Source organism: Coffea eugenioides, chromosome 8, assembly GCF_003713205.1.
Source record: "Coffea eugenioides isolate CCC68of chromosome 8, Ceug_1.0, whole genome shotgun sequence".
In the NCBI taxonomy this organism is placed as follows: domain Eukaryota; kingdom Viridiplantae; phylum Streptophyta; class Magnoliopsida; order Gentianales; family Rubiaceae; genus Coffea; species Coffea eugenioides.
In genome coordinates, this window is record NC_040042.1 from 42826909 (window position 1) to 42941147 (window position 114239).

At 36.5% G+C, this 114239-nt stretch overlaps 10 protein-coding genes across 11 annotated transcripts; 3 read left to right on the plus strand and 7 right to left on the minus strand.

Annotated features, from left to right (window-relative positions):
• Positions 1-719: 719 nt before the first annotated feature.
• Positions 720-7768, minus strand: LOC113779041 (putative disease resistance protein At4g19050). Its single transcript, XM_027324447.1, has 3 exons — positions 7659-7768; positions 2057-5477; positions 720-1725 (listed from the first exon to the last, which is right to left on the minus strand). Exons 2-3 carry the CDS (start codon positions 5270-5272, stop codon positions 997-999), a joined length of 3945 nt encoding a protein of 1314 aa, XP_027180248.1. The 5' UTR covers positions 5273-5477; positions 7659-7768; the 3' UTR covers positions 720-996.
• A 1266-nt stretch (positions 7769-9034) lies between these two features.
• Positions 9035-15822, plus strand: LOC113779881 (palmitoyl-protein thioesterase 1-like). Its single transcript, XM_027325646.1, has 12 exons — positions 9035-9423; positions 9559-9643; positions 10274-10325; positions 10419-10439; positions 10521-10574; positions 11363-11413; positions 11929-11991; positions 13448-13513; positions 13647-13685; positions 14001-14123; positions 14235-14327; positions 15202-15822. Exons 1-12 carry the CDS (start codon positions 9324-9326, stop codon positions 15562-15564), a joined length of 1110 nt encoding a protein of 369 aa, XP_027181447.1. The 5' UTR covers positions 9035-9323; the 3' UTR covers positions 15565-15822.
• Positions 15823-17956: 2134 nt separating this feature from the next.
• On the plus strand, positions 17957-22033 carry LOC113780837 (palmitoyl-protein thioesterase 1-like). The gene is made up of 11 exons (XM_027326619.1): positions 17957-18047; positions 18167-18251; positions 18796-18847; positions 19014-19088; positions 19783-19833; positions 20464-20529; positions 20927-20992; positions 21073-21111; positions 21366-21485; positions 21607-21699; positions 21884-22033. Exons 1-11 carry the CDS (start codon positions 17957-17959, stop codon positions 22031-22033), a joined length of 888 nt encoding a protein of 295 aa, XP_027182420.1.
• Positions 22034-51241: 29208 nt separating this feature from the next.
• LOC113779807 (putative dual specificity protein phosphatase DSP8) lies at positions 51242-54963 on the minus strand. Its single transcript, XM_027325533.1, has 6 exons — positions 54335-54963; positions 53626-53748; positions 52983-53076; positions 52110-52192; positions 51906-51995; positions 51242-51816 (listed from the first exon to the last, which is right to left on the minus strand). The coding sequence occupies exons 1-6, from the start codon at positions 54620-54622 to the stop codon at positions 51421-51423; spliced, it is 1074 nt and encodes a 357-aa protein (XP_027181334.1). The 5' UTR covers positions 54623-54963; the 3' UTR covers positions 51242-51420.
• Positions 54964-56160: 1197 nt separating this feature from the next.
• LOC113781037 (pentatricopeptide repeat-containing protein At5g47360-like) lies at positions 56161-60176 on the minus strand. 2 transcript variants are annotated; one of them, XM_027326868.1, is made up of 4 exons: positions 58468-60176; positions 58183-58347; positions 56564-56718; positions 56161-56477 (listed from the first exon to the last, which is right to left on the minus strand). In XM_027326868.1, the coding sequence occupies exon 1, from the start codon at positions 60047-60049 to the stop codon at positions 58622-58624; it is 1428 nt and encodes a 475-aa protein (XP_027182669.1). In that variant the 5' UTR covers positions 60050-60176; the 3' UTR covers positions 56161-56477; positions 56564-56718; positions 58183-58347; positions 58468-58621. The 2 variants fall into 2 exon arrangements, with proteins under 2 accessions (XP_027182669.1, XP_027182668.1); XM_027326867.1 differs by having other exon boundaries at positions 58183-60176.
• A 5307-nt stretch (positions 60177-65483) lies between these two features.
• LOC113780838 (subtilisin-like protease SBT1.2) lies at positions 65484-67751 on the minus strand. Its single transcript, XM_027326620.1, has one exon. The coding sequence runs from the start codon at positions 67749-67751 to the stop codon at positions 65484-65486; it is 2268 nt and encodes a 755-aa protein (XP_027182421.1).
• A 2617-nt stretch (positions 67752-70368) lies between these two features.
• LOC113780839 (subtilisin-like protease SBT1.7) lies at positions 70369-72630 on the minus strand. Its single transcript, XM_027326621.1, has one exon. The coding sequence runs from the start codon at positions 72628-72630 to the stop codon at positions 70369-70371; it is 2262 nt and encodes a 753-aa protein (XP_027182422.1).
• Positions 72631-78096: 5466 nt separating this feature from the next.
• On the minus strand, positions 78097-80793 carry LOC113781089 (subtilisin-like protease SBT1.7). The gene has a single exon (XM_027326935.1). The coding sequence runs from the start codon at positions 80532-80534 to the stop codon at positions 78300-78302; it is 2235 nt and encodes a 744-aa protein (XP_027182736.1). The 5' UTR covers positions 80535-80793; the 3' UTR covers positions 78097-78299.
• A 4990-nt stretch (positions 80794-85783) lies between these two features.
• On the plus strand, positions 85784-87786 carry LOC113779976 (YLP motif-containing protein 1). Its single transcript, XM_027325792.1, has one exon. It carries the CDS (start codon positions 85905-85907, stop codon positions 87621-87623), a length of 1719 nt encoding a protein of 572 aa, XP_027181593.1. The 5' UTR covers positions 85784-85904; the 3' UTR covers positions 87624-87786.
• Positions 87787-93175: 5389 nt separating this feature from the next.
• LOC113779099 (homeobox-leucine zipper protein HAT4) lies at positions 93176-95760 on the minus strand. Its single transcript, XM_027324538.1, has 4 exons — positions 95314-95760; positions 94810-95123; positions 94609-94688; positions 93176-93890 (listed from the first exon to the last, which is right to left on the minus strand). The coding sequence occupies exons 1-4, from the start codon at positions 95495-95497 to the stop codon at positions 93530-93532; spliced, it is 939 nt and encodes a 312-aa protein (XP_027180339.1). The 5' UTR covers positions 95498-95760; the 3' UTR covers positions 93176-93529.
• Between the last annotated feature and the right edge of the window lie 18479 nt (positions 95761-114239).

Below are 114239 nucleotides of genomic sequence, written 5' to 3' on the forward strand. Positions count from 1 at the left end.
TGCAGAGTTTGAAAGCTTGACATCAATTTTTTTCATAATCATTCCTTGTACTGTTGATTTTAAATTGGTTCAGCAGCTGTACTAATCTTGGTCTGATGATAGATAGATCTTAAGGTTCTGGAGCTAAAATTAGTGCAATCAATGCAGCAGGCTGTGTGTTTATGTCTTGATTCCTGTAACTGTATTACTAGAGAGCAGTAAGAGAGAAACCGTTAAGAAATGACACCATGCGCTGTGACAATTGCCCTTGTGTCCAAAACAAAAGTAGTTGTTTTTCTGCACGGAAGGGGCGGGGGCGGCAGATTTAGGCATGGGAACAAGGTTAAATCAGGGGAAGGAGCGGAAGCAGAGAGCAGGGGAGCCACTGACAGGAGTGAAGACTGGTGGTGAGAGGAGAGAAGAAAGATCAGAAGGGGAATGAGAACAACTAAAAGGAGGAAATGGATTCTATCTATTGAGGTTCTCTTCCATATGTCCAGCATGCACACGGAATAGGAAAAACATTCAGCAACGAATATATACTTTGCGGAAAGTGCAAATCACAGCAAATGTTAAGGGGCTTGGTGCTTTTAATCAAGAGATTATTTACTCTTCCTGGTAAGGTAAATATTCTATCCACTTTTAACTGATAACCTTCAAGATAAACCATGTCATATCTGTAACCTGCTAGGGAAATGGTCTGGTAAGGTATTTATCATCAAACCAAGTAATGAGAAGGATAGCTACAAAATCAATCCACTTGCATGAAAAATGACAATGTCTTTCAAGATGTAGGCCAGATAATATTATCCCAAAAATGTACAATGGAAATTTGTCTCATTCTAAGCTATTAACAGTGAAATTCAGACCGAATAATTTGTACATGCTAAGAATACATCCCTCAACCGTTCCCAGTCCAGTTGACATATCCTTTAGCACTTCCTAGACAGTGCATCAACATCTCTTCAAGGAAATCATGGCATATAGATCCTGAAGTGCATTCAAAGATCTGGTCAATCATGACATAGGAATAGTTAGTTTGGGGCAGTCCCTGATAATGGACTTCCGCAGAGGTGGCAATGTAGTGCCAATGCTAACCAGCTTGGGTAAACCCCACAGCTGAACTGTATCTAAGCTTGGCAATCCGCAATCCTCAGATGTGCCTGCAAACAAAGTTTCCAAGTTGTCACAGAATCTGACTTTGAGGACCTCCAGGTTTTCTGGCTTATGGGTTGAAGAAATAACATGTATAAGCAAGGAACAATCCCGAACTTCTAAAGATCTCAACAAGGGTGCTTCAATCCCGATGCTTGTAAGCTTTGGTAATCCCTGTAGGTGAACTTCACCTAACTGAGGCAATTTGTTGTAGTCTGATGCGACTCCTTCAAGAATTTTGTCCAATGCATGACAATTTTTGACTTTAAGGACCTCGAGTTTTTCTGGCACAAGACCTGAAGTTAATACATGTCTAAGCATGGGACACTCGCCTACTTCTAAAAGCTGTAGAGACGGCATTATGCACCCAATGCATTTCAGTGCTGGTAGTTCCCATAAACGCAATGTTCGCAAACTAGGCAGTTTTTGCTCTTCTACATCATCTTTAAACAGAGCCTCCAGATTCTCACAAAATTTGACATGAAGAATTTCAAGCTTTTGCAGCAAGTGGGATGAAGAGAAAACCCTTGAGAGCTTTAGGCAACAATCTAGATACAAGCACTTCAGATTCTGCAGGTTCTCACTGTATACCATGGTTCGAAGACTCGGCCGAGTCGTCACCGTCTCGGCCTTCGCCGATACGATACCGTGACGAAACGATACCGAGATACTCAACTCACCAAGATGTCACCGTGAAGGGTTGAAACGGCCGAGTCACACCGAATCACTCCGAGTCATCCCGAGTCAACTCGAATTTTTATTATTTTTACTAATTTTTTAATTATTTTGTTTATCATTTTTTTACAATTTTTAGAATATTAAATATTTCAAAAATCGCGTCTTGCTGAGACCGTGACCAATATGCAAAGACCGATGTGGAACGGTCTAGGCCGCGACCGCTACTTTGAACCATGCTGTATACTCTCCTTAAACTGAAAGCATTTGAAATCCATAAAATTTCAAGTGCATTCCCCAGTTCAGAACTCTCCACTGAGTCATCCATCCCGATTACAGACCCCATATTTTGACATCCCTCAATCCAACAGCCTTTCATCATCTTGATGTTTCTAGCACCCAGATCAGATAATGATTTCAAAAACAAATTATCAAACAAGAATACATACTCAGCATTACCAAGAACAGCCTCGGCACCCTTGGGAAAAGTGTTGAGGTGATGAATCTCCATTAATCGCCCTTGTGATCTAGAGTAATGCCTAGATAACAGATAGACATCTCTGAAAATCAATTCATCTTTTTTGAAGAGCAAGTCTCCTGCTCCATCGTGCACCTCAATAGGATGAATAGAGAGATGGAAATGATTTGAGTTTGCGTCCAATAGAGAAGGATTGCTCTGCAGAAATTCAAGAAATAGTGAACCATCACAAAACATTAAAGATCTGCCAATATTTGGTTCAATTCCATCCACAATGGATAAGAACCAATGTGATTCACCCGGATTTTGCTGCCAGCTAATCACCTTGTTGCTTTCAGCTGCCTCATTATTTTTCTTTGTACTAGGTAAAGCAATATGTTCCAGCTGAGTCAATCTTGAGATTCCACAAGGAAGATTTTCCACTCCAGACATGTCAAGCATCTTGTTCTTTTTAAAGTCTTCCAAGTTTGAACAGTTTCTAAGCAAGAGAATATGAAGGTTGCTCAAATTTCCCAAGGATGGCAGATGCCTTACTGCTGTTTGAGAAAGATCAAGAGTCTCAAGCCTGTGAAGTGCTTCTAAGGGTGGAATAGACTCCAGATGTCCACAGCCCCTTAAAGACAGATGTTTAAGGCTTTTGAGACTTGATAAGGTGGGTAGCTGTTCAAGCAAGGTCTCAGATAGGTTGAGATCCTGAAGTTTACTCATATGCTCAATGAAATCAACTTTCTTGAATGATTTAACACCACTCAAATTTAACTCCTCAAGGTTTAATAAGGAGTTGAGATCTGGAAGCCGTGTAATCTTAGATTTGGAGAGGACAAGCCGCCTAAGGCGAGGTAGATGCTTAAAAGATTCATCTTCTATCATGGTCAAAGCCTTGCAGTCAGATAGATCAATTTCTTCCAGTTTGCTTGAAGTCAAGCTTGGCAGCTTCTCTAGATGCAAACAACCAGAAAGTAACAGCCGACGAAGGTTCTGGAGAGCAGCAAGGGATGGCAGATCTTTGACTTTTGTCTCCAACAAGTTGAGAACTCGAACATTTACTAAAGATTCAAAGAACTTTTCTTCAATTTTGACAAGATTAGAGGCACCCGAAATGTCAAGCACCTCTAGATCTTTGGGAGATTCAGCAATGTTTATATATTCTATCTTCGAACAGCTTCTCAAATAAAACTCACAAGGTTTACTGATATTAGAAGGTAACAAATCTGAAGGAATGCCAATACCAGATAAGTCAAGAACCTTGAGATTGCTATTATTGTGTAGTGACTTGTCTTGGAACTCCTTTATGGCTGACCATGAAAGATCAAGAACTTGCAGATTGGTTAGAGACTGAATGCTGGGAAGTCTCTTCAAGTTGCGACAACCACTCACTGAGAGATGAGTAAGCTCCCCAGTCTCATGAAAAATAGGTAAATATTTGATATTGGTTTTTGAAAGGTTTAATGTTTTAAGCTTCGGCAAATGTCTCAAGTTCTTTTCAGGAAAAACTGGCAAGAGGGCAGCACCTGAAAGATCAACCACCATAAGTTCTTCACACTTTCTCAAACTCTGCAACTTTGTTAAATGAGAACATCCTTTCAGAATGAACCAACGGAGTTTTGTAAGGTCATAAAAAGATTTAGGCAAGACTTCAATCTGAAGATCAGAGAAGTGGAGGCTACAAAGTCGGGTCAGTTGTTGAAAAAAGTTTTCCGGTATACTTTTTATCAAGCAAGAACCAGATACTTCAAGTACAGTTAATGTCAATAATTCTCTAATGTCATCAATCTCTTCTAAGAACTCACAGTCCCTGAGCATAAGGACATTCAGTTTTTTCAAGTAGGAAAAGGATTGAGGCAATGATACTATTCTGAGACTAAAAAGACCTAGAATTTGCAGATCCCTATTGGAATCTAAGAGGTTATTCGGGTCTTCCCTGCTGAGACAGGTCCCATCTAGTAAAAGTGTTATTAATTGCTGCACCTTTCTATGACTGCCAAGTGTTCTGATCATACTGTCTATCTCTGTGACATTTCCAATACCATGCCAATCATTATTATCCACAAGCACATTAGCCAACCCCATATTAGCTGTTCCGCCATATCCTTGACGATGATAAGCATTAACATTTAGTGTTCCTCTCACCATGCGGAGGATGTTATCGTTCACTTTTTTCAGCATTTGACAGTCCATAAGCTGCATCATAACACGGTGTCCCTCCTTATAAGCCTCCTCAAGACTATCAACAACACCAAGATATCCTTCCAGTATCCAGTATGCTATCAACTCACCATAGTGAACCGATCCACGGTCCCCAAAAAAATGGCTGCCCTGCCAAGAAAAGTCAACTAAAACACCATCTGGCACCTTTTCATATCCACTTGAGAGCAACTGGGTGTAAATGTAATTATCACCACCAGATGCTTCTTCCAAAGCATGTTCCAGATCCTGCACTTGGGAATCTTGTTGATGGTAACTTAATAGTTTTGCCAGCAAGGCTACTTTACGAGGTGTAAAACCTGTTTTATTCATGAATTTTTTAACCAAAGTTTCTGCACCAGAAATTTCAAATACTTTTGCCGCAGCTCCTTTCTTTAACCAAGAAATAGACATTTCTGGAGTCAGAGGCATCATCTCAAACACTTTCTTATCTCCCTCAGATTGGTGCCTGACATCTTTGTTAGTAGAAGTTATCAGCACCTTAAGTTTCTGCTCTCCATCTCCATTAGCAATGGTTTTCAAGTGCTGCTGGATAAACTGAAGGACCTTGTTTAAGTCTCCATCCCCTTCTTTCATTTTGCTTCCTTCGTCATCCAAAATTACAAGAGTCTTTTGAGGAGCACCATCAGCTGAAAGTCTCATACGTACCTTTTCCTTCAACTCATCCAAGGTTTCCTTTTTACCAACAATATCCTCTACCTTGTTAATATCCTCATCTTCCAGCTCTATATGAGTGGAAAAAACAGATAGCTGATTAGCAATATGCTCATAAAGAGCCATCTAGTCATGCTCAACACTCAAAGAAATCCAAGGGGTAGAGTGAACATCTTGGTTTTTTACAGCAAGGAGACCAACTTTTCTTGCCATCCATGTTTTCCCAGTCCCTGATTTCCCCGAAAGAACAACTTTTCTTGTCTTTAAAAGTTCAAGAATATCTGTAACCTTCAATTCCACACTATTCTGGTCCATATCTGTTCCAAAAGTCCTGTATTATGGTATAAATCATTACACATTCCAGCAAGAAGGAAAGCAATTGTATCACTATTAGGAACACAACCAATTCTAGCATGAACCTGCAATCTGCTCAGGAATACAAAAGTATAATCAATCTGGAATCAGTAGCCTAACCATTTGGGACTGTAATTTGTCCAACAAATAGTTGTACACATGCTAACATTTATGTGTGCATTAAAATCAGGTATGTGCACATTACTAGTACGGATGTGCACACAAACAAAAATATAATACAAATTTTTTATTCTTTTTTTTGTGCACATGTTACTTTTTCTTGCTCAAGTGATGTGGGGACTTGACCCAATGGTTAATCTGATTAAACAACCGATGGGTAGTCGGTTAGGATTTCGTATTGATGAAGGATTACTAATACCCTCAAAACCTGATACTTGATACCTACTATTGTTTGTGTGCATATATATATAGTCTCAAACAGGAACAATTGTGATTAACAATGGGAAGAATGTTGATTTATCCCTCCATAAAAAGTTGGAATTTTCTCATATAGGTTCTTTAGCTCTGCTCAAACTTATGACTCAACATATTGTGTCAATTTAACATAAAAAAAGAATATCTATGTTTGCTTTAAATGAATGCTGAATCTATATCTGTCTGGAAAATAAAAATATTTCTTCTTTCTATACCTGTTCTTTCTCTTTCTAAGGAAAAGTTAATGGTTGAGAGAAGGATGTACAGTTGTGATAGCAACTGCTGAAACAAAGAAAGGTTTAAATAGTAAAGGCTAAAGTTAGTGAGAAAAGAAATTCAAAGAATAGGTTCCCACTAACTCATTCATTCCAGATATAATTGTCATCATATTCAAAAAAAGTGACTTCAGCTTCTATGGCAAGTAATGCAAGAGATACAGATAAGCGCCACAAAAAAACAAGACTATTGTATCAAACAACTACTTGGTTAACACAAAATCCTCGAATCCCATAACATTGAATGTGTAGTGCTTTAATCATACATAGCCTCGCCACAGCAATTAGTTAATACATCCTGCACATATGGTTGGCATGTGCTAAAGCATTTCCATTCAGGGAAACAGAAGATGCTATTCCAAAATTGATATGTCAGGCAATCTTTACTAGTTTTTTCTTATATTGCTTTCAGGGACCACGAAGTAGCCCTTTGGACCTTTATTAAACAAGCAACCTAGTATGCAGCAAAACTTCCGGAGGTTGATCCTACAGATCAATTTGCCACCATTTACAACTAAAAGTCCATAATCCAACAATCTAATAAGCACTTCGTTTAATCCAGAGAGATTCATATGACATATTTCAGCACTTAAATTTCAATTTTCTGATGTCAGATTTGACACTCAATGAACTTTTGCCTTTGTGAAGCTCTTTGATGACAGGAAGCATTTTTTTTTCTTTTTCTGTGCTATGCTTTCTAAATTTTCACGGGTACCGACTTTGCATCAGTCCGTGAATATCTCATGGTACTTTTAAACAAATGTTTTATGTTGTTGATTATTTTTTTTTTCCAAATTCTTGTCATTCACAAATAAAAAAGGTGTGATGGTCTGGTCATACTTGGTCCACTACTGCCAACAGTTTTAACAATTCCACTGAACCAAGATTAAACAAAGACTGAGATGAGTAATGACTTTCTTCCTTATTTTCTTATCCAACAAGCTAATCCAAGCCAATCTCCCTCCAATTACTTTCACACAGTCAAAAGACAAACGTGCTCAAGTGTTTTATTCGATGTTCACAAGTTACATACAATTTTAAACCAAATTTTTATCTCCCACCCCAGATTTTAAATATAACAGCATTGTCAAATACAGGCCCATATGATACAAGATTTGACTTGACAACTAGAATTAACTTCTGCCAAATAAAATTCACACCTTTAACAATCAAATCTTAGAGTTAATGTTATTTCTAACGAAAATCTTTAAAGACTGTACTATGTTAAAAGATAATTTCTTTGTTGTTCTTTTTTCTTGTTTTGAAACTCCCGTGCAACAATAAACTGCATTATACTGCTACATTTGATCAAGAAAAAAGGCTACATTACGTAAAAGATAAACTTTCTTCAAAAGGGTGTACATACAACAGCTTAATCTAACAATTTGAGCTGATGAGAGTGAACAGAGTTTAAAAGAAAAAAGGAAAAAGAAAAATTGAAGACAAACCTGGAATTGCCTCTGGTTCGTCTATGATTATCTGCTGCTTCTTCAGTTCTCTTGTGTGCAGTTGTAGACAGTTGACACCTCAGAAGAAACAAATTTTTGTTGCGTGGGAGACTATGAACTGTAAAGGGGTAGTAGATCAATAGAGTTAATTTCATAAAGGCGAGGAACAGAAGAAGTAAAGGATAGGACTTTAGACCAAGTGACTTCCAAGAAACCCAAAATGGGAAGATTATTGAGGATAAGGAATATGAATTTGGGGACGCAATTTCCCAATTGGATCCAATATGTCCTGAGGTCATTAGCAAAAGCTTGGAGCTTTATCCAACAGTTTTGGCGCTTTGTCCAGCTGGGAGACCTTTAGCCAAATCATTGTAGTGCCCATTTTTTGTTTTTATTTTTATTTTTTTTGAATATGTACTCTTTTTTTTTGATAATTTGAATATGTACTTAAATATTGGAGTTTTTACTTTTTAATAGATACGATTGGCATGTATTACAAGAATAATTATTCTTGCAAGGACACACTTCTTGTTGGTGAAGAAAAACGTACTAGTAGGATCTTCAAAGAACCAACCATGGATATCATATCAAAATGATTTTGAAAAATGAAATGAAAAAAAAAACTATGGATGATAAAATAGATCAGCGCATTAAGCTTTATTATTTTATTATTTGACAAAATTCAAACCTTTGACGTTTTAAATTATGAAAGAATATCTCAAACAGTTATTGAGTTATTTCATGGATCAAAAGTCTAAAAATTTTTCAGATTGATCAATTTTTTAAAAAATGATTACATCGTAAAGACGTTTTTAATCATACTTTTAATATTTTTAATCACTTTTATATTTCACATACATCAAATCACAGAACATATCATAGTAATACTTTAAAAAAATTAAATAATCATTAATACCAACAAATCATACCATGAGTAATTGGTTAAAAAAATATATTTTTTATTAATTGGTGAAAAAATATATAATATTTTATTTGAACTCATTTATTTACGGTTCATAATAATATGCATGCTTAAACATTTTCTTTTTTTTTCCTTTGAAATGACGTGTCTAGATTTGGAATTATAATCATAATAACACTGCCTTGATGAATTATGAGTCTCTCAATACGTTTCTCCCCTTCCCTTTTTCCTTCTGTCCGCTTATTAAATTCCACATCTTCCTTGATACAAAATAAAAAGAAAAAAAAGTCTTGCAACACACTTCACCTTTCATTTTCTTTTTTCTTTTCCAAATAAAAAAGCAATAAAAAAACCATGGGAAGAGTGAAGAAAAAAGTGAGGGGACAACGACCAATCACACGAAGACTATTAATACTCTACCTAGATTTTCTTGCATTCTAGTGTCGTATTTGGCTAGCTAGCTGCTGACAAAATCATCCTTCAAAATTAGTTGTAGAAGAAAGCAATAATTGCTGTTGTTCATCTTCCAGACTTCCAAACATCCCCCACACTCACAACACTCCGGTGACTTACCCAAGCTCTCCGGTATCCTTGTCCCACTTCATCTCCGCCAGCCTCTGCCAAAACCCCACCTAATCCTTTTCCAGGATTTCTCCAAAAGTTTTTGGAACCCCAAAAAAAGAGTAAAAATCATATCTTTATCGAAAAAGAAGATATTTTTCGGTTTGCTGTTGGAAAATTTTATGGCCCGGTATTTAGCTTCAGTTGTCTTGTACATCTCCATAACTATTGCCGTATATTTGATCCGACTGTCTTCTTCTCTTCCATTTGTAGTACTTCATGGTACTAACTACATGCTTCTGCAGTTCTTATTATTATTTTTTTTATTATTTTCCTCCCCTTCTTCGTTGTGTAAAATTTTGATTTTTCTTGGGTTTGAAAATTTTGTAAGCTTATGAATAATGCTTGTGATGATAGGAATTGGAGATCAGTGCTCAAACAGAGGAATGAAACACTTCACAGAGGAGCTGACGGAGTGGTCCAATTCTACTGGATATTGCATGTATGTCAAGTTAATATTTCGCTAACAAATTTCGTCCAGCTTTTATTTCATTGAAATTAATAAAGATGTATTTACTTAGGGATTACTTAGTTTATGTTCAGGGTTTTACTTGGTTATCTATCGTGAAATTTATTAGGCTTTTGGTGATTGGAATCTTTTCAGTACTTAGTTCTGAAGTCAATGCAATTTGTAGCTTAAAAGATGATACATATATTGGCGATGTGATGACATAAGTCAGACTGCATGCACGATCAAGATCATGAGGTAATTACAAAAGAGGAAAAGCAATGGAGAAGTATTAGGCAATGGGAAGGACCAAGTCTAAGCAGCCTAATAGTGATGATAATTTGACTGGTAGAACTCTCTGGCAGATGGTGAAAAAATCTTACCTAGATATGTAATGTATTAAAAATGCATCAAGAAAATTTGTGTGATCTTAGGTGTTCTATTTGCTTTTTATTGGCAAACAATGTTGTCTCCGCGTAGCTTAAAACTTGTTCAAATAGTTCCTGTTAGGCAATGCTGCTAATATGTTTTTCGCCATTCCCCTTTTGAATTTTCCAGTTATGTTGAGCTTGAGCAATTTCCTTTAGCAAGATGATAGTTCTGCATTGTGTTTTTAATTTGTAGAGAAATTGGAGATGGGGCTTGGGACTCCTGGTTTATGCCCTTAGAAGAACAGGTAATTGATGGGGCGTTGATACTAAACAGTCACTTCTAATGCTTAAAATACTCGATGTAATGCCATCCTAAACTTTGCCTTTTCTTTGTGCAGACTGAAGTAGTTTGTGATAAGGTAATACTTTCCGGGTTGTTTGGTTTGATTGGTGAATTGATTATCTGATATCAACCTGTATGCTTCAACGCTTATTTATAGGTGAAGCAAATGAAAGACCTCCAAAATGGTTACAATATCGTTGGTCTATCCCAGGTATAATTAGAATAAGGCACCTTTTTAAAGTAAACAATGAAATTTTTATGTGGCAGACAATTTACAAATGCTTTGTTTTACTCTTTGCATAAGAAACCTTGTGAGTCATGGTCTATTTTTTTTAAGGAATTATGTCCTACTTTTCATGGATAGATGATTTTGGTTCAAACAGTATTGGAATTATTTTTGTTGCATATGTAGCAATCATATTAAATTGCTTTCATGAATTATATTTCAGTAGCAAGATTCACCCTTCGTTTGAGTATGTCATACAGATTTTGATGTCATTGCACCAGCCTAAATTGTAGCAGGATACTATTCTATTGGACGATTTGCTAAAGTCAATGCTATGCAAAGTTCATATGAAATTTAAACCAATGCCAAAAATACAGTGGGTTTCTCAAAAGTTCCTGCCATGTATACATCATTATTTGTAATAGCAGAAGTAGGTTCGCAATCCTGGTGAAGGATGTTGTAGGAAAACCCGAAATCAAGACAAGTTTTTGTAGCAATTGGCAATTGGTTTTTAGGCTCATTTTAGTGCCAAATAGGTTTATTCGTGATTTTCCGGGAAAAGCAGGTGCACAATATATGTGGGGGCTATCACTTTGTGCTATTAATAAATATAAGGAAAGATTTATATTTTGTTGATTGTTTTAGCTTGTGTTCAATCACTCCCCTCTGTGACTTACTGCCTATTTCAAGAAGTTATCATTCATTTTTCTACCTTCATTACTGGTTTTGCGGTTTGAAGTTTTTATTTATATTTTTGTACTTTTATTCTACAGGGGAACTTAATAGGCCGAGCTGTGGTAGAATACTGTGATGGTGGACCACCTGTAAGAACACTATGCCGGCAAATTTGGTCTTTCATTTCCCCTTACTGTTTCATTTCTTCCAAATACACGTGTTTAATTAGCATATTTCAGAAAAGTAAGGTTGAATGTTGTAGATCTACATGAGTGCTTAATTATTTGCAGAATCATCGTTCTTGTACTCCTATGGAATTTGATCTTGGGAATAAATATCTCTAGATCTTCTCCTCTTCATCGATGGTAACTTTGATTCATAGAGTTATTATTCAAATTTTGAAGATTACCAAATCTGACTGAATAAGTCAATGCATGCCAGATCAGTGCCCCATGACTATTCTTGTACTTGTAAAAGGCATGAAAATTTTCATATCAGGTGTTATGTGCTTTATCGTGTGGAAATTAGTTTAGGGGCTAGTCATTGCTAATTATGTTTCTGCTACTTATCCTCTCTAAATACTGCTACAGTATAAGTTTGTATGCTGTATTTTCATGCACTAATTAAGTTTGTGTTATCATTAATTTTTTGACTAATGTAATAGGTCAAGAACATTGTCTCGTTGGGAGGGCCTCATGCCGGCATAGCTTCAGTCCCTCTTTGTGGTGTAAGTGACCCCATAGCTTGCTCATTGCTGATCCAATAGGCTTCAGTTTCATTTTTTGCAAATGTGATTCTATTTTGTGCTGCATCGTTGTGGCAAATGTAATTTGGATTATAGCAGATTGTTGTAGTGAATATATATCTGATTGCTACTTGTTATAATTAGCTCTCGATGTGATGCCATTCAGCATACTGAACACAGAGATTGATAGTTGTCAAAAGCATATTATAAATTGTACACTACTCTTTATTGATCGAAGCCTTCAATTTTAACTATGAAGTCTTGCTTTTTCTATATTGATTGCTTATCTTACTTAGTCTTAGATCCCCACTAACAAGCAGAATCCAACCATGCTTCTTCATTGAATTAGAGGAGCTCCTCTTCCTAGACGAGCTGATCGAGGAATACTTGGAGACACATCTACCTTCATTTTTGGATATGCATGTGTTGTACCTCATTGCTTGCTTGCTGCATCTATTGCAAGAAAATTATCACTTCAGTGGAAGAGATGGATGCTATTTTCTATTATCTGATTTTGGTAATAGAGGCCTATACAGAGTGATAGTGTTAGACTATCATTCACTGATAAGACACTGTTGTTGTTTAAACATATTCACGAATTGAGAGAATCCGTTCAAGCATTGAAGAATCCAGTCATGGTGTAGTTATTATATTGGCAATGCAATCTTTTAACATACAAGTTGTTGCATTCATGCTAAGGTGCCTGTGTAAACCCCCAAAGTATTCCTAGAGAATCTAATGCCTTGGCAAACCGTACTCAAAAAGATTCATCTCGTATTCCTTGGATTTGGGGCTTCGAGTGGATGCCCCTACCAAAGATGCAAAAGAATGTTGATCCACTTTCATATTTAACTCCATAACCTGGAAAATCACCTTTCTTTCCAGAGTTTCGCTTTACCCAAATTCATTGCCCCCTTGCTCACCATTTGAATTCATTTATTTTTTCTAATTAGACATCCATCTAAGTTGAAAATTCAAATTTAAGGTGAATCCTGTATGTTTCGCCTGGAGTGTTTTTTAACCTCTGGCTGTATCACAGTCTTCAACCATGATATCACTTGTCTGATAAGTTTTGTAATTGATCTCTTTCTTTGATAAGTTTTTGATAGTAATCCCTCAGTTTGCTAAGTTTTTTGCACGGATAGTTACTCATTCCTATTGTTCTAATCCTTTCTAAGGGAAGAAATTTGCCTCATATAGTGCCGAATCTGTACTAATACCTTGTACTTTCTTTGCAAATGCCAGAGATAATCCACAATAAAACTCCAGTACTAGGTTAATAGACACAGCAAGCATTTTGGACTAAGGTTATATGTGTCCGTGCGTTATGTTCTGCTTCATTCTTCACCTGATTCATGTGCATTTTCGTGAATTTTCCATTACTTTATTGTTTTTACTTAATCCCATGACAATAAGTTGACTGGTTGTTCTTTTGCAGTCTGGCATCATGTGCATTATAGCTGACTCCCTAATCAAAACAGGAATCTACTCTGACTATATACAGGCATGCATCTCTCTCTGTCTCTCTCTCTCTCTCTGTCTCTCTCTCACACACACACACACACTTTTTGGTCTCTGGTAACATTGTAATTGATTTCTGTAATTCTCTTCTTCCGCTTATTGATAATGATTTGCAGGAACACTTGGCTCCTAGTGGCTATCTGAAGTTACCAAACGTGAGTAATATGTACATGCATGCAGCTGAGTGATGTAAAAGTATTGTCTGTCATTATCTTCTTGGACATTTGCCAATATCAGGGATTGATCAATCATTTCTTTCCAATTGGCTTATCGCTTTGAATTGTGATGACAGGCAGGAAATAATGTATCAAAAGAATTATAAAGCCATAACTGATGGGTTAAATTGCACTCACACAAGAACACTGTCATTTCTTGTCTACATTGAAAATGTTTTTGGTGGTATAAGCTTCATATAATTGGAATATCTGTAGCTGATATATCATTTCTTTTTATTGGGGAAAAAAAAACAGAATATTGCTGGTTATTTGGAAAAATGTAGGTTTCTGCCAAAGCTTAACAATGAAATCCCTGGTGAGAGAAATTCCACTTACAAGGCAAGGTTCAGTAGTTTACAAAATCTTGTCCTCATCATGGTATGCTGTAATTTCTGTTGTTCCATTTGCCCTTTTAATTACTTTCATTGACTTTATGTAGAAGGATAGTGGGTTTTTCCATGTGACACTTGTAGTATTTGCCTGTGACAGTTTGAGCATGATACAGTTTTGGTACCAAAGGAAACTTCCTGGTTTGGATATTATCCAGATGGGGCCTTCAACCCAGTCTTGGCCCCGCAGCAGGTATTTCTCCTGTTCTAATAGACCCTAACGCATACTTTATACAATTATACATTTATAATTGGGGGAAAAAATTCTGGGGTAAAGATAGATTTTCATCTCATCTTTTTAATGCAAAAATAAGAATAACAATGAAATAACAATAACAATATATTTTATTACAAAATAAAACAAAATACAGTATTGAGCCTAAGGCTCAAGAAATTTCTTTGGATTATCTTCTATCGGTCTTATTGTGGGCTAAAATTAATGACAGTGTTGCTGTCATGTAAGAAAACACCATTTACTAATGTCAAGCCCTTGAAACTCTAACTCGAATGATGATAAGCTAAGGGATAACAAGAAGCAAAATGGAAAAAGCAGCTAAGCTAGAAATGGGCTAGCTTCCAGACTACCTGTATAACTGCTGTTATTGGTCCATACCTCTTATCATTTTGCTAGCTTCTTGACCTTACCACAAGAATAAACTGCTTATCCCATTCCTGCATGGCTACAATGACCATCCCTCTCTTGCCTCTTTAAGCTCAAAGAGGAGAGAATCATGTTGATACTGCCACTGGCAAACAATCTCTCGTCTTCTCCTCTATCCTAGCTGTCTATCTCTGAGCCTTTCTGAACCATTCTCCAGACACAGGCTCCCTCTGTGTGTGTGTGTGTGTGTGGCCGTGTGTCTCTCACTCTAATTTGATCGAAAAAATGTTCTGAATTCTTCCTGCAAAACTGCAAAACTGAAGCAGTCCCAACTTGTGCATGCAGTTTTGCGAAAGTGAGGATAAAAGCATAAGCTGTCCTTGTATCTTCGTGCTTCTTAATTCTTGCATGTAAATTATAATTAAGTATATTAAAATGCAAAGCTTGTATTGCATCATTCTTGCAGACCCAGCTTTATATCGAGGACTGGATTGGGTTAAAAACTCTGGATGATGCTGGGAGGGTAAAATATGTCACAGTATCAGGGAATCACCTTGGGATTTCCAAACCTGATATGAAGAAGTATGTCGTCCCATACTTGGAAGATGATACATCCAAGGAGGACACTGCCGAGATTGAACTTGGACGCTCTGCAGACTCCAGTGAAAAGAGCGAAATGCAAACCTTACAGAGACCGCAGGATGAGGCATCAGCAGAAGTCATAACTGCAGGTTCATCATCTTATAGCATTCCTTCTTCCATCAGGAGCTTCTTTGAAGAATTACTTGGCACCACAAACACACAGTATGAGCCAAGACTTCGATATTGAATTTAGCTCATCTGGTTTGTTAAATTGTGTAAACCAATTAAATCTTTATCTGTAGCAGATATCGGCTTTGGTTCTGATCATGGTCCTGATTGTTAGCCTGCAAAATGCTTGTATGTGCTTCTCTATACGAAATCATTTGTAATACTACCAGATGACCTTTATGAACATATTTACAACACGCAAAAGATCCTTATAAACGGCCTGCTTTTCTTTCCTCTTTCTTATGAGATTGGGAAGGTCTAGCCTATACTTTCTTTCTTTCTTCTTCTTCTTCATCTTCTTCTTCTTTATTTCAGTCATTATTCTTGACACTTCTATCAGTGAAGCACAACTTGTGCATATTTATACTATATTTACCTATCATATTTTTCAGGGATGGTGGGGTATCAATTACAATCGTCATCCCTTTGAAGGAAAAGAAAAGGAGGCCGTCTTTTTTTTTTTCAACAAACGAAAAAAAAGAGGCCGTCAAGATGTCACAGAAATGATAGTCACAGAAATGATACAGGCAATTATGGTATCCTGTCGAGCGATAGCACCAGTCCGTTAACATGAACTGCTTGTAATTCTTAAGTAAAGGTCTCCAGCTAATCTTACTCGCAAAAACATGCATGTCGGAATCCGTGCATGTTTAGTTTTTACGGGAAGCAATTTTTTTGGTTTTCTTTAATCTCTCATCTTAGCAAGACTTAAAATTCGGATAAGAATGGACTTGTTCATGATAAGAATGACGACCAGTAATTTAAATTGTGCTTGCACCAGGATTTCGATTACCTCTGAGTGTTAATCTAACTTTGTTTTGTGATTTTCAGTAATTTCAATTGTTGAAAAATGATAAGAATGACGACGAAACTCAAGGTAAATGGTCAATACTGCGAGCAGGGACGAAACTAGAATTTGAGACTCGGAGGGGGGTTGCAATTGAAAATAGTAGATAAAGTCTGAAAATTTAAGTTCAAAATTTGCAACACAATAACTAATATATTAACATACTCAAAATAAATTCACTAGGAAGTCGAGAAACAATGAACAGTACTACAGAAGATTATTCGTGGCACCTAATTCAATACGGAATCTTTGGTGTTTAAAAAGCTAAACACTAGACCTATATGACAATACTAAATTGAAATTTATAATTTCTGTAGGTCATCTGCGTGGAATTCAATGGCACATCTAAATCACATGTAAGTTACCATGTAAATATACAATTGTGATATTTTTCTAAATTAACTACACTTTTTTCAAAAATTAACACTTGAGACTCCTCTTAATGAGTACCCGTTAACCAATTAGGTGTTCAAATAATATAAAGGTTGGTTCTCCCGTATATATGTTATACAACTTATGTCGTTGTAATTACTAATATTTTTATTTTATGTCTAATCTAAAGCAATACAAATGAAATTCGAATGAGATTGTATTTCCTTTTATCTTTTGTTTCCTTTCTTTTTTAATTATATTTCTTTCATTCCTAATGAGATTGTATTTCCTTTTGTTTTTGGTTCCTTGTTTTATTATATTTCTTTAAATCAACCGTAGAATAGGAGTTTTGTTGTTTTAGGATATATTTGTGTGGAGAGGAAAGAGGGACCAGGTATAATGATTAAACATTTTACTTGAAAGCGTCAAAAAACTGATAGGATTTCATGCAACTAGAATAAGAGTAATTAAGAAATTAATGAATTTCAATTTCAGGTTTCCAGAAATATTTTAGATTTTTGGGAACAACTATTGCCACTACAATCAATGTAATGAATACATAATAAATCTGGCAAAGAATTAAAAATAAAGTAAAGGATGTAATCTAAAACAAGAGATGGACATGACTGATAATTTTCCATTTATACCTAGAATGAAAAGAAAGAAACAAATAATCAAAATTCTATGGCCTAGAAAACTATCCCCTTCTCCCTTTATACCTTGAGTCAAAGAAAGAAAACAAATAACTAGAAATCCACAGCTGGAAAACTTTCCTTCATTACAAACTATTCCCTTTCCCAAGTGCCCTCATTAGAGAAATTGAGTAAACAAAAGCAACTGTCAAACTCATATTTGGTAACAAAATTATAGAGTAAAATAATTTTTTTTTCTCCACTTGAGAACAAAATAGGATGGAATGTCCCTTTCTAGCTCCAATTATCGCATGATTTCTATAACCTCTGACCCTATGCTATATTTCTGAGAATAAAAAATAAAAGTTAAAATATGCTGCTGAAAATCAAGAACATACATGCATATGCACAAGGCAAAAGTTGACGAGGACAAGTGCTTTGCATCTCTATCATTTCATTACTACATATTCTTGTGTTGCATACAAATATATACTCCATAATTTGTACCTCCGTCTACCCATTTTTCTTTTTAGACAGGAAACCAAGAATTTGAAGATTCCATGGCTACCTACTCACCATTCATCATCTTTATCGTTTCTGCCTTTTCTTTAGTTTCATTCTGTTCTTCCCTCCCTTTCATCCTACTCCATGGTAGTCTACCGTGTTTTTTATTTTTTTTTCCTATTTTAAGTGCATTAAGCCATATTGCACAATCGTACCTTTTCTTCTAAAATCTTGTAGTTCAGATGGAAATTTTTTCTGTCCTGTAGGACTTGGCGATTCGTGCTCAAACCCTGGACCTGTGCTTTACACTCAGCAACTCAGATATCTATCAGGATCTCTTGGATTTTGTTTGTATGACATTTTTTTCACGACTTCTTTGGTTCTTTTTCCTTGTTTCTGAACCATGGAGATTGTTTATCAATTCATAGTTTGTTGATATGTAACTATAAGATTATGAAATTAACCCCTCTACCATTTTTGGACCTTCGTATAAACTTCACTCGATTTACTATCCTCGAATTTTGCCAAACTCAAACGAGCTTTTTCCTCTGAAATTCGAGGTTGTACTCTATAATACAACTTATCTAAGCTTGCTGTTTAAGACTAGTTTTAGGACTCAAGAATTCTGTTTCAAGTTTGAATATGACTGATTACTACTAGATTTTGGTACGTTATTATCAGCATTGCACCTCAACATTAATTCTTATGTTTTAGTGGGAACATATCCATTGTCCACTCTTTTCATGAATATCATATTAGTAGTCCGAATTGAAATTTTCAAATTTGCTCTCTTCTACGAGTAATTTGCATGTAATACAAACAGACACAGACAAGTTACAATCAAGAGGAGAAATACCATCTTTTTTACGTTATACTTATAGTTCCTCTCCTGCAGAGAAGTTGGAAATGGAGCAATAACATCCTGGGACACTCCCTTGGAGGCACAGGTGGTTGATTAATTTGTTGTATATTGCAAGATATTGTCTACTTACTATTGACTAAAGATCAGATTACGTTCATATATGACTAAAGATCAGGTTATCTTTTTTACAGTTAACCTGCATATATGATATCCTAAATTGTTACCTTCAAGTTTCATTTTGAAAATTTCAGGTCGAAGAAGTTTGTAGAAAGGTGAAGGCAATACCTGAGCTCCAAAATGGCTATAACATTGTTGGTCAATCCCAGGTGATTATTAACTCGTGTCTATGCCATATTGTCTGTTTCTTGCATATTGTTGTCTCTTTCATTTTAAGGACTCTTTTCGTTTTGGGTATTAATTTTATTTGAAACTTCCCTTTAACATTCACAAGAAAGCAACGTATTGTTTTATGCTTTCAAATATGTAACATTCTTTGTAAAAGAACCGGTTTTTTGTCAAAGGTTGCCGTAGGATTGCAGATGCGTAACATTATCAAAATGGATTGGTTTCCATTTTTTTTTTTTTGGTTTTTTGTGGGCAACAAAAGATTGTTAAGTTTGGTATATCATCACCACATGTAACAACTTTGGGTTCTTTTTCCTTAAAATGTATCGCAAAATTAGTCTTCGAATCTTTAGTACATAATCAAGTTTGGGTCGAGATCTTGATCTAGTGCCTAATGTTGACCTTCAGGGGTTTTGGATTCAAATCCTATCCCCTATTTCTTTCTTAATTTTTCTCCCCTACTAGAAAATTTTTTTTTTTTTAAATCTAGTTTGGAAGTATATTACCCATGATTAACGAATATGATTCATGAATTTCTCCAGCCACGATTTTTTTAATCCTAATTGTTTAGCATATTCTGATTTCCATCACCCGAGTTCGTGATAGCATTCCATACCATCAGCATTAACTATTCTCATTGCTATAACATTTCCAAAATTGCAATCTGTTTTGCAGGGTAACTTGGTTGGCCGAGGTCTAGTTGAGTTATGTGATGATGCACCACCTGTAAGAAGAAGCAGCTAGAACTCTGATAATTAGTTTTTTTCCTGTTCTATAATTTGTTCTTAAGTCTTTCTTTAAATATCTATATGGCTCCTTTGTTATTGTAGAATGAGGGTGTATTTTTTTTTTAAGTGGACAGGGTTTAATAGTAACTGAATCTAAGAAGCATTTCTTATGTGATCATGTAATTCATTGCATTCACCTTCTCAAGTTCCAACCATTACAATCGAAAGCCAATTTTTCTTATGCATTTGTATCCACAAAAGCCTCCTGGTTGGATTGTATAATAGCCCCACCTACTTCTCAGTTTCTCATTTTGAAATGGTTAGACATAACTCTAATGATAAATTTTGGCAAGTCCAACTCCACATCTCCATGGCTGATAACGTTATCTTCAAGAAACTAGGGAAAAGCTTCAACAAGTAATATAGGAATAGGTATCTGCAAAAATGTATCTGGAATCTTCATTTCCAGTACGTTAAGATGCGTTGATTTTCCAGTATTCTTAAATCCTAATGGGTTCCAATTGTTGTTGTTTGTTGTTGTCCTCCTTTTTTTTTTTTTTTTTTGAACCATGATTTTCTTTACTCTTACGCTATTGATACTACCTTCCTCTTTCAATTGATGAAACAGGTAATAAATTTTATATCATTAGGAGGGCCTCATGCTGGTGTTGCATTTATTCCTAATTGCTCTCAAGTAAGCTCTCTCATAACATTGTCATTAGTCTTCCTACTATGGCATTTCTAATAACAGACTTGCTTTATTGGCGTAACATCTGGAAATTTTTTTTTATTGGCTTAATATCTGCACTTTCTTTGCAACCAGGAGAAGAAAAAAAAAGAAGCTAATACGGTTAATATTCACAGCAAACAGTAGAAATTGATATTACCGAGGACAAATTAATGTTACAGATGACTTGAAACAAAGACCTGTCTATATATACTTTCTGAGTTTGGACTTATATGAAGCTGTGGGACTTGAATATTCCGTTCTTTTTTTTTTTTTTTGGGTAAAAATGAATTTTCTGTTCTATTCAGTTTTTGCCACATAACATTAAACTGTACAGTAATTGATTTTCTCTTCATTTTTGCAGTTTGATGCCCTCTGCAGTCATTATGCTGCATTGCTCGGCCGGGGAGTATATACAAACTATGTTCAAGTATACTTAAATTATCTCTTCCGTTCTGCCCAGTTGAGTTAAAGATGCTGGCTTGAAACTTTTTTGATTTGCGATTGCAGGCTCATGTTGCCCCAAGTGGCTATACCAAGCTACCATATGTCAGTACACAGTTTTCTACTTGATAGAGCATTTCCTAATTCGTTCTCTGTATATCATCTTATGGTCATAGGAGGACTTCTGCTCCCAAGATGACATTAGATGGTTCCCTTTTTTAACTGTTCTACATTTTCCTTAATACAAAATTGTGCATGTTATGAAATTAGTTACTAACAAGCTGAAAGGGTGTCAAACTTATGTTTTAGATTCCCAAGTGTTAGCATCTGAAATTTTTATTTCTTCGCTTCTATTGCAGGATTATTTGGTATATCTAGCGAAGTGCAGTTTTCTCCCAAAGCTTAACAATGAACTCCTGCAAAAAAATGCAACCTACAAGCAAAGGATAACTAACTTAAAGAACCTTGTGCTTATCATGGTATGGCAGATTGCCTGTCGTTTAAGTGCGATCCTTCTGTTTCTTTTGGCTTAAAAATGATTGACGTTGCGCAGTTTGTGCACTTGAATCATTTTGTTATCTTAACTTTGTCATGAAACAGTTTCAAGAAGACGGTGTTGTGAAGCCAAAAGAAAGCTCCTTATTTGGATACTACGCGGATGGGATTCCCGGACCAGTTCTGCCCCTACAGCAGGTAATCAAATTGGATGATAAATCAGTCCTCTTTTTTTTAACCCTCCTTCTCTATGCTAGCAACTAAACATTGGTGGGGAAAAATGAAATGACTGCAACATAAAGATGTTACTTGATCACGTAGGATTTAGGCATGCAGAGTAATGATAATCCGGAATCCCTTTGACATGAATTGTTCCTTGCAGACTCGGCTTTACACGGAGGATTGGATCGGTTTGAGAACTCTGGATGAAACAGGAAGGCTCAAGCTGATTAGTGTGCCCGGAGTTCACCTTCTGATCTCCCTGTCCGATACAATGCGATATGTCGTTCCATACTTGAAGGATGGCGCATAGGTCAAGCCGTAAAGGGCCATGCTGTAAACGAGTTCTCATGCGATCTGCTCTAATATTTAGAAAGCAGGTTCTGAAGATTGGACAGAAAGAAGATCTCCTCAAACTAATCATTATAGTCTCTCCTGGACCATATTGGATACTAGTTTACTAATGGTGGTGTCCTTTTTTCTAAAGAGAGACAAATACTTCTCTTTAAAATCCTCCTCCTGTTTTCAGAACTACTCATTTTTATACGGATTGCAACGTCTACGTGCTATTTACACAAGATGACAGTCAAGGTTGTTTAAGTTAGCAAATCAATATTTGTTCGATACAATCTCAGTACTGATAGTTAATTGTTGGAGTAGGACACCCCACATACATTTTAATTTTCACAACAAAAAGAAATTATTATACCCTAACAATAATAGCCTGCACACAATTACCTGGACCAACTGTTAGTTAGAAAATCCGATACTAAGTGATAATACGATTTAAGCGACAGAAAATAATAATAATAAATATTGAAAGAGTATAATTGTGATTCTACTATTTATACTTTGAATCTTCTTTTGCTAATTATACTTGGCCAACAGAGAAAGTCCATAACCTTCCATCAGGTTCAGCAACAAATCTTTGTAAGGTTGTCGGAAGTTCGGACACGATGCAATCTATTGGTGGCTGATCGGATAACTACTGGCAATGCGCTTTCCGAAGTTAACAAAAGTCTTATAGTCATTCATTGGAAGTCGTCTGATAAGAATGTTTAGTAATGAGCAAGAAAACAGAGAATGGTGGTGCCGGATACGTCAAAGCAGTTGCCCAAAGAATTACCATTACCATCCAAAATTGCGCTACAATCCAAAGAGTTTCGACAATTTTAAGACATAATTTTGTAATGGAAAATTTGTCCTGCACTCTGTTTAATAGTGTTATGATTTGGTCCTACTACAACACTAAACTAGTATAATTAGTCCCTCAAATTTACCTATGTTTAGATTATTCCACCGCCCCTAACTTATAGTAATTCATTTCCTACTTCCACCCCACAATTGTAAACTGAACACAAATCAACTTTGTAGTAACAAATCTTGACAATTCCAAAATTATGAGGGCGCAATCAAACCTTTACAGGGACTTTGCTCACAAGAAACAGTAGTAATTGCCTGCGGGCTCTGCTGCGGCACTTCCCACAAATTTCCGCTACATGCTTGTTTGTTTGCTAACGAGAGCCCATAAGTCATAACCCGACAAACCTTATACTTGGAGAGTCAGCCGACATTGAACTTCTCATATTAGCTTGCTACTCTTATAAATCAGCTTGGCCACAAGGCAAAGAGCCGAAGACAGGGCTAGTTAGTTACAGGAGTTTCCTCCGTTTTCCTGTAAGTTACGATTCTTATCAGCTCATTTAGTTTTCCCCCACTTTCCCTGGAGAGGGAGTTTTCATGCTTCTTCCTGTCTTGTTCAACATATTAGTACGTGATACTGAATTCATGGTGTAATGATACGCATTTTACAGGCATATTTATTGCTAGAATGGCGGCACCTGCTGAACCAACAAATTACTACTATTTCCTTCGCTTGGGCAGAAACTCTAGTCTGCAATTCAGGTACACTGCTATCAGTACTATCCAGAGATACTGCGATTTTCCAAAACCGCACGATACATTATTATCCCGTTGCCAGGCCATTTTTGCTTTGACTGTCACGGTGTTGCTCAACTTTCTCCAACTCAAGTATCAAGGAAAAGACGAATCTCCCTTTGAAACACGCCCCAAGACCACGTTGTTGGCCCTCGTCAGTTTGGTCCTGTACTTCTTGTCATGCGATGTCAAGCTCAGAATCTCTGGAGATGATCCTAATAAATATGTCCATTTCCTCGTTCACAGCACCATGACATTCTTCGGTCCTGTGTCATTGGCATCTCTATCATCAATCTTTTTCCCAGAATCGGTTTGCCCACTTCTGTTTTCACTATCCATTTTATTTTCATTATATCAGTTACCCCAATCCCAAATTAAGAAATCATGGGAGTGGTTAAAATCCAATATCATGGACAGGCTCTATCAACGGGCACAACAGTATGGAAGGAGAAGGCTCCTTTCAGTTCAACTTCCTTGGCTCCGACAACTAGCCATCAGAGACGAAGTACACATAAATGATAATGTTCCGGTATAAATCAAAAGAATGAATATGGATAACGACCCCATGTAACATAAAATTTATGTATTCTGAGATGTTTTTAATATATGAATTGTGAGTAATACCTAATTTGGCTCCTATTCAATGGATCTCCTCTCTATCAATTTTCCACAATGTACAGTTAGATGCACGTGACTTTCATTTAGGGTAAAATATACTCTTACCTCCTGTGATTTAGCGATTTTTTGCATATCCTCTTATGGTTTTAAAAGTTATAGATAACCCTTTTATAGTTTGAACTAAAGTATCAAAATGACGGAAAAAATCCTCTATAACATAGTCACAAAAATGTCAAGATTGCCTTTGTTTAAAAATTCAAATGACTGAAGTGAACAAAATATATAAACATAATATATATAATACTTTAATCTCTTATGATTTTATGTTTTATCACATAACTTTCTTATAATTTAGTACTTTATCATATAACACCTTATGGTTCAAAATATATACATAACCCCCTATGGTTAATAAATAATTTCCAACTATGTAGGGGTGTTTTTGATATTTTAATTGACTCTATTATGGAATGTAAATTTCGTTACTTTGACACTTAGTTCAAATTATGAGAGTTATGTATAGCATTTAAACTCACAAAGGAGTTATGTCAAAAAGTGCTAAATCATAAGAGGGTAAAGTATATTTTACCCTTTCATTTATTTATAAGAGTTAGGATTAGTCAAAATTAAAAGTGATCATATCCTTTCCCAGTAAATAACACATGTGTCATATATTTAAATATGCATTGTGAATCATGCTATGTTTTCACACTTGGGTATTGACTTGGCCAAATTCAGGGGTCAATGGTCAATGAGTTCGATTGGGGTTAATTCAAATGACATCATAAATATATCATAAATATTTATTAATAATATATAATCAAAATAATATATAAAATTTATCTTTAAATTTGTGGTTTACAACTTTATAAGTTTAGATTTAGTCCAACAAGACTTTGTAATAAAAAAATTATAAGTCCAAAATAGTGATTGACATATCGAGGTCATCCTCATAGAAGCCATAACTTCAATATGATGGTATTAATAAAAATTATTTAAAAATTAAAATATTATGTAAAATATCTAAAAGTGTGTTAATATCAATAAAGGTGTATATATCTGTGTTTAATGTTTCAAAACTATTTAATAAGAAAGTGCAAAGAAATTAGAACAAGCAAGTAGCAATTAATATAATTCAATGCATACTTGTAAGTTCAAAGTTAAATTTATGGACAATATTTATAGACTATGAAACATTTCTAGATATGTTAATAGTTTTTCAATATCCAAGGGGTTAGAACATAATATTGAAATAGCTTTTTGAACCCCACATTATTCCCCCAATTCGTTCCTCCTTTTCCTCTAAACGCCGACAAAGGCACCTTCTATTTTTATGCTACATTTTCTTATTCTTCTTCTCCAACCATCACGTCCACTGTTTTTTTTAATAATCCAAAAAAGGATGGAAAGTAGCATAAGCTCTCAAGTCTCAAGCCCGTCGACTGTGAAAACTCTTAGGCAACCACTCCAAACGTTTTGAGAAACAAGCCTTAGATTTTGTCCGCTCTTTCTGTTTTTCATTTTTTTTTCTTGAATTTTTGCTTCCATTCTTATTTCTTCTTTCTTTTTAGGATCTCCATTCTTATATCATTAGTAATTTATTCTCAAAACTCACAAATAATCAAACTTTTATCTTTTTTTTTTTTCAAACTTCTCTCTTCTTCATCTCTTTTTCTTTCTTTTTTTTGCGGTCTTTTCCCTAGATTTAAGATTAAAACTTGTTTAGAAAAAGATATCAAGGACTAATGTGGTGGCTGAATTGAAGGAGTCGAAGAGGTGAAATGGGTTTGTACTTTGCAGAGATGTGAGAGATCAGTAGGGATCAGAGGCAAAGAGGAAAAAAAACAGTCAACAAAAAAGGAAAATAAAAAACCAAGTTCTCACTGGTTTTACCGATTTCCGGTCAACTCGAGTTTTGACTCGAAGCTTAGATTTGACCGAGTTTCTATCATCCGGATTTTTAGGGCAATTCGGACCGGACATCTGACTGATTCTCGGTTAAATTGGTCGGACCGATTAATCCGATCCGAGTTTAAAAACACTGAAATCATGGAGTAAGGATCCATCGAAAAGGAGCCAAATAATATACTTCGCGAGTTATGTTAACTAATGATGCCCAAGCCCGTGTAACGGAATAGGTTTTATTAGGGTTTCCAATTTTATGTTAAAAATTCTGTGTTGGTTATCAATTCTCCGTTAAAAATACATTGGCTTATTTTGTGAAGATGAAAGATTAAACTAGTAGCTTATAATGCATGAATAACTGAATTGGCCGCAAGGCCCGCAACTCCAAAGAATGAGGGACCAAAATAGTTTTTCTTTAATAGTGCACGTAGTAGCAAGTGACTAATTCCGTTATATTTCTCCAACTTTCTAGTATTAGAATTCTTACATGGGCTTCATTCTGTGAAGATGAAAACCTAAATTAGTAAACGATGCCGTTTAATGGACTAAATTGCCACAATTACAAAGATAAATGACCAGAGTGCTCGTTTTTCCTGTTTCAAGACAAAATATACAAGTGGTTCAAGTCCTTGAATGCATAGAGTTTAAAATAAATCAAGTCAATCAGTGGCTTCATTGGGGGCCCTGTGTCCGCATTGACCAAAGGAAGTTTTGAATTTTAGGCATAGAATTTTTCAAAAATTCTATTTTTATCTCACTTATTTATCAGTGTGCCCTCACTTATTTTAGAATTTGTTTTTACCTTGATAATTGGTTGGAATTCATTACAATATGTACCTGTGAATAATTTGATAACAATTTTCTATATAAAAAAAAAATGATGGCTACAAGCATAAACTCAGTACTCTAGAGAGTTTAGTTAACTTGTGAGTTTTTCTATATTAAAAAAAAAGGTGGTACTTTAATGAGTTATAGAACATTGGAGGGCCCTTTACATCATCTTGTTTTATTTATTAATTATTTATATAGTTACTTATTACTATCATTTACTATATGAATATCCTTATTGTTCCATAACATTTACAGAACTAAAATAATCTTAATCTATTTGTATCCCCCACTGAAATATTTTTCTGCCTCCACCACCAAAGTTAATTCAAGCTGAGCATGTCATATGGGTTTACTTTGTAGATCGTCTCTATTTTCAATAAATATTGTGTAGGGATTAATAGACTACACTCATAACTTCATGCCATCCTCTTTCTATTTTTTATTTGATTAAAAAAAAGATGAAAGAGTTCTTACTCCTTAAACTCTGAGTTTTGTGGAAGCTTCACCTTGCAAATTGAATCAGAAGTGCGAGGCCTACTAGTGCCAGATGATGTTGCCCGTGTCTTCGATGTTTATGGCACTCTTTTTTTTTTTTTTTTGAAGCAAAACAAGAAGATAAGAGTATAATTATCATCCTACTGTTTATACTTTTTTTCTTCATTTTTTCTTAGCTAGTAAAGGAGTCCACATCCTTCATACTTTATTGAATCGTGCTAAAGGTGATCAGAAGTTCGGGCAATGAGAAGATGAAAGCACGATTATCATACTACTATTTATACTTTTTTTCTTCATTTTACTATTTTAACTTAACCAGCAAAGAAGTCTACCGCATCCTTCATTACTTTATTGAATCCTGCTAAAGGTGATCAGAAGTTCGGACATGAAAAGATAATTGTTTTTAAATACGATCCCTTGGTGGTGAGATAACTAGCAGTGGCATGTGATATCCAAAGTTAAAAAAGGTCTAGTCACAGTAAGTCGTAGCAAGTCATTTGATAAGAATGTTTATTAGTGAGAAAGGGGGACCTGAAAGAGATTTTTGGTGCAGAAAAGGTCAAAGCAGTTGCAGCAGGGTGGAGGGAGGAAATTCAATCAATATTGAAAAGCCACTACACACTCGAAGAGTTTCAAACTGTAGAACTCACAAAACAATTTTGTTGGGAAGACGAAAATTTTCAGTTTTGTTATTTAGCCTTCAAATTTTCTCTAGTTCTTCTATGGCAATTACAACTCGCCCACCTAAGTCTAATACTAAGACACATTAGTCCCTCAAATATACATATAGACACTATTGCTCCCAGTGTCACAATTTCTGCACCAAGGCATGAAATGTCAAAAGAACTTTTAAAACATATATTCACAGTAAAGGTTTTCAAAAGTTCATTATCTAGACCAAACCTTTTTTTTAAAAAAAAAAAAAATCTAAACCAAACCTGAGTGTGTACAGAGACATCTGCAGTTCCCATGAATTTTCTACAAATGATGTTTGTTTGATAACGTAAGCTCGATCGCGACAAACCCATACTTGGCTGTACCATAAAAAATGGGAATGATATCACACCTTTCTGTTTTCTTATTAGCCGGCTCCTCTTATAAATTAGGTCGATCAGGCACAAAGGCACAAGGCACAAGCCAGAGCTAGTGCAGGAGGCTGCTCCCAGTTGCGGTAAGTCATCGCACTATCAGCTTAATTATCAAGTAGCTTTCACGCTTCTTAGTTCTTGTCTTATCGTATTTTAGCACTTGTTCTCGATTGATTATTATAAATTCTGATATTGAATAATCAAATTTTTTGTGATGTTTTTATTTACTTTTGCATCTACCATTTTATAACTTATGCTCGTTCGGATTATTCTCCACAATTACTTTTCATAAATCAATTTTTGCAAATTCTAAAGCAAATGAAAACAAACCCTTCAAATAGTAGTACTAAATTCATGTCAATGACACTTTTTTACATAATTGCCAGAATGGCGGCACAGGCTGAAGCCGCAAATTACTATATCCTTCGCATGGGCAGAAATTCTAGTGTGCAATTCAAGTACACTACCATCAGTACCGTGAGATACTACAACAGTTTTCCACAGCAACAGGATACATTGTCCCCTGGCCAGGCCATTTTTGCATTAATTGTGACGTTGTTGCTTAACTTTCTCCAACTCAAGTACCAAGGAAAGTATGAATCTCCCTTTGAAACACGCCCAAAGACCACGTTGTTGGCCCTCATAAGTTTGATCCTGTATTGTCTGTCAGGCGATCCCAAGCTGAGAATCTCTGGACATCATCCTCCTTTTATTCAGCGCCTTGTTCTCAGCAGCATGGCATTCCTTGGTCCCCTGTCATTGGCATCGCTATCATCAATCCTTTTCCCTGAATCCCTTTGCCCGCTTCTGTTATCGCTATCCATTTTGTTTTCTTCGTGTCAATTAATGCAATCCCATATCAAGAAATTGTGGGATTGGTTAAAAGCTGTAGTAATGAACCGAGCCCATCATCAGCCACAACAGTATAGAAGAGGACTCCTTTCAGTTCAACTTCCTTCGCTCCCACAACTGGTAATTCGGGACGAATTAGACATGCATGGCATACTTCCGGTGTAGCTGAAAGTTAATGAATTTGGATAATCAATTCGGCCGGTGATATGTGTATGCATCCTAAGATGCATTTGCAGTGAATCAATACAGTGTATGCATAGTGAGAAGTGCTTCATGATATGCTTCCTTGCTTCACGGGTTATTGTGTTCCGTACAATGTAAAAACAAATAAATTTAGTTGGTTTAAAATGTTTTTATATGAATATATATTTTACACAACTATTGGCATGAAGAATGATTTGGTATATTTGTAGCTTATCTTTTTTCTTGGAAAGAATATATGTATATATATTAAAGTCATCACCCACTATTATTGTATTCATGGGCGAGATATCACACATCAAAGGTGCCCCTTTTTAAAAATTGCATAAATGATCCACCGGCACAAAGGAAAAAAAAAAAAAAAAACAAGGTTGTCTCCTTCCCTTTATGATCATTAATATGTTTCCTTTCTGATAGTTTGCCGACAAAATATATGTTACGCGTAATCTTGACCTCATATGGTTATATAAAAATCTCTGTCTATTAACTCCAAATAAACATTCTTTGTCAAAATTCTAGGTGCCTGCCTTGAAAAGAAACTATAGAACTTATATCTTCCACTCTTCAAAAGATTAGGACTACTTAGATGATGATGATGATAAGGCCAAAATTGAACAAGAGGTAATCCAAGGCCAGACCCCAACAGCCCAAACGAACCTAAGCACAACATCAACACGTGGCTATGTTCCCTTTCCAGTGCAACCTTTGTATTTGTTCCCCAAATCTTTGTTTGGTTTTCATCCATGTTTGATTTATTCATATCACCTTCTCACGGGGAGGGAAGAAAACGAATTGGAGCGTTTGAAACCTGGTCTGAATCATTTGGTTCAACTGGTTGAATTGAGAACCGGTCATAGTTCCGGTCTAATTGTGTATGAAACTTTAAAAAATTAAAAAAAAAAACTGATCAAATGTGTGCTAAAGATTTGGGTTGTAATACTTTGAAAGGTAAATCTCGAACTGGAATTCAATATCTCATGCTCTTGGCAATGATAGGATATTGCATTTAGAGAGAAAAGAAGTGTAGGCTTGTTAAAAATGAATATAGGGATAAGAACATAATGTAAGCTAGTTTCTATTTCTCGAGTTAAGTTGTCCAACACAAACTTTTCGTTTCAAGACTTGATCACGGCCGAATGCCACCATTCTTAATTCTTGAAATGTTCTAGAGTGTTATTTTTATTAATAGTCATTTGTTGATTGATTTAGTGCGGTTGTATTACCCTATATTTTTAAACTCGAACTAGATCGACCGATCAAACCGGTTGAACTGGAAGCCGGCCAATTATCCGGCCCAATCCACCTTAAAAAACCGCCTTTAAAAAACTCGGTCAAACCCGATGACCGATCAAAAATCGGGTTTGATCGGGAATTGACGAAATCGGACAAAACCCGGTTTTTTTCCTTTGCTGAAGTAAGATGGATGCTCCTGATTGGTTTTGCCCAGATGAAAAGAAACCAGTGCTTTGATTTAAAAGCCCTTCCTGCCAAACCTCCTTAGCTAACCTTCACTTTCTAAAACCCAAAATTTTGACCAAACATGAATGAAGTTCCCATGTCTTAATTCCCAAGTGGATCCCAATTCGCCATGCCTGAGGTGAACAAACACACAAAAGCCATAGAGAAAGTTGAATTGGATTTAGGAGAAAGAGAAAAAAAATGAAAGAAACGAGCAAAAAAGAGAAGAGAAGAGAGAAGGGGGGAAAAAAACAATGAAGAAAAGGGAGAGCTTTCAAGTGAGTTTATTGTGTGATATAAAAGAAGAGGGAGATAGTTGGTCATTGGTATAACCTAGAGGAAGAAGAAGAAGAAACAAAAGAAAGTAAAAAAAATAAAAGGAAAGCAAGTGATGGCGTAACCAAGAAAGTGGGAGTTCCTAGTTAAGTTTGACATTTATTTACTTTGAAAACCCTAAAACATTTTGCTAATTATATTTTGGCCCTTTATAATTTTAGCAAAATGTAAAATTAACCCATCATATTTTCTAAACTACATTTCTACCTATAACTTTTAAAGTTATTTAACTAGAGTTGTTTTGGATTAAATCTAAACTCATCAAAAAAACTATATAAAGTTGTAAACCACTAATTTAAGGGACACTTTTATATATTTTTTTATTATATATATTAATTTATATTTATGATGTTATTTAATTTGACCTCTGATCGAATCCGATCAAACCCATTGACCTTTTACTCTTGAGTTCAGCCGACCCAATACTCGGTTCGAGTCTGAAAATATGAGTATTACCTTGGGATACTTTGTATCTCCATTGAATATCAATAAATTTCTTACTAACCAAAAAAAAAAAAGAATTTTTGCCTGAAGCCACGCCAACAAGGAAGAATAAGAAGAATAAGAGAACTGATTTCTGTCCTACTACCTTAATTCTCAGAATATGCCATTGAAAACCTCAGTACAACCTCAATACAGGAAAATGATATCCGAGGAGAGAAGAAACCGAAAACTTTACTAACTAAAAACTGAATCCCCAAGTTACTTGGAGGGAGAACCCAAAAAAATACAAAATACAAAAAAGGTACTTCCATGCTAGTTTAAAACTAGTCAATCATTCAGACTATTAGTCAACTTAAAAAGGCTAACCCTCAATCCAGTTTTAGTTAACTGGCTGGAGAACAAGTAGCAAAGGACTAAACGTGAATAAAATTAAAATTTCCAGCATATTTAGCTCTTTAGTTTCTATTACTTGATCGAATCTGTCATTTCTTTGAAGATCTTGAACAAGTTTTTCCTAAGTAAATCAAAGTACTGAGTTTCCATTAGTTAATCATATTCCAAGTGATCAACTACCCAAAAATTACTTTTCAGTTCGCAAAGTTCAAAGTCTCTATTGACATGTAATCCACTCTGATCTAAAGCAAGGCTTACCCACGATCATTTTTTGGTGGAAGATGGACTTGTAACTGTGCAATTAGAAAATCACACTAGGTAAATAACAGGTTGATTTTCGTTTCGTTTATGAAGTCAAGCATGTACCAATATATGGAGATGTTGGACCAATAACTAGACAAAATTTTGCAGGTGGTTAATGAATCTATGATTGGTACTTAGTTGCAGTCGGATAGAACAACTTGTAATAGCTCACAGCTTACAGAATGGAATGATAAGAATTAGAGAAAGAGATAGAAGAAGGTAAAGGAGGTGATTGCAGAATAAGGGAGAAAGGGGAGAGCGTGGGGAGAAGGAGAAAGACTGAGATATTATTAAGGAAGAAGATCTGTATTACAATCAAGCTACTTCTCCATAAGACAGACCCCTTATTTATACAGATCACAGCTTTCAGCACAAGAAGTGATCTGCAATTGGTTAACTAACTTTCCCGCCCAATAACTAACTTTCTAATTCTGTTGTAACAATGCTCAGTCACGTGACCCTTCCTCTGTGATCACATTTCCTTTGCTCATTTCCTTGCTGACTCATCTTGGACGTTGTACCTGAAGTCTGAACTGATACTGGCCATAACAATACCTCCCCCTAAAAAACAATCCTAGTCTCTAGGATTGACTGATTGTGAAGGCAGGAAATTGAGCATGAACGAACGACAAATCCTCCCAAGTAGCCTCCTCAGGTCCCATGTTTTCCCACTGCACTAACACCTGATCAATTTCTTGACCCTTCCTCAAAGTTGTTCGCCTATCCAGTACTGCTGAAGGAACTACCTCAACCTCACCATCTGCGTTCAAGGTAGGCAAGGTAGTGCTGACTGGAGCCTCCTTAGATGACTTCTTAAGCAATGAGACATGAAAGACAGGATGGATATTAGAGCCTGCAGGTAGCTGCAACCTATAGGCTACAGTTCCCATTCTCTGCTTCACCTGATAGGGTCCATAGTACTTGGCAGCCAGTTTTAAATTCCTTCTCACGGCCACAGAAGTTTGTTTGTACGGTTGGAGCTTCAGATAAGCCCACTCTCCCACTTCGAATTCCCTGTCACTCCTCCCCTTATCAGCCACCTGTTTCATTCTATTTTGAGCTTTTAACAGGTTTTCTCTGAGCAAGGCATTCCACCCCAGTCTCTCCTGTGCCCAATCTTCCACTGCAGCTACTAATGTGTCATCAGGCCTCAGATTTAGCTGAACAGGTTTGTAACCATACAGGGCTTGAAAAGGAGACATTTGCAGGCTGTTATGATAGTTGGTGTTATACCACCATTCAGCCGCAGGGAGCCATTTCCTCCACTTCCCTGGTTGATCCATGCATACACCTCTCAGATAGTTCTCCACACACCTGTTAACCCTCTCAGTCTGCCCATCAGATTGAGGGTGGTAAGCAGAGGAAAGGTTGAGCTCTGTGCCCAACATTTTGAAAAGTTCCTGCCAAAATAAGCTAGTAAAAGCCTTGTCCCTATCAGAGACAATGTGTGTTGGTAAGCCATGCAACCTAAAAATTTGATCAAAGAATGCCTCTGCTACACTTTTAGCTGTGTAATGTGTGGTCATAGGAATAAAATGTGCAAATTTAGAAAGCCTATCCACCATCACAAAGATGACATTGCAGCCAAACGACTTAGGTAACCCCTCAATGAAATCCATAGAAATTTGCTGCCAAGCTTGCTCAGGTATAGCTAGTGGCTGCAGCAGTCCTGGATAAGAGCAATTTTCATTCTTACTCCTTTTGCATATATCACAACTCTGTACATATTGTTCCACTTCCTTCTTCATCCCAGGCCAATATACATAACTCTTGATCCTCTGATAAGTTCCATGATTTCCAGAATGCCCACCCAGGCAAGAGTCATGGAAGCAGGAGATTAACTTCTGTCTTAACTCAGTGCCTGCTCCTATCCATATCATGCCTTTAAACCTCAGAATTTCTTGGTGATAAGAGTAGTCAGGCAGTGCATCAGCTCCCATAGCCAACTTCAATAGTACTTCTTTAGCTATATCATCACCAGTGTAGCTCTCAGCCACCAAGGACAACCATTGGGGTGTAATGGTAGTGAGAGAAAGCACAGTTGCATCTGCTGGACCCTCCTGCTCACCCCTTCTTGACAATGCGTCTGCAACCACATTGTCCTTACCCTTTTTATACTGAATCTCATAATCCATTCCCATCAGTTTAACCAACCATTTTCTGCTGAAGGGAAGTGTTTATTTTCTGATCCAGCAAGTATTTGAGGCTCTCATGGTCAGTCTTTATAATGAAATGGTTTCCCATCAAGTAATGTTTCCATTTTTGAACTGCAGTGATGAGTGATAGCAGCTCCTTCTCATAAGTGGATCTGGTCTGATTTTTCTGTCCCAATGCTTGACTGTGGTATGCTATAGGCCTCCCTTGTTGCATCAGAACCGCCCCAATAGCTACCTGACTCGCATCAGTTTCCAATAGAAATGGTTTTGAAAAATCAGGTAAAGCTAATACTGGTGTCCTGCTCATGGCCGTTTTCAACCGCTGGAATGCAGATTCTGCAGTCGCACTCCATGCAAATTGATCCTTCTTCAGCAGCTCAGTGAGAGGTTTGGCAATTTCCCCATACCCCTTAACAAACCTCCTGTAGTACCCTGTCAAGCCCAAGAATCCTCTGAGGGCCTTCAAACAGGTAGGGGCTGGCCAGGACAGCATAGCTTCCACCTTGGATGGATCAGTTTCCACCCCTTCACTGGTAATTATATGTCTCAGATACTCTACCTGATTCTGACCAAATGAACATTTTGACATTTTTGCATACAAGGAGTGTTTTCTCAAGGTCTCTAAGACTATGGATAAGTGGTGTAGGTGAGTTTTGTGGTCTGGACTATAGATCAGGATGTCATCAAAGAATACAAGGACAAATTTTCTGATGTAAGGTTCAAAAACTGAATTCATTAGTGCCTGAAAGGTGGCGGGTGCATTGGTGAGTCCAAATGGCATTACAAGGAACTCATATAGTCCAGAGTGAGTCCTGAAGGCAGTTTTGGGAATGTCATCAGAGTTCATTCTGATTTGGTGATAACCTGATCTCAGGTCAATTTTAGAAAAGACCTTGGCTCCATGTAATTCATCTAGCAGGTCATCGATAATAGGAATTGGAAATTTATCTTTTATTGTAAGGTTGTTTAGCTGCCTATAATCAATACAAAGTCTCCAACTCCCATCCTTCTTTTTGACTAATAGAGCAGGGGATGCAAAGGGGCTGTGGCTGAGTTGTATAAGGCCAGAAGCTAACATATCTTTCACTTGCTTGTCAATTTCATTTTTTTGAAAATGGGGGTATCTGTATGGAGGGATTTTGAAAGGTTTGGCATCTGGTTTAAGGGGAATATGGTGGTCATGGCATCTGTTAGGAGGGAGAGTTTTAGGTTCTGTAAAAATGTCATCATATTTGGCCAGCAATTCAGTGAGAGAATCTGGTACATACATTACCTGTGAGTTGTGAATTTTCACCATGCAAGACTGCTGCAAAGCCCTCTTGATCTTATGCTTGACATACTTGTGAGCTGATGAGCCTTGCTGCATCCTGACGTTGGCAGTACTGGAGTCTCCTCTTAGCACCACCTGCTCCCATTCCTTTTCAAAAGACAGATGTAATTTCTTGAAATCGAAAGTGATAGGACTGTAGGATTTCATCCAATCTACTCCCAAAATCAAATCATAAGGTTCCAGGTCCAAAACAAACACATCATGAGTAAATTTGTGGCCCTGCATATCCCACCGCATCCCAGGAATCCAGTGGTCACAATGCAACTCCTTGCCATCAGCTATCTTAACCTTAAAAGGCCTATGCCCGTGCACCATTTCTGGATACATCTGAGCCACAGAGCTCTTGATAAAGCAGTTAGTACTTCCTCCATCAAGAAGGATGGTCAGTTGATGTCCTCTATACTGCCCCTACATTTTGATGATGCTAGATGATAATTCTCCTGACATTGCATGCAAGGTCAGCTCCACCTCATGCTCAGGCTGATTCCCCTTGTACTCAATAATTTCCTCCTCTTCTGCTATCTGATCTGCATCACCTTTTTCCCCATCGTCTGCTAACAACATGTGGATTCCCTTGCTCCTGCAGTTATGCCCTGGACTGAATTTTTCTCCACACCTAAAACACAGGTTATGGTCCTTCCTGTATTGAAATTCAGTAGGGGAGATCCTCTTGAAGACCTGCTGAGAGTTGGATTTCCTGCTGTAATCTGGTGCCAGAGTGCTGGTCTGCCTAACTCCAGGATCCTGCACTCCCTTGGTAGAACCATAGGGATTTGGCTGGGGGGCACTTTTGAGTGGAGTTCTGTTGGACTTGTGAAGAAGTTCCAAGTGGTGTTCCTGCCATCTAGCCATTTCAAATGCAGCCTGCAGACTAGGAGGCCTATGCATCTTTACAGCAGATTTGATTTCCCCCTTCAATCCACTTAGAAAACTAGCAATGTAATAGGATTCTGTCAGTTCAGGCACCTGGAGCATTACAATTGACCTCAACTCTTCGAACTTTTCCTGATAAGCCAGCACTGAGGAGGATTGGCTAAGCTTGCTGAACTCCTCTACTGCGTCTGCTTCGCCTACATTGCTGAATCTTCTACACACCTCCAAACCAAAATCCTTCCATTGGACCACTCCTCTGTCTTTTTTAAAATTTTGATACCAGAGATCTGCCTTGCCTTCTAAGTGCAATTCCACCAAGTCCATCTGCTGATCCTCAGGAGTGTGAAACAGGTGGAAAAATTTTTCACACTTCCTGATCCATTCCTTGGGACTATGGCCTTCAAACCTGGGAAAATCTAGCCTGGGAACCCCCATTGGCCAATGCTGACCATTTCCTCTGGTTGAATGACCAAATTCACTATGTCGAACACCTTGTGCTCCAGCATTTCGATTATTAGGAGTTCTCTCTGCTGAGCTCGTAGGATTTCCCAAAATGCCCCTATCACCTTGCAGACTCCTCAAAATGGAACTGATTTGAGTACTCATGAAGCTTTTCAGCTCGGTGCTATTGGTTTCCATCAGAGATCGCATCTCTCTTTGATTACCTTCCAACCGTTCTTCCATAGCCTGTTTGTCTGCAACCAAGGAATCAATGACTGCTTGGATCCTGGCCTCTTGTTTCCTGAGTTGCTCTTCAAAGCTCTTCATTCTAGTACCTTCGGCCATAATCTTCAGCAGTTCGAAGCTTGCAATCCAAGGATCGCAAGCTCTGATACCACTGTAATAGCTCACAGCTCACAGAATGGAATGATAAGAATTAGAGAAAGAGATAGAAGAAGGTAAAGGAGGTGATTGCAGAATAAGGGAGAAAGGGGAGAGAGTGGGGAGAAGGAGAAAGACTGAGATATTATTAAGGAAGAAGATCTGTATTACAATCAAGCTACTTCTCCATAAGACAGACCCCTTATTTATACAGATCACAGCTTTCAGCACAAGAAGTGATCTGCAATTGGTTAACTAACTTTCCCGCCCAATAACTAACTTTCTAATTCTGTTGTAACAATGCTCAGTCACGTGACCCTTCCTCTGTGATCACATTTCCTTTGCTCATTTCCTTGCTGACTCATCTTGGACGTTGTACCTGAAGTCTGAACTGATACTGGTCATAACACAACTCTTCAAGGTCTTTCAATTTTTTATGCTGTATGCAGAAATATAGCAAAATTTCATTTTTACGGTTAGTCCTTTCTACATAGGCACAGCCAATCAACTTAATGTTAGATGTTGTATACTTCAACTGCAGTCCTAGAGCATCTTCTTCGGCTCCAGAGATGAGATTATCGAACTTCTTTTCTTTTTGTTTGTTTTTTTTTTTGGGTACAATCAAACTGAGAATAATTTTTTGTAGGTAATATCAGCACTTTCTTTAACATTAGAAAAAGTGGCCTAGGTTCCCTAAGTTTTAGAAAGCTATAATTATTCCCGACAGATAATCTGCATTTAAGCCTCTTTTAAGTCCCTTCTACCTCTAAAAATTTTGTTAGTGCAGTTCGTGTTAGAAAAATTTGTATCCTCTACAAGTCTTTGAAGTGCAAATATTTTTTAGTATTAGCATATAGGCATAGTATTTTATTTCAGCCATAGTATTTTAAGTTCCCACATTAATCTATGACGTACATATTCAGGTTATATGTCGTTTAATATCCTAGTTGATCAGGTGGATTTGGTAGATCGAAAGAATTTGCATGAGTTCCATCAACAAATCCCTCGTTGGTTTGTAGCTTCAAACATTCCCTCTGAAACTAGTTTCGGATTATAATTCCCTTCTTTGCAAACACTACATCCTTCTCTTGATGAATTCCATTCCATGAAGAAAAAAGAAGTAAGACTAAAACTCTTAGGCGTATCTACGATTCCTAATGTTTAGTGGCAAAGAATTTCTTGTCATTTATTTTTTATGGTCGTACATTGGAGGTCAGGTTTGGTTCCCCTCTTAATTTTTATTTTATTTATTTATTAATAAATTAAATTACCTGGAAAAAGAAAGTTCCCACAGTCATCACATTAACGCATTGGCAGACAGACATGGATTGATTCTTGCTTGCTGGAACGGTAGTATAGAAATTGATGAACAGAAAAATAGAGTTCGATGACATTATGGTAAATTGGCATAATTCAGATGGTCTAGCACAGATATTTTAGCCATTGCTAATCTCCATTCGAGTAATCTTTAGCACACATATGCAGCAGGTAGATATTTCTTCGCCCAAACAAACATGATTTTAGGATGATGTTTTTCAGTCAACACTTGTTTATCTAAAACTTCAGATCCTTTGCATTAGAGAGCTATCTTGGCTTTTTTAGTTAATCCGAAAATTTCTGCTCTTTTATAACGAAAGAGGGGCATACAAGGAACCTGCAAGAAGCATATTGGCAGCTTGTTCCGGTGTTTCTTATCTTTGCTGTGAAGCATTTATCTTCACCTGAAATGTTGCTCCGCATTTTGGCTCTTTGGAAGATTGTAAAACTCTCTCAAGAAATGGATACTAGCTTTTGGAGAGAAAGATGACAAATGCTGATTTCCCTGCAAACTTCCAACTAAAATCAACCAGAACGTTAATTTCTAAAACCTCTAGCTAAGCTTCTGTCTGTACGCCAAAAACTTTAGTTTTTGGCTATGAACATATGCTCCCAAGCCCCACTCCCGTCCTTTCTACCCAAGTAATAATAGCATCTAGCTTAGGGGATTCACTTGATGATCAAACACTCAAATATTCAGTTGGCACTTAGCACAATTGGCAGTTTCCTTCTTGGAAAGACTTGGGAGAGCTGGTAATCAGCTAAATGGTCGCCACTTGGAACTTACAAATTAAGTCACTGGCTTGAGATGACTTATCAAGTAACTTGGAGTGTGTTTTGCCACTACTCCTGGCTAAGGGAATCAGAAGTACTCTGAATTATCTTTTTGTACGTACTCAGCAACATTGCAAGACTTCGATGGAATGCTACTATTTAATTTAGAATAAAACAAGAATAAAATTAATCAAGCTAGTAGTCAAGTCTTAATTAAGAAGTTTAACATGTATGAAAGTTAAAATTATCATACATAAGCATGATGGCGTAAGCCAAATAGTTGTTCGAATGTGCAGTTTTGTCCACCCATGCATGCATCAAGCTGAAACCCTTTCTATAAATAACGGATATGAATAAATCCTAGAGGAGCACAACTTGAGAATCCTCATCAACTCTTTCTTGGCTCTGCAAGTTACTACTAGCCTGATAAATATTTTTGTTCCAACTCTTGCCATGTATTGATGATCTCTTCTATATTTTCCCTCAAATGGCTCAGGTTGCAGCGATGAATTATTTCCTTAATCATGTAATCATAAACGTCTACCTGGAATACGAAGACTTTGCTACTACACCACCACCTAGGACTCGTTGTTCCCAAATCCATGACATGCTTTCCTCTCGCCAGACCATATTTGCCTTCATTGTCACGGCGTTGCTCAAATTTTTCCAAGTAAAAGGTCAATCGCCATTTGATACCCACCCGCCCTAAGACCACGTTTGTTGCTATTGCATGTTTGTTCATGTATTGTTTGTCATATGATACCAAGTTAAGACTTCGCAACAATAATTTCTTTTCAAATTACATCCTTTTTACAAACTGCAGCATGTTAGTCTTCGGCCCCCTATCATTGGCATCTATCGCTTCAATCATTTTCCCAGAATCCATCTCTCCGCTTCTGTTTTTTCTCTCCGTTTTGTTTTCTTTGAGTCACTTGCTACCATCTCAAATTAAAACAATCTGGGAGTGGCTAAAAGCAACCGTCAAGATAATTATAGACAAATTCTGGAATCATCCATGGCCTCGCCAGCACGGAAGAAGAAGCAGGAGAAGAATGGTTTTATTCCAACTAACTTGGCATCGCCAGCGACATGCAATGATTACAAACCAAGAACACCATCTTCCTATCTAAATTAGCTCAAAAATATCGAGGTTTGGTCGACAAGAATAATCATGCACGTTTGGATCCCCTTAACACTAAGTTAATCAACAGTACACGTGTTCACAAAAGCAAAAACAAGGAAAAACAAAATCTAAAGCCTAGGAAGATCTACATAATTGTACATATGTTTTCAAGTTGGTGCGAGCCCGAGTGGCAAAATGAAAAGTGCATAATCGTTCGAAACTTCCCATCATGCATGTTCTGCGGAAGGGATCGGAGAAATTCAATTGAACTTGAGACGAGTTAAAACTTGAAAGATGAGACTGATTTTAAAAGTCAGGAGCCCGGAACAGGTATCGCTCTTATTATCCCTGAACTCACCTAAATGTAAATGCAAAATTGATGTAAAGCCACCCTTGTACTTCTTAGCGGCCTTGTAATGGTCAATCTGTCTCTTCTCTTCGTGATTTCATAAGCCTCATTGTAAGATTATTGTTAGAGATTCTCAACTTGTAAAGATTGTTCCTTGTGATTGAGCTTCTTTTCTTGAAATTATGCATAGCAAGGATAAAAGCTGAGCTTATATGCTAATATTTGAGAGCAATTCATTACCTGCTGTTGCAAGTTCTCTTTTTGGGCAAATTCATGAACTTAATTTGCGACTTCTACCTTGCAACCTACATTAATTGACTAATGAACTTTAATAGTACACGGCCAGTATCGAAGCTTGTTTACGTAAACGTTTTGCTAGAAGCTGCAATAGTGCAAATGGGGAACTACCAAAGCTTGGTTGCAAATTAATTAGAGTTTGTGGAGCATACCAGCTGCGCTGATTTTTCATGTTTTGCATGTAAATTAACACTGGATTTCCCCGTATCGAGACAATAAGAATTAGAGATTTAGATTCAAATACTTTTTTTTTTTTTTTGACTAATGCGATGTTTCGGGGAAGGGGAAGTGGGTATTATCTCTTGATTTGTCTGGATCGAGGAATGACGTCGTAAGCCGAGATGATGTCCATCTACAGCTTATAACAATTGGTGGATGTTCAGCTAAGCAAGAACAATTTCAAAGTGGTGGTGGTGGAAAGTGCAAAAGCCATAATTTGAGTCAGGACTCAGGAGGCATCAAAAATCAAAATGCTCTTAGGTCACCAACTCCCAGCCCCACTCTTGGTCTTGGCACTTGGCAGAAAGTTGGAGCTGTGACTTGTGACCGAAAATAAAACTTTTTCGGGGACATTCGATAAAATTGGAACGATATAGATATAGAGAAGATTAGCATGGCCAAGCAACCATATATTTTAAATTACAAGCACATGGAAGTATTACAAATATATTTTATAGCAAGGTCAACATTTTTTAATAAGTTAAAAAAGACTTTCTTTTTTCTTTTTTTTCGGTTAGCCAGCAACATGTAAACCACTCGTTTGCTAACCTATACTGGATGAGAATTTAATTGGACCAAGGGAACTAAAAAGGAGAGAAAATGGACAACATCAAAATGACTTCCATGCTAGCTTATATTAGGGAAAGGCCTAATTAAATTGAGGGATATCTAAAATCAGAGAAAGGCACCTCTGAATTAGAGAAGTGCATTACCACACATTCTCTTTGAGTTTAATTGCATGTGCAAGGAAAAGATTTCTAAGTTGTACTTTGAACTTTTATGGTCATGCTTAGACTTTTTACAAGGTAATTAACAATTTTTATTAGGGATAATTTCAGAAACCTCCCCTGAGGTTTCTGACAGTCTCAAGGACCTCCCCTGAAGTTCCGAAAATCCCTTATACCTCCCCTAAAACTAAGTAGATAGTTTCAGGTCCAACCCAATTGAGGTGGACAATGAATATAAAATGTGTTTCAGGAGAGAGAAAATAATCAAATTCCACCTCTGCCCTCAAGATTGTCATTAGTGAGGATGTTTATGTTGAAAATTTCAATGGAATCTAGTTCCTTTGAAATTGCAGGGGGTGTATGTGAAACTGATGGAAAAAGGTAAGGCTGTATTGCAAGAAATTGTCTTCTAGTTCATGCCAACGGCTCTCAAAGTAGTTCTTTGTGACGGTAATAAGAAACAGTAGTGTTGCTTTGGAGCTCTATATAATTGCCTACTGAAGTTGCAAGAGAAACCAGTGAATGTTGTTGGGTTGTGACTGAGGTTTCTGCAAAAGTGCTCATACAAGTAGCAAAATTCTAATCAAAATCTATTTTTTGATCACAACAAGAAGTGTCACCTATAACAGGAGCGGGCAGTTTAGAAATTTATTTATCGGATAAAATAAATTTAAACCCATTGTTGAATAAAAGACCAGCTCTTTATGGCTTTCGTCCATTATACTTACAGAGTACCCATTTTCCTTAACTACTAATTTATTTGTCGGATAACATAAAATAAATCCGTTGTTGAATAAAAGAGCCCCACTTTTCAAAGCTTTCATTCATTATAAGAACAGAGTACCCATTTTTCTTAAACAAAAATTTAGTTATTAGATATAATAAAAATTAACTCGTTGTTGAATAAAAAACCAGCTCTTTATGGCTTTTCTCCATTACAACAACATAGTACCCAAGGTCCCTTAAATAGAAATTTATTTATCGGATAAAATAAAAATAAATCCGTTGTTGAATAAAAGACCAGCTCTTTATGCCTTTCGTCCATTATACTCACAGAATACCCAAGGTGCCTTAAATAGAAATTTATTTATCGGATAAAATAAATTTAAACCCATTGAATGCCGAAATTAAAATAAAATAAAATAATAAAGATGAGTATTGATTCATAATAGTAAAGAACCAGATTCATTATCATGTGCTTCCAGTTTTGCTTATTGAATACCACATGACAGATTTTACAAAAACACAGTGTACAAGTAATAGTGCAAATGGAACTTCAGTCTTCTGTTGAGAAGCATTTTGAGTGTACAACAGCCAAATCTTTCCACTTATGCATCCAGGTTAATACAAAAAGATAAATTCGTCCAAAACATCAGATAACTAATGTTCAGATACCAAAATTAGATAACCAAGACATCTAAAAGATCCTGATATTCATCAGTAATGATCAGATATTCATGTCCTCTGATATCCAAATAACAAAAGACTCTTAATAGATTCTACTAAAAGGTGAAGCTGCTACTGACATTATGAGAATCATGAGAAACTGAAGCATTGATGTTGACATCAGTTTGTACTTGGGCACTTCCACTGGGATGTAGTGCAGCAGTATGCATTCCTGCAAATGGTTGAGGTGCTGCTGTTGAAGTTTTCCTTTTGGGGTTATATACAACAGATGGAGCAGATTTGTTGGAAGGTCGGCCTCTCTGAAATTGCAGATGAAGCATGATTAATATACAGGCATGTAAATAAGCATTAAAAGTGCAGCTATCTCTGAAAAAGGATTAAGGAACAAATACCTTTCTCTTAGTAGCATTGGTTGCTGTTTGCAGATTCAAGTCAGCATTCATTAATGGTAATTGAGTTGATGGACTTCGGTTATTGCCTTGACTAGAAACTACAATAGGCACATTGCCATCAGCATGATCCTGCACAAATCAATGGCAAGCATTAGCTCATCAGACAACAGCAACATAAGAAAAGTCTGTTTCTGAATCTAAAAGAATTGTAACCCATAGAACAGATCCTGCAAGCCCTGTATTTGCAATTCCCCTTCCTGGCTTTCCTCTAGCAAATTGAGTCCCCTGACATGAAAATTAATAACAAATTACAAGCTCGCTTAGCAATTTCAAGTCTCTCAATTAAACCACTAGACTGAACCTTGTTTGTGCTGGTGCTTGTACTCCTTTGTCTCACAGGTGCTCTTTGACATGTTCTAGTATTATGTCCAGTAGCTTTGCAGTTGCCACATCTCATAGTGGTTGACCTTTTTGCTTGAGATTGGCTTGGCTCATCAGGCCCTCTCCTTCTATTAACTCTTGGACGACCTGGAGCTCTTCTCAATGGTGGTGGAAGGACAGTTTTTGGTGTGACATCAATTAATGGAGGCCATCTCTTCTCGTGAGGAATTGGATGTATCATGCCACTATATGTCTTGAGATACATTTCTGTTGAGAAGCAAGGATCACAGTATGTCTCCAACTTCTGTCTTTTGTATACAATTCCAAGTGCAGCATGCTTGCATGGGAGTCCAGACAATTGGAAAGCTCCACAGTCACATGTCTTCTGGTTCAAACTCACTATAAATGTTCTGTCACCATCAGTAACTTCAAACAAATCCTCACTGGCCATCTGCAATGAACATCTCCTAGAATGTATTGCAATTTCCTTGAGCTTTTCTATGATGTTTTTTGGGATAGCAGACGTCCATGTGCAAGCCTTCTGGTACCTTTTGTGTAATTTCTTCATTAATTTTTTCCTCAGTCCTTCAACAAGTGTCAGTATTGGTTGGCACCTTAAGTCTCCAATCCAAGCATTGAAGGATTCCGTGAAATTGTTTGTGACATGGTCACATTTCAAATTTGTTGAGAAAGCATGTCTAGCCCAAGCAGAAACTGGAATCTTAGATAAGTACCTCCATGCTTCTATATTCATGTCCTTGATTCTCTGCATTGCTTGTGTAAATCCAACTGCATCATAACTCTTAGCAGCTTGCCAAAAAAAGGTACTCAGTAACACTCCAGGGAATTGAGACTTGAAGTTCATGCAAATATGTCTGCAACAGTATCTTCCAATTGCAGATGGCAGCTGCTGTTCATATGCAATGTTCAACCCCTACATCAAAAGCAAAAAATCAGTCAGCCTTTTTTACCATATCTACACAGCAGGTTGTCCAAATTTGGCAAAGTAAAGTATTTAGTAATACCTTTTGTCTGTCACTCATGACAGTTAAGGGACAGTTGTTATCGAATGGTCCAAAAAATTCTTCAAAGAAATGAAAGAACCAGCTCCAAGTCTCTTTGTTTTCTACCTCAACAATAGCAAAAGCAATGGGAAATATGCTGTTATTACCATCCAATGCAACAGCAGCCAGCAATACTCCACCAAAACTACCTTTCAAATGACATCCATCAAATCCGACAAAGGATCTACAACCACCTAAAAATCCATCTTTCTGACTTTTAAAGCTAATAAAAAGTCTGAGGAACCTTGGTTCAACTAGTAGATTTGGTCTGTCATAATGAATCTTACAAACACTACCAGGATTATGTCGCCTAAGAAGCACAGCATATTTGGGCAGTTTACTATATGATTCTGAATGTGTGCCTTCAATCTCTTCTCTTGCCTTTTGTTTGGCTCTATACACTTGCTGTTTACTAGGATGCACACCATATTTTAGCATCTCAGCTTCAATGCCCTTTCTTGACAAGTTAGGATAGGTTCTCATCACAGCTATCAGTTTTTTGGCCATCCAGTCAGAGGTGGCCTCACGATTTTTATTATCCATCACACATGTGTGTTCAGGTGTGTATGTCTTAATCATAAATGTTACTGAATCAGCTATAGGGGACGCATGAATCCTCCATGTACATCCAGCACTATCACAGATTGCAGTACACCTGGTTTTCTCATTCTTCAGCCTTTTGATGGGAAATCCTTTTTGGATCACATAATCCTTCAGTGCTGCTCTAAAGGCATCAACATTAGTGAATAGCTGTCCCTTCTTGAATTCTATGTCCTCTCTTGGATTGTAAGTCCACATCTTGTTTCTTAGCACTTCTTTTAAAGGGTCCATTTCTTGCTCAGATTCAGAATCTGGTACAATTAGATCACCAGTTTCATTATCATCCAAGTTTTGAAAACTTTCATCACTGCTAGAATTCTCAGACAGAACCATTAGCTCATCACCTATATCATCTTCATTGTCATCATCAAATCCTTGCTTCCATGAATCATCAGAGCTCGATTCACCCCTATACCCCTCATCCTGGGAGTCAATAACATGAACATTCTGCTCATCAGCAGCCAAGGCAGAGTGTTTGTTCTGAATTTCTATGTGCTCACTCTCACCATCAATCTTTCTCAACAACATGACAGGTTGTTCAGCTGGGATAATATCCATGTTGAACACCTCTATATTTATGACTGGTTGACCTTCATACACACTGAACATATCATGGACAGCTTCATCATCATTCACATCAATGTAAGCTTCTGTTCCAGGTATTGCACATCTCATATGTACAAGAAGATTAATATTTCCAGGCAGTTCATCTAATGCCTTCTCGGCAACATCATTCAGCAGATTAAAGAAAGAGTATTTTTCAGGATTTATATTGGAAATTCGAACTTTTGTCCCTCCACAATGGAGTACAATGTCATACACATCACCAGTCACCATCCTACAACATCAGATATCACTATTTATGAACTTCAATGTATACAAACATATAATACTATGACAGAGTAACTCCCTAGACCTCATGCAAACCACTTTGTATGATTCATATAAACAGCACCATCACATATGCATGAATACACATTCTAGTTTATAACTATTATAACCAGAAATAATGAAAACATTGTCAGGTGATCATATTAATAACAAAAGCAGAAATGCAGAGCTAATGTAGGAAAATAAGAAGACATGCTCAGTTTCCACATGGTCAGTAACCTTCATCAGCCATAAGCTACGTAGTATCTAACCTTGCTTTGCTTCAGATGCTCTCAGAACACCAACAGTTCACCCTTTGCAGCAATACTTCAGCTCAATTTCCAGAACTCAATTTCTTCAAGAATTCTCCCGTTTCTCCTGGAGCTCTCAAATGCTCTTCTCATGATCAGTATGGCTCAAGAAGGTCTATTCCTCACCAAAATTAACGTTCAGTCAGCTACCATTGTCACATCAACAACCAAATGGGCGCCCATTTTTGGCGCCTTTTCTCTTAGCCCAAATTAGCAATTCATTTTATTATCAAATTCCAGTTAAGTTACTTAATCCTTTCTATTACTCATTTCACTAATTAATTCATGTTATTATCAGAATATATTACTTCAACAGCAGGGATATTTGTGTCAATTCAACGTTTTTCAAGTCATTTTGGGACCCAACAATCTGACAGGGGAGGTATAAGGGATTTTCGAAACTTCAGGGGAGGTCCTTGAGACTGTCAGAAACCTCAGGGGAGGTTTCTGAAATTATCCCTTTTTATTAACGTCACTATGGTACCTTAACCACATAATTATCAGACTTTGATAATTCGTGTCTCTTAAATTGTTCCTGCCAAACTATTTTTTTTTTCTTACAAATTCGAGCCAATTGACATATAAATTCTACTTTGGCAGTATAAATTGAGGGTTCGAACATCTTTTTCTAAAATAACGGAAGATTATAATCCTACTTCACGTAAGAGCCTCGCTATTATTCAACAATTGGCGTTTGATTACACAACTTTAGGAGTGAATTGGCAGATTAGAAAGGTTTAGGCACTAAATGATCCGCAGTCAGTATAGGATGTAAGCTGTCAATATTCCATTAATTTGGAGGGTAAGTGACCAAGAATATGTGGGTTTTAAGCACTTTGCTTCGCAAAAAATGCTTTTTGGATAGTTAGTAATACAGCAAAAGTTTTCGGCCATTGGGTTGGATCAAATGCTGAGGTTCATTTTTGCCTATTTCGTCATCAAGTCGAAAGATGCTGGATTCCGTAAGAAAGCAATGATGGTTCAGAAGACAATGGCCGACAAATGTGCAATTGGAATTTTTGTTTGCCCGCTAAGCCACTAACTCCTTAGATGACGCACGCAAAATGTAGAGGATAAGATATTTTCTGCAATCCAATTATACTGTACAAGATTTCTCAACCCAAAAAAAAAAAAAAAATTTCTCACCTCAACCAAATCCGTCACCTCCCACCAACAAGTCCAATCATGAAAGTATCAATCGTAGACTTCTTGAGACATCAATGTGTCACGGACAGCACCATTATTAATTTCCTTTATAAAAGGTAGGAGGAGCAGGCAGTACTAACTGTAAGTAGCTAGCTAGCTATAAGCTATTCCTTCTTGATTTGATGCAAATTTTATATTCTATTGCATCCTTTTACAGTAAGTCTTGTTAGCTTGCTTTTCTTCTCTGTATATATGGTGTATGAATAGAAAACGACTGACAAAGTATATATAGCCCTGATGGCACAACCTGCGATGACAAATTTCTTCCTCCACTGCAGAAGCTTCAATATTGTTACCGAACATTTCCCTGGAATTGGTATCACTACCATTAATACTACTACAAAACACTACAATTTCCCACAACCTCAAGACCCAAAAATGTCAGTGTCCTCTCGCCAGGCCATTTTTGCCTTCATCATCGGGGTGTTGCTTAACTTTCTCCAGGTGAAGTATCAGGGGAAAGATGAATCCCCGTTCGAAACACATCCCACGACCATGTTCGTAGCCATTGCAAGTTTGCTGGTTTACTGCTTGTCATATGATGCCAAGTTAAGAATTTCTGCAGGAAACAATTACATGTACTACAACTACTTTCTTAGGATAATCATGGCGTTGTCTGCTCCCTTGTCATTGGCTTCCATATTATCGGTCCTTTTCCCCAAGTCCCTTTATCCATCACTGTTTACACTATCCATCATGTTTTCAGTCAGTCAATTACCTGCACCATTCCAGATTAGGACAATATGGAGCTGGCTGATGAAAGCAGTCATCAATATCACGTACAAATTCTGTCATCAGCCACACCAGCAGCCGGGAGAAAGAAGAAGAGGAGCTCTAATGGATATAGTCCAACGACTACCTTGGCTCCCTGCAGCAGCAGAACATGCCATTGTGGTGAACCAAATGGACATGCTTCCATTTTAAGGAAGACAAAATGAATGTGATTACTATCAGTTATAGACTAGTCCGAGGTGCAAACGTAAGCTGATCACCCGAGAATAAGTTGCGAACAAAAAAGTAACCAAAAGCAAGACTACAAGCTTTCAGAATGTTTTAATTTCCCACATTTGGTGAGTCAATACTAAGAGCTAGCTAAATCAGTGTGCTTTCTGACGTTCCCAAATAAAGAATGAACCGTATCTGATCTGAAATAAAAGGAGTATGTTTGATTGTTTCCAGTCAATGTCAATCTAGGTTCAAACGTAATTGATATGTCCTCCCTATTTATGATTTCTTATTGTTATTAATCATTGGAGCATTACTTTTCCAAGTTTCTGCCACTATTTTATGTCTTTTGTCTTGTTTTTTCTTTGGCCAAAATGAATAGAAGTTGTTGTGTTGACAAAATAAGGTATTATTGGTCCAACTGGGCTATTGGGACCTCATCAGGAAGTCACAAGGGAAAGAAAGTCTACAAACTCAACAGAAACTGAAATTGGACAGCATAATTTGCTAAACTGTGATTAGCTCTATTTCCTACCTCTCTAACAGCAGCATCTTTCCTGTAACTTCTGAATACCCACAGAGATAGCAAATTAAACCCTGTCAGAGAAACTGGCTTCACAACGCAGGATAGAAACGACCAGATTTATAAGTATATTTCTCTTCCAAGTTGTAAAAGACCATGGAAGAATGCAGTGGGTTCTAAAAACCAAAGCCCTGCAGCCTGAAGCTAAAATAAATTACTGCAAATTTAATTGATTTGGTTGTTGATGATATAAATACGTGCAAACTGAAAAAAAGGTCTATAGGAAGCTTCTATATAGTGATCCTGATCAGAAGAACCTCGAGGCTAAACCCTGAGCCATATTTCCAGCATCCATTTTGAAACTTCCTCGTGGAGCTTCCTTATCCTGCAGATCATCGAGGGTTGGAGTCGAAGGAGAATGCCTAAGAACAAGGTCTCCATATCAGCATCATCCTCCTCTAACCAGCCCTCTTCAGTTAATCTACCTGCAGCGGCAAGTAATTAACTCATCTGATGAAATAGGATAGGATAGCCCTTCAGGGGCTATTAGCTTCCTTTAAGTTCTAGGAGGAGGAAGAGTTGAACTATAACAACCAAGTATAATTGGATGCATATATTTTGTTGGCCGATTTAATTGGTTAAAAATTCTTGTCAAAGACACTACAGTTTTTAGTAAAATAGTTGGACTGTTATATTTATTTACCCAAACGTACAGTATCTCATAATAAATTCCTCTCATACTTCACCACGTCGACTTCAATCGCAGCTTTTGTTGCTAACCATCGGATTGAACTGGAAGAGAATTTATTTGCACGGGGATCTTGTCAATTACTCCTACAGTAAGAAAGGCTTTTCTCCGTTGCTTCTTTTGAAATGAAACAATAAAACGACATCTCTCCCAGGGGGAATGCTATAGTAATTTGCACATTGGCCAAGATATCCCGTGGTTTTTCTTCACATCCCCTGACACCATTTATCAAGAGAGAGACAGTTTGAGATTTTAACAATGCCTCGAATATACAAACTTACATTATCGCAACCGTTGAATATTAACAGCCATTCAGAGCAAAACACAGCCCAGAATGAACTAAAGAAATAGAGTTATACATGTATTATATACGATTGAAAAATATGTACAAATTTTGATGAATCTATGAAGAGTAGACGTGGATGTCCACAGTAATGTCTCCCAATTGTTCTGCTCCAGTTAAGCAGCTGCTCTCCCCTGTCAACTCCTCGCCTAAAACTTTCTGTTGAGTGTGACATCGAAGCCACAAGCAAGAAAGTTTTGTCAAAGCTATCGCACCAGCCACTTTAACTCTATAGATGAAATTCACGTCTGCCCAAATCTCATTTCTTACAGCAACAGGGCCTTGAGTTGGATCATATCCAGCAAGATCAGAATTGGTAATTATGACTGCAGAACCATCATCAAATGCTAAAAGATCTCGGCTAGAAAACAACTTGGAGCTTTTCAAAACCAGATCTGTCAGAAGGCTTGAGGCACAGGTCGTCCTGACCTGCAGATAGTGAAATTCCTGAACAGCCTGCAATCAGCAGCAAACAAAGTTAACCAGAGTAATTCAGATTATTAGTCCACAATTTGGATTGTAACCTCATTATAATCTCAACAAACCTGCCACTGGGAGGAGGCCAAGTGTACCCTGGGCCGTATTGACTTCACATAATTATAGGCAACATCAGGCGTCATCTGCTTAAACTTAACCTAAAATGGAAGAAAACAGCATAACGGGGAAGGGCAGTAAGAATTTATGTAAATAAGCAATGACCAGAAAAGTTACATGTTATCAAATTAGGATTTCCTGGTTTTTGCACTCACCAGATAACATATAACTATAGTTGTGCTGCGACCCCGCCCAGCCTTACAATGGACATAAGTGCTTTGTCCACATGATGCATTCTCTTCACGAATTAAAACCAAGAAAACAAATATTAGACGACAATATTTGAGTTGTATAAAGCAGTCATGTCTCATAATAAAGACAGAGTTAGTGTAGAATAGTAATTATTAAATATCAGATTGACAAGTTAGTTCTGTTTTACATGTCCAGTGATTTTTTTTCCACACCTAATTGCTATAGAGGACCAAAGTGTTAGGGAGCATAAAATATGTCGAGCGTGAAATGGATAAAAGGGAGCCAATTAAACAGTATCAGCAACAACACAAAATATAAAATTAAGGAGGTGAATAAAATTGCAAGTAGATGTCTTCCCAGTTGAAATGACACCAACGAGATATGCACCCAAATTATCAGAATACCCAAGCCTGATTCTAGCAGATAACTAGAAGATTTAAGTAACAGGTTCATGCTAAAACAACACAGAGTATGATGAAATAACCAGATGACATCGAACTACATCTAAGTGTGCACATTATAGTGCACGCGCATCTGTATGTGTACACCCAGGTATCAAGTACTCGAAAATGGAGCTATCTACTGGCGAGCCACATACTGCTTGTTCAGCCAAATATTATACACCTGCAATCCCCATTACTTAAACACAACATGAGAGATAAATTGCTATAACATTCAAATGACCTAGTGGAAAAGGATAAATTGTTTAGTAATGTGAAAACATACAATCTCCAAATACAATCTAATTAATCCAATAATGAAACATGCACTTGAAAAGTTTGGGAAGTTTCGTTACACTTGGTTAAATACACATCCTATTACAACAAAAAACTTACCATGAATGAAGTCTACAGCTCGGCAAATGCCATCCAATGATGGTGCAAAAAGGTAATCTCTTGTAGGAAGAACTAAATGATGAATTCCATGAGCCTACAAAATACACAATCATCAAAAAACCAAAACCTCGTGAGGACAAGGATGCATGCATAATGCACCCAAGTAAAAGTACCACCATTCACTTGAGAAAATCAACAGAACCAGTAATGCTCAAGAAAATTTCAAAGCTGAGAAGCATTGACACAGACACAAGAGGGGAAAGAAATAAGTAAAAGATCAAAGACACTTGAATCCTAGTAAAAGTAGTTTTCAAAGAGTTAGGAAAGTAGTGTTAAATAGAACCAACACTACTAAAAAATGTGACTCAATCTATAGCCACCTATTCTTAATTCGATAGCATAAAGTCAAGTGCCTATACGAGGACAACAGAAACAGCATGAAATTAAGTGTAGACAGTAAAATTAATCACTTCCGGAACATGTCAAAAGTCTAAAAACACTGTGAATCCATCAAGAATGGAGCTAGCGAACAAAAGAAAAATGGTTGATGGCTTGGAAGAATGATTCTACCTCACTACCAATTAACTGAAATGAAAACAAAGTCAGGATGCAGACTCTATCTAGGCAGTCTGCAAGAACGTACCTGATACAGAGATGTCGGGACCAGAGTTTCATATGGCTCATTAAGAGTGACAACTGCACCAATGCCAAGATCCTTTAGCTCAATGACATCAGACCTGAATGGAACTGCACCTAACAAGACAAACTAATATAGAAGGACTTCAGTTTGCAAAACAGAAATTATACTTTTCACAACATTCATTAAAAGACATCTCAGTATGGCATCCATTCTTTGTCAAATTAACAGGATGCTAACACCTTTAATTGCTTCGTTTAAAAAAATCATATTCTTTAACTCAGAGCCCATGGTCAGTCTACCAATTCCTCACTCTTAAGATGTCATCACAAGCTGATGATGATAAGATTATTAACAGAACCACATACCCAATAACAGAAATTCTCCATAAGAACAATTTCCTATCTGGCCAGCTTTATGTAAATTTATCCATAACCAGCTTTATCACTCGTAGTTCAAATACATGCGAACTTATCCCTAAGAACAAACTTCCCAAATTTCAAGCATAATACAACGCTTGAATATTCTACTTTTCCTGGTCATTTACACATTATAAACAGCAAAAACATCTCAACCCGAAGAAATGCAAATCGCCACTGCTAAAATACCCATTGGAGACTAACCGATGACAATATTCAAAACAAGCAATCGAAACTATAAAAGTAACAATTACAATACTATAAAAGACTTCTACAAAAATTTGGACATAGTATACCTCATCAATCCAATCCCACCACCGAAATTCGGCCTGAACTTTATTCCTAACAACATTATACAGCAAAGTTGGATAAAATAAAGCCCTTGCCCCTGCTCCCACTAAAACCTTCTTTGTACTCCACAACACAATATCTCCTCCGCCGCCGCCGCCGCCGCCACCACTATCACCAACATTATGCACAGCCTCACCACTAGCAGCTGATTTCGCCGCCTCCTTCTCCTCCTCCTCAGGCCTCTCGGCAATCTCCAAGCCCTCTTCTTCTCCACCCAATTCTTCTATACGCATATCTTACACTACCTTCAAATCAATGATCACTTAAAATCTGCAACCTTACAATGAAACCCTCAATTCAATTCTAACTTTGAAGATCACGTCAACAGATTGCAAGTCGATTACGGCAGTCAGACAGATTGAACTAGACAAGCCTGAAAAATCTCATAATTGCATCAGACAAAGTTGAATTTGGGTGAATTGAAACAAATAGGGATTTGGATTTGGGGTCATTAATTTTAGGGAAGGGGAAAGGCTTTGATCGGACGATGAGGAGGTGAAAAGGTGGGTGAGGAAGAAATCTGGGACGTTGAATTTGGGTGAACAGATAATTAGCATGGAATATAGGGAACCCTCTATTCTAAGCGATTCTTTTGCCTTGTTATGTACGGATTTGTTTGGGCGGGTTTGTTTGGACAGAGACTCTATCCCGGATAATATTTTACTTACATCATAAACACAATTTCCAATTCACCTTTTAATAAAATTGTTCTATAGTCAAAACCCCCACAACTTTTACACATTTGAAGATCGGCCCATGTGTTTTTTTAAAAAAAATTTCTTGTTATTCCATTTTTTTTTTACTTGTATAATATCTTGAACATGTTTTTCAATCACATTCTTATATTAACTACATCACAAATGTACTAAAATAAATAATCAAAGAAATTTTAAAATAATCGCTTGCAACGCAATCTCATAGAATATATTTTTGTTAGTACCTTTCATTATTATGAAGTAGCTTTTAGTGCTTTATTCATTTCTCACCAAAAGCTTCAATAGTAGACAACTTGACCAATATTAGACTAATTAAGGACAGCCATCTGATTGATTTCGAAGAGCCAACGTGTCATTGTCAAGCATGGATAAACCAAGCTTAATGATAGACTAAAGCATAATTTGGCACTTGAAAATAATAAAAAAAAAATGCAAGTGAAAGTATTAGTTGAGTGGAGAAAATATTAACATTTCTTTTTATTCCTTTGACTAATAAAAACAAACCTAATGTCCATGTTTGGAAGTCAAGTTTTCTGCCAAGTTTGTCTGCTACAAGTTTTTTAATAACTTTAGCTACAGTAATCTCAAAAAAAATTTCAAAATTTTTAAACTATACACTTCAAAATATTCAAAAAAAAATACACTTCAAAAATTTTTTTAAAAACTTCTACACTAAACTACAGTAAAATTTTAAACAAACACCCACAAAACTCACTTTCCAAACGGGTTTCGGTTACCATTAACTTCTTTAAAACTTTTTATGGCAAAAGTAGCATAAGATATGCATATGTACGTTTTGCCTTATTTCGTTTGTCCTTGTTCCAAATTTGAGTAAAAATTCATATTAAACATTTGAGGTGATAAACTATGAGGATCAACAATTAGGGGACCTCAAAATTAATTAAAGCCGCGGGGTTGTAGATAGTAGAAGTGGCGGAAGACATCATGTGGAATAAGGCATTATGTACGAAGTTGAACAAGGCATTCCATTTTTTTCCCATGAATTCTCACCTGCTTCTATTTTAGCTTCCCATTTTCATTCTTGTTCTTTCATCTTCAAAAACTGTAAGATCAAAACATATAAACCAAAATCACAAAATCCATTTCATACATGATTCTCACACTACCTTTGCGAACTTCTACGAGTTATCCATGATGATTTACAATTCATTAACAAAGTTGTACATGGTTCAGAATAAATGCATCGACAATTATTCAATCCCAGATTGCCCTTGTTTACAGCAAACTTGGCACCGTCCTGTACCACGTCCTAAGCGTGAAGAATCCATTTCCTGCAACACTCCAGGCGCTGTTATAACCACATTATTGATTGCACACTTTCCAGTTCTGACTACACGAACAGATACCTTGTCTGGAAACAGAATAAGAAGAATGATTTCACCGTCTGGAAACATATCGACATTGGAAGTGGCTGAATGTGCATTGTCGATTACTAACCTTTCAAAAGCTTCTGCAACTCTTAGTCCAGCTACGGGATTCTAGCTAGTTCAAGAGGTGGTTGGGCTGCGCTAGCCGTCAAGAAGAGGAAATAGTAACTCTTCCTGAATAGGCCCTCTACTTCCAATGCCCCAGAAGGAACTGAATCTGTAAATCTGGAAACAGCAAAACATTTTTAGTCCATTTCAATTAATCGACAGTTAGCAAGTTAATCAGTAGAGCAACAAGGAGAAGCACTAATAATTCAAGAGAAACATTCATATGCCAAAAATTGGAGGGAAAGAAGTGATGATGTCTGAGATATATAACATCTTAAATATTAAGGTATTGTTTACCAAAAGTTTGACCGAACGCAAAATGCTCAAAGATGCATACTTCAAAATGACCAGCAAAATGATGGACTAACCACAATAATTTCCAATAATTATAAGTATAGACAAATTTGAATGGGAGGAACCAGAAGACCAATGAAATGTTCCACAGAATTTGGAGACCATTGAGCATCATTTGTCCATACCTTTCAGATTCATCTTTTGAATAAGCGTCTAAATGACGTGCAAATGTGCAATCTCCTTTATGAAAATTTCCAATTTTTCGCAGCGCATGTAAACAACATGCTTCAATTCCAGATCAAACAGTGGTTATGAACTAGCAGTTCTTTATCTTTCCCTAGAAACAATAGCTATCAAAGAGGAAAGAGCATGGTCCCCAAATTTGAGACCAAAAAGCAAAAACTGCATCCATTGGAAAATCACAACAACGATTAAAAATAAGGGCAACTTTGACAACGTAATAGTAGCACACATATCCTCACAATGGAAGACAAGCTAAGAACTGTGTGATAAAAAATAGCAGAAACAGCAAAATCCCCCCCCCCCTCCCCCAACAAAGAAATAAAGATCCTAGTTTGCAGGATGACATTAGAGTGGACTGTTGATCAAGCGTTATTCGTTGTTATTAGGATTGTTCACATTGGATGATCGCATGTAAACTTGTCATGCCATGTTGGTTAGATGAAGAAATTTAAAGGAGGTGCAATTAGAATGCCACATGACTTTTTGCAATTTGCATTCATGTATATGCACATCTTTCTTGTCCCAGAGACAATCATAGACAATTTCTACTTCTGTTTCTAAAACCTCTATCCATTAAATAATTGCAAGCTAAATGGAGGATTTCTCATTTATGGAAGATTATTAGTTCAACATGCATGAACCTAGCAGCTCTGATCCTGTAAAGACTCATCTGCTAATCCTAGGTATGAGCAAACCAATCCCCTAGCCTGTGTTCCCTCATTCCTTCATTTTTCCATATCCTATGAAGTCTGCCACAAATTATCTTTTGACAACAACATGAATAAATTTAAATTTCACTAATGATGATTAAACCTAGCAGGGGTACAACAGCTGCCCTCCACAAGATTCCTATTATCTATTTTCTAGCAGTGATTTCACAAAGAATGCATCAACCAAAAAGGCTAAAACTACTGCTGCTGTGAAATGGATTCCAACAGAAAAGAACAAAAAGGACATTTATGAAATGCCTATTTCAGAAATTTAAAGCTGAATAAATTTTTGGATAATAAGAAGAGTAAAAGATCCAATTAATAACAATCTCACCATCTAAAACTGCTGCAACAAGGGTTGTCAAGCTTCAAAAACTACAATTGGGTTACATTAGCCTCAAAAGAAACTGCATTATGCTCAGCCAGTACAAGCCTCATTGGTCCTCAATAATGATAATCTGCCTGAGACTGGTCCTTTCCCTTCCATTCTTACTGCATCCTGGTTGCCAACATTTTGCATGTTGTACATGTGATCCTAATACTCTCACTTGGTACTGTACTAGGCAATTAAGATGCAAAAAGATCAATAAATTGACCATCTGTTGAGGACAACGCTTACCGATATCTGAAATATAATGCTGTCAAGTTCAAGAGCCAGGTTACAAATCAGATGCAATATTCTATAGCCAAACAATTTCTTGTACAAATATCTATGCTGGGAAGAAACTTCAGCATCTTTCAGGGAACACATATAGAAAACAGTCTGCTCTTCATCAACTACTGATCCTAGAGATTTTGGAAACCAACTCTTCTTCATCAGAATTTTTCAGATGTTTAACCACATCATCTACATAAGGAGCTTGTAGCTGGACACCTCTCTCCACCATTAGCTTTCCAAGCTTTGCAGCTTCTACCAATTTTTTTTCTTGACAGAGTCCAGCCAAAAGAATTGAATAAATGTCAGCATCAATGGATACATTTCCAGAATCCTCAATCCCTTCACACAAGCGGAATGCATCAAGCCACCGTCCTACCAAACAAAGCTGCCTCAAGACAGTACTTGAAGCAGCACCATCAGGCCTCAGTCCTTGAACCAGAATCATCCTGAAAACCTTCTCTGCCTCCTCAAGTTTTCCAACCTGCCAGAGCGATAATACAAGAGAACTATAGCATTCATCATATGACACACTCTCTCCGGCAACCTTATCAATGACCTTATAGGCCTCCTCTATGCGCCCCTCAGCACAAAGCCCCTTAATCAAGACACTCATCGTGGTTTTATTTGGCTTACATCCAAATTCCCTCATTTGATCTAAAATCGTCAATGCATCCATAGACTGACCCATCTCACAAAATCTTTGAACCACAGCCGTATAAGTAACCAAATTTGGTTTACTATCCCCACTTTCTTTCTCCATTTCCCGCAACATCTCCATTGCCCTCTCCAAACTCCCAAATCTACATATCCCATCAAGCAGTATTGAATAGACAACTGCATTGGGCACACAACCATGCCCTTTCATAGCCTTAACAAGCCGGAATGCATCCTCCAGCCTCCCAATATCAGATAACCCCTTAAGTACTGCAACATATGTGATCATATCCGGATAAAGTTCAATCAAACCCATCTCTTCCATCAATTTCATTGCCTCATCAACCTCCCTCTTCTCACAAAACATAGCAATAACCACATTATATGCAGTCGTATCAGGCCTACAATTAAACTCCTTCATTTTCCTCAATACCCACAACCCCAAGTTTGCATCTTTAGCCTCTCTACACAAATACAACAACACCTTAAACATCTTAACACTAACAGCACAGTTTTCCATCCTATATGCTTCAATTACATCACTAATAAATTGTGGGTTTTGCTTAATTTCCAACAATTTGCAAGCTTGGCCATACATATATGCAGAGTGCCTGTATTTGGGTTGAAGGCCAGCCCAGATGAAGAATCTAAGACCCATTTGGGGTTTATCTACGGAGCATCTCTGCAAAACTTCATTTATGCATGCTGTGTTAAGTTTGATTTTCACTCTGTCGAGGGATTTTTCGACGTTCGATTCATTTTTCTGCAAATGGGTCATAAGTTTTTCTGCTGATGATGCAAATGTGGAGAAAAGAGCAAATTTTGAAAGCGAAAAATTGGATCTTTTTGGTGAAATTAATGATGTGAAAGAACGGGAACGAATAAACATTAATTCTTTTTAAGGGATTTATTCAATACGCAGACGAAGAAAAAACAATGAAATAACCAAAAAAGAAAAAGAAAGAAAAGGCTTAAGAGCTCTTGATACAACTTGCCTGGAGAAGAGTTGAGTGAGATTGAGGGGACGCTGCACAGCGGCAAATTGAGGACGAAGGTCGTCAAAAGAGTGAAGGTAATTAAAGTTAATTTAGAGAAAATTGCAGCTTAGTCCCTCATTCGGTATTAAGCCTCAATTTAAGTCCAAACTGTTAAATTTGTACACTTTTAGCCCCTCAATTGTTCTTTGTATATTTTTAAATCTCCCACTCCTGAAAGTGTACACTTCTAAACCTTCTATCCATTTGAACTGCTAAAGCCAAAAGAAATTGTATCATGCCCAATGCACAAACAAAAATTCAAGGTTTAGTAAATTAACCTAATAAAAGAAATAGTCCAAAATTGGGAGATTTTTATTCCACACAAATATGACCAAATAAATCATATTTTTGCATTCCTCATGACATAAGGAGTTGAATGGTATAAACTGTTATGATACGTTTGGTTTGAGAGATTTGATGAAAAATTTGAAACACTCTCAAATTTTTCTAATTGTTTATATTACTCAATAAGTATTTGGATTTATAATTACCAATTATTTTAGTTTTTAAACTACATTTAAATAATTAGTGAATTGTAAACCTAGATATTCTTAAGCAATTCAAACAACTATAACGATTTGGGTGGATTTTAAATATTTCATCAAATTTCTCAATCAAAACAAAGCCTTAGAAAATTTGACACCAAATGAGCCCCGAAATAGCCGCAAATAATCATGAGAGTGTTTAATTATTTTGTTCAAATTTAGATGAGAATCGTGCCAAATTTCTTGTCGTTTTGAACTCTTCTCACTTAAAAGAACATTTTGGTGTAAGGATTGAAAGATTTAATAAATAATTGGAAAAATAGTAGTAAAACTATAATTTTTGTATTTCATTCTTCTCATATCTAGCGAAATTCATAAAAAACGGAGTTCAAATATGGAATCTGCATCATTGGTCAATGACGGTTAACTAACCACCGATAATTGCAGTGTCTGCAGGACATAATTAGAGGAACAACATGAACTAAACTACATAGGTTTGAGATAGATTCCATTTCAGTTGAAATTGAAGGAAGAGTTAGAAATATATGTTTTTAAAAATTGAAAGGTTAAAAGCATACAAATAATAGTTGGAGGGCAAAAATATACAAACTTAATTGTTCCAGAGCCAATCACGAATATTAAATGCTCTATGACCTCCTTGAGAAGTTGCGATGAGGTTAAAAAAAACAGTCGACAATACTTCATAGTAGCTTGCACCATGTACTAATTGAAAGTTTGAAACCAATTGGACAAACCTTAAACGCCAAGTCATTTCTCAATTGATTGTTCATGCAAAAACAAAACTTCAAACATTTTTCTCAGTTGATTAACCAAAATCAGCTATTATTTATTACGTGAAGGGAATAATACATTTCTGTGACTTAAGCCTTGTTTGATAATCCAATTCAGCACTTAAATTTAATGAATTCAAATCTTAATATGTTCAGACACGTTTAATAACCAAAAATTGAATATTTGAATTAATTAACTAACACTGAATTTTCTAGGTAAAACTTGCTCTCAAAAATAAGTGATAAACTATATATTTATCACTTAATGTAATATACACTCAAATGTATTTGAGTTAATATTTAATAATTCAATAACTTAATAATTCAGATTTCAGACTTTAGTTTCATCAAATGCACCCTTAGACTGATTGTTAGAATCACGTACACAGAGAAAATAGCAACTTATGAATCTTTTACTTAAATGTGAAATTAAACTATTGATTAACCAAAAGTTTTTTGAAATTTATTGGTGTTTGAATGGGTTTTGACTAAAGAATTATTACATGAAATTATGACTTTTCAATTACAATAAGTTTTTGCAAATTATAAATCACATTCGAATGTGTTTTGAATAGTTAATAATTTTTAGCATTTATGTAGTATATTATTAATAATGTAAGTTATGTTTGACTAATATTTCTTCACCTATAAATATGTGTAGCTGAGATAAAAAAAAAATATGCTACTTCAACAACTTATGTCTTGTGAGCTTCAATTCACAAGAGAGAAAACTACTCACACTTCTATTATTTTCTATCTTATAGTTAGGCAAGAAAAAGAAAGTGCTAGTAGAGCTATACCCTATTTGTTGTGCAGATTAATGAGAGTGACAGCAAGTGTGGCAGGACTATTATATCCTGGAAATGGAAATAGACAAGTTGGACATTCTATTGCATCGAAGTTGATTCCGCTTTCTACTTGGATTGACATGGCCTGCTCCTGTGGCAAAAATGTCAGCCGGAAGTCGACTTTGATCTTCAATGGGACTCTTGGCAAGGTCCACGAGATCAGTAGTGGTCATCATTGCGGACTTGATTGCAGCAGGAGACCAATCAGGATGAGCACTTTTCAGCAAAGCAGCCATGCCACTGAGGTGAGGGCAAGACATTGAAGTGCCAGAGATTACATTCAAACCGCATACTGAGGTATTGAATTCACACTTTCCCTTCCATTTTGCAGGTGGTGGAGCCATTCATTCATCACCAAATGAAGGGTGTTCCGCTGTGATTCCACTGTCCAAGACACCAATAATTATACCCTTTCCATAATTCTAGTCTCTCCAAAACCCCGAGTTGTGATGCAACCACAAAAAGGTTGGACGTTGGAGTACGAGTTGTATGCAGAGACAACACCTTTTGTGGTGGGGGTGACAGAAAACCAGATTTCTTTTCCATTGCTTTGACATCCTCAACTGATAATCTGGCAGTAAAACTTTGAAAACATTGTGATATGAATGCCAATCGTTTCCTTTATCGAAGAAAGCTTTATTCGTGGTATATCATTGCCACTTGCAGCGACAGTTGGCAAGAAAGGATTATACCATCTAGATCTTCATTTGGGATTGATGAACTTTGTAAGTTGAGCATCAGAATCAGGCAAATCAACATGAACAATACAAGTCTCTAAATTGCTCTGATCTTGAAGATCAAATGCAAAAATTGCCAATGATCGATAACTCAGTACACAGAAAAGAATGAATGAGAATTTGCATCAAATCCATGTGTGAACGTATATGATTAACTCAACAAAGAATTGCTTATAGTAGTAACTGAGCTACGTAAGTTTTGATTACCGAAAGCCGTTAGCCCAATTCCGGAGCATAAACACAAAGATTTATGGTTCTAGTTAACTTGCTAGGGACGGATAACTCAGGTTGTGAAGCTTCAACTGGCTATAGCAGCCGTAATATTTTACTCACTAGTGGTATAATTGCACACCACTATTATTCCTGGAAGCTGTCGAAGGACTTCATCAGCTCCACCAAGAAAGCATAACCAATTCTTTTCTTGTTCCAATCCAACACACAGACTAATATAGATAATATAAACCATACCATCTTTTTTGTTTCAATGCTTTGTACAGAAATTACATAGTAGGCCCATATTTGTTCCACTTCCGCCGTGTCCTTCAACTTTGATTGGCTAATCTGTTGAACCCTTCTGGTTTCCCAACATGTTCTTAGAATGTTACAGCAGATTCTTAGTTCTTTTCTATAACCCCACTCGAAATGTTTTCCACGATTTCTTTAGAAAACTCTCACAATAAAATGTGAAATGAGGAAGTTGTGAGGGGGTTTCCATAATCCCCTTTTTGTTCCAAGGAGAAGAAGCACAACCACATGGGTTGCGACTCATGATACATAAAAACCCCTCCCCCACCAAAAAAGAAAAGGTTAAATTTTTTTTTTTTTGGTTGAAAAATTGTCAATAGTACTTTGCTTTTTGTTATTCACGTTCTCATTGTCCTTTTATTCAGAACAAGAAATCATAATACTTTTGTCCTATTTCTTTTTTTAGTTAAGATCGTAGATTGACCACACAAAAACAAATTTTGAGAGGGTGAAATGGCAATTTATATCGGAAGCAAACACACCATTTTCATATTCTTCTATTTAATAACAAAACTTAGGGCATTTTAAAGTAATCATGGATGACAACTCTCAAGTAGAAAATATTAATTTTGATGAATTGGGCAAGATATATGAATTGACTAAATCCAGATGTACTTTTCTCATAAAAATTTAAAATTTTATTAATACTTGCAAAGAATGGAGAATGTCACAGAAACACTCTCCAAAACAATCAAAACTTTCGATCCTTATATAAGCATTTCAAGAAGTTCCGGATTTAATCTTGGAATAGGAAGTATATTTTCAATAGTACCTATATTTTTTTTTCATAAATTCATTCATATATCTAAAAGTCTAAATCATCGTCAAGATTAGCTCAACCACAGAAGAATAGTGTAATTCAGGCTTTTATTTTTTTGCTGCTAGTGCATAACTTTTGTATTTTTCTCCTTTAGGATGAGCTTTTCTTCCCATTTTAAATTGGACATGTGTATATGTAAAGGAATGCCTAATTGATTTATGAATGTAAGAATAAATATGGTGAGATGAATTTACGGGCATAAAAATGAAAATAGTGGAAGGACATTAAAGTCTCTTGATATTAAAATAAAGAAAGTTAACAAAAATGTGAATTTTTTTTAAAAAAAAAAGGGAGGGACATTAACATGTGGAATAAGCCCATTTTGTCTGGCTTTGAAATTGCCCTATTGCGGCCTTCAAATTCCGAATCAACAATCTTCATCTTTGCATTCCTTCTACAACGTAGACTTTGTATTGATACTTCAAATTCCTAACTGTGAGTCTCCCTCCATAACTTGAAGAAGATATTTTTAAATACATATAAAACATGTTTTGTGCCTTTTCCTTCATTGTAACAACGAAATAAATGATTTAAAACCCTACAAAACCCTACAAACTAACTACATTTGGATGCAGCAGGGAAAATGCAATATGGACGACCATGTTTGAAGAGTGCATTAATCTCCTCACTCAAAGCAGCTATAAGAGCAAATTCAGATACAATATGGAATGGTGCAAGGCCTTCTTGGGAAGCTGGGCATGAGCTTAATAGATCAGTCAAAAGGACTAGACAGCAGCAAAAATAATGCATCAATTCAAATAGGAGAAAGCACTGAACGCCTAGTCTCCAATAAGGCTAGATTGTTCATGCAAAATGAAGACGTCAATCATTATTTTCGCTCGAGTAATAAAAATCAAATTTTTATCACATGAAGGAAATCATATGTTTCTGTGACATTGATCAACTAACAGAATCAACCAATTAGGTAAATAAAGGATATGGTAACTTATGTTATGTACCACTTATTCGAAGTTTCAAACGTGCCTGAACTACACTTCGGGCACAAAGAATTGTTACAGAAAATTTGAGAAAAGGAAAAACCAATACTAAATGTCTTAGATGCTTGATGGCTAAAGAAGGCTACAATCCCACAGCTTGGAAAATCGCAGCAATTGGGCTTCTGACAGAGTATTTGGAGTTGGATGAATGCCAGGTAAGAGATCCTTGAGAGACAGCAATGTTATTAGCTGATCCTGATGGGCTAAACGTAACTTCATACGCCAATTTCTGGTTCACTTTGGTGAAACTGAGCATTGTCGGGTTGGCTCTCACATTTACACCTGCAGGTGCGACAATCTGAACATGGTAAACTGAACTAGCCTCACCTACATTAGTCACTGTTCTTGTATACTTCTGAACTGCTGATCGAACCACGACTGAGAATGAAGGATAGTTCAGTTGACCTTCAGGTATGTTTGATATTTCTGAGCATTTTACCTTGCGTTGTAAAATCAAACCAACCTGCTTGTCTGTGTAATTCAAACCACATAAGTAAGGAATGTAATCTTTAGGCTCAATGTCATAAATAAGCCCTGAATTGCTTGCTCTTGCTGGATTGACATGGCCTGCACCAGTGGCAAAAATGTTAGCTGGAAGTTGCCTTTGATCTTCAATTGGATTCTTGGCAAGGTTCACAAGATCGGTGGTGGTCATCATCGCAGACTTAATTGCAGCGGGAGACCAATCAGGATGAGCACTTTTCAGCAGAGCAGCAACACCACTGAGGTGAGGGCAAGACATTGAAGTGCCAGAGATCACATTGAAATTTGACTTTGTGTTGGGGTTGTTTTCGACTGAACGATGCCACGCAGCCAGGATGTTTACACCAGGGCCAATAATGTCTGGTTTCAGAATTCCGATACTTGCTTGGCTCGGACCTCTAGAGGAAAAATATGCAACAGCAGGAGCATGATTGTCTCCAATAATAGTTCCTTTGAATGAGATTGCAGCCTTGGGAGATCTTGCTGTGTTTACGTACTTAATCAATTTAAGTCGATCAGCATAAGTCACCTGTGTAGCCGGGAGGCTATAAGCATCCACTGATGTGGTATATCCAAATTCTTCTGGGTTTATAATAATCATGCCAACACCACCAGCAGCCTTGACATTCTTTTCTTTATCGAGCAGTGGAATTTCTCCAATATCACAAACTGCAATCTTTCCTTTGATGCCTGTCTGGTTCAATAATGCTGTGGTGCAGAATCGATCTGCATTAGGATCACTCTGGTTGGCACCGGGGAAGAATATACGAAATTGTGTTGACGGAAAATCCTTCGGCTGATGAAGGGTCTCGCCTTCAAGCTTCTCCTTGTTTCCAAGCACGACAGTTGCCCTGATTTTTCTGTCAGTGGTGCTTGCACCAACAGTGAGAATCCAAGGCGCCTCATTTGATAAAGTGCTACTAGAAGGACCGTCGTTCCCGGCTGAGCAGCTCACGAAAATGCCCTTTTCGGTTGCTCTATAGGCACCAAGTGCAATATTGTCAGCATAAAATGGTTCTGAACTTCCTCCAAGGGATATGGAAAGAACATCAACCCCATCGTGGATAGCAGCATCCATCGCAGCCAATAAATCACTTTCTGAGCAACTACTAGTGGTGCATACTTTGTAGATTGCCAGGTGAGCAAGAGGTGCGATACCAACTGCTGTGCCGTTGGCATTTCCAAACACATTGGCACCCTCGACATAGCTTCCAGCAGCTGTGCTTGCAGTGTGAGTTCCATGACCAATTCCATCGATTGAAGAGCCATCTCCATGGCGGAAAAATCTTGCTCCGATCAATTTGTTATTGCATACTGAGGTATTGAATTCACACTTTCCCTTCCATTTTGCAGGTGGTGGAGGCATTCCTTCATCTCCAAATGAAGGGTGGTCCGGTGTGATTCCAGAGTCCAAGACACCAATAATCACACCCTTCCCATAGTTTGATGCTTTCCAAAATCCCGAGTTCGGATGCAACCCCAAAAAATTTGGAGTATGCGTTGTATGCAGAGACAACACCTTTTGTGGTCTAGCTGATACAAAACCAGGCATCTTTTCCATTGCTTTGACATCCTCAGCTGATAATTTGGCAGCAAATCCCTTGAAAACATTGTGATATGGGTAAATAATTCTCGGCCCATCATTCGAGCTTGCGGTGACTGTTGGCAGAAAAGAATTATACCAACTATCCAGATCTTCATTTGGGATTGAAGAATTTGTGGTGGAAAGTTGAGTGCCAGACTCAGGCAACTCAACATGAACGATATAAGTCTCCAAGTTGCTCTGCTCTTGAAAATCAATTGCAGAGATTGCCAACGAATGAAAACTCAGTACACAAAAAAGAAAGAAAATTTGCATCAAACCCATGTTTGACCGCATGTGATTAACTGAACAAAGATATGAGCTCTACAATAAATTTTTTTTCTTTTTTCCTGAAAGCTGTTAGCCTAATTTTGGAGCTTAAACAAAAAGGTTACTGTTTTTGGCTAACTTGCTAGGAATGGATAAATTGGTTGTGGAGCTTAAACTGGGAAACTGCAAGTATATATAGCCATAGGCATAGCAGCCGTAATAGTTCAATTCTAGTGGAATAACAACTTGTAGACTACTATTATTTCCTGGAAGCTGTGGAAGGACTTTGTCAGCTTCATCAAGAAGCCATAACCAATCCTTTTCATGGTCAAACAAACGACATTACTGTGTCGTACATATAGCTGTCAAACAAACCTATTTAACTAAGTTTACCCATACCTGCCCATGAATAGATGGGTATGGGTATGTTAAATTTTTACATATGGGTATAAATGGGTTATCCAATAATACCCATTTATTAAATGAGTATTATTGGTTAACCCATCAAACCCAATTAACCCATTTAAAAATTGTCTTTCCCCAAATCTCCTCACTTCCCCCACCCATTAACTTGCTCATTTTTCACTATTATCAATTTATGACAAGTTTTAGCCTCTTTTCTTATTTTTCCAAAATGAAATTTTAAATTTACATACGAAAAAATGCTAGAGGTTCAAAATTTTTTGATTAAGTTTTTATGTTAACTTTTATAGTACTTAGTTCAAATTTTTATATTCTTATTATTTAATTATTAAATAGTATGCAATTTTTCGACATAGAGTACATATGGGGAAAAAATTGATAATTAGGTTTAATGAGCATTATAAATAAATATTTAAAACTAATGATGGGTGCAAAGGATGATATAAATTGATAACTTAGTTTGCAAAAATGAATTCAAATAAATTTACAAAAAGTTAAAATAAATGGATTATAAATGGGTAATTAGGTTATCCAGTTCATGTTTTGACTTACCCATTTATACACATCTAATTAAATGGGTATAAATGGACTGACTCACTTATACCCATTACCCATTTTACGCAACCCAAACCCGCCCAAATCATCCATTTTGACACCTTTAGTCGCACATAATCATGTATACGAAGTTGGAGACGTCATTAAATTTGCCCGCCAACTATACTAAATCTATCAATCCAATCGTTAATCACTGAATTTGTGTTAAAGCAAGGTTTGTTGATTCAGACATGCAGAAAACCTTTCTTATGTTACTGTGATTTGCCACACCCAAAGTTATATGTTAATTAACATGGTATGATTGCATTAAAAATTTGATTTTTTTTTTCAAATTGCCCTTAAAATTATATGTATACCCCTATTCATAACTTTTTCTATTTAACCCAATTAAATAAATAAAACATTCACGAGTTGATATATAATTAAACTAGTTCATAAGGATAAAGGGAATGCACTAACTCTTGCGTAGTTTATAATTTAACTTCATTGATGTTAAGTTGGATGTTAGTTCATTCCAATTCAACATTTCCTACTAACAGAAATAATATAAACTATGCCACCTCTTTTGTTTTAATACTACTTTTTATACACAAGCCAATAGGGCCACATTTGTTCCACTTCCACTATATCCTCCAATATTGATTGACTAATCTTTTGAACCCTTCTGGTCTCAGACCATGTTCTTAAAAAGTTAAAGTATACTATTAATTATTTTCTATAACCAAACTCGAAATGTTTTCCACGATTTATTTAAAATAATCCCACAATCATTATGGAATGAGCAAGTTGTAGAGGGGTTTTCCATTAACCCTTTTTCGGTTTCTAGGAGAAGAAGCACAACCACTTTGACATGGGCTATGACTAATTCCAATCTCGCTGCCTGACTGAGTTGGTCGAAAGGAACATGGAGACATAAATATTCAATTACACTCGTCCAATTTCAAATTACTCATCTTTCGTGATTAACTGAAATCTGCAATCACGTAGAGAAATTAATATGCTTATTAATGGCTATTTCTAATTGCAAATTTAGCATTCCTGGCAGTAGCAGCGGCCGATCCAAAAATCAAGAAAGGGTTGAAAATTGAAGCGGCTATTGTTAATCACTTTTTTTGATGTGATGTATATGAGATAAAAAAAAAGTTGTTGAAAAATGTTTTAGTGATACAAGCAAATAGATTTTGGCAAATAATTCACTATCCAAACAAATAGTTTCAAGAGAATAAAATGTAATTCTTCACAAAGACTAGTGTTTTGAAGAGTGCTCTAATCTTCTTACCCAAAGCAACTGTAAGAGCAAATCCAGAGAAAATATAAATTGGTGGAAGGCCTCCTTGGGAAGTTGGGCATGATCTTAATGCATCAGTCAAAAAGATTAGACAGCAGCTAACATAATGCATCAATTCAATTAGTGAAGAAACCTTGAACGCCTAGTCTTTCTGAAGGAAAAAAGAATTTTTATTACATGAAGGAAAAAAAATATATGTTACTGTGATAATCAGGTACATAAGAAACATATCAAGTTATGCATCACTTATTCGAAGTTGCAAACATGCCTGAACCAGGCACAAAGAATTACTACAGAAAAAGTGAGAAAAGGAAAACTCAAATCACATGAATCCAAATGTCCAAGATGCTTGATGGCTAGAGAAGGCTACAATCCCACAGCTCGGAAAATTGCAGCAATTGGGCTTCTGACCGAGTTCTTGGATGAAATCCAGGTAAGAGATCCTTGAGACACGGTAATGTTAGAAGCCAATCTTGATGGGCTAAACGTAACCTCATACGTCAATTTCTGGTTCACCTTTGTGAAACTGAGCGTTGTCGGGTTGACTGTCACATTAACACCTGCTGGTGCAACAATCTGAACACTGTAAACTGAATTAGCCTCACCCACATTAGTCACTGTCCTTGTATACTTCTGAACAGCTGATCGAACAACGATTGCGAATGAAGGATAGTTCAACTGTGCTTCAGGTATACTCGGTATTTCTGAGCAATTTACCTTGCGTTGTAATACCAAAGCAACCTCCCGGTTCGTGTAATTCAACCCGCACAAGTAAGGAATGTAATCTTTAGGCTCAATGTCATAAATAAGCCCCGGATTGCTTGCTCTTGCTGGATTGACATGCCCTGCACCACTGTCAAAAATGTTAGCTGGAAGTTGCCTTTGATCTTCAATTGGATTCTTGGCAAGGTTCACAAGATCGGTGGTGGTCATCATCGCAGACTTAATTGCAGCGGGAGACCAATCAGGATGAGCACTTTTCAGCAGAGCAGCAACACCACTGAGGTGAGGGCAAGACATTGAAGTGCCAGAGATTACATTGAAATTCGATTTAGTGTTGGTGTTGTTTTCGATAGAACGATACCATGCAGCCAGGATGTTTACACCAGGGCCAATAATGTCTGGTTTCAAAATTCCGATACTTGCTTGGCTCGGACCTCTAGAGGAAAAATATGCAACAGCAGGAGCATGACCGTCTCCAATTATAGTTCCTTTGAATGAGATGGCAGCCATGGGTGAACTTGTTGTGTTTATGTACTCAATCAATTTAAGTCGATCAGCATAGTTCAAGTGTGTAGCCGGGAGGACATGAGCATCAGCTCGGGGGGTATATCCGTATTGCTCCGGGTTAACTATGATCATTCCAACACCACCAGCAGCCTTGACATTTTTTCCTTTGTCGAGCATTGCATTTGCTCCAACTTCACATACTGCTATCTTTCCTTTGATGCCTGTTTTGTTTAATAATGCTGGGGTGCAGAATCTATCTGCATTAAAATCACTCTGGTTAGCTCCCGGGTAGTATATAGGAAATAGTGTTGAGGGAAAGTCCTTCGGCTGATAAAGGGTCTCGCCCTCAAGTTCTTCCTTGTTTCCGAGCACAGCTGTTGCCCTGATTTTTCTGTCGATGGTGCTTGCACCAACAGTGAGAATCCAAGGCGCCTCATTTGATAAAGTGCTACTGGTAGGACCGTCGTTCCCGGCTGAGCAGCTGACGAAAATTCCCTTCTCCATTGCACTGTAGGCACCAAGTGCAATATTGTCAGCATAAAATGGTTCTGAACTTCCACCAAGAGATAAGGAGAGTATATCAACTCCATCATCAATCGCAGCATCCATAGCAGCCAATATGTCACTCTCGGAGCAACCACTAGTGGCGCATACTTTGTATACTGCCAGGTGAGCAAGAGGAGCAATACCAACTGCTGTGCCGTTGGCATTTCCAAACACATTGGCACCCTTGACATAGTTTCCAGCAGCTGTGCTTGCAGTGTGAGTGCCATGGCCATTCCGATCAATTGGAGTGCCATCTCCACTGCGGAAAAATCTTGCTCCGATCAGTTTGTTGTTGCATACAGAGGTATTGAATTCACACTTTCCCTTCCATTTTGCTGGTGGTGGAGGCATTCCTTCATCACCAAATGAAGGGTGGTCGGGTGTGATTCCGGTGTCCAATACACCAATAATTACGCCCTTACCATAGTTCGATTCATTCCAAAACCCCATGTTCTGATGCAACCCCAAAAAATTTGGAGTATGCGTTGTATGCAGCGATAACACCTTTTGTGGTCGAGCTGAAAGAAAACCAGGTTTCTTTTCCATTGCTTTGATATCCTCGGCTGATAATTTGGCAGCAAATCCCTTGAAAACATTGTGATACGGATAAATCATTCTTGGTGCATCGTTGGAGCTTGCAGTGACTGTTGGCAGAAATGAATTGTACCAACCATCTAGATCTTCATTCGGGATTGAAGAACTTGCCGTGGAAAGTTGAGTATCAGACTCGGGCAACTCAACATGAACAATATAGGTCTCTAAGTTGCTCTGCTCTTGAAAATCAAGTGCAGAGATCGCCAATGAGTGAAAACTCAGCGCACAAAGAAGAGTGAGAATTTGCATCAAACCCATGTTTGACTGCATATACTAATTAATATTCCTTTCACGAATTTCTTTTGCCACTCAACAAAGATTTAGTTTCAGTAGTAACTGAGCTATATCAAGTTTTGCTGAAAGCTGTTAGCCTAATTGTGGAGCATAAACAAAAAGATTATCCCTTCAAGAATATCTTTTGACACTCAACAAAGAATTATTTTCAGTAGTAGCTGAGAGCTATATGAAGTTTTGCAAAAAGCTAGCGGTTAAGCAAATAGAAAGATTATTGCATTGGCTAACCTGGAAGTGATGATTTGGCTGTGGTGCTTCAATTGGGAAGCTGCAAGTATATATAGCCATGGCAACCGTAATATTTTAATCACAGGTGGGCATAATTGGAGGCTCCTAGTATTCCTGGAAGCTGTCCAAGGACTTTGTCAGCTCCTTCAAGAAAACATAATAGTGTCTTTTCTTGGTCAAACAATACATAGGTTACTATGTCGTAAAAGATCATTTACGCGAATACATGCGGAATTCTACACACACGCCAGATCTACTCATCTATCTAATTCATCGATAATCAATGAATGTGTCTCGAAGCATTTTTTTTTTTTTCCCTTTGGGAAAAAGATGTTCTTGGATATAATTCCAAGAACATCTTAAAAGTTTATTACTATAATTTTGAAAAATTCCCCGAAAAGAAAAACATATAGAAACATCCCTGTACTTTTTTTTTAAATTCCATTTAATCAGCTTAAATGAATAAAACATTCCTGAGTAGATTAATAATTAACTAGTTCATGAAGACAAAGCAAACGGGCTACTCCAATGATGTTAGATAGAATTTTTTAGTTTCTTTCGAGAGATAATTTTGGAAATCTCCCTTAAACTTTCTCGTAATATCACTTAACATTTCTAAGATTTTTAAAATCTCACTTACCTCCCTTATATTGACATTTTTTATAACATTTTATCCCCTTTGGGAGAAAAGCAAGAGAGATAAAATTCTACTTCCAATACTATCCTTATGTTATCTTATTTATGAAACTTGCATCAACAATAAAATTTAAAATAAGGCTAGAAAGTAAAGCTGAAAATATCTAAAAATTGCCTATGTTGTTTTCACTGAGGAAAAAAAAAAGCACGGGCAATTTTTTGATATCTTATCATGAGATCATTTTTACATCCAAACCACTTGTATAAAAAAAAGATTATTTTAATTTTGAGGGAAAACTATTTTGGAGTTTAGAAGCAGAATTTGTCTTGCATTGAAATGGCCGTATTGCCGCCTTCTTCTAGTCTCGCTCTGTCTGACTCAGTTGGTCCAAAGGAGGAACATAGAAAAGTTCCTTTGCCCCTAACCATTTCTGTTTCATTATTTGGATCCGCCACCTTAGTCTTTTTTTATTTTTGGTTTTTGGAACTAATCCATGAAACCGAGTGTTAGACTTCAAAATGATTTGGGAAATTTCAGCTGCGACAGGCTCAGGCCTTTGAGCACTGGCTAGATCTTTGACTATTTCTCTGCAACAGAAACTGCGGCGCTTAAATAATTCTTTCAATCTGTTTTGATCTCTACTTAGGGTCTGTTTGTTTCGGGTGAAAATGTTTTCCAGGAAAATATTTTCCTAATTTCCCGTGTTTGGTTGCACAAAAGTTACTGAAAACATTTTCCTATGTAAAATATTTTCACTCATCTTATGGAAAACAACTTCCCTTCCAAACTTATTGAAGTTGTTTTCCGAAATGCATGCATCCCGCCTGTAGTATGTTCCAAATTTACTGAAAACATCTTGTAGTATGTTTTTTTTTTTTTTAGTGTAAACAGGAGGACTCGAACCCAAGACCTCTTCCTTACACTTCCTCTCCCGTACCACCCAACCTAACCCAACCCTCCCTCTAGTATATTCAAAATAAAAAAAAAAATCTCATCCTGCTCATCCTATGCTAGTAATTAATTATGTATAATAGGGACATTCTTTTCTAGAGAAACTTTCAGCAGTGAGAGTGCAAGATATATGTCACAATAAGCATTGCATGTGATTGATATTTGACACTAAATGGCCAGCAATTTGTTTATTGCTTAAGGAGATATTTTTTATTCATATATACATTTCTCCAAGATTTTTAAAAGTTAAACAATGAGATAAATTTTCTTATTTTGCATGGGAAGAAGTATGTAGTTCTAATGTGTAGAAAGTAAAGATAGAGATAAAAGTGAAAATATTTCAAAAGTTAAACAAACACCAGAAAAATGAATTAAGAAAATATTTTCAATAAACTAACCAAACACCTGAAAATGATGAAAGGGAAATGATTTTCATGGAAAATTACTTCCACGGAAAATATTTTCCCAAGGAAAAAATTTTACTTCCAACCAAACAGACCCTTAATACAAATACTTTGTTCTCATTTTTCCTAGAAAAAGTGACCAATTGTGATTATGATCTGAATTGTGGGTGATTCCATTTGGTCGCTTTTTCTAGGCAAAGATGAGATATCTGAATCAGGATATAACAGTAATAGTGCGGTGTTCCAGTCTTACAATTTCCATGTGTTTGTCGCTGGAAACTTTTATTCCCCCCCTTTTTCTTTTTTTTTTTGAGGAATTGAACCTCAGAACATTTAAAAATTTGTCCGGCGAATTTATTTACCTACAAAATGCATGGCCAAAGTTGATAGGTTGTAATTTTATCATTTATTTTATTATTAATATTTCTTATTACCTAATTCGATGTGAATTAATTATTAAATTCTACTCATTTTTTATAATTTATATTTATTTCAGGAAGTAGATCAAAAATATCATAACAAGTGTCAATTTAGCAGGCTTCAGGCAAGGAGTTCACATAGCTATCCTTAGTCTAGGGGCGAGTATAGTACTCTAGGGGCACTTTTGGAAAAGGGAAACTTTTACCCTTTTGGCAACTACCGAACAGAGGAGAGACCGAGAAGGACGGACTCTCCGCTTTTCCTTCCTGGGCTGGGACTGGGAGTAGCCGCAAAGCAGATGATAGCAATTTAGATAGGAAATAGGGAATAGAGATAGCAGACAATTGGGCGTCAATTTTCTTAGGTTAGCTTTTGACTTTTCTTTTCGTCTTTTAGTAAGTTATTCCTTCTTTTCGTATGTGGAGAACAAAAAGGGCAGCATTAATTCTTCCCTGTAGCTTCATTTTCTTTCATTAGTGGGAACGAATTGAATTCGCCGAATTGAGGAGACCATGGCCACGATTATTGCTTCAGTTTTGCGTGGGTTTTTCTCATCGACAATGAGCTAAATCCTTTTATCTAGTCAAGGAACAACGGATGCTTTGATTCGCCTAAAAATTATGAGATCGATTTAATTTTATCTTTTCCTCTTATTTATTGGTCTCTGCATATTCTTTGATTACAGTGCTTACGATTGTTCAATTAATTGATTTTCTTGGATCCGGATAATTAGTTAATTGGGTAATCTATTGTCAATTGGGGCATTTAAATCCGTAATTGTTTAATTACTTTGAAATAGTGACAACTGGCATGATTGGATTTGTGTCAGGGGAATATGCGGGCTAACCTAAAATAACCCTGGTAGTATGTTATTTGGTTAGAATAGGATTCCTCTAATACATAAGGCAATTGGGAAATTAAATCTTACGGACGTACCTAACATTATTTCCTAATTAGAGCAGTGATTAACGGGCGTACCTTAATCACCGACACAGTAAGGAGAGGTTGACTGCTATTGCTTGTTTGGTAGTTATAACCTATTTATTGATAAATAATTGGAATTGTCTTTGGTTCGATGATCAATTAGTTACACCATTGCTGAAGTTATTTCTTGCCTAGAGCCTTAGTTATCATTCATTTGATTTTAGTAACTTGTTATTTAATTTTTAATAGTTTCATAGATTTTATTTGAATTTCTTTGATTGTCATCTTCTGCACAAAAACACCCCCTTTGTTACTGTGGATTTGAAAAGAAACAGTTACTCCCAATCCCTGTGGATTCGACCCTACTTACTACTATTTATAAAAGTTAACTTTAGTTGAACAGGTTTTTATTATTGTACGGGCCCGACACCTATCAAAAGTCCAACAACTTAGAATCTGATACTATTTCAAAATTTTGTGTGAAATATATTCCACGTACCTTTTTTTTTTTTTTGTCGGACTCCATCAAAGAAAGCCATTTAAAACCGTCACATATTGTGACAAATTTTGATGGAAGGCAAGGATCGAACTCTTAACCTCCCGCACCACCAAGTTGGCGGTGACTACCAGAAGGCGAAAAGCACCTACTTAGAGAAGGCGAAAAGCACCTAGAAGAGTTCATCACTTTATCCGTTTTCATGCCTAAAGTTGAGAGTCATTCATATGGGATAATTTTATAAAGCTCTGTCGAAGTTTATGACAATGCCACCTACTTCTATGAACTTTTAAAAATATCACTTACCTTTTTCTTTAGATGGGATCCAATAACGGATATACTAGTGGTCAATTAATTATTCTACGCTCATTCCTTATGATTATTTTGACAACAATTCTATTGGCCCTTATTTTTAAAAAATATCTAATATCATTATTAACAAACATGTGCCATCACAAGTTTAGTTCTAACCTACGCGCACATCACTATGATAATACTTCATAAAATGTTATATTTAACTTACAATCTAAAAACAAGACAAAAAAGAAAATAATTTTAGCATCATTGGTAACCAAACTGCCTTACAGATTTGGCACCAATTTAGGTGTAAATTCTGATGGTGATATGTAAAAAAAAAAAAAAAAAAAAGATAATATATGCAACTCTAACCATAATATATGAATTTTCTAATCGTGGGGATATATGTTCTTTTTTTTTTTTGCTACTAAAAACATTTGCTTACATGTACACCTTGAAATAAAATTAGTTTTGCAGCAAGAAATAATAGGTTAATATTTTGGCACCAATATTTTGAAAGCATTTTTATTACTGCATGTCTTGTTTCTCAACCTTTTTTCTATGCAAAATTCGTAGTAAATTAACAAGTAGACTGTAGAAGGGCACTTGCTGCATGAAAATTTTGTCTCTCCATTAAAACTAGTTTTTTAATCTTACTTTTTGTTAGATAGGTCAAGATGTTACGAAAAAAAAAAGTTAGAATTAGGGGAGGTAGGTGAGATATTTAAAAATTCACGAGAGTTCAATGATATTGTCAGAAATTTCAGGATAAGTTTCTCAAATTCATATTGGTTTCTCCCTACCTTAAGTGCCCACATTTCAATTATCATTTGATGAATGTGTCCCTTATTTACAAAAAAAAGCTAATAAACTATCATAACAAAAACCTTAATGGCTAGAACTGCAACTGCTTTACACTGATTTCAGTTGAGATTGCACAATGGGCATCGAACTTTTAACATTCTACCACTTATACGGGCATCTAACTTTTACATTCTACGACTTATATATACTAGCAATCACTTATTCAATGCAGTATAATTTCTTGAGTATTTTCTTTCTTTTCATATCAATGATTAAAAACAAAATTGTAGATTATTATATGATCAAGAAAATGACACACTTACAACATATGGAACTTGTAATCACAATTAGGATAAGGTACATAGAGAATACAATCTCCATCAATGACTTATAGTCAAACATGCACGAATAAGACAGAATAATTACTGCCCAAAAACAAAAATGAGAAAACAAATAACGCTGACATAGATCTCTATGCTGATGTTACAACCTCCGGTTGCGCTGCAATTGGGCTTCTGACTGAGTATTTTGCTGATGTCCATGTAAGAGATCCATCAGATGGAGTTTTGTAGGGCGATAATGGAGTAAATGTAATTTCATAGCTCAACTTCTGGTTCACCTTTGAGAAACTTAGAATTCTTGGTTTGACTGTCACATTGACACCTCCCGGCTGATCAATCTTGACTCTGTAGATTGAGTTAGCGTCGCCAACGTTAGTGACTGTCCTTGTATACTTCTGAATTGTTGATCCAACTACAATTGAGAATGAAGGATAGTTCAATTGTGTCTCGGATATTCTTGATTCAGCCTTGCAATTTGCCTTGCGTTGTAAAATTCTGCCAACTTCCCAGTCTGAATAATTCAAACCACACAAATAAGGGATGTAATCTTTTGGTTCAATGTCATAAATGAGTCCTGGATTGTTTGCTCTCGCTGGATTAACATGGCCTGAGCCCATGGTGAAAAGGTCGGCTGGAAGGTGCTTTTCATCCTCGATGGGATTCTGGGCAAGGTTCACAAGATCAGCAGTGGTCATCATCGCGGACTTAATTGCCGCTGGAGACCAATCGGGGTGTGCACTTTTCAGTAATGCCGCGACACCACTGAGGTGAGGGCAAGACATTGAAGTGCCTGAGAGTACGTGAAAGTTGGCTTTTGTGTTGGTGCTGTTTTCGACTGATTCATGATAGGCAGCAAGAATGTTTACACCAGGGCCAATTATGTCTGGTTTCAAGATTCCAGGACTAGAATAGCTCGGACCTCTGGAGGAGAAGGAAGCAACTGCAGGAGCGTGACTATCTCCAATGATAGTTCCTTTGAATGAGAATGTAGCTACGGGTGAACTAGTTGACTCAAGATAGGCAATGAGTTTAAGTCGATCAGCGTAATTGATATTTGTGGCTGGAAGAACATGAGCATCGGCCCGTGTAGTGTAACCCTCTTGTTCCGAATTAATCATGATCATGCCTACACCACCAGCAGCCTTAACATTTGTTCCCTTACTGGTTGGAGGTATGAGACCTACTTCACATATCACTATTTTTCCTTTGACTTGTGTGATGTTCAGCAATGCTTCAGTGCAGTACCGATCAGCATCAGTATCACTCTGGTTTAGGCCAGGGTAAAACAAAGGATACAATCTTGGATGAAAATCTTTAGGCTGATATAGAGACTGGCCATCTAGCTCCTTCTTGTTTCCAAGCACAGCAGTTGCCCTTATCTGTCTGTCAATAGTGCTTGCGCCAACAGTAAGAATCCATGGCGCATCATTGGACAGAGTGGAACCAAAAGGACCATTATTTCCTGCTGAGCAGCTCACCAAGATGCCTTTTTCCATTGCACTATATGCACCGAGAGCTATGTTGTCATTGTGAAATGGTACCGAACTTCCACCGAGGGAGAGGGAAAGAATATCAACGCCATCGTCGATAGCAACGTCCATTGCAGCCAATATATCACTCTCAGAACAGCCAGTAGTACATACTTTGTAGATTGCCAAGTGAGCATGAGGGGCAACACCGACAGCAGTGCCATTGGCATTTCCAAATACATTGGCCCCCTTGACAAAGTTTCCTGCAGCTGTGCCTGCTGTGTGAGTTCCATGGCCACTCTCATCAGCTGGAGAGCCATTTCCATCCTGGAAAAATCTAGCTCCAATCAATTTTTTATTGCAAACTGGGGTATTGAATTCACACTTTCCCTTCCATTTAGCAGGAGGTGGAGGCATTCCTTCATCACTGAATGAAGGGTGGTTTGGCTCAATTCCAGTGTCCAGGACTCCAATGATGACACCCTTTCCATAATTGGACTCCCTCCAAAATCCCGAGTTCTGATGCAGCCCCAGAAAGATAGGACTGTGAGTTGTATGCAAAGACAGCATCCTCTGGGGCCGAGCTGATAGAAAACCAGGCTTCTTTTCCATTACTTTGACATCCTCAGCTGATAATTTGGCAGAAAATCCTTTGAAAACATTGTGATAACAATACACCATTCTTTGTGCTTCATTTGTGCTTGCAATTGTTGTTGGCAAGAAAGAATTGTACCATCTATCTAAATCTTCATTTGGGCTTGAAATACTAGCGGTGGACAGTTGAGCGTAAGATTCAGGTAACTCAACATGAACAATGTATGTCTCCAAATTGGCAGAGATTGCCAATAATTGTAAACTCAGAACAGAAAACAGATTTAGAATGTGCATTAAGCCCATGTTTCACTACACAAGTTTCGCCTCAATTATATCTCAAGTAACCAGGTAAAGTATTTGCTCAAAGCTGTTTGGTATACACAAGAAAGACTGTACTGAAGCTAACTATCAACTAATGATTGTGTTGCCGATTATGAAATTGGGAGATGAATATATATAGCCATTGCAGCCATAAAGCTGATAACTAATCTCTAGAGTGCAGTCTAGATGCAACATGTCTAAAGACCAGTCAGCTTGTTTAAGAACTCATGATCAAGCCTCTCTTTTTTTCTTCTCTGTTTCTTGAGGGTGTCCTAAAGTGGTACTAATAAGTCTTAAATTTTGAGGGGATCTCCAAGTTGAGAGTCCCAGTGGCTGGTGGAGAATTAATTTCGCCATTAAAATCCACAGCTAACACTATCTTGGCGCCAGTGGTACCAACCACAAGTTTTCTTTTCTGGTCAAAGAATACATGCATAACCAAGTCGGCCATGATCATTTAAGCCATTGCCCACACGCTTTGTCTCCGATCACTATTCAGTGATTGATAAAAGAAGGAGCACGGCACCAAGATTTGTAGATTCTGATGAACATCCACAGGTCCATTCTGGCCTGAACGAGTAAAATGCAAATTAAGCAACACCGGTATAGTATAGCATCAGTTGGATCATTTTTCCGCTGCACAAATTGCATCATCATTAGACAAATGCAATTTATACAGAAGACTGTGTTTCCTCCTAAGATTCAGAAAGTTGATATAGTAAACTGAGCTGTCCTACCATCAATAAAGCTGTGTTGTTTGGAAGTCTCTAAACATACTGTAAAGGTTTCCTCCTAAAAGTTTCATGAGAAAAATTTTCTGTTCCATTAGTTCATATGTTTCATCTCTGTGATCCAATTGCTAAACAAGTTGCTTAGGATTATTGTCTGAGAAATGACTGCTGAGATTTTCATGGCTAAGAAAGTGGATAGTCCAACTTGTGTAACTTGGACATGACCATGTCAAAGACTTTTTTTTTTTTCCTTTTTTTATCATCATTATATTGAGGGAAAGGCAGTTGGGTGCATTTGGGGTGGCCATATGTCTTTATCATCATTTAGTATGATGTTTTCCTCAGTACATATATTGCTTCCTCAAAGCTTAAGACACCTCAAAAATCGAAATCCCCAGATCCAATGTTTTCGTCAGAAAAATAAAAACCCTCGAATTATATTTTATACTTCCAGCTATGAGAATCTGTAATTTGCTGTGAAGTCTTTTGTAGGAGAACTCCATGCAACATGCATGCAGGACTACATGCAGTAACCTTACTATTCTTTTGCAGCTTTCATTTCCTGTTTCACTAATTTCTGTCATCCTTTACGTTTATGTAAAGACATATTTTAGGAAAAAAAATCCCATGACATATTTATGTGAATCTACATAGTAGTATCTTTTATTCGTAGTATTTTGATCCTCCTTGTATTCTTTTCTATACCTGATCTGCATTCGTAGTTCCGATAATCTGTCAATTAGGTGATTGCTAATTGCGTGGTAAGAGTATTGAGAACTCGAAGGTCCAATTGAGTTTGATCCAATTAACTGACAATTAAATCTGTATGACCTTAAATCAAACAGGGACACCTGGTTTTCAAATTTTAGATGTTAGCACATAAGTATCTTGTTGGCTTAAGAACGTTTTTGTTCAACTCAACAAAAATGTAAATTTATGTCCTTAAGATGTAAATCACTTTACGTACAAATAAACGTAGAACAAATTTTTGTAGACTCTACACGTGACGTTCTGTCCCAAATTCCAAAATGTTTGGTATATCTTGTACCTAATCGTCTAAACATGGCTAGTCTGCAACCTTTGTACCTGAACGTGGATAAAATGGTTGAAGGAGATTGGATCGACGTCGGCTCTGTTTGGATTGTAAATTATTTGAAATATTTTTACTGTATCACTTTTTGTGATGTGACGTATGTGAGATAAAAAGGTGTGTTGGAAATTGTAATGATGATGTAAGCAAATAAATTTTGACAAATAATTCTCTATCCAAACAAACTTTAAAGACATGTAAAGACTGGAAAGGGGAATCAGATCCACCTCAATGCAGATCATTCCTATTCACTTTCGGCCACAAACGTAGAAGAGAAAAAAAGACAAAAGAATATAGTAGTAGCAATAATATGCTTTTCTAAGCTAATGCCTCCTAGCAAATTGAATTTTGCCGCTCTGCTTTTTGCCAATGCCTTATCTGCAATTTCTCTGTATCTCTTGGAGTGTTAACTTATCACGTCGACAATAAGTCATCCAAGCACATTTCCACGCAACCCAAATCTAGCCACACTTGACGTGGGCGTTTCAATCTTGTTTATATTCTCAAAAGGTTCCTAGTATTTTTCAAGCTCTTAACAGAATCTAAATTGCAACTAGACGTACCAAAGTAGATGAATCACATATGTCTTTATTCCCTTAATTAAGAACAGTTAAACAATTCTGAAATGTATGCTGGCGAGATTCTTTTTTTTTTTTTTCCTACCGCGTCTCCTTTATCTTTCTTTAGGATTTTAATGGTAGGAGAAGCTCTTGTGGTTTGATGTGTCCTGCTCCTCCAAAAAGCCTACACCGAAATGCCAAAGTATCCTAGGTGAAAGTTGTGGGGCAAACCTTTGACTAATTCCGTGATTTTTCAGACTTCCTTTGATCTTTTTTTTTTTTTTTTTTGTCGACACAGGGGTGTTCGGGTCAATCCTTACGGAGCCCGACTAATCCCCTGCGGCCCGAGTCCGACGCCCCAATCCGACCAAGGCACGATAAGTGCACAGGCGTCCCCATAGCGCAGTTTCGAACCCGGGACCTGAAGGTCCCAAGGAAACGCTGCTACCATGTGGCTAAACCCGTGGGGGCTCCAGACTTCCTTTGATCAAACAATTGAAAATGAGAAAATCCCACCAACAACGAATAATAATCAAAGGAATATTAAATGCATCATAACTGAAAACACTGGGATTGATTAACAGAAACACTTTCCAAATAAAAAGTTAGCATCATATACTCCCGTTGTTTTTCCGGTAAGAACAAAGTTTGGTTGAATTAATCTCCGATTACCATCACGATTCAGAACGTGCCTATAGGGGTTCTGACAAATCCTCCATCAATACAGTTTTCGCATCGATGACGAAATTCAAACACATCACATGACGTTTTTGTGAGAAAATGACTCGTTATTGACAATTCAACCAACTGGTTGTGTCGGTATCATTGACTCTCTTCTCTCGGGCCTTGGCTACTGAATTCCTTTACTCATTCACAACCATATTCCAGGATTCCTGATGTAAAGTTACTACTACTAGTATTTTTTTTTTTCCCTGTTCAACAGCACAGCGTAGGATCGTTAGTGCGTAAACAAGCATATGAGAAAATCCCTTCCTAATTGTGATTATGCAGGTCCATTCCTAGTAGAGTCACCATCAAAAGCTATTATACTCTTCCACTTGCCTAATGCATCTTAAAGAAGCAGTACTACTGCTACGTGTGATCAAACTATTAATATGCTAATCCACTTCCTCTGTGAAGATCTTGGACAAAATTTCTCAGCGGGACCCTTCTAACCTTTCTTTTTCTTTTCTTTTGTTCTCTTTCGTCTGAATTAGAATAAGGCCATGGACTCAATGGCTCTAGTTCAACGCTGTGATGATGATGGTGGTCCTCATTGAACTTCAGAGAATCCAAAATGAACTTCCAAGGTAGGTATTGAAGAATGTGGAGAGGGAAGACGATGGGAAGAAAAGCATACCCTCCAAAGTTGCAAACATGCAAATATATTTTATCCGATCCCACGAGTAAAAAGCTAGCGTACGCAGTCCAAAAGAAGAATCCCTACCACATCCACGCAACCTATCTGCCACCCTCAATTTCTGCCCATTTCCTAAAGTGCCCTACATACACGTCGTCATTGTCTAATAATTACGAGTGCTTAGCCATATCTGCGAATTTATCAGATTTCCTAAAAATAGCAGAAAAATAAATGACAATTTGAAGTACTGCTATTTCAACCATAAACCTGCATTTCTAATTTGATACGTGGCAACTTGTTTGGAGTTAATTTTGACATAGAAGTTTGGAGGAGATGAAGTATATGTATTTTGGGGGGTGTTTGGTAAGTGGGCTCTAAATCAAGGGATAAGTTTCAGGGTTAATCATAGTGATGTAGGTTAATCAGAACAAATTAATGGGTGTAATAGACATATTCTATGAATTTTGTGATTAAATAGTTTCTAACATAGAATCAAATATTTAGTGACTTGTGTAATTCACATTTTTTAATTAAAATAAAAAGCAAAAGAAATACTAGAAGAAATGGAGAGAGTGGAGAGAAAAAAATAGAGGAAAAAAGGAAAAAAATGTAAAATTGATACTTCAATTTTAGGTCGTGTTTTGATTGTAATTTTTTGGAAGTTTTGTAGAAAATGTTCTATAGTGATTTGATATATGTGAAGTAAAAAAGTAATTAGAAAATGTGTTCACGAAAACGTTACAATTTTTTTGGTGAAAAATACAGGCTTTTTGTGTTTGGATTGTAATTTTTTGGAGTTTTTTAGAAAATGTATTATAGCGATTTGATATATGTGAGGCAAAAAAGTGATTGAAAAATGTATTCACAATAGAAATTTTTTGTTAAAAAATCCCTTTCCAGTCAAACACTTCGTAGGTTTCAACGCAAATCCATTACCATTAACTAGTTCATCATAATCATAGTGCTTGTGATGGATGAATTTTTACCAAACCACTCCTTGGTTGTATGATTGGAGGGATAAGTGGGCTAAGAGGCTTAAATAGGCCGAAAGGCTGAGACCTTGATGGAATGGAAGCATGAAAGTGAAAGTAAATTTAAAATCAAAGCCTTGTGTTCCTTAATATAAGGGACATCACGTCGTTAAATCTAAAAGAGAATGGTTGATTTTGAACTAAATGCGCAGGAAAGAGTAACTTTATTATAACCTACTTAGTTTTAGATTTTTTTTTTCAGTTTTTTCTCTAGAAAGTACCTACCATTTACCTCAATGTTCAATTATCATCCCACGCTCATAGCCCAAAGAAAAATAAGGACCACAGTGGTGGAGACCGGAGGGAGAATAGGGGATATCTCCAAAGAGACAAAAAGGCAGATTGAGAAAAGGAAAGGAGAGGGCATCATTGTCAAAAGACCGAAAATGGGTAAAAGGATTTAAAGCAAGGAGCTCGCAATCAGCTCACTCCTCCCAAAAACTTTTTTTCCCACCACTCTCCTCATATTCTATACTTTTTCTTAGCCCCTAAGCCTTCTCTTCTTCATCTTCTTCATATTCTATACTTTCCACATTCTGCCGCATAATCAAGACCCAGAACAAAGCCCATCTGTCCTTCAATGGCAGATAATGAAACTTACATTCCCAAACCAAAAAAGTTAAGCTTAGAAGTCTCAGCAAACCATGCAAATGCAAGTAAGTATTTTCGTCATTTTCTCTACAAAGCCATCATTGTCACTATTTTCTTGGTTATAGTTCCACTTCTTCCTTCACAAGCTCCTGAATTTATTAACCAAAATCTGCACTCTAGAAGTTGGGAGCTTCTTCAGCTTATCTTTGTAGGTATCGCTGTTTCTTATGGCCTCTTTAGCAAGAGAAATGATGAATCAGACAAGGAATATAATAGCATCTCTAAATTTGATAATGCACAGTCCTACGTAACTAGACTTCTTCAGGTTTCGTCAGTTTTTGATGATGAGACCGAAAGCACTGCAGTTTCTGATGATAACAAGATTCAAACTTGGAATTCGCAGTACCAAAGGGGGGAACCAGTGGTTGTAGTAGCCAAAGAAAGCCCTCTTCTTGGAAAACGGAATGGTACTGCATCAAGAATTGATGAAAAGCCTTTACTTTTGCCCGTACGAAGCTTGAAATCTCGCGTTGCTGAGCCGAATGAGATGGAAACATCGCGAGAATCTAGCGTTAAATATGGTTCTATTAGCAGGTCTAATCCAAATTCAGGTTCAAAGAGATTTTCAAGCAATTCAAGAAAATCAAGAAATAGTGAATTTGCAGGACTAGGCCCTGTAAAAGTTGAGGAAAACATGGAGGAAAATGTTGTGCTTCGTTCACCAATTCCGTGGAGATCAAGGTCAGGAAGGATTGTAATGAAGGAAGATGAGGAGGGCCTTCCTTCATACTCTCTCCCTCCTTCATTGGAGGATTCTGAGGTGAAGAAGTTCGAATCACGGTCTACTAGGTCTCAATCATTTCGTTCATCTAGACCTGATTCAGCTTGTCCTTCACCGAATAAGCCCTCTCCACCGCCAACACCACATTCACCGAAAAATCTGTCTCCCTTAACTTCTTTTTCATCTGAATCTCAAGCAAAGAGCGTGGAAGATGTGGTGAGGAGAAAGATCCATGTCAAGTCCTCACCTCCACCTGCTCCCCCGCCGCCGCCTCCACCATTTATTCTTAGAGCTCCGTTAGAGAAATCAAATTCTAGTCTCGTAAACGGTAATCATTTTTCTGAGGAGGAGCTGAAACGTAGTACCAGGAGTGTGCCAAATGACTTGACCGAGACTGAAATGGAGGGCCTGTCTCGGAGAGCAAATTCAGGGCCAGAGTTGGGGCCTAGAGCTCAAAATGATGTTGCATCGATGGTGAAGTCTGTTCGAACAATTAGATCAGGCGAACCAGTCATGAGATCTGTCGAATCCAGGGAATTTGATGAGGATTTCACGAATGGAAATGCCAGGGAAATTGAAGCAACCTTCATTGAGAAAAGAGGATTCAGTGATAAACTGATGCATGAGGCTGCCCCTCATTTTTCGAGGCAGGTTTTTACTGAGTTGCCAAAGGCAGAGAAGAAAGAGTACATCGAAAATGTGGTCGTGGAAACTGATCAGAGCTCAGATGCTGAAAGTGAAGGTGATTATTTTGAAGAAAGCGTGGGAAATGAAGTACATGCGAATGAGAATGCTACTGATGAGGGACGTGATGTTAATAAGAAGGCTGATGAGTTCATAGCCAAATTTAGAGAGCAAATAAGGCTTCAAAGAATAGAGTCAATAAGGAGATCCACTGAGCAGCATGCAAGAAAACAATCCCGGTAACAAGGAAGCTGCAGCATGAGATTGAATTGCCAAAACTTCCCTTGTATTCTGTTTCATGTTTTCGTTTCACTTGGCATGTGAATTTTTCTCCTCTTTCTTTTTCCCTGAATATTTCTGTTTTCACCCATGTATATGGGCATCAATATAGAGAAATTTTAAGTTACTCGCCATTGGTTCAGGGTGGTTATGTGCTTTTCAAGCTGACAGACACCTGGACAACTAACTGCATCATACTTACAAGCATTCTTCTGCAAAGTGGTGAACTTTTTTTAATCTATTTTACACAGATTGCTTCCTGCTATTCTTGCATGATTAAAGGCTATCCAGTCTAACATACACAAGGCTGCTGCTCGATTCTGAGGCTGAGTGGTATTATATTACTGTAGTACAATCTGTGAATCCAAATTTCCCCACGAACTTTGCATCTTTTCAAAGTTAAAATTTTAGGTTTCAGGGGCTGCCTGATTGGTGTTTCACTCTATTTCAAGAAGCTAATTCAGATCTGTCATCTCCTTTCCCCATTGTATTCTGCCTCCAATCTTCGTTGTTCTGGCTCTCTGAAGAATCATTTACATATGCCTACTTTTGAGTCAGGCAAATGCTCTTGAAACAAGATTGGAATAGATGCCAAGTCCATTTTCTTTCTAGTGGAATATTATGTTCCGGCAACTAAAGCCCCTAGAGAACATGCTGATCGCGAACAAACGAGAGACTAGAAAAATGATGCTTTTCTTTACTCCCCCTATTTTCAGTTCTTTTGAATCAAAAGTATCCGAACCTCACACCTATAGGTGGCAAACAAACTCATTTATTTAAATTTACTTATACCCGTCCATGAATAGATGAGTATGGTCATCTTAAATTTTTGCATATGGATATAAATGGGTTATCCAATAATACCCATTAATAAATAGGTATTATTGGGTAATCTATCAAACCCAATTAACCTATTTAGAATTGTCTTCCCCCAAGTTTCCTCTCTTCCTCCACCTTTTTTTTTCAAATTTTTCATTTTGTCATGATATTAACTACTTTTGTTTCACTATTATTATTATTTTTTGGTTTTATCTTATCATTTTATTTTCTCTTAGTTTGTTAATTTGCTCATTTTTCAGCATTACTAATTTATGACAAGTTTTAACTTCTTTTCCTACTTTTTCAAAAAGAAATTTTAAATTTATACACGAAAAAAATGTTAAGGGTTCAAAATTTTTGGATTAAGTTTTTGTGTTAACTTTTGTAGTACTTATTTCAATTTTTATATTCTTATTGTTCAATTATTAAATAGTATGTAATTTTGCGATATAGAGTACGGATAGGGAAAAAATTGGTAATTAGGCATATTGTACATTACAAGTAAATATTTAAAACTAATGATGGGTGCAATGGGTGGTATAAATTGATAACTTAGTTTGTAAAAATAAATTTAAATGAGTTTACAAAAAGTTAAAATAAACGTGTTATAAATGGGTAATTGGGTTACCCAATTCATTTTTTGAATTACCCATTTATACCTATCTAATTAAATGGGTATAAATAGATTGACTCACTTATACCCATTACCCATATTAACTAATGCAAACCCGTTCAAATCACCCATTTTGACACCTCTACTCACACCTAACAAGAAAACATATGGCATCACATTCAGAATGATAAAATTAGCTAAATACTAGGGAGGAGTGCCTGCGCATCGCGCGGGTGTTTGGTGCCTGTGGGGAAGGAGGTTTTTTTGTTGAACAAATAATAGTACATTGTGAGAAGAAATAAAACTTAGTATGAAAAGATAAACGATATAATTAATCAATTCACAAAGTGTTACAATAAAATTGTGTCAAATTGAAGGCTGTTGATAATGCAGAAAGGCAGAGCAACACAGAAAGCTAACCTTATTCCATAATCCCCACCGAGAGCTCTTTCTTGCTGTTGCTCCAAACCTATAAGATTATAACTAACCTAGACCAATTGGGGTTAGGCAACGCGAAAAATGCTAATTTGCAGCTAGGCAACGTGATAAGAGTCGCTAATTGTAGATACTCATAATACACCGACAAAATTAAGGAGGGAACTGAAAAATTGGGGGGAGGTGAAATCTAACCTCACGCTAAACCACCAGGAGTAGCTGGGACTGAAGAGCATTCTGAACTGATTAGTATGAAACCAAGTAGAATTATCCCAATCCTAGAATACGAACAGGGAGAAACTGATAATCAACCATTTAGGCATTAAGATACCAACGGTTCGGCAATTGAATTGGGTGTAATTAATGACGAACTAATAGGTAATTTTAGAGTTGAGTTCGGATGGAAGAGAAAACGATGAGGCAAATCGTTGTAGATAAAGGCAAAAGGGAAAACTTAACTCCTGAAGTTGAAAGGAGATAAAATGACTAACGTTTGTGACTCATACATGTAGATTATAAATGATAGAGAAATAGGTTCCTACCATTGATAGAGAAATCGTTGGCTCATTTCCTAAATCCGATTACCATTCAAATGTTTCAGACAAAGCAATATCTCAAACGGTTATTTGCGGCTGAAAAGGGGAATTATTGGTAGCTAAGGGATATTCCGGTAATTACACCAACATACAAGCATATATAGGTTGCACACTAATTACACATTCCATCAATACCCAGATGGCTAATCAATGACAACTTTAAATGTATTAAAATAGGGTCATTTAAATAAACATACCCAAATACATGCTTCATTAACTTGTACCTAAAGTTTTTAAACTAATACACAACATTTCACATTCCTAGAAAGCCCCCACCTATGCGGTTAAAATTCAACCTATTCTTTGACCAAAACTCAATCTTATATAGTATAAGGATATTCTGTAATCAATGTAACAGACCATCAATCCTACCCTATTTAATTATAAGTTCTACTCTTAAGTAGCAGTTCCATATGTTTCTCGTCATAGTAATAACAGATCCAAAAGGTGTTCAAGCTTGCAAATTACAATGGCATGTTCCTTTCCCTCTTGCCTTTCCCGTTCCCTACCCCTTCTCAATTCTAGATGGTAAAAGCTTTCTCAACAAAATGTTTCTTGAAACAATAACGGTTTTCCCTTTTACTTGCATACAACTTTGCAAAAGGGAACAATTTTGGGGTTCAAATTAAGGGGAAATGTTAAATCGCACTCACTTTTTGTTAATGGCACTTCCACCATTTATTTTATCATATAATCTAATAAATGAAAATTACATGAAAAAAATAATAGTGGGAGTGCCATTAAAAAAAGTGGACAGGCAGACGACTATCTTGGAAAAAACCAAAGAATGTGTTTGGATATTAGATTATTTAAAAAATATTATTTGAAACAATATTATGACACTTTTTGTGACGTGATATACATGAGACAAAAAAATTATTGAAAAATTGTATTTATGATGCAAACAGAATAATATTTGCGAATTTCATCCCCAAATTATACAGAAATGGATCGAGTAAAAACACCTTAACAGAGAGAAATGTGGAAGATTCTACCTTTTTTTTTTTTTTGTCGACACAGGGGTGTCCGGGTCAATTCTTACGGGGCCCGACTAATCCCCTGCGGTCCGGGAGAGGAGGCCCCACTCCACACCGAACACGTTAACAACGGGACTCGAACCCTGAACAAGCCAGGAAGGTCGCCATACCTTAAAGAGGGGAGCGAACCGCTCGAGCTACCCCGTGAGGGCAAAAACAAGCCACGTAGGGTGACAAGTTGTGGGAGGCAAGGATTGAACCCCTGACCTCCAGCATCCCAAAGAAAGGGATGACCACTTGACCAAATGGCCAGTGGCGTGGAAGATTCTACCTGCACACAAAGCAAATACAGAAGCTCAATTTACATAATGTACTTTTGGACACTTTGAATGGTGGATACATTTATTATAACTTTTCAATTTTTCGACACGTCTCCAATCCTTCCAATAGAATTATTGCAACTCTTAAATTGAACAAATTCTTCTATGGGGACAAAACTAATTTATGTGCCAATTTGAAGCAAATCTTAGGAAAATGGGAGCATTTTTCCCCAAAGCCTGCTTCTGGTTTCTTTTTCATACTTTCTTTTGGAGGACGAATCGGACTATTCTGTATTTCGGTCTCAATTTGGGGTGCAAAAACCATACAATAAAAATCCAGCTAGAGCGCACTCCAATGGACGGCCCAAGGGAAATAACACCTGAACAAATTGTTTAAAATATTGGGCCCATTTTATTTTTAGTTTGCTTATTAGGCCAATATGAATTTACTTTTGATTTACCTATTGGGTCATGCATGGGCCACGAATTATAACTTCAAAAGATAGAATTGGACCCCATTAACTGCGACTTCATACGATTCTCCCGTCCTCGTAATGGGAATTTCTTTTGGTCACTTTTCGGTGGCTGCTGCGTAATCAATGAATGGTCTAAGAAGGATTTTTCTTTTTCTTTTTTTTCTTTTTTACCTCCCATCCATCCCCATACTTTTCCTACCTCCAACTGTCAGATCAAGTCGAGAAGGTATGAGACGGCGACAACGGGCTAAAAAAATTGCCTTTTTTTTTTTAGCAGTAGATAATGGAGTTTTAATATTCACAAAGAATTGTCGTGTTTGAATTTGAACAAAGATAAACACATAAACCTGTATACCATGAAAATTTGACTAAAACCATCTAGAACACTATCGTAGAGAAAATGACACCTATTTTGCTGTCACAACATATTTTCATGATATAGTAGTGAATTTTTGTTCAAGTTTTCCATTTTGACTAAAACCAACATATTGGTCTCCTAATATCATGAAAATGACACCAAATATACTGTCACAACATTTTTAGGTAGTAAAGTAGCCAATAGAGGTCCGCCACTAAGTAATTCACATCAGAAAATACTCTGCTTTATCATCATCATCCAACACTTTACTCTCATCGACTTTTGGCACCATCAAATTTCAACTTGGCACTTAGAATTTTTCCCTTGAAAATATCTAGCAATTTTGTATTCTATTACCACCACACAAGTTGGAAAAAGAAAATAAGTATATCTTAGAGCTACAATTGTCACAGTTAACAAATTATTATTTCAAGAGAGTTGAATTAGATAATACGAAAGGAAAAAGTACAGGTGATCATCGGTGCCAAGTTCAATCATGAGTTCGAGACCTCCCGTTACCCTATTTTTTTAAAAAAAAAAATTAACCAAATATTATACCTTATTTTTTGGTGTAAAATGGGAAAACTTGAGAGAGGTGCACCGTGCACCCAACCCTCCCTTCACCCTTCAAAAAAGAAAAAGAAAAACTTAAAAAAAGTTACAATGGTAATTAGTAACATCTCTTTATTACTGATTCACAAACCAGTAATTATCGAACTAATAACTAGACATGCATTGATTAATCTGCAATTGGTAGCGGTTTATTCCAACGAGTCAATATGGCTTTGTTCTAATAAACAAATTTGACGGTAAATAATTTCACTAAGACCAGATAAGATACAACCAGAACCAGGCAAGCTGCTACAAACAGTAGGTTCATTATTATACTTCTGATACTAACTGCCGAATGGTTGTTTCTAAATAATCAATTTTAACTTTCAATTAGCATTCCAAACACAAGCTAGGGAATAATCTGATAAACACTTTACATTTCCAGTCCTCCCTTCTCACCAACTATATTAAAATGGTGAAGGAAGAATTAGTAGAGTACTAACTTAGACTAATCTAGCTAGTCAGATGAAAAAAAAAAAAAGGGGTCCATAACAACAAAACACATCCAGACCCACTAAATCACGACTTCAACCACCGTATCTTGGACCTCAATTAGACACACATCCAAATATAGGAAAAAGCCATGGTACACAGTCAGAATCCAATGCCAACTCTTGAAATCTGCCCTTCCAATATGTGGACCATTGAGGGAGCTACTCATGATCTATGATCTAGTGTGTAAAGCATCAAACGGCCTATGCTGGATGGGAGTGGTGGCCCATGGGTTGAACGGGATAGGCCGAGGATGGCCCGGAACCAAGGCACGGGGTCTTGGATCGACGGGTGTCGAGATCGGGACGGCGGTGGAGGAGGAGGACGAGGAGGGTGGTGGGGCTCCAACACGCTCACAGGAAGGACACATGGTGAGGGTGGTTGGAGGGGTCATTTGCATGTAAAACTGCGGTGATAATTTGAGGGCTCTAAGTTCTTGTACTTCTTTCTGTAGCCTCCTATTTTCCTCCGTCAAGCTTTCACAACATCTCTTCAAGTACTCACAATCCACTTCCGTCTGCTTCAACTTTGTCCTGTACGAATTCAATTGCAAATGAAGTTAATACACAAAATCCAGATCAAGCAAAATTTCATAACCATGTCACGTTCAGGATTGCTATATTTTCAGGAGTTTTTTTTTTTTTTAGAAAAACATGTATTATAGCGATTTGACGACGCGTAAAAAAAATTGATTGAAAAATGTGTTCATCGAAAATTTTGTCGCGAAAAAAAGGGCAACCCAATCTTCTTTGTACATGATAAGTTTGTAAAGTTCTATGATACTACAATATTTGTACAAGTAACACGGCTACTATTGCAATTTTTATGTCACACGTCAACCTAGTTGATGATCGAAAGCATGCTTAACGTAAATGCAAGGCAAACACGAGTTAATCATGATGATGTCTAATAAAAGACTATACTGTGCCCAAGACCGCGACTAAATTATCTTTAACAATACTTTTGCTTTAGTTTGTCATGAATAATCATATTCTTGTCATCATTACAGTATCACGGTACATGATTTAAGCGATGACTAAGACGTAAATGGAGAAATGATGAGACTAATCAATCTCAACCGCGCGTGAATCACACGCGCTTCCACTGGCAAACGGAAAACGCTACCAGCAGCCGATGATCATGCATCGCGGGGAAGGAAACAAGGGTAGAACTAGCTAATAGGTTTGTTACTACCGAGGAACACATCGAAATACCAGAAATGCCCTCGAGGAAAAAGGAAAATTTCCTCACCTTGCTCTCCTGTTCTGAAACCACACCTCCACCTGCCTTGGCCTCAGTCCTAACCTCTTAGCCAAAGCCAGCTTTTGCTTCTGCGATAAATCAATAAAACAAACAAAAAAAAAATCCCATCTTTCAGCAAATCTGCACCCCCAAAAAAGGATAAAGGGAAATAAACGTAAAAAAGCCATTTTTTTCCGGCAAAATACTTACAGGATTCAGAGTGTTATGTTCTTTAAAACTCTCTTCAAGGACGGCGGATTGATCTTTAGAAAGTCTGAGCTTCTTCCTGGAATTATCACCATCTTCTTCATCACTGATCCCTCTAGAAGAAGCCCTCTCCAGCTCATGATCTTCTCCATTAGCCTCTCTTTCACTTCTTTTTCCACTAATACTGGAAATAGTACTGTTTGGAGAAGACACTCCAGCCTCTTCCTCAGCATCCGCTGTGGCAGCAGGCAGCCTATTGACATCAATCCCTTTCAAAAACGCCCTCGTTTCCACTCTGCATGCATCCATGCTTCGATCTGCATCAAACCAGATCAAAACTTCTCAATCAGATCAATGATCAAGAATCCAAAATACCAAATTTGAAAAAAAAAAAAAAAAGTTGCCCTTTTTGTTTTCTTCTTTCCCTTGAAAGAAAGAAGAAAAGAAATAAGAGTAAACATAAAAGAGAAAGGCAAAATTTCAATGGGATCTTAAAGATTAACAGACCTGATGGAGGAAGAGTATCGGTCCAAGAACTCTTTTGCTGAAGGAGATGACCAAAAGGTGATGGAGAAGCAGAAGGCATGAGATTCAGCTGTAGTGGACTTGAACTAGAATTTGTAGCTGTGGCCCTTTTCTCAGGGAAACTTAAACTTAGACTTAAGCCCAAATCTTCCTTGTCAACCACCATTTTCTCTGAAACTGTTAGCTTCCAACAGGTTGTTCTTGATGATCTTTTGTATCTTCTTCCCTCCTTTTCACTTGCAACCCAACAAAGATCCAGCCTTTGTGAAGAATTCAATTAGGCCTTGAGAGAGTAGGATCCTGGCTTTTCCAGAAAGCGTGCACGGGGGAAATCTTTGACTCTCGAGAATGAGAGAAAAGAGAAAGAAGGAAAGAAAAAAGCTGCTTTTACAGATTGGCTTGTTTGTGGTGCAATTGAAGGTGTTATATAGAGAGAATAGAATGGGATTTTTCTCTTTGTTTTTCAAAAAAAAAATTATATGCTACAGTCTATAATTTTTAAGGGACCAGGGGTTGTGGGGGGAGGGTTGAGTCAATCATGGCAAGGTGGTGTCAGGAGAGGGGTACCAATTATCTCAATCATAGCTTTTGCCTCCCCCAAAATATTACCATACTCGAGTGGTTGTTTCTTTTGTCGTCTCTTCCATACATCTCCCTCTCTCCTGCGTTTTGTCCAATCATGTCATCTTCTGATTTTTTTTTTTTTTAATCTTAACCATGGGAAGAGAAGGACTTTTTCCGGGCTTTCTTGTCCTAAAGTCTTAATTGTACGTCTGGTGAAAGGATTGCTCCAAAGTATGATCCTACCATGTTAGCTAGTTAGCTCAGCAGCTTGGAACTATATGAGTCCGTTTCGGTTGTATTTTTTGGGAGTTCTTGTCAAAAAATAATTGTAATTTGTAATACTAGTATTGTGAGACATAGGTATATATGAGATAAAATGGTAAAAAGTTGTTGTGTTGAGAGAATAATTTTTAAAAAATTTAACAACCTTTCCCTAAAACTAACAAACCTAATGAAATGTGCTAAAAGCGTACAAATTTTATAGCTCCGGTTTGGATTAACTGTTTTTTGAGATGTTTTTGAAAAATTTTACTGTAACAGAATTTTTAGAGCAAATTTTGGGATATTTTTAGAAAATATTTTGGAATAGTTAAGAGTAGCAGAGTTTTTAAAATATATTTTAAGATATTTTTTAAATATTAAAAAAAATTAAATTACTTTTTAAAGTACTTTTTAAAAATTTTTATAATATTTGAAAAACTGAAGGATCCAAATAGAGTTTTTTAGTTACTAGTAGTAGTAATAGGCAACAATTTGATAAACAAATATTCCTATATAATTTATATATTATTTGTAACATAATTAGAAAAAAAAGATTTACTAAAATTCAATGTCGTTAAAAGAACTTGATAATTTCACTCAAAGAACAAACCATCACAACCAAGTGTATACTTGCAATGGAGGATCCATCGTAATTGTTAACATGTAATTCAAGTGTTAAATATTTTAAAAAGTATTAATTAGAAAAAGTGTATAAATGTAAGAGAAAATAATAATTATTAGTGTGCTATCAGGAGTGATTTAGATGTGTTAATAAATGTCCACTGAACACCCATTAAATAATTATTTTTCTTCTTCTTCTTGTGTTAGAGGCAATAATGGAGTGACATCTCTTTCTAAATTTCTTACCTATTCATCTTGTAAATGCAAATATTGATTGTGATACTTTTTACAATGGAGAGACTGAAATAACTTAGGAGTAAGTCTGTGAATAGAAGCCAATTATTGAATACTTACTTGTACATAGATATTTGTAGTATTATTCAAATGTTTGAATTTTGTGAACAACTTTAGCTGAAGAAATAATTTAAAGGTAATTGCTGATCAGTAGTAGCACTTGTTCATATGAAGCAAATAGATATGCTCTTGTCCCTGCTGTTTCTTCTTCCATACTAGACTAGCAATTGGTTTTGCACCACCGTATAAACCTTTGCACGGTCTGGACCCGAGGAGAAGCAACGTCATGTGATCAAGTATGGTGGCATTACAGTAGAGCCAAGTGGGATGCATCACCATGAATCTCTGGAGAATCCAAATCATGGACCACCCCCCACCACCATGCTCCTAGCTACATCTTGATGTATGGATCATTCTTCTGCTAACTTAACTCATCAATCTGGGAAATTTCCCCACCAAACGCCCAATCAAAAGATGGTAAGAAGACCAACCAATAATGCCGGTGGGGTTCCAGTTTCCCCTCAACGCCTGTAAACTCTTCAATCGGGGTCCCAAACCCAGCCATACAATCCTGTATAGTTAGGCCTACACGTCCATCAAATCATCATTGATGCCTACTATGATTGGAACACACAGATAAACCATTGAAACACCATTGCCATCCATTATACCCCACCACTCTCCCCATCTTCTCTAATCTCTCAAAAGTCTCCCATGCCATTAGCACGAGGGAAGTTTCAATAAACTTGTCTTTCTTCTTCTTTTTTACCTGTTTCTGCACTTGTCAATCAAGTGATAATGACAAATCAGTAGTGTATATCTAATTCACTTTCTCAATTTTAAGCAAATTTGTAAGTGCCAAAAACCATTTCTATATCAGAAGTATCCAATTAGAGGTGAGGTATGAATGAATGTCGAAAAGGACAAAATCATTACTTCTCAATGATGATTTCCTTATGCAATGAATTCCGATTATTCTCCTCCTGTAGTGCTAAATCAGTACTCAAGTAGGGCTGCTTAATTCTACACTGAAACAGTCTCTTGTATTTTCTTTATTTCCCTTTAAATTAAGCAAACATTATGAGTGTGTTTTGAACAGGAGATCATTTGAAAATATTATTTAAAATAAGATTATAATACTTTTTTATAACGTAATGTAGGTGAAATAAAAAATTAATTAAAAAGATAAAATACTACTGTTACTCTTTATATTAAAAAAATAATAAATGGTTAAGAATACTCTTAAGATTAGTGTTTGTAATGATAAATTTTCCTTTTTTTTTTTATTTTTGTTCTCTTCTTTTGCTATAGAATCCGCCACCTAGTATTGCTCATGGCTTCTAGCGTATCATTACAGGTTATAGTCTTTTTTTTTTTTTGTCTGACGGAGGGGGTATCCGGGTCATCGGGTAAATCGGACCTGACTAATCCCCCACCGGCCCGAGAGGAGAGGCCCCATCCCCCGAACACGATAATCATGGGACTCGAACCCTTGCGGGAATGAACAACGACTGCCTTAGAAAGCGTGCCGTGACCAATCGAGCTATCCATGAGGGGCATTACAGGTTGTAGTCGGTTAGCAGTCTTTCTTCATTTTTCCTGTTCTAATTTTCAAGAATGAAATAGTCATTCATAAATGCCCATTCTGCAGAAGAAAGAAACGTGTAAATCCCAAATTTGAACGTTAGCAAATGCCCAATATAAAGTCCAATGCCAAATCCAAGTGACCTTGTGGATTTCTTTTTCCTTCCAACTTGAATGCATGAATTTGTTGTGTTAAATTTCATTATCAATCTGCTTATTTTTCCAAAAGAAAAGTCACTTCTTTGATAGAAACTTTTGCTAATGCCATCCTCTTCATTGTCAGCTGCGCTAATGACCGAAAACTCATTCCACGGACCATTTGGGCAGCAGCCTTCAATAATTGTGCATATGACTTGAGGAGCAAATGACGGTTATGGGAACCAAATGGCTGTTCCCAACGTCTGTGTCAATTGTCAAATAATTTATATTCTCTACGTGTACGGTACAAGTTGACAAGCAACAACTTATAGTCCGATGGCTCGTTGAGGGAGAGTTGGAATGTAATTATCTGAAAATAGTAGTGCTCCGTTGTCTTGTTGAAGGATGGATATGATCTTGATGTTAGGATGGTGGTTTATGAAGTATTAGTATTAGGGTTCTGTGATTGAAAAAAACCACTTTTAGAATAGTTAATTATTATTCAGAGCAGTGACTGTCAATATCAACGTAATCAGATTTTTTTTGATGTATTATAATAACATAGTAACGTGTACTACGAGATAAAAAGATAATTTAAAAAATATATCAAAGATAATATTTTAATAATTTTTAATGAAAAAACTTGCAATCCAAATAAACCTAGCTAGCAATGTTGAGAATTTCATCTTTGCATGTTAGTTAGATAGATACATTTGATGAAAGCGCATTTATTATACTATTATTATTACTACTACTGGTGCATCAAGTAGTAAAAGAAATAAAAAAAAATAAAGTAGTTTATTACAATCAATTGTGTGTATATCTGTTTGAAGAATGTTGTTGATCTGTGTGGGTTTTTTCGACATTTCCTTGGAAGTAATAGTAGTGCGTGTCTGAGGTTGAGGAAGATGGTTTAGTGGAAACGTAAATAAAAGCAAAAGCTAGCTATTAAAATACGATCTAAAGAGCTAGCTTTGTACTTTTTTTTTTTTTTTTGGGGTTGTCCTATTGGGCAGCTAGCTTTCTATTTGTTTAGTTCTTCTTTTTCAAATGTCAGCAAAGTCCAGCTATTCTAAAGGGGCTACAAATCCTTCGGAAAAATTCATGCTATAAAAGCCTAATGCCCGCTGGAAATTCATACTACTATTTCAATATAATTAGCCCGAAGCCTAATTGGTTAAGTGAAGTTGCACACAACACATAAGTGCACCTCCAAAGTTCTACTTCAAAAAAAAATCAATTAATCTTCTATACACTGGCAGTATGTAACTTTTATCATTGGATGCATGACACATAATTTAAATTTAAATTTAAATTTCAAATTTTACATGTATATCGTGTATTCAACCGTAATAATATACATAATATTAGTGTATATAAGATTTACTCTAAAAAAAAAAATAACCAAATGAAAATATATAAGATCATGTAAGAAATTTACAAGTGGCCTGTGGTTGCAAAATGAAAAATGTAGTGGTAAATTTGTTTGTTTGACGACACCTATATAGCCCATAAAAGTCTAGGTGGGGATGTCCATATGTTGTGGTATTTCTACAACCTTCAACTTCATCTCTTTCCATAGGATTCTCTTTTGGTGGCTTCTGATATAATTACGATAAAAATATGTTGTTTAAACATTTTAATATAGATTTTCCTATTCCAATTAGTTAATATTTGTACTTAAATTGTTATTTTCTTAAAAAAATTAATATTTTTTAAACACATTTTTCGATCACCTTTTAAATCACGTATATTAAATAATTTTAATATATATTTTTTTTACAAAAATTTCAAAAGATAGTAGTCCAAATGGGTTCTAAACTCTCCATTCTCACATCACCCTCCCCGTCAACTACCCCCCCCCCCCCCTCCCCCACAAAAAAAAAAAAACCCATCCAATTCCCCATGGTAAGAAGCTACCATTCATTTACTCTTTTCCATGCCAAAACTATGTAAAACTCGCCATCCGCATTGAATAAGACTCCAAACGCCATAATATTCCAATCGAAAATTGTCGGACCACTCCGAACGTGACATGTTCAGACGTATACACCTCTAATCAAAGTTAAGACGGAAATATTATACGTTTACATAGGGGATTACTTTTAAAAAATTAAAATAATAATGTAGTATTTTTTAATATAATATACATGAGATAAAAAAAAATATTTATGATACAACTAAGAAATTCTTTTTCTAGATAATGACCAATCCAACAAAATTTAACACACTAAAAAATATTTTTAAATACCTATATCATATGATGAATTTTCTTTTCTATATAAGTTTTTTTTTTTGCTTAAAAAGTATGAAGAAAACATATAAGTACCTATGAGTATTATATCACTCAGGGAAATGTTATTCAAGCTCCCATTATCATTTTAATTATATAATTTTTATTTATTAGACTATATAATAAAACAAATGATGGGAGTACAAATAACAATAAATAAAGTGCAAATAATATTTCTCCATCACTCAACAATGTAGAGGAAGATTTCTATTATGACCATTTAGTAGTAAACCATTGATTTGGTAAAGGAAAAATTGCCAAATTGGTTCTTCACATTTAAAAAAAAAAATTTTGGTCCTCATATTTAAAATTTGCCACAAGCCCCTAATATGAAAAATGTTTGCTAGATTGGTCCTAAAGCTCATTTCCACTCATTTCTCCTGCAAAAAATCATACGCAACTGTCACTGTCACATAACCATATTCTCAAGGGCAAAAATAAAAACACACTTCGCTCCCTTTGTTTTTTTTTTAAAAAAAAAAAGGCCACCAAGCCCAAACCATCCTTTCGCTCTCTTCCTCATTTTCATCTACCAAAACCCTAATTATAAACCACCAAACCCATACTACTCTTTTATTCCCCTTCCCCACTTTCATCTCCAGAACTTGCGAAGAGGATAGGAGCTGCAATTGCACTTGAAACTAGAGCTACCAAAATCCCATATACTTTTGCACCATATGTTGTAGTGAGTAAAGCAAAGGCATGTGACTGATCTCTTTCTCTGATATTTGGCTCCATCAATTTATTGATTTTGTAGTCACAGGTTTGTAGGGATGTTACAGCTAAATTTCCAGTTGGCATTCCCTGCATAGCAGGAAGGCAAAAACTATAAATTTATTGAGTCTCATTCTTGTTTTGGCCTTTTATCAAAAAAAAAAAAACTAACGAATTCTCATGGATAAAGTAAGGGATTTGTACTTGAACATATCGAGGAATCCTTCTTGCTTCTTGGTCCATTTGAAAGCATTAACCTAGCGGAGGTTTCACTTTCATTTGTAAAGTGAGAAAATTACATTTTTGTTTCGATTTGGTGGCTTATAATTGGGATTTTGATAGATGAAAATGGAGACAGGAGAGGTTTGGATTTGGAGGATTTTTTTTTTTTTTTTTAAGAAAGAGAGCAAAGTGTGTTTCAATTTTCTTCTTAAAAATATGGACACATGATAGGGGCATGCGGCTTTTGATTGGAAAAGTGAGCAAAATTGAGCTTTAAAACCAAATAGGCAAACATTTTCAGATATTAGCGATTAAGGTGACTAATTTCAAATATGAGGGACCAAAAAAATTTTTCTAAAAATGTGAAAGACCAATTTGACAATTTTTCCTTCGATAAATGAAATACTCCACATTCTCCTCGCAAGGAATGAAAGTCAAGTCATGTAAATAGTGGGCATGGTGGAGCTGAATGAGCCGAGCCAATCAGCCAAACAAAAAGCCAAAGCGGATAAGTAAAACAAAAAGGTTTATGAATAGATAGGGGGAAGGTGCAAACAAGACTGCAAAGAGAAACCAAAATCGAAAGCAATTGTGAGAGAGAGAGAGAGACCGAGGAGGAGAGAAGACATGGGAGAGTGGAGTTCACGTGGGTATAGGAGGTATGAACCATGAATGAGGGAAGCGTAGAAGTAAAAACCTCCTCTGTTGTCCTTTCTCGTCATGTAATGTTGCACCCCAGAACTCACGTGGCCCAAACCAACATGTCTTGCTGGTAGACACGTGGTCTCAGATACCTATGCATCGATTATACTAAAAAAAAAAAACAGCGTAATTTTTTTATTAAAAGTACTAAAATATTTTATGGATATTTATTATTATTATGGTGTAAAGTAAATGGGTGATAGAAAAAGACTGCTGTAGAAGGAGTGGTGGCCACCCACACACCCCTGAAGCCGTGCGTGTCATGTTGTCCCTTCGCCACCCGACACGACCACTCTCTACAATCATTTGAATTCTTCTTCTGCTCTCAATCACTCGCTCCGTTTCCCCTCCTGACTTCCTGCATCTATTCCCTAGCCTTCTTCGCCCACTCTCTTCCCACTTCCGTATACCTTACACTTCTTTTGTTACATAGCCAAGGCAATAACTTGTGAGGCCTTGCTCCTCTACGCTCCATTTGTACACATGATGCGGTGCATGCATGAAAGGTTTTCTCTCTCTCTCTCTTTTTTAAATATGTATCACCATACATTATCAATTACCTTTTCTTATGTTATCATATAGCCATTTAACTATTGTATGTACATAGTTCTTGTGTTCGAACTTCGTTACTTACGTAAAAACTGTATTGATGGACAATATGTAAGTATCATTGTAAGTGATATACAATTCTGAAAGATAATTTATTCTTACTTGTAATAGTGATGAAAATTCAAAACTGCCAGTCTACAAACTTATACAAGTATTTTTCCATACCCAATACTCTCTATTTCCATTAGAATTAAAGTTGCACAAGAGAAGAAAAACACAGTACGTACCCGATTATGCTAATTGTTTGTAATTACGTAATTGTAAAAAGGTGATTAGATCTTGATTTAGAGACTTACAGCTAATAAACACAAACGATAGACAGAAGTATAATACGAATTAAGTATGATGTTGACTTTTCTGATTTTGGAGGTTGATTTCAAGGTTACAGAGAACCATATCCATTTTGACAAACTTGACCACCTATTGAGAAATTTTTCAAATATTTTTTTCCGCATGTCTTATACTAAAATTTTTCAAAAAAAAAAAAACCCCAAGAAATTAACATATATCCAAATGGAGCTTAGTAACCCTTTGTTAAACAAAGGGTTATAATTCCCCTCCACCTTCCTGATTTTTAGATTTCATATCTCTCCTACTAATTTTTTTTTTAAAAAAACCTTTGTTTTTTTCAATTCTCTATCACAAGCGTAACATACTTGAAAAAGTGCTTAATTAGGAATGTTCTACATAACAATGCAAACTCTTTAATGATTGACTTTCTCCCTGTTTTAATTTAAACAGAAAAAAAAACTCTGTGTAAACTCAATTATTTTTCCAAAAACATAAATCTTTTAGCAATTTTAATTTGCCATACCGACATTCTCTTCTATGCAATGTCACTCAATCAATCACCACCTTTCCTAACTCCAATGGGTTTTCAAGCCAAAAAAAAAGAAAGAAAGAAACCCAACAAGTTTAGATAAGCCCATGAGTCACGAGCCATGATATTTTTATGAAAAAGAAAAGATAGGGACGGACCGTGGGGGGGGGGGGGGGCGGAGTTGCAGGCGTAATTGACGAATGATAAACGTGACCCTCGCCTGAAAAAGGATGGTTCATGACGTTTCTTCAAGAATCTTGCCAGCTCCTCATTCCTCATTCGACAATGGTGGCTCCGCCGTGCATGACGCCACTGTGGCGGGCAAAGATCAGAGCCGCATTTCTCATGCAATTAATCCATCAACGACTTTGGTGGAATCATAATAATTTCCACTGAGGCCCCCGCAATTTAAATACTAATAAAATGGTTTACAAGGTCGCATTAGGGTGGGGATGGGCTAATCATTTGTGTTGATTTGCAAAGTCATTTGTTTAATGAGGAGTCATGATTAAAAATGTTGTTATCAATTTACATCCATCGGAAATCAATCTGAAGCGTGCACTTCCACAGTACACTCTTTTTCTAATGTACAACTAGTAGTTTATTAATTAGTCATTAACGTGACACGGGGTCGAGTATTGGGGACCCACTAATGTCTTCTCATCATTAAGAGATTATTATTCAACTGATAACCTAACTTGTTTAGCTGATCTTTTGGTTTGTTTCTAAATTAGTTTCTACGTGACAATAACCTTTCTATAATGCTCCGGTTATGCTAGGTCAAAGTATGGCACAGAACCCTTTTTTCCCGTGTGGAAAAGGAAAAGAAGAAGACGATGAAAAAATATATATAATAATAATAATAAGAAGAACAAGCACACAAATGCAGCAAAAAAGTTAATTAAATGGGCTTTTCTGGTTGAACACTTATACTATCATTTACGAGTAGAGAACGTGAGTTTGGATTGTAATTTTCTAGAATTTGTGTAGAGAAATATATTATTGCGATTTGATATATATGAGATAAAAAGATGATTGAACGATATGACCTCAAAAAAACGTAAAAATGTTTCTTTGCAAAAAATTCAATCCAGACATTTTTGTGTCAATTTACGGTGAAATCACCACATTTTTATGCCTTCATTAAGACTGCGAAGGAGGACTCAATATGGTACCCCATGTTATTCTTGTGGAGTAACTGCTTTGCCTTTGACATCAGATGAGATAAACTTGAAGTTATTACTACTATCATCTTGCCCACTCACTTTTTTCTTTCGTTGGTGTTAACTTTATATCTAACTTCACCCCTGTCCATGCATAATAGTGACATGGAATTCCTGGACAAGTACGTAGAGCATTCATGGAATCAGCTGCAAAACTCCAATCCTTGTTAGTTCAAAAGAGGAAATAAATCTTGGCGATAAAAAGCAATTTTACCTTTCTAGGCGTGTATGTGTGTGTGTTTTCCTGTGTGTGTATACGTCTGTACTCCATCCTTTATCAATGCAAATTTCTTCTTTTTGGTCTTTGTCACGTCAAAAAGGACGAGTGGGTAGCGTTTGTACTTCTTCTTTTGTTTGGCAAGATTAAATTTCAGGATTTTACCAAATTTACTTACCATTAACTTAGATCTTCTTTTTTTTTTGGGTACATTACATATATCAAACCATCTTAGAGACTAGACACCAACATTGGAGTGAACAACTCTTTTAGTACTCAAACACTTTTCTCTATACCTGTAAGCATATCATAGCATACGCCTTAAAATGATGCACTTGCAATCATTTGTTGCTATTACCATAGTTAATGGAAGAACCACAAACTTATTCACCAAGACTTACTCTTGAACCGCGTAACTCTCTTGAACTTACACGCCACTAGAACAACCAATTGCGAAATGCATGTACGAATATTTGCAGAGGACAAAAGCCATCGTGAAATTACACTTACACCAGTTTGCCATTTCAGTTTTGGTCACCACGGATTAGGATATGTCTTCAAAACTGTAAGTCGTTTACAGAAATTTTACAGAACGCTTATTAATACAGTACTCATATCAATAATTGAAATTTAAACACATAATTTTTAATAAAAAATGATTCATTTTTATCAATTAAATCAACTTATGTTGACGCCATTTGCCCTGTATTTGCCCTGTATCAAAGAAGATAAGAGGCGTGAGATCGCCATCTTTATCAAATCCAATCTCATTCTGCCAGCGGTTACCAAATATTGGAACCAAGAGGCCCATGACATTCATTACTTAATGGCAAATAGAAGTGATGTTATCCATGTGGTTTGTCTAATCATGTCAAATGCAGCGAAAAGACTTGTGCTTATGACTTGTATTGACGTTTACGTGACAAATCATGTCTTGGCCGGTTGACAACTACAAATACCTAATATTTTCACCGTCCAATTAATGATTCCTCACCTTCCAGTATGCTATACTATTTCAGAGAAACGAAAATTACACTCACTAACCTTGTGCCCTCTCTGTATTAGCTAAGGGAATTAATCAATATTGGGCTCATCACTTTGCCCCCACGCCCATGCCGTTCAACTACACGCATATAGTGGCATGTAATATGATCCACACATGTACAATCAATGTGATAAAGAAGAAGAAAAAAAAAAAAAAAGTTCATCTTGCCTTATCACTCGAAAAGCAAAACCATGTTCTGTCTTTTTCTTCCATGTACCAAGTTGTAACTTTTCATTTTAAGCACTTTTATACATAGAAGATAAAAGTTCACAAACTTGTGTCTTTTCCTTTAAATGGATTGGAATTGCCTCACACAATAATCTCTTATTATTGTTTTTTTTTCTAATTATTGGAGTACAACAGACAAACGAGTTAATTGTTTGTTAAATTTGTTATTATGTGTGCGTTAATTTAGGAGGTATGAATTTAGTCTCTTTCCGTTGGAAATCAAAAAAATTCACAATCATTATTTTCTTTCTATAAAATGTGACGTCCGAGAGTTGGTAACCAGCCAATTAACATCTAAGCCAAATCACACTACTATTATTATTGGATTGGAAGAAGACCGGATAAAGGAGATCATTTCTGTTAACTAGAACGTAGTCAACATAAAATATAAAACTACCATCCCCTAAAGAATAATCAAACTCATTTAAACAAGTGCTCCAACTCATTCCAAAATCTTAAGGCCCTGATTGCATTATAGTTTATTATAAAAAAAATTAAGTTTTTCATAAATATATTTTTAAATCACATCCTTGCCTCTTTTTATTTTTTTTAATTTACATATATTAAATTGCTATAATACATTTTTATGTAAATATTATTATGATAGTTATTATTAGGTGGCGCGTGTGATTCGAGAATCATAAGGGTCATAATGCGGATGCAACATTTATTACCATTAAATAGTAATTATGGGACAATTATTAATTATTAATTGAGCAATGATGATTGTTGCGGGATGCGGGTGTTGTGGCCCGACATGATGTCGGGCGATGATCGTGTGTCCCCACGGGGCGTGATAGCTGTCCCACGTGTTCCCCCATCTCCCAATTATGGATCTGCTTTCGCGTCCCGACAACATCCGGGGTCCGTACGAGGCTTCTGCCCATGTGATTCGCACGTGGACACCGGTCCCTCCTTCTCCCACACCCCCCTCCTCTCCCCCAATTATGCGTGCTCCATTTTCTTTCGCTTTCAATTTCTTTCTTCTCTTCCATCCTTTTAAAATGAAAACCATGATATTCTTCTTAGGAGATTTTTTGTAATATGATGATGTGATGATTATTAGAGAATTGTCTCCTTCTACCGTGTGTTCTAGTATCAAGTTTGTGCAACAATTCATGAACAATGAATTCACAAATATGATGTTTATTTCTTTTTTCACATTATTCTGACTAGTCGGATTTTTAGAGTAATTTTTACTGTAACGTTTTTTACGTATATATATATAATAAAAAAAATAATTAAATTTTGTTCAAGTAATAGGAAATCAAACGGATATGATTCAAAGCGTTGATAACTAATAAGATTGTAGTAGATCTAATATGATCGTATTGTGTATTATTCCTAAGATTCATTAGAGATTCGTGTTGATCAAATCTAAACAAAAAATTTGGTTTAACCTCTTACAACTTGAAAACATGTTAGTGAATCGTTCGGTGTTGTTTGAAATCTTGTGTTTGGTGAATGTCAACAAGTTCGAGCTCTTCTTTTTCCTAAATTCATCATGTTAGTTACCATCGTGCTGACAAAAAAAGCGTGGACTCCATATGTGTTGGACATATCGGGAAGTAGTCTACTCTATGCAACGCATAAAAGGAGGGAGGGAGTGATAAAAACTCTTGCATAGATTGCTGCAATACACGACCAAAGATTTGAAGATTTTACGAATCTTCTTCGACCATACATAATCTCTTTCGATTCAATAGCGTACCAAGCTAATATCATAGTTTAGTCTCATTCTCATAATAAAATGCCCGGTAATTCATCAATCAAATCTCGTTTTGATTGCTATTTTTTAAAAAAAAAAATTATAAAAAAAAGTACACTGTAATGATTTAATGTATATAAAATAAAATTTAATTACAAAATATATTTGCTCCGTCCATGCCGTCAAAATAAAATAGGGAGGAAGAAGAGGAGCCCATGTCTTTCCTCTTGATGATCATGGAGGTTCTCATTCAGTCATTCTACATTCACTTCGAGATGTGATGGCACTTCATAAAGGAAAAATACAAATACTAGCAATTCAAATATCTGTTGGCTTTTCTGAAGTATTATGAAAATAGTCCAAATTACTGCATTATTAGTTTAATGGGATGGAGACTGAAAGGATAAATGAACAATAATAATATTACTTTGACTGATGCTCTGTTTTTTTCCACTTTGTTGAAAGCAAAATGCAAGACAACAAAAACATATCTTGTTTTTGTCTATATGATTGATAGTAAGTTGATCCGCATCCATAATAGTAGTAGTTTTTCTTTTGCTTTCATACACATGGATATATGTTCATTGCGTACCAAATTTTTTACTGCGATTCTCCTCGAATTACAACGGATCGATTATATTAGAAGAAACAAGATCCATGAGATTAATATCCCCAGTAGCATGAAACAAATCCAAGGAATTGGATTTTTCTTTTGAGCCAAGTAACTGGATACATTCATTCCTTTCTAGCTAGAAGCAACATAAGCAGTCGGTAAAATTTAACTGTTCTCTCTCTCTCTCTTTCGTAACCTAATAATGATGATGATTCATTCTCTTTGCTTTTTGCAGCTGAGAATCTGTGCACCCTCCAACTCCACCTACAAGCACGTTTGGAAATATATATAATTACTTTTTATTGCGTTATCCAGTTAGGTATGTTTGCAGCACTCTGCAAAGATGATGAGCCCTCGATAACATAAAAGAGGTGTTTGAAAACGGGATAGCAAATTATTATGATGGTGGAGTTAACCTGATTTTTCTAGCGAGGAAATGATGAACTGAATGAATACTCCCTCTACTCAAAGGTGTTCACCACATGATTTGACAGACCATTTTTCGATTTTTGGCACTTTATTGCGGATTTTCATGTGCAATCCACCAAAGCTTGTAGTAATTATAAGTACATTATTCGACGCATCCCTCGTCATTCTCGAGTTGAGTTGGCCACTCTCAATTATATATAGACACAAGTCACCACAACTCCCCAACTTGGCTTATCTTTTACTAGCACTACATCATTGTGGGAACCATCTAGGTTTCCTAAAGCAAAAACATATGAATGTAAAGTATTAACCGAACGTGAGGACAAACATTGAGCAGCGAAATCAACCCTCATATCACAAATAGGGACTCGTAACAAAACAAAATTGACCACCCTCATAGTGAACCTCATCATCATTGAATGTCTGAAGCACCAAATCTCCGAGTAAATCAACCACAAAATTTGCTTACAGAATACACTCATGAATGTTGTACGCACAGTAATGTTAAAACCAAGTTCAACGGCTAATCAATCATGCATAATGGTGATTGTTTCTCGTGTTGAAATTTCAAAAATTAGATATCTGAATTCAAACTTTCCTTTCTGTCTTCGACTTTAAAGTTCTAACTCTCTTTTACTGAAAAAAAAAGACTCTTATCCTGCAAGAAAAAGAGACCCTTCTCTTGAGTTGGGCGAAACAGTGGAGTTGGTGTCATGTTTTTTTGCCAATTCAGTTCGAACCTCTCTTAGGACATCCATCCATCAAGTAGAACTTGTCTAATGCGTCTTACCCCTAAATGTGATTGGCAGACTATTATACTGGGTAGAGTTTATTCAGTGCGCACTCTCGAATATTGATGGTAAGTTTCCTTATCAACAAAATTCGATAAGACTGGAAAAAAAAAGTGCACGAGAAGGACCACCCTCACAGCCCATAATGTCAATAATGCACAATTATAGACTAAATCTCCTCGTGAGTATTAAATGAACCGATCTTTTGTAGGTAAACTATGACTTTATTTAGGGTTACTCCTCGAGTGCATGGAATGTTTCTCTGCAAGTTGAGCGAAGTATTATTTCAACTCATGTGCATCCTATGTGGTACGCCAGCATTCCATGACAAGGAACAGCAAAGCACACATGTTAGTGTACGTGTACCCACACGTGCACCAACGGTCAAAGTAACCTTTGTCTTTGCTGGATCTGGTCAAATCCCTATCAAGTGGAGATAATCATTTCATCATTTGGCTGTCATTATTTTAATCAAAACGATCATCGCCAAAAATTTACTCATCTTCCTCCTACCTTCTTCTTTTTCCGGTGAGCGTGCCACGGGACTAATCAGGTCCGTTTATCAATAATTGAGTCAGGTAATTAACCGTTGATTAAGGAATACCCACACGTGCAATTGTGCATGTGCAACTATTACCAAGAAATAGAAGGTTGGTGCCTGCTGGTGTACTATAGGCCAGCTGCTTTGCTTTGAGATTCGTGGTGATAACATGAGCCCCACGTATCCGGCACATGTGACCCGATTAGCTGTTAATCATGTGATTAACAGTTAAAGAGAATCTCCGCTGCAAATCTTAAGTTGTAATTTTCAGTTAATCAGCAAATCAAAAAGAAATAAATGAAGAGTACACGCGACACTATTTTAGCTAACCAAACCAAATAATAAGGAGCTTGGGATCGCACGTGTGATGTATGCAGTACGGAGTGAATATTTTGTACCCCAACTTAGATGTAGACATGGCCGTGGTTTCATAGTGCGCCGGTTCCGATTTAGAAAATAACGATTTCAGTTCTTTTGAAAAGTGGAATATGAACCGATTCATGTACAAACGGTTATGATTACGGTCCCGGTTCTTGAACCTCTAGCTTTGATTCAATTTTGATTTCAATTTTATTCTAATTTCTTTCGATTACGATTCTAGTTCTTTTAGTTATACTTAAACACTTATTATTATTAAATTAATTTTAAAAAATATGACAATGAATGTAGAAAAGATAAAAGAACTATGTCGCATTATCGTGTGCAAGAATAAAAAAATCTCATTGTTGATTAAATTGAATCGATCTTAAACTTAGATTAGTATAGGGTTTAGAGTTACTAATGAGATGGAACAATGGGTTTTTAGATTAAGATTGGGGTTGCTTGTGTTGGATACTAACTATTAATATTGAATTCTAAATTGACCAAATAAGTTTAGGTAGCAAGGGCATTTTCAAACGGTTTAAACGGTTTTTAAACCGTCGATTTTTTTGTGAACTTAAACTTGAACTTTTAATCACAGTTATGGTTCTGATTCCAATTTCCAAAATTCGGTTCCAGTTTTAGTTCAACAAAACCGTCGGTCCTGATCCGGTTCAAACCTGAACTATGGCCACCTCCGGTTAGGCGTGTCGGGCTTATGAGTGAATGGACAAGTATACCCTTGACTAAGTTAAGCAAGAATAATGCACCAGACCAATATTTGTCGGCCTTGCTAATTTACTAATTAGTTCACTTCGTGCACTGTTAATTGACGGGCTAAAATAATTTGGATGTACGTAAAGATGACCTACGTAGCTAATCATTTCAGTGCTGCAAGCCTGCAAATGATGAGGATCTATCTATATTCTAAATTGTTGCTGATTAGTTATTGATTGTTTGTCAATGGTCCAAGACAATATTTTCTTTTACCAATATCGATGTGCATGGTGGGCCAAATCCTCTCAACATCCAATTGGACCCAAAAATGTAAATGTAAGAATATAATTAGTTTTGATAGTTTCAACAGATTCTGCACTCCGTGTAAGCCCAAAGCAAAAGCAAAGTTCATCCACACAATAAAGGCCCCATCCTAGTCAATATTCATTCTTCAACTACAACTTTCAAAGAATGAAAAACAAACAGTTAATTTTTTATATACTAATAGTGCAAAGATTATTTTATATGAGCGGATCTAAATGCATGATAGGGTTTAATAAGAAGATTTAATATTTGAATAGAAATTAATAAGTGTCGTACATCTGAATATGATAGTGTTAAGAAATCTTTATACTATCCGTATATAAAAAATTTCTTTCAAGTTTAGACTAGCGAAATATATGTCCAACTTCACGTTGGTAGAGAATAATAAACTCCGTCTTCAAGACTTCAGTTGTTTTTCCACGTCGTTTGCTGGATTAGGTATCCTTCGGCCATGATTCCAAGTCGAGCCATGAAAGAACGAACCAACAACAGTATTGAGCTTCTCATCATTTCTGCCAGAATATTGGGCCACTGGAAATGGTTGAAGTCCATTAATGTAGACGAAATAAATGTATTACTTAAAATTATATTCTACAGGCAATTTGATTTGTGATTTTAGAGGACTTATGGATAATGTAAGATTTTTTTTAGGGAAATTTTCATGTCTTACCAGGGGAACCATGGATTATTAGTTGAGTTGGATTTTGGAGATAATGTTAAAAAAAGAAAATGAATTGAGTAGTGAAATGTCTAACTTTCGTGGGCTACATACATGAGTTTCATGCAGACTTTTAGCCCAAGCAAAACAACATTTTGTTCCATTAGTAAAAAACTGCAAAATAACTGCATTGGTTATCTGCTAAAGAATTTCTAGGGGTGGATTCTAAAGGATAATGATTCTCAATGGTTAGCATGTTTTTGCTTGTGGTCTTTGGATGATATATTCTAGTATTCCTTAATCAGTTGATATTTAAAAATAAAGTGATAAAAAAAGGTGGCAAATTTTGCTTATTCTTGTTTCTTGGAATTCACCCAAGTACAAAAGGCTACTAAAATTAGACACCCTATAGATTGATTAGAGAACATGCGAAGCCACCTAAGGAAAGGTTGAAACTAAATGTTGATGGTTCTTGAAAAGAAGGAAAGATGGGAGTTGGAATTTAGTACATGATGACAAAAGATATGTACTAGCTGCCTTATCAGAGGGGTCGTCTAGCAATGTTGTTGATGCAGATTGCAGAGCATGCAAGATTTTGGCAATATTGATGCGTTTGGCTTCGAAGGTGATTCTTGTGGATTAATGGAGAAGTTGTTCAGTTGATGATTCTGATTATCCATGCATTACTACTACTCTAGTGGAAGAAGCTTGACTGCTACTCAATTCAACATGAACATGCAGGATTGTACGTGTATCATGTATGTAGGAGAGGGAATGCTGCTACATATCTTCTTACTCATTTTGGGTTTAGATTGAATTCTAGACTTGTTTGGTGGGATAATTTTGCAAACTTTCCTTGAAGTGTTGCTGCTGATGATGTAAATGTTTTCGTTAATGCCAGTGAAATAAAGTTATTTTCTTTTCAAAAAAAAAAGGAAAAAAGAAACTGCATTGGTTATTATTGATAATGTTTGCTCATATAGAAAAATATGTTGACACGACCAGATAAAAGGAATAACAAAAATGGAATTATTTTACCGAGGCTTCTCTACATAAAGACTGCAGTGTTATTGGGTAAAGTCATTTTTTCAAAAAATTGTGTTGAGGGAATTTGTTTTTAATTTTTTTTTTAACAAGGGAAGGGTGGGATGTAGTGTTACTTTGTAAGGTCTTTTTTTTTTTTTTCAATTTTGTCTAGCAGAGAAAACAGGGAAGAGTGAAATTTAAAAAGA

Excerpts from the sequence above, each read along its gene's own strand:
- LOC113779041 (XM_027324447.1), bottom strand. The coding sequence starts at position 5,272 with ATGGCTCTTTATGAGCATATTGCTAATCAGCTATCTGTTTTTTCCACT. Across the intron at positions 1,726-2,056 it reads ATGCTTTCAGTTTAAGGAGA|GTATACAGTGAGAACCTGCA; the intron begins GTATACAGCATG and ends CTTCGAACCATG.
- LOC113779881 (XM_027325646.1), top strand. The coding sequence starts at position 9,324 with ATGGCCCGGTATTTAGCTTCAGTTGTCTTGTACATCTCCATAACTATT. Across the intron at positions 10,575-11,362 it reads ATATCGTTGGTCTATCCCAG|GGGAACTTAATAGGCCGAGC; the intron begins GTATAATTAGAA and ends TTTATTCTACAG. Across the intron at positions 14,124-14,234 it reads AAAATCTTGTCCTCATCATG|TTTGAGCATGATACAGTTTT; the intron begins GTATGCTGTAAT and ends TGCCTGTGACAG.
- LOC113780837 (XM_027326619.1), top strand. The coding sequence starts at position 17,957 with ATGGCTACCTACTCACCATTCATCATCTTTATCGTTTCTGCCTTTTCT. Across the intron at positions 18,048-18,166 it reads CCCTTTCATCCTACTCCATG|GACTTGGCGATTCGTGCTCA; the intron begins GTAGTCTACCGT and ends TCTGTCCTGTAG. Across the intron at positions 21,486-21,606 it reads AGAACCTTGTGCTTATCATG|TTTCAAGAAGACGGTGTTGT; the intron begins GTATGGCAGATT and ends GTCATGAAACAG.
- LOC113779807 (XM_027325533.1), bottom strand. The coding sequence starts at position 54,622 with ATGCGTATAGAAGAATTGGGTGGAGAAGAAGAGGGCTTGGAGATTGCC. Across the intron at positions 51,996-52,109 it reads CTATAGTTATATGTTATCTG|GTTAAGTTTAAGCAGATGAC; the intron begins GTGAGTGCAAAA and ends CTTCCATTTTAG. Across the intron at positions 51,817-51,905 it reads TGGCCTCCTCCCAGTGGCAG|GCTGTTCAGGAATTTCACTA; the intron begins GTTTGTTGAGAT and ends TGCTGATTGCAG.
- LOC113781037 (XM_027326868.1), bottom strand. The coding sequence starts at position 60,049 with ATGTTTATTCGTTCCCGTTCTTTCACATCATTAATTTCACCAAAAAGA.
- LOC113780838 (XM_027326620.1), bottom strand. The coding sequence starts at position 67,751 with ATGGGTTTGATGCAAATTTTCTTTCTTTTTTGTGTACTGAGTTTTCAT.
- LOC113780839 (XM_027326621.1), bottom strand. The coding sequence starts at position 72,630 with ATGGGTTTGATGCAAATTCTCACTCTTCTTTGTGCGCTGAGTTTTCAC.
- LOC113781089 (XM_027326935.1), bottom strand. The coding sequence starts at position 80,534 with ATGGGCTTAATGCACATTCTAAATCTGTTTTCTGTTCTGAGTTTACAA.
- LOC113779976 (XM_027325792.1), top strand. The coding sequence starts at position 85,905 with ATGGCAGATAATGAAACTTACATTCCCAAACCAAAAAAGTTAAGCTTA.
- LOC113779099 (XM_027324538.1), bottom strand. The coding sequence starts at position 95,497 with ATGGTGGTTGACAAGGAAGATTTGGGCTTAAGTCTAAGTTTAAGTTTC. Across the intron at positions 94,689-94,809 it reads AACATAACACTCTGAATCCT|AAGCAAAAGCTGGCTTTGGC; the intron begins GTAAGTATTTTG and ends GATTTATCGCAG. Across the intron at positions 93,891-94,608 it reads TTTCAGAACAGGAGAGCAAG|GACAAAGTTGAAGCAGACGG; the intron begins GTGAGGAAATTT and ends GAATTCGTACAG.